This window comes from Macaca mulatta, chromosome 10 (genome assembly GCF_049350105.2).
Source record: "Macaca mulatta isolate MMU2019108-1 chromosome 10, T2T-MMU8v2.0, whole genome shotgun sequence".
NCBI classification, from domain to species: Eukaryota; Metazoa; Chordata; class Mammalia; order Primates; family Cercopithecidae; genus Macaca; species Macaca mulatta.
The window spans coordinates 82,324,995-82,443,534 of record NC_133415.1 but is presented as its reverse complement, the minus strand read 5'-3'; the positions used below and the strand labels follow the sequence as shown (position 1 = coordinate 82,443,534).

At 41.3% G+C, this 118,540-nt stretch overlaps 1 pseudogene; it reads right to left on the bottom strand.

Annotated features, from left to right (window-relative positions):
- Positions 1-6,657: 6,657 nt before the first annotated feature.
- LOC106992436 (signal-regulatory protein beta-1-like) lies at positions 6,658-66,012 on the bottom strand (annotated as a pseudogene).
- Positions 66,013-118,540: the final 52,528 nt, after the last annotated feature.

The window sequence follows — 118,540 nt, the reverse complement described above, 5'->3', positions numbered from 1 at the left end:
GGGTTCACAGGACCTGCTCAACACTGGAGAGGAACCAGATCTTCTCCTGCAATGATTTTCTATTCCAACCTTTTATTCCTATAATTGGCAAAACTTAGCCCAAATTCAGTCTCTTGAGGACCTTAGCACTTCCATTTGCCTGCACCCAGCAGAAGGAATTATTTCTTGACTCCTTCCAGGAGAGAAACTGGGTTTGGAGTAATAATCAACTGATTTGTGGAGGGAGGTGGGGATTGTGGGTTCTGGAAAGGGGATAGGGTTATGATGAGGGAAGATTATGGTGGGCAGGTTCCTGGGGCTGTCACATCAATTTCAATACCCTTTCTTCTACTTACAGAGCACCTATTTCATTTGCCACTGAGTTCAGATAGGAAATGAGGAAAGAGGAAAAATCCATGCTCCCACCAAGAGTGTGTGCCAAGGAATTGGGGAAGTCGCTGGGCCCTTCTATGCTCAGTTTCAATCTCCTAAACTGGGAATAGTAAGTCTTTTTTTGCAGTGTTTTAGTGACGATTAAAGAGATAATGACTATATCATGCCTGAAACCCAGTAGGTCATTATTGATACTCACGGTGCCAGGTGAAGAGCAGGCACTCAAATGTTGTTTTTGAATGGATCCCTACTGCATGCTGAGTGCCCACCAGTGGCCTTCTCCCAGCAACTCAGGCCTCCTGAGACCCAGCTTATATGGTATATTTGGACTACCCCTGCCACCTTGAAATCAATTTCTCCCTCTGGATTCTCTAAATCCTGCTCCTTGTTCATCCATAGATTAATTGCTCCTCTTACAATTTCCAGCTGTATGATTTTCAAAAAGACACTACTTCTCTGAGCCTTAGTTTGATTATACGTAAATAAAGGTTATAATATGCACCTTGTAGAGCTATGGTAGGAATAATACAAGCCATACTGAATGCTTGAATTATAATTAATTATAAGCAAAAAAAGGCTATAATTATTTTCTGTGTACAGTAAGAGTCCACTGGTTCTCTGCCACGGTTGTGCTTTAGAAAAGCCACCTTGTTAAAATAAATGATTTCTCTTCCAGCATCTATGACTAAGAAAGACCTGTCCAGAATCCTTATTTCACATGTGGGTTTTAGGTCCTTAATCTGTCATGAATAATTGTCAAATCAAATTGTAAATGTTATCATGTTTTAATTGAAAGTTCTGTTTTAATGTGGCAGATGTATACAGGGTGAAATCTTCCCCTCTTTCTCCACATCCACAGTAATGAAAACACAAAATGAAAAGAATATATGAATAAATGTCTAATTACACTTGAATACAAGCAATTGGCCTCTATGTGACATGAAGGAATTACAACAGCTATCATTTATTGAGAGTGTCCTGTGCTCCAGATATGGTGCCAAGCATTTTTCCATTGGTAATGTCATTAAATCATTGCTCTGACCCCATGAGGTAAGCTCAACCATTAACCTCCTTTCACAGGTGAGAAAACCCGAGGCACATGGAGAGTAATGAATTTGCTCAAGATCACCCAGCTTTTAGAACTGGAACATAGGCTGCCACATTCCACAGCCTTCACTTCTAATGGTTGTACTATGATACCTCTCATAGGAAGGGAGAGGCATCCCTCAGGAAGAAAGCAGAGAAGAAGCCATAGTCTCAATTAGGAGCAGCCCTTGCAGTGAGGCTGGGGCAGGTGCAATGCTCCACGAGGCCCTGACAATCCATGATCACGTGAGAAATTATTCCTGGGAAGACGGCAGTGCAAGCAAGAATCCTCAAAGATTTGAGGAACAGCACTGCAGCTAACAAATTCAAGAAAAACAATAACTCAAAAACAAACAGCAATCAAAAGAACTTCACACCTGAGCAAATATGAAAAAATAAAATGTGTAAAGTTCTTTAAAATTAGTATACTTAATGATCTTACAAGGAAAAGAAGAGGGAAGTAAATTCATAAACCAACATCAGGCATGTGTTAATATGAAACAGAAATAGGCGGGCATGAAGTAACAACAATCCTCTTGAAAAAATACCAAAACACAGACTTCGGAAATGAAAACATAATCAGTGCTGACATTTAAAAAAAAAACTTAATAGGTTGACTAGCTGACTATACATAAATAAGTGTAATAGTAAGTTAGTAAACTCGGTGATTATGTAGGGGAAATCTCCTGTGATACAGCACAGAGACAACCAAACAAAGTAACGTGGATAGGTAAAAATATACCACAATACTGTGGTATATCTTTTCCTATTGCTCTACTTTTACCTAGCCACATTACTACATTACCTTCAGAGGTGTGAGTCATAAAGTATTATGCCTCCAAAAATAAGAATTGGGAATATATGACTCAAAAATACATAGAATAGTGTCAGGAAGATGGCAGAATCTATGCTTAGAGCAGCAAATGCCTTCTTGTGAACTTCAATCCTTCAGTAAAGATCAACTAAGTAAATAGATGCTTACAGTTTTTGTGGAAATCATGTGGAGAATTGAGTTTTCAATTTAGGTTGACTTGGGGAAGCATGGATAAAATCTGAATGTTTGAGAGGACCAGGAGCCTGGGAGTCCATGAGCTAAAATTCTTCTTTGTCTGCCATGTTTCACCCCGACTCGTCACAGCAGGTGCAGATAACCAGGGACGACTTTGGGACACATGAGAAACTGGGAGCTGGATGCTCCAGAAGACTAAAGATGGAAGACTGTGGGCTTAGGAATCAAAACTTCCTAGTCTGAAATCCAGCTCTAACAGGTCCCAGCTGTGTGATCTTGGGGTCACTATTAACCTCCCTGTTTCCTGAGTTTCCCCAAGTGTACAATGGAGAGAATAATCATACCATCTTCATAAGTTTGTGATGGGAATTAAATGAACCAATATATGCAAATTACTTAATACTATCTGACCGTGTCCCCTAAAAGTTATATATTCAGTATTACCTTTATCATTATAGATAGTGGTTAGATATTATTGTTATTAGGTAGTGTTTTGGTTATAGCAACAATTTTAAAAAACAGATCCTCTGCCCTCAAGCACTTATGATGCAGTGTGACAACCTTGGCCAGTGGCTGGCGGAGGTGGAGTACCACGACAACGATCTGAGGTCATGTGCCCAGCCCTAGAATCATGGAGTCATTACTAGCACCAGGGGCATGGTACAGGCATGATGTCTGGGGGAATCAATATGACCCCAATAAGGGTTTACACAAATGCTCATGGAAAAGCTGTTCCAAATCTTGTCTCTTGCTGGGATGGGAGAGAAGACTCCCAAATGGAAATCAACAGGAGCAGGTGAGATGGGCTGAGAGGGTGAGGAGGCATCATGTAGAAATACACCCGTGTAGAGCAGGCTGCACTCACCTGTGAGTCCTGGCAGCAGAGGAAGTGGCAGGGGTTGTCCAGATGGGCTGGGAGACAGGGATGGGCATGGCCTGCCCTGTCAGACTGTGTCTCATGGAGAGAACCCAGACTCTGCTCTGCAGGAAAGGAGGGCATCTGCTCACCTGCTATGTTGTCTGAGGAGTGAGGTAGCTGTAGGGAGAAAGGACCATGAGACTGGGACCATCCTCCATTGTGAAAGAGGAAGCGGACACAGTTGCCACCTCTGGGAAGTTGTCAATGTCTGTGCTTGGGGTTCCCAGGCCTGGGGAGCATTAGCTAGTACTGGAGAGAGGTCAACTGCTTCAGAACCTGCTGTTTCAGAGGCACTCATCTCATGCCAGGGGTCCCATGACCCTTCCTCATTGACAGCCCAGACTGAGAGGGCTCTGCAGCTAAGGACTGAGCTTGCAGCTTCAGAGACCATAATTCCAGGTGTGGCACATTTGAGGGCTTGTGGTTGTAGCAAACTTCTGGGATGAAACCAAATCCCCTGGACAACCCCTGCAAAAGTAACTTAAGACAACACCAAGGAACAAGCTGAGTAAATAAAAAACGACAATTCTTCTTTGATCTGTCAGAAAAAATGAGGTCACAGGGCAAACCACTGTTCCCAGAACTGGGGAGCTGGGCAGGGTGATATAGAGAATCACAACTTCCTAAAGCCAAAACCTCTGTGGGAACCAGTACCGGGGAGGAAAAGCTGCACTGTAATTGAAGAATTTCTTGAGGCTCAGTGTGGGCCAGTCTTAGAAACAGGCTCCAGGAGGACCCAATAACGGAGGTCTCCCACACTTTTGTGAGTTTTACCTCTGGGAACTTGATTAGCTCCTCAGAGTGAATATGGGAGAAATACTCACTTGTGCTTCCAGGACACAGAGAGGAAAAGTAATCATTTAAAAATATACCAGAGTGCCCTGTTGTTCTTTCGCTTGTTCCGTATAGTAAATATACAAGACAAAGGCAACACTGTTCCAATTACTGTTGATACATTTTTACAAAGAAATAAAACAATTTGACACTCAATGTTTCTAATGCTTTGAATTACAGTGTACTAAATATTTGTTTGAACTTCCTGCTACATTTCTAACTGACAATATGACAGTTTCTAACATTTTGACAAAAATTATGAGGATCACAGAACAACCACTATTTTTCCCATTGAATGCAGAGTTGTTTTCCAGGACTTCATGGTTTCCAGTTATCTTTACAATCCTGCACTGCCATGCAAAGTAAGAAAATGCAAAATAAGCACACGTGGTAATATAATACAGTGCTAAGTAGAAAAACTGATCAGGATAAGAGGAACTGAAATTCTAGGATAAGAGAGGAAAATGACTATTTTTCCTAACCGTGGTTTACAAAATGTGTCTTTAATAAAGTGAAATTTGAACAGAAACTTACTTGAAGGAAAGAAGAGAGTGAGCCATGCAGCTGTTTTGGGGAAGAAGCAGAGGAATGATACAATTTGACTTTTCCAAAAAAAATCATTGTGACTGAAAATTGCAATCCAGTAGAGATGATAGCAACAGTTTGGAAGAGATGATACTGATTGGGACCAGGAAGGAGTGATGGAGGGGAGAAGCACACAGGTTATACACACAACTCAGGCTTGGGCTGGTTCAAGAGAGCCAATTGTCAAACTTTCAGGAATTTTGCAATCCGGCTGCTAAACCGTTGGAAGCTTGAATTGGCCATATTGGGAGTATTTACACTACCAAAATTGGCAAGTGCTATAAATCAGCCTTCTTTATCCTTTCGAAGAGTCAACTGTTATACATTTGTCATCTCACCAGTGGACATAAGCATTTTGAAGCAGAATTGAATATTGCATGTAAATGAAAATGAAATCGAGGAGGACTCCAAAGCTTTTGGACTGTCACAGCATTCGTGCCATAAGCAACAGGGTTAGGAAAGTTGCAGATTGTCAGAAACAACTAGTGTTTCCATCCCAGAGAGAGGAGGGAGAACTGCTTTCTTTGTAGGTGGGAGGAGTAGGACACTGTCTTAGTCCATGTGTGTTGCTGTAAAGAAATACCTGAGGCTGGGTGATTTACAAAGAAAAGATATATTTGGCTTGTGGTTCTGCAGACTGTACAAGAGCATGGTGTCAGCATCTGCTTTTGATGAGGCCCTTGGACTGCTTCTACTCATGGTGGGAGACAAAGAGGAACTGGCATCACATGGTGAGAGAGGAAGGAAGAGAGAGAGAGAAGAGGGAGGTGCTAGGCTCTTTGTAACAATCAAATCTTGTGAATACTAATCGAGCAAGAACTCAATTATTACTGCAGACAGCACCAAATCATTCATGATGTATCTGCCCCCATGGCCCAAACACCTCCCATCAGGCCCTACCTCTAACATAGGGGATCAAATTTCAACATGGGATTTAGAGGAAACAAATATTCAAACTATCTTGGATGCTTAAACAAAGAGGAAAGAGAATTGTCTTTTTCCTTAAAACTGGGATGGGGGTTCATTTGTATTCAGGGGACATAGAGAACCTCAACAAGGCTGGGGAGATGGAGTAGGCGGGAATCCAGAAGACAGAGTAACTACTGAAAGGCTGGAGAGAGTCTGGTTTATGGCCTGTCTCAAAAGTAATGGATGCGAGGAATCCTGGTGTGTTCAGATTTGGTGTGTTTCTCACATTCTAGGGGGATGCTGTGAGTCAATGCCCAGAGCCCCATTCTTTGGCCCCTTCTCAGTACCATGTGTGAAGACTCCACTCTAGGGCATCAAAGTGGCAGAAACTGAGGGTTCCACATGGCAGGGGAGGAAGGAAGGAGCTGTGGAAAACACGTCCATGTTTAATCATCTGCTCATCCTTCAAGAAATGTTTCTGGAGAGCCTGTTATGTTCCTGGTGCTGGTCTCCTCCTGAGATGTCTGTGGTGGTTGGACAGGCAGCTCTGAGATAGGATTGTGCCAGCTCAGCCCTCCTCCTAAGTCCTGGCGCCCCTTTCCGCATCTTTTCCGCTCAGGCACTCAGAGGATCAGAGCGGGAACAGCTTTCAGAGTTGCCTATCTGGGGCTTCTCAGCATTACAGTGGGGATTCCTTAGAATGGAGTCCAGCATCAAATAATCTAGAGATGGCCTGTAAGGGACCACCCACAGAGTTGCCCCTCACTTAGCACCCTCTTCTCACCTCCCGCATAGGCCCCAAAGCACGGAGGACACCTTTGAACAGCCTTGCTGTAACCCACTTCCTGCAGCACCCACACACTTCCTGGGGCTGGGAGCCTCTTAGAGGGTTTCCTGAGACTCCTGAGGGTGTGCAGGGAGCTCGGTTACCTTCTCTAAACTCCGCTGAACCTGACGTTGCACGGCATGTGAGCTGGGCTCTCCAGCTGGCCTTGCCCTTATGGGGCAACCCTTGGCCAGCCGTTCTATCCTCACACTTATAGTCAGTCCTCTGCTTCAGTGGATGTTACATGGCAGAGACATCAACCACCAGCAGCGCCCTGGGGTCCAGGAGGAGAGCTACAAGGAGTGGGGTAGTAGGAGCTGGCATGAGTCCTAGAAATCATGAGACAGGAGGAGCCATGAGAGGGGCCACCTGGGACGGACCTCCACTTACCCCATTCAAGGCTACCTGGACCCAACAAGGCTCCAAAACTTTTGAATCTGAGTCCTGTCCTGGATGCCCTGGATCCAACCCAAGGCAGAAGCTGGGGAAAGAGTCTCCTTCTTCCCAGTCACCCCATCTCCCGGTGCCAGGCTCTCCTACTGGAAGGAGAGGGCGGAGAGAGCTAGTACTCAGGGATTCATACAATGCAAGGAAGCCATGGATGTGTTTCTGAAAGGAGTGATGCCTCCTCAAGAAGAGCCTCAGGCACATCCTTCAGGAGGGATTCCAGAAGAAGGCATTGTGCTCCTAGGAGATGACAGTTCTAGGCAGGTTATGGCCCCTGAAGGCCTTCCAGTGGGACAAGACACGAAGGTAGAAGACAGCACTATTGATGATCCTGACCCTGTGTTGGCCCAGGCTAATGTATGTGGGATATCTTGGTTTTTAATAAAGAAAGTTTAAAAAAGAAAAACAAAAGACAAAGTTCTAAAGTAGCAAAAGCCTCATAGAATAAGGAGGTAAAGAAAAAAATATTTTTGTACAACTATAAAATGTGTTTGTTTTAAGCTGAGTGTTGTTACTAACAAGTAAAAAAGTTAAAAATTAAAAACTCTAGGGCCGGGCGCGGTGGCTCAAGCCTGTAATCCCAGCACTTAGGGAGGCCGAGACGGGCGGATCACGAAGTCAGGAGATCGAGACCATCCTGGCTAACACGGTGAAACCCTGTCTCTACTAAAAATACAAAAAACTAGCCGGGCGAGGTGGCGGGCGCCTGTAGTCCCAGCTACTCGGGAGGCTGAGGCAGAGAATGGCGTAAACCCGGGAGGCGGAGCTTGCAGTGAGCTGAGATCTGGCCACTGCACTCCAGCTCGGGCGACAGAGCCAGACTCCGTCTCAAAAAAAAAAAAACAAAAAAACAAAAAAACAAAAAAACTCTATAACATAAAAATGTTACAGCAAGCTAAGGTTAATATATTATTGAACAAGGCAAAATATTTAAAAAATCAATTTAGCATAGCCTAGACCAGGCATTGTGTCACGTGTGTGTAGTCCCAGCTACTTAGGAGGCTGAGACAGGAGGATTACTTGAGCCCAGAAGTTCTGGACTGAGTGTGTACACTAAGTTCAGAATCCATGTGCTGACCTCCTACAAGAGAAGGGAGCACCAGGTTGCCTACAGAGGAGTGAACCAGCCCAGGTCAAAAATGGAGCAGGTGAAAACTGTTGTACTGATCAGCGGTGGAGCCACACCTGTGAGTGGTCACTGCACTCCAACCTGGGCAGCACAGTGAGACCCCAGTTCTTCAAGAAAATTAAAAATAAAAAATGTATATACTTTCAGTGTGGCCAAGGTGTATGGTGTTTATAAAGTCTACACAGGGTAATTTCCTAGGACGTCACATTCATCCACCACTAACTCATTGACTTACCCAGAGCAACCAGTTCTGCAAGCTCCATTTATGAGAAGTGCCCAATACATGTGCACCATTTTAAAAAATCTTTTAAAAAATTATTTAAAAAGTCTTTTATACCGTACATTTATTGCACTTTTTAATGTTTAGAAGTATTTATTTACTTACTTTTTTTTTTGACACAGAGACTTGCTCTGTTGCCCAGACTGGAGTGCAGTGGTGTGATCGTGGCTCACCACACCCTTTAACTCCTGAGCTCAAGTGATCCTCCCACTTCAGCCTCCCAAGTAACTGAAATTACAGGTGTGCATCACCACACCTAGTTAATTTTAATCTTTTTTTGTAGAGACAGGGTATCATCATGTTGCCCAGGCTGATCTCGAACTCTTGGGTTCAAGCGATCCATCTGCCTCGGCCTCTCAAAGTGCTGGGATTACAGGTGTGAGCCAAAATATCTGGCTAGAAATGTTTAGATACACAAATACTACTGTGTTCTAATTGCCTACAGTATTCAGTACAGTAAAATGCTGTACTGGTTTGTGGCCTAGGAGCAAGAAGCCATACCATATGGCTGAGGTGTATAGTAGGCTATCCCTTCTAGGTTGGTGTAAGTACACTCTGTGATGGTCACACCAAAAGCAAATTAGCTTGTTGAAAGCTGTTGTGAGACCTTGGTTCTTGTCTTCTGAGTTTAAAAGAATTTAAGCAAGAGACACACAGCAAAGGAGATGCAGCATAGAGTAATTTATTGCAAAAGGAAAATAATATTTTGAAAGTTAGGTACAGAATAGACAGTACTTCCTGAGAGAGACAGAGGATTCAAGACGGGCTGTTCATAAGGATAAGACAGCAAAGACTGGCACTAGCGAGGCTCCTTTTATGGGAGTCTTCAAAGATTATTCATAAGGAGGTGGAAAGAAGTGTTGCAAGTAAGCATGTTCTGGGCGGTCCTCTGGGTGCACCTGAGCAGTAGCTGTACATGCTTGTTCATACATTGCATGGCTCATTAGCATCTTAAATCTCCACCCAGGGATGTGTTTTTTACTATTATAATGAGAAAAGGGTCAGTTTGAGGACAGGTAAAATCAAAATGCACAGAGGGGAAGTCCCTACTATAGATAGCTTTGTTTCAATCAGCTCAGTTAGAATGCCAGTGCTGAGTCTTACTGTATTGACAGTTCTACCACCACTGTTGCTGCATCATGAGAACATGGTCACTTCTTTGACTACCTATCCTCCCTCAAGGTAATGACACATTTCTCAGGATGTATCCCCCTCGTTATGAAATGCATGAACATGTTAAGGAAATTGAAATGATAATTTTAACACTTCTGAAAATATTTCTTGAAGACCAGATATTTTCACAGGAATATTTCTTTCTTTCTTTCTTTCTTTCTTTCTTTCTTTCTTTCTTTCTTTCTTTCTTTCTTTCTTTCTTTTTTTTTTTTTTGAGACAGAGTCTTGCTCTGTCGCCCAGGCTGGAGTGTAGTGGCATGATCTCAGCTCACTGCAATCTCTGCCTCCTGGGTTCAAGCGATTCTCCTGCCTCAGCCTCCCGAGTAGCTGAGACTACAGGCACGCGCCCACCATGCCCAGCTAATTTTTGTATTCTTAGTTTCACCATGTTGTCAGGCTGGTCTCAATCTCTTGACCTCATGACCCACCCGCCTCGGCCTCCCAAAGTGCTGGGATTACAGGCGTGAGTCACCGCACCCGGCCTTTCACAGGAATATTTTGCCAAAAAATTAAAGAGGAATTAAAACCAATTGTAGCACACACACACACACACACACACAACACACACACCAGGAATGAATATTTGAGAAAATTGTAAAATATACCCAATTTAGATGATATCAGGAAATTTTTGTTAATTTTATTAGCTGTGATAACAATATTGATCTTGTAGAAAAACGTCCTCAATCATCAGATCACCCAGGATGGACTCCATTTGCAACTGCAGGTGCATGCATGACTGAATGAGCAGTGGACGTGACTATGCACCTTCCATGCATCTCTGATTATAGGGGGAAATTGTTTGTCCTCCAATTCCTGTCTTCACTCTTCCAGCAGGCAGGGACATGGACAAATCAGTGACCCAGCATGGACCCAGCAGATGAGGCTAATGCCTTAGGGCACGCAGGAGGAATCTGAGCTTTTGAAAAGTCTTCTGGAGCAGAGACCCCTCCTGGTATTGTATGAGAGGGAAACAGGACATATTTTGGTCAGAGAGGGGAATATCGGCCAACTTCAGGTCTTTGGGAGAATGTCTAGCAGAAGGGAATATTTCTCTAATTAGCACAGATTTGCTGTATAGGCTGATACTGGCCCTGTCTTCAGCAACTCAGATTTACCTTGATTCGTTTAGAATAATCTCCTGGTCTAATGAGGAGACATCTTCAACAACGTCTCAACATCCTCCATTGCTCCTCAAGTTCTGGGTTTCCCTTCGGTAAAACTCCAAACTACTGGATGTTTGAAGCAGGAAAGGAGAGTATAGATGAACAGAAATTTGCAAGTAGTAAATGTGCAGAGGGATGTCGTGATTATTATTGGTTAAATATCAGCATCAGGACACAGAAGAGGCTCATGCTGTGACCAGTCATGGTCCACATGGGGCCTGGTCCAGTCTTAAATGCCTTTTCTGATTTTCACACAGCAGATGCCAGAGTCTGCTGGGATGAGGTCGCAGATATGATGGAAAAGTTTAGGACAGAACAAAAATGAGGCAGAGAAAGAACAGCAGGAAGGCTGATCTGACAAGGAATGGAGAACATAAGTAACCGTCTGAAACAGAAGGCAAAACACAGGACTCCGTGAACAGATGATCTCCCTGTATCCCTCTTCCTCCTTTAATATATGTTTGTGTCAAAAGATCTACCAAGTTGTGCATCAAACTCTTAGTAATGGCGACTCTTGGAGTGTGAGATTTGGGGTAGACAACTGACTTTAAAAAGCTACTCTATATTTATACATTTTCTAGGTTATTTTATAATAAGCATGACTATTACTGTTAACATTAAGGAAAGAGACAAAATTTTAAAACCAGGAGTAACCTCACCAAGAGTGGCCTCTGAGCTCTGCTCCTTCTGTTGTGCTGAGACCTCTAGGGCAAGGCTTTTTCTGCCCACCAGCTGCCCACCATGCTCCACCTGGTAGGTGAGCACATCATCCCTGTGGGCAGATACGTTCACCAGGAGCCAGCTTGTTCAGTTGTAGGTGCCATCCTTATTCTCAGTGAGGGTGGAGGCTGTTTCTATCTGGGACACGTTTCTGTTCTCCAACCAAGTCAACTGTAGGTTCTAGGGGTAGAAATTCTTCACCTGGAAGGTGAGGTTCACCTGGTTCCCTGCCTTTATGGGCTGTTGAGTAACATCCAAGAAGGGTGGAACTGAAACAGCACAGGGCAGAAGCTCTGACCCTGTGGCACAGATAGATCACAGGGAAGGCTCATAACTTAGCTCTCACCACCACAGTGCGGGCGTCACCAGGACAGTGCTAGGCAGGCAGCACGTGCTCAGACATCGAGGGTGCTCTTTGCATATGAGTGAAATTATTAAGCACAACACCCAGCACATAGTAGGTGCTCAAGGACTTGTAGCTCCTACTAGGCTAAGAATGAGTGAAACCTACAAGCACAACCCCTGGCATACAGTTGAAATGTCATAACTGCAGCAAAATCAATGAAATCACCAAGCACGTAGAGGCTTGGCTCATAGTAGGTGCTCATTAATTGTAGTTGCTCTTGGCGAAATAAATGAAACTATCTAGCACAGAGCTTGGCACCTGGTGGGTAGACATCTAGCTGCTGCCATGAAAATGATAGTAAGTGACCAGTACATCTAGGTGCATGGAAGGTGAGCAGCACAGTTAGGAATTCGATTCCAGGAAATCTAAGCCCTGGAATAAAAGCCAGAGAGGAGGAGCAAACTTGTCAGCCAGATATGGGGTGAGGCTAGGAGTGAGGATGCTCTACCTCTAATGGCCTGAGACAAGTTTTCAGTCCCACAAAGAGGGCCCCCCGTAAAGTGACATGGGCCACCTCACAGATGACCTGAAAGCAAAGGTCTCCAGAGGCCAGCACCACCCTGGCTGTGCTGCAGATGCTATAGGACATACTTTCTCCTGCAGGGTCCATGTTGATCTGGAAGCTGGAGAGCTCATTCCTATTTTTGAACCATTTCAGGGTGATGTTTCAGGGGGAGAAGCTGTGGGACTCACAGGTGAAGCTCACTGTGTGCTCAGCTGTGGTCCTCACTGTAGTGCATGATACCACGGGGGCAAAGGGTTTGGCTACAAAAGGAACATCGAAAAACAGGAGACATGACTGAGATGACCATCACTAATGATGAGCGTGTGACACGTTAACCTTCATGGACATTAGTTTTTAATCCTTCTAATAATACACAGAGGGCGGTGTCCTCATTTTACAAACCAGGCTGGAAAGGCTCTGAGAGGTGAGGAAGTCCAGACTTGAGTTCAAAGTTCTCCTTTCTAAACAGGGTGACTTCCACTAATCTGGGCGCAGGAACAAAGTTACTGATTGGTCTCCCTCTGTGTATTGACTGGTCCTAGCCTGCCTCCCCTGGAGAGTTCGCCAATCTCAGGCAGTGCCGAGACCAGCTGGGTTGGGGAGACCCTAACCCAGGGCACTAGAGGAATTAAAGACACACAGAAAATATAGAGGCGTGGAGTGGGAAATTGGGGTCTCACAGCCTTCAGAGCTGAGAGCCTTGAACAGAGATTTACCCACGTATTTCTTGACAGCAAGCCAGTGATAAGCATTGTTTCTATAGATTATGGATTAACTAAAAAGTATTCCATATGGGAAATAAAGGGGTGGGCCGAAGTAAAGGGATGGGTCTGGCTAGTTATCTGCAGCAGGAGCATGTCCTTAAGGCATAGATCACTCATACTATTGTTTGTGGTTTAAGAATGACTTTAAGCTGTTTTCCACTCTGGGTGGGCCAGGTGTTCCTTGCCCTCATTCCGGTAAACCCACAACCTTCCATTGTGGTCATCATGGTCATCACAAACATGTCACAGTGCTGCAGAGATTTTGTTTATGACCAGTTTGGGGGCCAGTTTACGGCCAGATTTTGGGGGGCCTGTTCCCAACAAGAGAGGGCATTTACAGAAGCCAATACAGGGAACAATGGTGAACTGGTGCCACTGTGAGAGCTGGAACCAGGCTGCTCAGCCCAGGAGACGGGTGGCCTGACACACCCAGCTCCTCATCTGTAAAATAGGACAGCATTTCTGCTTCCCAGGATGCAGTGAGGATTAAATGGGGCACTGTTTGCTTTGGATCAAACACAGAGGATGCTTCATATAAGTGAACAAAGTTCTATCTTTAACCCAAATTTCATGAATACACAGAGATCTCTCTTAGGTATTTATTAATTTGTTCCATATAGTTCATTCTTTTCACAAATATTCCAGCAGGATCTGTGAAAGAAAATGAAGTAATTAAGGCTAAAGTTTTAATGTAGAGCCAAGAGTTTGTAAGAGCATTGCACCTACACCTGCTAAAGGTCAAGCCACTAGGATGTAGATCTGAATAACAACTGAAGTCAAGGTACGTGGGGTTTTGATCTCTCTCATCCTGGAGTACTTTAAGTAACCAATGAAAACAGGTTTGCAGTTTCGAATTTTTGCCCAGCCAATGAACTCTCTCTAAAACCAACTTTTTGAAAATCCCCTATACAAAACCTTTCCTGCACTGCCGTTTGAGACTATATTCAGCGCTTCTCTGACTCTGTGTACACAAAGTACAATTCTTCATTTCTCAAATAAATGCTATTTCTTTGGGCCTTTCTGCCAATATTTTTGTTGTTGTTAGCAGGCCTAATCTGTGCCAAGTACTGCCTTTCAAAAGACGGAGCGTTTTTGGAATCTGGGTCTTCAGTTGGGTCAGGTTTGGGTTGACAAACAAGATCACTGAGTACTGAGAAAGCCAAAGGTGGTGACTTTTTTCATCATTAGTTAATTACAAGAAACACAGACCCAGGCCATCTAAGCAGGCAGGAGCCCATCCTGCATCCTGAAAGCACACAGATTAGAGAATCAGAAAAATGAGGGCAGTTTCTTTCCATAGACAGGTCCTAAAGGGCATCTCCAAATTGCTAATTACTACCCTACCTCTTCTACAACAATCACCAGGAAGCATATATCACACATACTTGCCTTTGCACATATTAACCTGCTCCCTAACATGTGTCAAACATTTTGAGGGCCCAGGAAGGAGAGTGTCACTTGAACAAGAGAAGTTATCGAGACACCACCAGCATGGGGACCCTAGTGGGATGACAGGCTGTAATCAATTTCCAGTTATGGGAGACCAATGCCGCTTGCTGCCTCTATACCTCTCTTTATTCTTTTTAATCCCCCTCCATCCGTGTGAGGGACTCCTCATGTGAGCCCCTTTATAGAATGAGGCTCAGAGAGGAGGCCTGGCTGGCCAAGGGCCAAAAGTGGATACAAACCCCACCCTGGTAAGATAAGAGAAGACAAATGAAAAGCACAGAGCATGGCATGTAGTAGGTGCTTAACAAATGACCCCTGTGACTGTTATCAGGAGGTCTGGTCATTACTGCTTCTGAATCTACACATTTATCCTTTAGGCAGCAGAACAAAGAAACCCTGCTCCCTGTAGCTCATGACAAACCCAAATGACAAAAGGAGCAGAAACCAAGTGAAGATTCTCTCCCCTTTACTGAACAGTCCCCTCAGGAAACAAGTTTGGCAAATTGGCTTTCAAAACACAAACAGCATCACAGATGCCTCTCTCCAGAGGAACTATTTACAGAAGCTGGAAGCATTTTGGAAGGCATAGGGAACAGACTCCTCCATGACATCTTGGTGTGTGGGGGGCAGGGAGGATCCTGGGGCTGAGGAGTGAGTATTTGCTGGGATTCCAGTGCTTGTTTAAACACAAACATGTTGAAATTGTTCCCAACACTGAGGCTGGGACCTGAGCAGGGCTTAAACTAGGCTTCTCCTCCTCAGCCCCTAAGGCCTGCTCCATGGGAGAGCCAGGCCACTGGGGCCTTCTGAGATGTCTCTGGCCCATGTTGTTCTGAAGCATCCACATCCAGAAAAACTGCTCTCAATGCTCAGCAAAATGGGGGACCGCTTTTGCTAGGGGGCTGTGTATTAGAATCTTCTGGAGTCATTAAGAACTTTGGATGCCCAGGCTAACGTCAGACTGATTAAACTGGCATTTTTTAAGGAGGGAGCCTTGGGCTGGATTAAATTTTTGTTTTTCAAATTTCCCGGATGATTCTAATGAGCAGCCAAGATCGAAAGCCGCCAGACCCCACCCCAAACCCCATGTATCCTTGAGGCCTGGAGGAGCACTGACCCATCTGAGGTCTCATAGCTTCAGCATCACATAGTTCACATTTATGGAACATTTACTGCACTCCAGGTGCTGCTATGAGCATTGAACAGGATTTCACTCCTCCAGTCTCTGTCCCCAGTCTGTGAGGTCAGTGTCATCATCAACAGGTGCAGACACTGAGACTCACTGTGGTAGAGCACCTTGTCCCAGGTCACAGAGCCAGGAAGTACCAGAGCCCGGAAGAGGCCCAGGCAGTTGGGCTCCTGTCTGCCCCGCACTAACCACTGTTCTGCGGAAACTCAGTAATAACCTGAACACCACCACCATTCAGGACGCTGTGCACATCCTCTCCGATCTTCACAGAACCCAGAGGGGGTTTGGTGCATGATTATCAGCATTGCACAGATGGGGAAACTGAGGACTCAAGGGAAGGCAAGAGTGGTCCAGGATAACAAGAAATAACAGCTTGATTTAGGGGTGCCTACAATGTGCTAGGTGATTTACAGAGAGAACCTCAAATCCTATCCCCTCTCCTAAAGGAGTCGTGATGATCACCATTTTACAGATGAGGAAACTGAGGCTGAGAGAAATGAAGGCGCTGCCTCCTTGTCCTCCATGTGTCCCAGTGGGCACCTCCTGTGTCCCACTAAGCACTCATGTCCATTAACAGAGCAAGTAAGTGCCCGAATTCTTGAGTCCCAACACTGACCGCACACCCAATTGTCCCTTTGAGATTCTTGACTTCATGCAATTCTAGAGAGAAGCCTGCCTCCTGGATACCCAGGCCCAGATACCCTGTAGCCATAAAACACTGTGGGCTCCTGACAGCCCAAGGGGAGAATGGAAACTCTTGCTCACAGTGGCCCCACTCACCCACTACGGAATACCTCATCTCCTCATCTTTAGTCCTCAGCACCAAGAAGGGGTGGGCACATGCTCTGCCGGGCTGCAGGAGGCCTGACTTTGCTCCACAGATGCTGCTCAGTGAAGGAGAAACAGCACAACATGGGGGAAGAGTCCTAAATGCTTCATGTGTGCTGAGACCTGTCCTTTAGGAACAGGCTTGACATAGAATGAGCCATCTGCAGAACCTTTCTAAAGAGAGTGTAAAGCTAGCCCCTCCTACCCCTACAGGACTTTTGTTTTGTTTTGTTTTGTGTTGAATGCTTTTTGCTGTAGAACAGAGCAATGCAAGAGTTTAGAATGAGGTTGGAGCATTTCTTCACACTTTAAAAAGCATAGCTGAGGGTTGCAGAGACAGAGGCTGTGAGTCAGACTGGTGGGGATCAGACCTTGGCTCCCTGACTTGCTCACCTCTCAGGTGTCCTCTCTGAGCTTTAGTGCCTCATCTTTAACCCATACCCTGTTTGCCCCAAGAATACTCTTGTCTCTAATCCTAATGTAATAGAAATGCATATAATGTTACATTAGAATTAGAGACAAGTTCTGTTCAGAAATAACTCCAAGAACAGTTTTTATATTTTATTTTCACATTGAATATCGGTCAGATTTACTTCAACCTCAAAGAGCATGTTTATGTAAAATTAAATGAGCTCTGGCAGGGAGCTGCACTTTGTTTTTCTTTCTAAATGGGTTAAAAGAAGCAACAAATGGCTCCTCTTTCCTAGCACTGGTTATAAGGAGACTCTGGCACAGCTGCTGCTCCCTGCTTCCCTCCCATCTCCCTCCTTTCTCATCCAGGGCATCAATTAGGCTGATAATATGACAAAGAGGAGTGAGCACTTTACTAGGAGGTAGCAGATTGGGGTCACACCTGAGCCACTTACTCGATGTGATTGCCTAGGGTGGGAACACATCAGCTGGGAACTTGTGTCTTTATCTGTAATAAGTGCAAAATTAGGATAAAGCTACCTTCTCCATCTGTGTTTAAGGGTTGTGTGGGAGCCTTGATTACTAATCATCTAGAAAGGAAATTAGGCAGTATTCTTATACATGAAAACACACACACCCTCTGACCTAGCAATGCCACTTCCAGTGGGCATTTGTCACCTGAGTAGGATAACACATGTACAAGGTCACCCACTGCAGGATTGTTTTAATAGCTCAATATTGGGAGCAACTTACATATTTATCAACAGAATACTGTAAAGCAAATTTGATATTTTCATAAATTGGAGTATTCTGCAGCTGTTAAAGAGTGGAACAACTCTCTATGTCCTGACATGGAATATCAATAAGGAATGATAGGGCTTATGTTTGGAAGAGTTTTTCCAACCACCAATGGGCTTTAGTATCTGAATATGAGGTGCATTCTGAGCCTTTGGGAAACTGATGTAAAGGAGAAATGCCGGCTCTCTGGTCAGTGGTTCTGTTTGAGGAGCTTTTATTTAGCTCCTTGAACATAGTCCGTGTTGTTTCTCTTTGTCTAGTCTGAAATAGTTGTTGCCTGGGGGAAGCAGCCTCCTCTTGGACTGTAGATTAATTCCTGGCCTGGTCCAGCTCCTCTGAACCACTGGACAGGCCCCATAGGGAGCAGGGAGGTCGCAGTGCAGTGCAGAATGGACGTCTCTCCAGCTGCGACTGACATGAACTTCTCAGGCTGAATCACCTGCAACTCCTCCTTAGCTTTCACTTTCACAACAAAGCAGTCATTTATTCATCTTTACATGATCCTGTGTGTTTCCTCATGTGTATCAAAGACTTTCATTGATTGGGTGCACATCAGGAGCAGGGCTTGAGCTCAGCCCACTGCATATATTATCTCGTTTAACCTTCACAACAAGCCTGTAACATGAGACTGTATTAGAAGTGAGGACAATGAGGCACAGAGAGGTTCGATTTTATGATACAGCTTTGGGTTGAAGACCTGTATGGAGCTCCCGAGCCCTCCTTCAAAGTGTCGTGCTTTGCTAAATATTTTTGCCTTCACTTTCTGGCCATATGGAGTGTTGCACTTTCTGAACCATTTCATTGACTGAGGCCATGTAACTGCTTTAGACCATTGAGTTGTAAGTAGAAATGATGGGATAATATGTGGACTGGGCATTCAAATGCAAGAACCTCTATGGATCACCTTCTCCCTTCCACAGAGACCCACAAGGCTCTAATGGGGTCTGCTCCATCAGCCTGGATTCCTGAGCGACAGTGACATGCAAAATCCCCAACACACAATGAAAATGCAGCTTAAAAAGAAATAACATTGTTTTAAGCCCCTGGGAATTTTTCACCCATAGCGTAAGTTTCCTAATGCTGATGTGACTAACTACCAAAACTTGGTGTCTTACAACAAAAGAAATATATCATATTGTAGTTCTGGAGTTCAGAAGCCCAAAGTTGTGTGACTGCATTACAATCAAGAAGAAAAGAAGAAAAGTCAAGTATGTAAAGGTGAAGAATAAAATGATAGTGACCAGGGTGAAGTGCAGGGAGGTAATGGTGAGATACAGGTCAAAAGATACGTAATTGAAGATAGATCAGATGAGGAAGTCCAGAGATTGAACATGCCATATATCAACGACTAGAGTTAATAATATTGTATTGAATTTAGTATTTTTGCTAAAAAGTATATTTCACGGGCTCTTGACACACACCCACATGCAGGGTAACTATGTGAGATGATGGATATGTTCATTTGCTTGACTATAATAATCATTACACTATGTATATGTATATGAAAGCATCATGTGGCATACCTTACATGTATACGATTTTTTTTTTTTTTTTTTTTTGAGACGGAGTCTCGCTCTGTCGCCCAGGCTGGAGAGTGCAGTGGCTGGATCTCAGCTCACTGCAAGCTCTGCCTCCTGGGTTTACGCCATTCTCCTGCCTCAGATATACACAATTTTTAAAAAGGTATCAGTACAGCTATATGTTTTCTGGAGTCTCTGTTCTTTGCCTTTACTAATTCTGGAGGCTGGTAACATTTCTTTTCTCATAGTTACATCTTCCCATCACTCCAGCCTTTGGCTTGCATCCTCACATGTGCTTCTCTAACTCCTAATCTCCTGCCTCTTCCTTCTTGTAAGGACTCATGTGATACATTGGGCCCACCCTGATACTAGACCAAGATGTTAAAACCACTGTCTTTAACATGTTCAAAGAGCTAAAGGAAACAATAGACAAACAACTAAAATAATTCAGGATTATGATACAGTAACAAAATAAGAACTCTAATAAAGAGAAATTATAAAAAGAAATCAAACGAGAACTTAATAGTTGAAAGTGTTACAAGTAAAAGTTTGTTAAAGGGGTTCTCCAACAAGTGAGCAGTTGGGAAAAAATCAGGAAACTGGAAGATGAAATCATTGAAATTATTGAGAGTGAGGTATAGATACAACAAAAATGAAAGACAATAGAATCTAAGGGAATGGTGGTACATTATCAAATTGATAAAAATACACATTACTAGAGTTCTAGCGGGGAAAAGAGGAAGAGAGAAAGGGGCAGAAGATTATTGGAAGAAATCGTGAACAAAATCTTCCCAAACTTGATAAAATACATGAATCTACAAGCTTAAGATGCCAAGGAAACCCAAATTTAACTCAACAATAAAGTCTTAGAAACCCACGTTAGGCCGGGCGCGGTGGCTCACGCCTGTAATCCCAGCACTTTGGGAGGCCGAGACGGGCGGATCACGAGGTCAGGAGATCTAGACCATCCTGGCTAACACGGTGAAACCCCATCTCTACTAAAAAATACAAAAAACTAGCCAGGCGAGGTGGCGGGTGCCTGTAGTCCCAGCTACTCGGGAGGCTGAGGTAGGAGAATGGAGTAAACTGGGAGGTGGAGCTTGCAGTGAACCGAGATCTGGCCACTGCACTCCAGCTTGGGCAACAGAGTGAGACTTCGTCTCAAAAAAAAAAAAAAAAAAAAAAAGAAACCCACGTTAAGACACATTATAATTCAACTGTCGACAATTAAAGTCAAAGAAAGAATTCTGAAAGCAGCAAAAGGGAAGTGATTCCTTTCACATGAGAGATCCTTATAAGATTATCAGCTGAGTTCTTATCAGAAGCATTGGAGGTCATAAGACAGAGGAATGATATGTTTAAAATGCTGAAAGAGGAAAACCCTATCAACCAAGAATTCTACACCTGGCAAACTGTCCTTCAAACACAAGAGAGAAACTAAGATATTCTCAGATAAATCCTCAGCCATGGATCCTTAAGTGAATAGCATGATGTCTCCAGGCCCAAACTTCCCTGATCTGTAGAAGGGGTGGCATCAGGTCATGAAAATGAGCACCCACCACCACACCCAATTGGTGTGGTGAGAGTTTATGACCGCTAAACCTTACTTACAAGAAATGCTAAAAGGAGTGCTTTGGGTGGAAATGAAAGGATGCTACAGGGCATTCAAAGTGGTATGAAGAAACAAAGATGTCTAGTTAGGTGTACATTTAAAAAATTCATATTTTCCTGATGCCTCAACATCCCTGAAACAAGCTGTGAGCATCCTACCAAATGACCAGGTACAGCAGTGTGATAAAGCTGGTCCTTGCCACAATTCCCCTTTTTGTCCTCCTCTACTGTGACCTAGTAAAGTAGTGACATTAAAACATACCAGTAAATCCCATCATGGTTTTTGTTTGTGTCCTCCACCCTAACTCCCAGTAAGACACTTGCCTGGGGTTCCAATCTCTCTTGCTTCCCCATCTGCTTGGTTGAGTCTGCTTCCTGGAAGCTCCTTGCATATGGCTTCCTACCTGGCATGCCGTACCCCACTCTCTGGGAACTGTGAGTAGAATAAATTGTTCATCTTCATATGCCTCTCCAAATGAAATTCTCACAGCCGTGTTAGAGTGTTCTTTATAGACCCAATCAGCAGGACTTACTCTACCATTTCCAACACTAACGACAATGAGAATGGGATCATTCTAAACTAGGGTGGAAAGTTCCTAAGAGATAAACTTTGAATGCTCATGGATTGCTAATTTGCTACTCTGATGGGCTCTACCACTTGGAAGAGCTATTACCCTGATGGCTTTCTTGTACTCTGCTTTCTCCAGCTTTGTGTTGCCTTTTGGGAATGCTACCAAGACTCTCCATCCTAAAGTGGGGATCATGTCTCAATATCAATAATGGAATCCACCTTTCTTCAGGAGCGCAGAGATGACATTACATTGATAACAACATTTTTAAAGCAGATTCATTTGACACACTTATTAATGTCATATAATCCAACACCTTTAAGCTTCTGTTAAATGCTAGTGGCAACATATTATTTTACACATAGTCAAAAACAATACTCTTGTTAGTGCCTTCAAACGAATAGACAAACAAACAAAAATACCTACTCTATATAAATTTCATCAACTTCTTTCATGTCTGTTGGAGTCTCTTCACCACTCATGATAGCCATCAATTTCTCCAGGGCTTTTGATACAAAAATAATGCCCCTCTTGGCCTCATGCTATACTCTATTAAAACAATGAACGTCTGGTTACCTACTGGGATCTCCTGGTCTGGAGTACAGATTTATGAGGCATACTTTCCTGTTGCAATCATTAACCATAAATTGTCCCACATCCAGGCTTTGCTCATCTGATATGAAACCCATTGGAACCTAAACTTCCACTAGAACACAAAATTAAATCACTGCCAGGTGCAGCTGCACACCATTCTGTTGTCAGTTGGCATTATTGCTACTAGGTTTGTTAATGCAACAATACTCAACCAAATACTAGCAAAGTGAATTGAATAGCATAGTAGAAGGATGACACACCATGATCAGATAGTAGTTATTCCTGAAATCCAAGGATATTTCGGTAAACAAATGACAACAATGTATTATGCCATATTTATGGAATAAAGGGAAAAACACATGATTATCTCATTTGATGCAGAAAAGCATTTGACAGATGTGGCTATCTTCCTATGACAAAAATAATCAATAAAAGGAATGTATGAAAACATTCAAAATTATAAAAATTATATATTCATACTTTCTTGTTTTTTGCACCATCTAATTTACTATTCACTGTCTGATTTACTATTTTATTTACCTATTTATCATGGGTATTGGTTACTGTCATTCTCCAGTGGATATAAGGAACAAAAGGGAAACTACTATTTCTATTTTATTCACCAGTGCACCCCACATTTCTATGTCAGGTCCTGGAACACAGTAGATATCCAATAAATATGTGTATAATGTGTGAATTGTTCAGTGGGATACTGTCTTAGGAGACTGAAATCTTTTATTTTAAATGGATTGTTTCCGTTGAATTTGGAGAAAATAAATTTCCCATGTAGATGAGTTGGTGAAGAAAAAATCAGTTTGCAATCACACAGAAAACAGAAGAGCCCAGGAGAAGAAAACTACACATCCTCTTCCTCATACCACACCCCTGCACACACTCACACTAGCAGCAGCTACAGAAATTTCATGGAATAGAATTAGGGCTAGAAGTATTTGGGAAGAGTAATGGTGAAACCTGTGATCTCTAGATGAAGAGTACCTGAGCTCAAATCATAGCTCTGCCAGTTACCAATGAGTGACCTTGGAATGCTTTGTGCTTCTCTTTCCTTATCTATGTGTATGTGTGGTGGGGGGCAGGGGGTGACAAGAATCTCTACCTTTGATATAATGATCATCGAAGGTAAGAGCTGTAAGACGTTTCCAACAGTGTCTGCCACATGGAGGGTGTTCAAAAATTATAAAGTTGGCCAGGCATGGTGGCTCAAGCCTGTAATCCCAGTACTTTGGAAGTCTGAGGCGGGCAGATACCTGAGGTCAGGAGTTTCAGACCAGCTTGGCCAACAGGGCAAAACCTCATCTCTACTAAAAATAAAAATTAAAAAAATAGTTGAGGGTGGTGCCATATCTCTGTGGTCCCAGCTATTCAGGATGTGGAAACGTGGGAATTACTTGAACTCAGGAGGCAGAGGTTGCATTGAGCTGAGATCGCAACACTGCACTCCAGCCTGGGAGACAGAGTGAGACCTTGACTCAGAAAGAAAAAAAAAGGAAAGTAAAGTTTTTACTCAGTAGATTTCCTGAAGCTTGGAAGCTTCAGGAAAGTATAGATATAGTTACTATATAGACATAGATGCTATAGGCAGAAGTTTCTGTAACTTTATCCACTTCTTTCTTCCTCACCCCTACCCTTCATGAAAGTGGGAACACTAATGCAGCAATGCACAGAAGTTCTATTTTGAGGGACTATGCATTTTACCAAGACAGAAGTTTGCTTGTCTGTTGCTTACGTTAACAGATTGGGGGACTTTGAGGGGTAAGATCAGAGAAGTAAAAAAGAAGAGAGAGTGTGGGCAACAGGGAAAACCAAACATCTTTTTAATGTGCATTTCATATAGACTAAAAAATGGTTAGAGGGAATAATAAGAAAAGTATTTAAAAAATCCCATGTGTGTTTCACATAGTCAAGTGAGATTTATCCCAGGAATGCAAGGATGGTTCGACATTCAGCAATCTCTCAATGTGATACACTACATCAACAGAATGAGGGACAAAAACCATATGACCATCTCAGCACAGGGTCCAAAAATGCATATGACAAAATTCAACATTTTTAAATGATAAAAACTGTCAATGAATTACATATAGGATGATTGCTCCTCAACATAATAAATGCCATATGGGACAAATCCACAAAAATGAACTCACACATTTACAGTTAATTGACCTTTGATAAAAGTTTCAAGGATACACAATAGGGAAAAGTCAATCTCTTCAAAAATGTTATTGAGTAAACTGGATATCCATGTATAGAGAAATAAAATTGGACCTTCATCTCATATCACATATAAAAATTAACTCAGAATGGATTAAAGACTTAAACGTAAGATCTGAAACTGTAAAGTACTACAAGAAAAGTTCTATAACACTGGTCTAGGCAATCAATTTCTAGATATGAGCCCCAAAGCACACACAACAAAAGCAAAAATAGACAAATTGAATTACAACAAACTAAAAAGCTTCTACATGTGCATTTCTCATGGATATAGAAATGAATGTGTGATTACATACATAGCCAAGAAAACAATCAACAGAGTGAAGAGACAACATACAGAATGGGAAAAATATATTTGCAAATTATACATTTGATAGGAGTCAATATACAAAATATACAAAGAACTCAAACTCAATTATAAGACAGCAACTCAATTAATATATGGGCTAAAGATCTGAATAGACATTTCTCAAAAGAAGACATTAAAATGGCCAGTAGGCATATAAAAAAATCCAGTCTTACTTTTCATCAGAGAAATGCAAATTAAATCCACAGTGAGGTATCATCTCACACCTGTTACAATGGTTATTACCAAAATGAGAAAATTTAACTAGCATTGGAGAGGATGTGGAGAAAAGAGTACCCATGCCCACTGTTGATGAGAATGTAAATTAGTACAGCCATTATTGAAAACAGTATGGAGTTTCCTCCAAAAATTAAAAATAGAACTATCATTAGATTCAGCAATCTCCCTTCTGGGTGTATATCCAAAGGAAATAACATCAGCATGTCACAGCAATATCTGCACCCATGTCCATTGCAGCATTATTTACAGTAACAAAGATGGAATCAACCTAAGTGTCTGTCAACAGATGAATGGAGAAAGAAAATGTGGTATATATACACAATGAAATTCTGATCAGCATTGTAAAAGAAGGAAATTCTGTCATTTCCAACCTGAAGAATATTATGCTAAGTGAAATAAGCCAGGCAGAGAAAGACAAATACCACATGATCTCACTCATACACAGAATCTAAAAAAGTTGAACTCATACAAGTAGAGAGTAGAGCCTATAATCACAACACTTTGAGAGGTTGAGGCAGGTGGATCACCTGAGGTCAGGAGTTTGAGACCAGCCTGGCCAACATGGTGAAACTCCGTCACTACTAAAAATACAAAAAATTAGTTGGCATGGTGGGGGACACCTGTAATCCCAGCTACTCGGGAGGCCAAAGCAGGAGAATCGCTTGAACCCGGGAGGTGGAGGTTGCAGGGAGCTGAGATCTCACCATTACACTCCAGCCTGGGCAACAAGAGTGAAACTCTGTCTTAAAAAAAAAAAAAAAAAAGAAGTAGAGAGTAGAGTGGTGGTTACCAGGGGCAGGGGAGTGGGTGTAGTTGGGAGATACTGGTCAAAGGATACAACATTTTAGCTTAGATAAGAGAAATAAGTTTAAGAGATGTATTGTACAATATGGTTTCTAGAGTGAATAACATGAATTGCATTGTTGAAAATTGCTAAGAGAGCAGAGTTCATAAGTTCTTACTATAAAAAGTGATATATATGTATGGCAATGTATATGTTAATTAGCTCAAATTAGTCATTTGTCAATGTACACATATTTTATTATATGCTGTACATGATAAGTACATATGCTTTTTTCAAATAAAAATAAACTTCTTTTCTGAAAAATTTCAAAAATTTCATTGCAAATAAAAAGACAATGATAAAAGTGAAATCTTATGTACATGTATGTACACTTATAGTCACTTATACACACATGTATGTATATATATATACACATATATATACACACGCATTCACAAATATATATAAAAGTTTGTTCTGTCATTATAGTATATAAAGATGTTTTGTACATTAAATAAAATTATGAAAACTGTTAAAATCTCAGTAAAATATTTGGCACATAGAAGTCATCTAACACATTTGTAACATATGTTGGGAGTATATACACCAGAGTTTTAACTCTGAGTATCTCTGACTGGTGTGATGGGTGATGACTAATCCTATGTTTACTTCCCTGCATGTGCTAATATGTCTACAAGTAGCATAACATGGCTAAAAGAATGAATTCTGGAGCTGGTTGACCTGGACTTGAATCCCAGCTGTTCCACTGACTGTGGTGGGGGACAATGGACAAGTTCCTCCCTCTGCCTGACTCCCTGTTTGCAAATAGGAGTTAATAGGTGTAGCTTTCAAATAGGGATGTTGTGAGGATTAGTAGAGTTGAAATACACAAAATGCTAAGAACTGTGTCTAGCTAGTAGGAAGAGCTCAATTGCTGAACTCTTACCACTGTCATTTGGGTAAAGTGTATACGTAAGAAAAATAATTTGAAAATTGAGAATCCTGTCCTCTAGGACCTGTGAGGTGACTCACATCAGGGAGGCTGCTGTGCCCAGCCCTATGATTCTGGGGTCAGCTCCATGGCCTGAGTGGGGCATGAGGACAGGCAGCCTGTCTGTGAGCTGTGAGCCAGGTTCTCTCAGGCTGTACCAGGAAAGGTCCTCCAATCCTGTCTGTCCTGGGGAAGGGAAAATAAATTCCCCATGGTAAAGTAGAGAGAACCAAGATAGATTGTGTTACCTGTTATGGGCTGAATGTGTCCCCCAAAATGCATGTGTTGAAGCCCTAGTCCCCAGAACCTCAGAATTTGTCTGCATTTGTAGACAGGGTCTTTAAGAAGCAATTTAGTTAAATGAGGTCATTTGGGTGGGTCTTAATCCAATATGACTGGTGATCTCAGAAGAAGAGGAGATGAGGACACAGACACACACTGAGGGAAGACCAAGTAATAAGACACAGAGCAGAGATGGCCATCTACGAGCCAGTAAGAGAGACCTCAGTACAGACTAACCCTGCCAACACCTTGATATTGTATTTAGCCTCCAAAAGTGCAAGAAGTAAATGTCTGTAACTTTAGCTGCCCGGTCTGTAGTACTTTGTTATGCAAGCCCTAGGAAAGGATTACAGGGCCCAGTAAGCAACAAATTCCTTCTTAAAGAGGAAGAGGGCACAAAAAAAGTGGGTGGTAACACTGAGATTACAGAGGAGTGGGAAGCAGGGGGAACAGAGGGCAAAGTATGCAGCATCCTGAAGAAGGACAGTGGCTGAACATCCCCGGGAAACACTGCTCCCCAGCAACTCAGGCACTGTTTCAGACTTCACATCCTCAGGGTGCTGAACAGAGGGCTGGGCCTGGAGCCACACACCCTGTCAGGCTGTCTCTCAGCTCACTCTGTGGCCTTGGGCAGATGGCTTTGCGTCCTGGAGCCTCAAGACTGGTAAGCATTTAAATAACAATTCCTCTGTGTTCGTCAAATGAAATATTATAAAAAATGTAACTAATTATGGTGCTGGTTGAAGGATCACCTGATTCCATCCCTTGGTAGCCAGCTGCAGATCCACAGAGGAAGTGCTCAAGCTCCCTGATCTTCTGCTCTCAGACAATGCCCAGTCCTTGGCCTACCTTGGCAGCACTTGTGTTTGTCTGGAATCCCTGAAAGCCCAGGGGCAGGCCATGGCCCTGCAGGCAGACAGAAAGGGTTCTAGCTCAAGGCAGTGCTCACCTGTGCGTCCCAGCAGCAGAATCAGCAGCAGGAAAGGACGAGGAGGGTGGAGCCAGGAGACTGGGATGGGTATCCTGGAGACCTCAGGAGCCTGCTCTGTCCAAACATCTGTGCTGGGGAGATCTCAAACTGCTCTGAGGAGAGAAAACAAGCACTACCTCCCTTGATTCAAGAGGAAGTGGCAGTAATAGAGTACAACAGTGAAATAGAAATCAGGCACAGTAGGCAGTTACAATGCAAACAGTTACTCATGCTCCATTCTCAGGAGAATCAGACAGGCTTAGCAGAAATAGTGCTTCCTGCACACCTTGACCATATGTTCTCTCCACATGGCCCCTAACATCATCTTCAGGTCTTCTTGGTGATTCACCATTTGGGGCTATTAGTCCAAGAAGGACCTGTGATTAGGAACTGTTTTCTAAACTTTCCATCTCAAGACCCTAGGATGTTGCTGGCTTGTTGTCTTCTTCTGCACCAGCCTCAACCAAGTGCTACTCAGTTTGGGGCAGGAGAAGGGTTCACAAAACCTACTGCTCAATATTTGAGAGGAGCCAGGTCTGCTTCTGAAATTGTTCTCTATTCCAAACTTTTATCAATATAACTGGCAAAACTTACCCCGAATTCAGTCTAATCTGGGAGCTTAGCACTTTCATGTGCCTGCATCCAGCAGAAGGAATCATCTCCTGACTTCCTCCAGAAGAGGAAGTGGGTTTAGGTTAATAAGGATATGCTTTGTGGGCTGAGGTGGGAATTATGGGTTATGGGTTATAGGTTATGGTTTATGGAGAGGGGATAGGGTTATGATGGGGGGAGAATATGGTAGGCAATTTCCTGGGGCAGTCATATCAATAGTCTTTGTTTGGCACACAGAGCACCTATTCCATCCACCACCGCGTTCAGATTGGAGGTGAGGAGAGAGAATAAATACTCCAACCAAGAGGGTGTGTTAAGGATTTGATGAAGTCACTGGGCTCTCCTAGGCTCAGTTTTGCTCTCCAAATTGCAAATGATAAGTCTTTCACTGCTGTGTTTTTGTGGATGTTAAAGGAGATAATGACTATACCACACATGAAACCCAGTAGGTCATTATTGATACCGTGGAGCCAGGTGAAGAGAAGGAACTCAATTTTTTTAAAAAATGGATCCCTACTGCATGCTGAGTTTCCCACCAGTGGCTTTCTCCAAGATTTCCAGGCCGCTGAGACCCAGCTTATATGGTGTACTTGAAATATCCCTGCCACTCTGAGATCAGTTGCTCCCTCTGGATTCTCTGCACTCTGCTTCTTGTCAATGCATAAATGAATTCCTCTCTCACAATGTCGAGCGGTGTGACTTTAAACAGGACACCTAAGTTCTCTGAGCCATAGTTTGATTATATGTAAATAGAGGTTATAACATGTACCTCGTAAATATATGGTAGGAATAATATAAACCATACCGAATGCTCACCTCATAATTAATTATAACTAAAAAATTGTGGTTATATTAATATTTTGTGTACAGAAAGCATTCACTGCTTCCCTGCCACACTTGTGTTTTAGAAAAGTTACCCTGTTAGGAGAAATGGTTTCTCCTTCATCATCTATGACTAAGAAAGGCCCACTTGGAACCCTCCCTGTCACACGCTGGATTTGAAGTCCTTCATCTCTCAGAAGTAACTGTCAAAAGAAATTATCCAAATTATCATATTTCCATCCAAATTTCTTTTTCTATGTGGCAGATGTACAGAGAGTGAAATCTTCACCTCCTGTTCCATACCCACAGAAATGAATATAAAAAATGATAAAATTATCTTAATCAATGTCTAATTACACTTCAAAATAAGAAAGTAGTCTCTATATGCCATGAAGGAATGGTAGCAGCTATTATTTTTTGCAGATGTCCTGGACACCAGACATGGTATCCAGCGTTTTATGTCAGTCACCTCATTAGTTCAACACTCTGACCCTGAGGTAAGTGCTACCATTAACCTTCATTTAGAGGTGAGAAAATCCGAAGCATACAGAGAATAGCAAGTTTGCCCAAGATCACTCAGCTTTTAGACTGAGACATAGGCTGTTACACTCCACAGCCTTCACTTTTAATGTTTGCACTATGACCAACTCTCATAAGAAAGGAGGGACATCCCTGTAGAAGTAAGCAGTGAAGAAGCCATAGACTCAGGAGCAGTCCCTACAGTGAGATTGGGGCAGGCGCCATGCTTCACAAAGCACTGATAACCCATGAACACGTGGGGCATTATTCCTGCAAAGACAACAGTGCAAGCAGAAATCACTAAAGATTTGGGGAACAGCAGCACCATGAGGGATAGTTAACCAATCCAAGAACAACAATAACTCAAAAACAATAAAAAAGTAATAAAAAGAACTTCACACCTGAGAACACGGGAAAAAATAAAATGAGAAGATTTTCAAGATTAGAATATTTAATAACCTATAAACATGACCAAAAAAAGCAAATCCGTAGAACAAAACAAACCATGTATAAAACAAGAATAGGCAGACATGAAGTACAACAGGTATCTTGGAAACGTAACAAAGCAGAGGATTTAAAACATATATATAGGTTTTTAAAAATAACTAGGTTGATGTATTAGTTTGTTCCTGCATTGCTATACAGAAATATCTGAGACTGGGTGATTGATAAAGAACAGGGGTTTCGTTGGCTCACTGTTCCACAGGCTCTGCCGGAAGCATGAGGCTTGTATCTCCTCGGCTTCGGAGGAGGTCTCAGGAAACTTACAATCATGGCAGAAGGCGAAGGGGAAGTAGGCTCATCTTACATGGTCACAGCAGGAGGGATAGGGAGAGTAGGGAGGTACTATACACTTTTAAACAACCAGATCTCATGAGAGCAGCACCAAGAGGGAAATCCACACTCAAGATCCAGTCACCTCCCACCAGGCCCACCTCCAACACTGGAGATTACAATTCTACATGAGATTTGGTGGGGATATAGAACCAGACCATATCAGTTGAGCAGCTGACTATACATAAATGAGTAGTAAGTAGTGAGCTGGGTCATGATGCAGGGGCCATCTCCTAGGACCCAGCACAAAGAGACACACCCAAACAAAGTAATGTAAACAGGTATAAATATAGCAATAGCAAAAGAAATACCATAACATACTTTGCAAATGTTGTGCTAGAAATACTAATATCTTAAGAAGTATAATTTAAGGTAAAAAGTACAAATGGTTGAAAGAGGAATATTTCCTTTTATGAAAGCAACAACTAGCCTGGAAGATATGAGTCACAAAATATTATACCTCCAAAACTATAATTTAGAATATATGACTCAAATATTGATAGAATAGTTTCAATAATTTGGCAGAATCTGTACTTGGAGCAGCAAAGTGACTTCCTGTGAACTTCAGTCTTTCAATAAAGATCTATTAGATGCATAGATGCTTATATGAGTGAAACAATTTTGTGGAAATCATATGGATAATTGAGTTTCAAATTTAAGTTGACTTTGTGCAGTACAGATACAGCCTGAATGTTTAAGAGAAACAGAAGCCTGGGAAACCATGAGCTAAAATTCTCCTTCCACCAAATTTAGCCCTGCACTCATGACACAAGGTGCAGATAATGAGATAAGGCTGCGGGACAAGTGAGGAGTCGGTGAATGTTTGAGAAGAGCACAGTTTAAGCTTATGGGCTTAGGAATCAGAACTTCTAGGTTTGAATTTAGTTCTATCAGTCCTAGCAGTGTGACCTACGGGAACTTGTTTAACATCTCTGTTTCTTCAGTTCCCTAAAATGGAAATAATAATCATATCAACTTCATAGGTTTGTTACGGTCATAAAATGGATTAATATATGCAAGTTACTTAATAACAGCTGACTGTGTTCTAAAAGTTAGATATGATTCTTATTAGGTAGTGTTTTGGTAATAGTAATAGTTTTAAAAAACAGACTCTCTACCTTCAAGGATTTATGATGCAGTGCAACAACCCTGGTCAATGGCTAGGGGGTGTGCAGGTACCACCACATAATGAGTGTGGGTCATGTGTCCAGCCTTATAATCACAAAGTCATTATTAGCACCAGGGTCATGGTGTAGGCCTGGCCTCAGGGGAATCACTATAACTAGAGCGAGTCTCATCCCAGTAAGTGTCTACACAGACATTTATGGAAAAGGAGCTCTGAATCTTGTCTCATGCAAGGATGGGAGAGAAGAAAGTCCTTCCAAATGGAAATCTATAGGAACAGGTGAGATGGGCTGAGAGGGTGAGAAGACATCATGTAGAAATACACCTGTGTAGAGCAGGCTGCACTCACCTGTGAGTCCCAGTAGCATAGAATGAGGCAGGGGTTGTCCAGGTGGGCTGGGAGACAAGGATGGACATTGCTTGCTGTCTTCAAATGTCTGCATGGAGACGCCCTGTCCTCTGTGATCTGGACCTTGCCTGTCATGATGTCCGAGGAGGGAAGTTGCTGTGGGAGCTAACGGCCGTGAGACTGGTGCAGTCCATTGTGAAAGAGGAAGCAGACATGGTTGCCACTGCAGGGAAGTTGCTGATGTTTGTGTCTGCAGTTCCCAGGCCTGCAGAGCTCAAGCCAATACTGGAGAAAGGTTGACTAACCTAAAGCCTGTTCTCTGTCCCAGAGGCAGTCTTCTCATGCCAGGTGTCCCGTGGCCCCTCCTCATTTGACAGCCCTGATCCAGAAAGCTCTGCACCTAAGAACTGAGTTTGGATCTTCCGAGATTGATTCTAGGTGCGGGAAGATTGAGGCTCTGTTGCTGTAGCTGCTTTTTGGAATGGAACCCAAACTCCTGGATGACCCCTGCACAAGGTCCCTCAAGCCAACAAGTAACAAGCTGAGCAAATCACAAACAACAATTCTTTTAAAATCTAGCAGTGAAATGAGGTCACAGGGCAAACCACTGTCCCCCAGGTTGGAAATTAGACAGGAGGATATAAAAAATCACAACCTCCTAAATCCAAAACCTCCATAGAAACCAGTGCTGGGGTAGGAAAGCCTACTGTGATTGAAGAATTGCTAGAGCTTGGTGTGGATCAGTCTGAGTTACAAACTCCAGGAGGACCCAATCACAGGCAGTCCCACACTTCTGTGAGTTTTACCTCCTGGAGCTTGATTAGGGCCTCTGAGTGAATATGAGAGAAACACTCACCTGTGTTTCCAGGGAGGAACAAGGAAGCATTTTGAAATACACCAGAGTGTTCTTCATTCTTACCATGCCCAGCTCCCAGGAGAAACTATTTTACCAGAGCCTAACCTGCTGGGGTTTCGTCAAAGCCTAACATGGGGAAGGGAAGGACCCAACTCCAGTCTCCTGGAGCCATCCTGGGGGCACAGGTTAACAAGACTGTGACCTCTTCTGCCAGTGATGAGTCCACATAACATTTTAGGGAAACAAATAATTGAAAGAGAGATTTGACAACAAAGATGAAAATGCAGTGAAGAAATGAGAAGTGAAAATGCTAGGAGTGAAGGTCAAATTGAATGTGAGTGGAGTTATAGAAGTATAAATAGCTGACAATGGCATTGTAGACCCTGTTACTGTTCAAGAGACTTCAGATGGGCACCAGGGGGACTTAGAAAAGGCAAACTTACCATAAATGAAACAGGAGTGGTGACAAACAAAGTGTTGGTGTCCCAGAGAATGAGACGCCAGCAACAATCTTCACATAGAAGGAACTTTTGCAGAGATTTCACCACATTAAAAGTACAAAGGGAAAGAGCTGGCAAGATGGTTGAATAGGAACAGCACCAGTCTGCAGCTCCCAGTGAGACTAACACAGAAGGTGGGTGATTTCTGCATTTCCAACTGAGGTACCCAGCTCATCTCATTGGGACGGATTAGGCAGTGGGTGCAGCCGACAGTGGGTGCAGCCTACGGAGGGTGAGCAGAATCAGGGTGGTGTGTCACCTCACCTGCAAAGCACAAGGGGTTGGGGAACTCCCTCCCCTAGCCAAGGGAAGCTGCCAGAGACTATGCCATGAGGGTGCTATCTGGCCCAGATACTATGCTTTTCCCATGGTTTTCACAACCTGCAGACCAGGAGATTCCCTCGGGTGCCTAGACCACCAGGGCCCTGGATTTCAAGCACAAAACTGGGCAGCTGCTTGGGCAGACACCTAGCTAGCTCCAGGTTTTTTTTGTACCCCAGTGGCACCTGGAATGCCAGTGAGACAGAACTATTCACTCCCCTGGAAAGGGGGCTGAAGCCAGGGAGCCAAGTGGTTTAGCTCAGTGGATCCCCCCTCATGGAGCCCAGCAAGCAAAGATCCACTAGCTTGAAATTCTTGTTGCCAGCACAGCAGTCTAAGGTTGACCTGGAACACTCGAGCTTGGTTGGGGGAGGGGTGTCTGCCATTACTGAGGCTTGAGTAGGTGGCCACTGGGATGTTCGAACTGGGCAGAACCCACCACAGCGCAGCAAAGCCACAGTAGCCAGACTGCCTCTCTAGATTCCTCCTCTCTGGGCAGGGGATCTCTGAAAGAAAGGCAGCAGCCTGTTAGGGGTTTATAGATAAAACTCCTATTTCCCTGAGAGAGAGCACTTGAAGGAAGGGGTGGCTGTGGTCACAGCTTCAGGAGACTTAAACTTTCCTGCCCACCAGCTCTGAAGAGACCAGCGAATCTCCCAGCACAGCACTGCTCTGCTAAGGGACTGATTGCCTCCTGAAGTGGGTCTTTGACCCCCATGCCTCCTGATTGGGAGATACCTCCCAGCAGCAGTCGACAGATACCTCATACAGAGAGCCCCAGTTGACATTGGCAGGTGCCCCTCTGGAATGTAGCTTCCAGAGGAAGAAGCAGGCAGCAATCTTTGCTGTTCTGCAGCCTCTGCTGATGATACCCAGGCAAAGAGTCTGGAGTGGACCTCCAGGAAATTCCAGCAGACCTGCAGAAGAGGGCCCTGACTGTTAGAAGGGAAAATAACAAACAGAAAGCAATAATATAAACATCAACAAAAAGAATGGCCAAGCAGAAACCCCATCCAAAGGTCACCAACATCAAAGATCAAAAGTAGATGAATCCATGAAGATGAGGAAAAACCAGCACAAAAATGCTGAAAATTCCAAAAACCAGAATGCCCTTTCTCCTCCAAAATATCACAGCTCCTGCCAACAAGAAAACAAAACTGGACAGAGAATGAGTTTGATGAATTGACAGAAGTAGGCTTCAGAAGGTGAACAATAATAAACTTCTTTGAGCTAAAGGAGAATGTTCTCTAACCCAATGCAAATAATAACCTTAATAAAAGGTTACAGAAACTGCTAACTAGAATAATCAGTTTAGAGAAGAATATAAATGACCTGATGGAGCTGGAAAACACAGCACAAGAACTTCATGAAGCATACACGAGTACCAATAGCTGAATTGATCAAGTGGAAGAAAGGATATCAGAGATTGAAGATCAACTTAATGAAATAAAGCATAAAGACAATATTAGAGAAAAAAGAATGAAAAGGAACGAACAAAGCCTCCAAGAAATATGGGACTATGTGAAAAGACCAAACCTACACCATTTGATTGGTTAACTGAAAGTGACGGGGAGAATGGAACCAAGTTAGAAAACACACTTCAGGATATTATCCAGGAGAACTTCCCCACCCTAGCAAGACAGGCCAAAATTCAAACTCAGGAAATACAGAGAACACCACAAAGATACTCCTTGAGAAGAGCAAGACACATAATCGTCAGATTCACGAAGGTTGAAATGAAGGAAAAAATGTTAAGGGCAGCCAGAGAGAAAGGTCAGGTTACTCACAAAGGGAAGCCCATCAGACTAACAGCAGATCTCTCTGCAGGAACCCTACAAGCTAGAAGAGAGTGGGGGCCAATATTCAACATTCTTAAAGAAAAAAATTTTCAACCCAGAATTTCATATCCAGCCAAACTAAGCTTCACAAGCAAAGGAGAAATAAAATCATTTACAGACAAGCAAATGCTGAGGGATTTTTGTCACTATCAGGCCTGCCTTACGAGAGCCCCTAAAGGAAGCACTAAATATGGAAAGGAAAAACCAGTACCAGCCACTGCAAAAAATGTAAAGACCATAGACATTATGAAGAAACTGCATCAACTAATGTGCAAAATAACCAGCTAGCATCATAATGACAGGATCAAATCACACATAACAATATTAACCTTAAATGTAAATGGGCTAAATTCTCTAATTAAAAGACACAGACTGGCAAACTGGATAAAGAGTCAAGACCCATTGGTGTGCTGTATTCAGGAAACCCATCTCACATGGAAAGACACACATAGGCTCAAAATAAAGGGATGGAGTAAGATTTACCAAGCAAATGGAAAGAAAAAAAAGCAGGGGTTGCAACCCTAGTCTCTGATAAAACAGACTTTAAACCAACAAAGATCAAAAAAGACAAAGGAGGACATTACAAAATGGTAAAGGGATCAATGCAAAAAAGAGCTAACTATCCTAAATATATATGCACCCAATACAGGAGCACCCAGATTCATAAAACAAATTCTTACAGACCTACAAAGAAACTTAGAAACTTACACTCCCACACAATAATAGTGGGAGACTTTAACACCCCACTGTCAATATTATATCAATGAGACAGAAAATTAACAAGGATATTCAAGACTTGAACTCAGCTCTGGACCAAGCAGACCTAATAGGCATCTACAGAACTCTCCACCCTAAATCAACAGAATATGCATTCTTCTTAGCACCACATAGCAGTTATTCTAAAACTGACCACATAATTGGAAGTAAAACACTCCTCAGCAAATGCAAAAGAATGGAAATCATACCAAAGAGTCTCTCAGATCACAGTGCAATCAAATTGGAACTCAGGATTAAGAAACTCACTCAAAACTGCACGACTCCATGGAAACTGAACAACCTGCTCCTGAATGACTACTGAATAAATAGCAAAATTAAGGCAGAAATAAATAAGTTCTTTGAAACTAATGAGAACAAAGACACAACGTACCAGAATCTCTGGGACACAGCTAAAGCAGTGTTTAGAGGGAAATTTATACCACTACATGCCCACATGAGAAAGCAGGAAAGATCTAAAATTGACAACCTAACATCACATTTAAAAGAATTAGGGAAGCAAGAGCAAACACATGCAAAAGCTAGCAGAAGACAAGAAATGACTGAGGTCAGAGCAGAACTGAAGGACACAGAGACATGAAAAACCCTTTAAAAAATCAATGAATCAGGAGCAGGTTTTTTGAAAAGATTAACAAAATAGACCACTAGCCAGACTAATAAATAAGAAAAGAGAATAATCAAAGAGACACAATAAAAAATGATAAGAGGATATTACTATTGATCCCACAGGAATACAAACTACCATCAGATAATACTATAAACAACTCTACACAAATAAACTAGAAAATCTAGAAGAAATGGATAATTTCCTGGACACACACACCCTCTGAAGACTAAATCAAGAAGTTGAATCCCTGAATATACCAATAACGAATTTTGGAATTGAGGTAGTAATTGATAGACTACCAATCAAAAAAAGCCCAGGACCGAACGGATTCACAGCCAAATTCTATCAGAGGTACAAAGAGGAGCTGGTACCATTCCTTCTGAAACTATTCCAAATACTACAAAAAGAGGGACACCTCCCTGACTCATTTTATGAGGCCAGCATCATCCTGATACCAAAGCCTGGCAGAGATGCAACAAAGAAAGAAAATTTCAGGCTAATATCCTTGATGAATATTGATACAAAAATCCTCAGTAAAATACTGGCGTACTGAATCCAGCCTCACATCAAAAAGCTTATCCACTACAATCAAGTCAGCTTCATCCCTGGGATGCAAGCCTGGTTCAACATTCACAAATCATAAAAGTAATCTATCACATAAACAGATCCAATGACAGAAACCACATGATTATCTCAATAGATGCAGAAAAGGCCTTTGATAAAATTCAACACCACTTCATGCTAAAAACACTCAATAAACTAGGTATTGATGGAACATATCTCGAAATAATAAGAGCTATTTATGACAAACCCACAGCCAATATCATACTGAATGGACAAAAGCTGAAAGCATTCCCTTTGAAAACCAGCACAAGACAAGGATGCCCTCTCTCACTACTCTTGTTCAACATAGTATTGGAAGTTCTGGCCAGAGCAATCAGGCAAGAGAAAGAAATAAAGGGTATTCAAACAGGAAGAGAGGAAGTCAAATTGTCTCTGTTTGCAGATGACATGATTGTATATTTAGAAAACCCCATAGTCTCAGCCCAAAACTTCCTTAAGCTGATAAACAACTTCAGCAAAGTCTCCAGATACAAAATCAAAGTGCAAAAATCACAAGCATTCCTATACACCAATAATAGACAAACAGAGAGTCAAATCATGAGTGAAATCCCATTCACGATTGCTACAAAGAGAATAAAATACCTAGGAATACAATTTACAAGGGATGTAAAGGACCTCTTTAAGGAGAATTACAAACCACTGCTCAAGGAATTAAGAGAGGGCACAAACAAATGGAAAAACATTCCATGCTCATGGATAAAAAGAATCAATATCATGAAAATGGCCATACTGCCCAAAGTAATTTATAGATTCAATGCTATTCCCAGTAAGCTACCATTGACTTTCTTCACAGAATTAGAAAAAACTAGTTTAAATTTCACATGGAACCAAAAAAGAGCCTGTATAGCCAAGACAATCCTAAGCAAAAAGGACAAAACTGGAGGCATCACTCTACCTGACTTCAAACCATACCACAAGGCTACAGTAACCAAAAGAGCATTGTACTGGTACCAAAATAGATATAGACCAATGGAACACAATAGAGGCCTCAGAAATAACACCATGCATCTACAACCATCTGGTCTTTGACAAACCTAACAAAAACAAGCAATAGGGAAAGGATTCCCTATTTAATAAATGATGGTGTGAAAACTGGCTAGCTATATATAGAAAGCTGAAATTGTTCCCCTTTCTTACACCTTATACAAAAATTAACTCAGGATGGATTAAAGCTTTAAACATAAGACCTATAACGATAAAAACCCTAGAAGAAAACCTAGGCAATACCATTCAGGACATAGGCATGGGCAAAGACTTCAAACTAAAACACCAAAAGCAATTGCAACAAAAGTCAAAATTGATAAATGGAATCTAATTAAACTAAAGCGCTTATGCACAGCAAAAGGAACTATCATCAGAGTGAACAGGGAACCTACAGAATAGGAGAAAATTTTTGCAATCTACCACCTGACAAAGGGCTAATATCCAGAATCTACAAGGAACTTAAACAAATGTAAAAGAAAAAAACAACCCCATCAAAAAGTGGGTGAAAAATATGAACAGACACTTCTCAGAAGAAGACATTTATGCAGCCAACAAACATATGAAGAAAAGCTCATCATCACTGGTCATTAGAGAAATGCAAATGAAACCACAATAAGATACCATCTCACACCAGTTAGAATGGCGATCATTAAAAAGCCAAGAAACAACAGATGCTGGAGAGGATATGGAGAAATAGAAAAGCCTTTACACTGTTGTTGGGAATGTAAATTAGTTCAACCATTGTGGAAGATAGTGTGGCAATTCCTCAAGGATCTAGAACCAGAAATACCATTTGACCCAGCAATCCCATTACTGGGTATATACCCAAAAGATTATAAATCGTTCTACTACAAAGACACATGCACATGTATGTTTATTGCAGCACTATTCACAATAGTAAAGACTTGGAACCAACCCAAATACCCATCAATGATAGACTGGATAAAGATAATGTGGCACATATACACAATGGAATACTATGCAGCCATAAGAAAGAATGAGTTCATGTCCTTTGCAGGGACATGGATGAAGCTGGAAACCATCATTCTCAGAAAACTAACTGTTCAAAAACCAAACATCACATGTTTTCATTCATAAGTGAGAGTTGAACAATGAGAACAAATGGACACAGGGAGGGGAACATCACATACCGGGGCCTGTCGGGGGCTGGGGGGCTAGGGGAGGGATAACATTAAGAGAAATACCTAATGTAGATGATGGGTTGATGGGTGCAGTAAACCACCATGGCATATGTATACCTATGTAACAAACCTGCATGTTCTGCACAAGTATACTAGAACTTAAAGTATAATTTAAAACGAAAACAAAAACAAAAAACAAAGAAAGTGCAAAGGATAAGGTGTTGGAAACAAATTCAAAATTAGGAAGATGATGAAACACCAAAGTAGAAACAATTCTTGCTCCGTATCAGAAATGTACAAGAAGGCGGCAAGTACTGATCCAACTACTCTTGATACATTTTTACAAATCAAAAAGCACTTGAACTCTCAATGTTTCTAATGCTTTGAATTACAGTGCAGTAATAAATATTTATTTCATTATATTTTCATTGCCTCCTACATTTGTAACTTTGTTTCTAATATTTTGACAAAAAATTGTAAAAGTCACAGAATGATCCTTGTTTTTCCAATTGGATATGGAGATTGCTTTCCCAGGTTTCAGGGTGCACAGTCATTTTTAGAATCCTGCATTGCCATGAAAAATGAGAACTGCCTGTATTCAGAATAATACAGATGGTAATAGGTGCTAAGGAAAAATTCATCATGTTAAGATAAATTAGAACGTCAGGGTAGGGAAGGAAATTGATATTTTATACAGAATGTTTTACATTACTTGACATTAGGCAGAAAGAGTTGAAGGAGGGATGAAGGGAGCCATGTAGCTGTGTTGGAGAAGAGGCAGAGCAGTTTATGCCTAGGCTTTTCCAAAGAATCACTGTGGCTGAAAACTGAAAGCCAGTAGAGGGAGTAGGAGTGCTACCAGAAGAGATAATGCTGGCTGGGACAGGGAGGGGTGGTGGAGGTGAGAAATGTGCAAATTAGGCATGTAACTCGGTGTTGTGCTGGGGCAGCCGAGAGAACCAATTGTTAATTTTCAGGAATTTTGCAATCTGGTTGTTCAACTGTTGATAGCTTGAAACTGTCTATGTGGGAAGTTATTACGCTGCAGAGATTGGCAAGCACTACAAATCAGCTTTTTGTTTTTCCCTTTCAGAAAGTCCATTGTTAAACGTTTACTGTCTCACGTAAGTGGACATAAGCATTTCAAAGGCAGAATTGAATACAGGGCTTTAAAAAAGAGAGAATGAGAAATCAAGAAGGACTCCAGGATGTTGGACTGTGGCGGTGTATCTACGTGTTTCTACCCTGAGCAGCAGGGCTGGGAAGGCTGCAGGATGCTAGGAGAACAAGTGTCCCATCACAGAGAAAGCAGGGAGAGCTTCTTTCTTTCTTGGTGTGAGACAAAGAGGAAGGAGAATCATTTTTTCTTAAAATTGGGATGGGGGTTCGTTTGTATTCAGGAAGCAATAGTGAACCTGAACAAGGCTGGGAAGTTGGGGTAGGCAGGAATCCAGAAGGCAGAATAACTCTTGAGAGGCTAGAGAGAGTCTGTGGTTTATGGTCAGTCCCAAGGCGATGGATGCGAGGAGTCCTAATGTGATTAGATATGGTGTGTTTCTCATATTCCAGGGAGGTGTCATGAGTCACTCTCAGAGCCCCATCCTACGGTCCCTGCTCAGCACCATGAATGGAAGACCCTGCTCCGGAGCATCAAGGACTCTGCAAAGGAACAACAGGAGCCTGCCGGCAGGCAGATATCCTGGGAGGACAGGCATTTGGAGCTGAGTCTGGGGAAGCTTCTCGCCAGCTACTTCTCTCAGGCTGACCCCTTCAAGGAAGGAAGGAGGCAGTACGGACTGAGGGTCCCTCATGGCAGAGGAGGAGGGAAAGAGCTGTGGGAAACACGTCTACATTTAGTCATCTGCTCATCATTCAGGAAATGATTCCTGAGAGCCTGCTATGTCCTTAGTGCTGGTCTTCCTCCTGTGTTGCCTATCGTGGGTGGACAGGCAGCCCTGAGATAGAATTTCACCTGCTCAGCCCTCCTCGCAAGCCCTGACACCCTTTCCCTCATCCCTCCCACTCAGGCACTGAGAGCCTGAGAGCACTAAGAGCAGCCCACTTGAGGCATCTCAACATTACTCTACAGTGGGGATTCCTTAGACCTCATGGAGTACAGCATCAAATAATCAAGAGATGGCCTGCAAGGGACCACCCACAGAGTTGGCCCTCATTCAGCCCCTTCTCCCTACCTCCTCCATGGGCCCCTAGGGTGCTATGGACATCTTTGAACACCATTGCTGTAGCCCACCTCCTGCAGCACCCACACACTTCCTGGGGTTGGGATTCTTCTAGAGGATTCCCTGAGACTTCTGAGGGTGCTGAGGAAGCCCCATCACCTTCTCCAAACTCCACTGAACCTGAGGCTGTGTGGTATGTGGGCTGGGTCCTCCTGCTGGCCTGACCTTCTGGAGCAGCCCTTGGCCCACCCTCCCTCCTCTACACTTACAATCAGGCCTTCTGCTTCCAGTGGACGTAGGCGGCAGAGACACCAATCAGCAGCAGCACCTTGGAGCCCAGGAGGAGACCTAGGAGGAGTGGGGCAGTAGGAGCTGGCACCAGGCCTGGAAATCAGGAGACAGGAGGAGCCATGACACCATCCCAGGGGCCTCAGCTGAGGCTATCTGGGCTGGTCAGTTCTCCAAATCAAGAGTTCAGAATGAGAAGGTTGGAGCAATTCTCTACACTTTAACAAGTGCAGTTTGGTGTTGCAGAGACAGGGGCTATCAATCAGGCTTGTGGAATTCAAACCCTGGCTCCCAGACCTGTTCACCACCCAGGTCCCCTCTCTGAGCCTCAATATCTTTATCTCTAAAAGGGACAGCAAATGGGTCCTACTTCATAGCACTGGTTAAAAGGAGAAAATGCCAGGATGACAGTACAGTATCTGACACAACTGCTGCTCCTTGGCCCCCTCCCACCTCCCTCCTCTTTCATCCAAGTGGTCATTTAGGCCAATAGCATGGCAAAGAGGAGTGAGACCTCTACTATGAGTTAGCAGATCTGAGTTAAATCTGAGTCACTTGCTAGCTGTCATTGTTCTAGGTATGAGATGCACCACCTGGGAATTTCAATGTCTTTGTCTGTAATATTTGCAAATTAGGATAAAGCCACGTTCCCACCCATGTTCAAGGGTTCTGGGGAGCCTTGATTGCTATATCACGTAGGAGGGAAATTAGACAACATCCATATAAATTAAAACACATACACCCTCTGACTTAGCAATGCCACTTCCAGTGGGCATCTTCCCCCAGAGAAGGATAACATATGTGCAGGGTCATCCACAGCAGAATTATTTCAAAAGCTCAAAGTTGGGAACCACTTACATATCCATCAACAGAAGACTACAAAATAGCACTTAATATTTCCATAAATTGACATATTCTGCAGCTGGTAAACAATGGAGCAGGTCTCTATGTCCTTATATGGAATCTCAATAAGAAATTATATGGCTTGCATTTGGGAGAGGTTTTCCAATCACCAACAGAGCACAGAGAATGAATGAGAGAGGCATTCTAAACCTTTGAATAACTATGAAAAGGAGAAATACTGGCTTCCTATTCAGTTCTGTTCAAAGAGCTTTCATGTAGCACCTACTATGCACCAGACTCTTCTATGGAGAGAGTGTCTAATGCCAGGACGGAACGAAGCCTGCCTGGAATAGGATCTGGGCTCTTGCCCCAACCCTAGCTGGCCCTGTGACCTTGGGCAAGGCCCCTGTCATTTCTTGGCTTCAGTCTCCCATCTGTAAAAGGGCATTGGGCTAAATGGTCTAAGGTCCTTCTTGCACTGACATTCCAAGATCCAGGAGCTAAACTGAGGATCCAGGGCCTCTGAAAGAAAACCCAAAATAAGCATTGTTGCTGCCTTAACTGAGGGACCCCTAAGTCATCCTTTTAGGGGACCTCTTCCCTTAGGTGAGCGACATTCTGAGATGGCCCAGCTCTGCTTGAAGCCTTTAGTGACTGTGTGAAGCAGTCCCTGAGTCACACAAGAGTTTCCTGAACAACCCACAACCATCCTGGATAGACCCATAAAGCTCTTGGCATCTCCTTTCACCAGGGCCATCAGATTAAACAGTGAATCTCTGTCCTTCAGGAATCTGCCCAGTGTGATGTTTCCGAAGATTAAATAAAGAAAAACCCAATTTACTCCCTCAGTGCTCTGGATGGATTTATCCTCATTAGAAGGGAACAGAATGTAAGCTTGGTGAGAACAGAGCTTGTGCCTTTTTTTTTTTTTTACAGCTATTTGCTCCACCACGGTGGAGGCTCACATACAGTAGGTTCTTGGTGAATGCTTGTTGCGTAAAGAAGAGTCTCGGCCACGCTGAGGGGGAAAGTGCTCTGTGGACGCAGCAGGCAAGGTCTAGTCTTGTGCCTGGGAAAGTCACTCAAATCGTCAGTTCCCTTATCTATGGAAACATGGCTGGGCCAGATTAGAAGAGGCAAAGGCTGTGGTGCCAGGCAGACTAAGGTTTCAGACTTCCCCATCATTTACCAGCTGTCAAGCCTTGAGTGAATAGCATGATATCTCCAGGCCTCGATATACCTGATGTGTAGAAGAGGGTGGCATCAGATCATGAAAGTGAGCACCCACTGCCACCCTTGATTGTTGCTGACAGAGAGGACAGTGCTATTATTGACTTCTTGTCACAACTTAGGGGACGAAGGAGGCCCACACTGTACTCTCCACGCACAGACATCTGAGTCCCTGGTCCAGACTTAATCTCCACGTTGGCAGGAATTGCTCTTAGGAGCTTCACACAGTAGTAGGTGCCAGTGTCTTCGAGGGTGATGTTACTGATGTGGATGGAATAGTCTGTGCTGTTTCTCTTTCTCTGGTCTGAAATAGTTGTTACCCAGGGAGAGTGGCATCCTTTTGGACTGTAGATTAATTTCTGGCCTGGACCAGCTCCTCTGAACCACTGGACCGGTCCCACAGGGAGCAAGGAGGTCACGGTGCAGTTCAGAGTGGCCGTTTCTCCAGCTGCAACTGACACGAATGCCTCAGGCTAAATCACCTGCAGCTCCTCACCTGCCACTTCTAGAAAGTAACAGAGCCATCATTTATTCATCCTTACGTGACCTTGAATGTTTCCTCAAGTGTTTATCAATGAACTTCAATGACTGGGTGCATACCAGGAGAAGGCCCTAAGCTCAGCACACTGCGTGTATTATCTCATTTAACCCTCACAACAAGTCTGTAACATGAGACTGTATTACAAGTGAGGACGCTGAGACACAGAGAGGTTTAGTTTCATGGAAGAGCATGGGGTTGCTAACCTGAGTGGAGTGGAGCTCCTGAGCCCCCTTTGGAAGTGTCATGCTTTGCCGAATATTTGTGCCTCCACTTTCTGGCCATAAAGAGTATTGCACTTTCTTTTTCCTTTTTTTTTTTTTTTTTTTTTTTTTTTGAGATGGAGCTTAGCTCTTGTTGCCCAGGCTGGAGTACAATGGCATGATCTCGGCTCACCCCAACCTCTGCCTCCCAGGTTCAGGGGATTCTCCTGCCTCAGCCTCCTGAGTAGCTGGGATTACAGGCATGTGGCACCATGCCCAGCTACTTTTGTATCTTTAGTAGAGATGGGGTTTCTCCATGTTGGTCAGGCTAGTCTCAAACTCCTGACCTCAGGTGATCTGCCCACCTCGGCCTCCCAAAGTGCTGGGATTACAGGCGTGAGCCACCGTGCCTGGCTGCACTTTCTGAATCATTGCATTGGGTGGGGCCATGTGACTGCTTTAGGCCACTGAGTTGTGAGCAGAAGTGATGGGTATAATCTGTGGCTGTGCATTTAACTGCAAGAGCCTCTATGGATTAACTTTTCCCTTCCACAGAGACCTACAAGGCTCTGATGAGGTCAGCTCCATCAGCCTGGATGCCTGAATGACCATGAATTCTCCACATACACTGAACATGTTGCTTAACTAACAAACTCAACATTGTTTTAAGCCTCTGAGAATTTCTCACCCATAGTGTAATTACATTACCTTAGTTTCCTAATGTTGATGTGACAAATTATCAGAACTTAGCATCTTAAAACAAAAGAAATGTATCATCTTATAGTTCTGGAGGTCAGAAGTCTAAAATCATGTTATGGATAGAATCAAGGAGAAAAATATTCAAATATACAAAGATAGAGGATGACATGTTGGTGAATATTGCAGATAGGCAGGATGAAGAAGTCCAGAGATCTACTGTGCAATATGAGGACTAGAGTTAATAGGATTGTATTGAATTCAGTATTTTTGCTCAAACAGTCTATCTTAGATGCCCTACACACACACACACACACACACACACGATAACTATGTGAGAGGATGGATGTGTTCATTTGCTTGACTGTAATAACCATTATCCTATGTCTATGTATATGAAAGTACCATGTTTTTTACCCCTTAAATAAGAGGTGTCAGCAGAGCTGTGTGTATTCTGGAGGCTCTGTTCCTTGCCTTTTCAAATTCTAGAGGCTGCCACATTCCTTTTCTCATGGTTACATCTTCCCGTCACTCCAACCTCTTGCTTCCATTGTCATATGTCCTACAAAGACCCTTTTCATACACTGGGCCCATCCTGACACTAGACCAAGATGTTAAATCACTATCTTAAACATGCTCAAACAGCTAAAGAAAACAACAGACAAACAACTAAAGAAACATTGGAATATGATGCATTAATAAAATAAGAACAACAGCAAAGAAAAATTATAAAAATTAAACAAACAGAAACTTAAGAGTTAAACAGTCCAATAATTGAAAAATCCACCAGAGGTGTTCTCCAACTGGTGTGAGCAGTTAGAAGAGAGACTCAGAAAACTGGAATATGGAATAGTTGAAATTATTGTGACTGGGGAATAGAAAGAAAAAGGAATAAAGAAAAACAAGCAGAACCTGAGGACATTGTGGGACATTATCAAATGGATCAACATAAACACTGTTAGAGTTCTAGAAGAAGAAAAGAGCAAGCGAGAAAGGAACAGATTATTCAAAGACATAATACCCCAAAACCTTCTGAAACTTGATAAATACATGAATCCTCAAATTTCAGATGCGGAAGAAACTCAAGTTTAACTCAAGGAAAAACTCAGAGACCCACACTAAGACACATTATAATCCAACTGTTGAAAACTAAAGTCAGGGAAAGAACCCTGAAAGCAGCAACAGAAAATGGATTCCTCACATACAAGAGTTCCTCAATGAGATGATCAGCCGATTTCTTATCAGAAGCATTGGAAACCAGAAGACAGAGGAGTGATACACTGAAAATACTGCAAGAGGAAAAATCTATCAACCAAGAATCTTATACCTGGGAAAACTATCCTCTAAACAGGGAGAAATTAAGATATTCTCAGATGAACAAAAACTAAGAGAGTTCACTACCATTAAACCTTACCTACAAGAAATGCTACAGGGAGTGGTTTCAGGTAGAAATAAAAGGATGCTACATGGCAACTCCAAGTTGTGTAAATAAAAATGTCCAGGCTGGGCACAGTGGCTCATGCCTATAATCCCAGCACTTTGGGAGGCCAGGGCAGGCAGATTACGAGGTCAGGAGATCAAGACCACCCTGGCCAACATGGTGAAACCCTGTTTCTACTAAAACTACAAAAGTTAACTGGGTGTGGTGGCATGTGCCTATAATCCCAGCTACTCGGGAGACTGAGGCAGGAGAATAGCTTGAACCGGGGAATCGGAGGTTGCAGTGAGCTGAGATCGCACCACTGCACTCCAGTCTGGTGACAGATTGAGACTCTGTTTCAAAAAAAAATTAATTAATTAATAAATTTAAAAAGTCCTGCTACATGTAAATTTATTTTATTTTATTTTTTTATTTTTCCAGGATCATAGACAGAGGCTAACAAATCCTCCTTCAGGTTTATTTGTATAAATAGCACAGAAGGACCCCATCCCCATGAAGATGGCAGCCTGGAGGCGGGGGTGGGGGGTCGCACCAGTCCTTCTGTCCTCACGTTGGCAGACAGAGATATCTACTCTGTAGCCTTTGTAGTGGCCTGGGCACCTTTGGGAGCCTGAGCTGGAATTGAAGCTGGAGCTGCAGCCTGGGCCTTGGTTTGATCCTGGGCTTTGGCCTTTGGCTGGCACAGCTGAACCCCCTTGGCAGTGTGAGCACGAGCACGCTTCCCAAGCTTGGGGTGGGTAATGTAGGCAAGTCGATCAAGCTTGCCGCTGACACCTTTTGGGATCTTGGGCTTAATCTCCTTGGGCTTTACGAGGGCCTTGACAGCCTCGGCACGTGCACTCATGGCCTTGGCATTGTTGGCCTGCATCTTCTTTAGGCCCTTCTTGTTGTGCTTCTTGGCAAAGCGCATGTTCCTCAGGAACTTGGGGTCCACCCCCTTAAGAGATTCATATCTTTGTGACTAGGGTTTCTTGATACTATTTCTGTGCCATTTTCGGGACTGGTTGTGTGTGGTGTGGTTCTTGGACTTGGCTATGTCTGCACCTTAAGCCGCAGCTCCCAAAGCGCCTAGAACCGGAAGAGAGTAAATTTATTTTAATTCATATTTTTCTGATGCTTCAACATCCCACAATCATGCTGTGAGTACTCTGCCCAGGTGACCATGTGCACCAGTGTGATAAGGCTGGTCCCTGGAACGAGTTCCCTTTCTTGCCCTCCCATATTGTGACCTAGTCCCATAAAAAGATACCAGTAAATCCCATCATGCTCTTTGCTTGTACCCTGTACTCTGACTTCCAGTAAAGGCCCTTGCTGAGGAATTCTTTCTCTCTTGCTTCCCTATCTGCTTGATTGAGCCTGCTTCCTTGGAGCTCTTCTCATATGTCTTTCTACCTGGCATGCCCTACTTCCCTCTCTAGGACCAGTGAGTAAAATAAATCATACTCCATATGCCTTTCCAAGTGAAATCTTCATGGCCATCTTAGAGTGATTCGTAAAGACCCAAAAGCCTGACTTTACCATTTTCAATACTAACGGCAATGAAAATGGGATCATTCTAAACTGGGGTGGAAAGTTCCTAGGAGATGCTCTTTAACTATTCATGGCTTACTAATTTGCTACTCTGATTGGTTCCACAACTTGAGAAGGCTTTTTACATTGATGGCTTTCTTGTGCTGTGCTATGTGCAGCTTTGTGTTACCTTTTGGAGTTCTGCCAAGACTCTCCATCCTGAAGTGAGGATCCTGCTTAAATATCAATAATGACATCTACATTTCTTCAAGAGCACGGGATGACATAACACTGATAACAGCCCCTTCAAAGGAGATTCATGTGATATGCATATTAACATCACATTATTCAGCATCTCTAAGTTGTTTTGCAGTGCCAGTGACAACATATTCTTCTTTTACAAAGTTTATTTACAAATTAAAATCAATAGGCACCCCTGTTAGTGCCTATAAGCAAAGAAACAAAAATACCTCTTCTCTGTGGAGACTTCAGCAATTTCTTTCTTGCTTTTTGGAGCTTCTAGACCATTCATTATGGCCATACATCCAGGGCCTTTCATGTGAAAACAATGCCCCTCTCACCCTTGTGCTATACTCCATTAAAACAACAAATGTCTGGCTACCTACTGGGATCTCCTATCCTGGAGTCCAGATCTAGGAACAATACTCTCCTGTTGCAATCATGAACCATAGATTGCCCCACATGCAAGGCTCTGCTCATCTGAAATGGGGCCCACTGGAAACTAAACTTTCACTGAAACGCAAAATTACAATTTCCATCAGGTGCAGTTGCATACCATTTTGTTGACTGTTGGTCTTATAATTTGTTGATGCAACAATTCTTAACCAAATATTAGCAAACTGAATTTAACAGCACATTAGAAGGATTCTACACCATGACTAAGTGGAATTTATTCCTAGAATACAAAGATGTTTCAATATGCAAATGATAATGTAATATACCATATTTACACAATGAAGAGAAAAATACACGATTATCTCATTTGATGTAGAAAAGCATTTTACAAATTTGAACATCTTTTTATGAGAAAAATAATAAAAGGAATATATGGACATTTCTACAACATGATAAAATCATATACTCATATTACACTATTTATCTACTTATCATGTGTATTGTTTATTGTCATTTCTCCAGTAGAATATAAGCTCCAAAAGGTCAACTACTTTTGCTCTTTTATTCACCAAGGCACACCATGTTCTATGTCAGGTCCTGGCATATAGTAGCTATCCAATATATATGTGTATAAGGTGTGAATTACTCATTAAGACACTTCCCTGGGATACTAAAACCTATTTTCAGTGGACTGCATCTGTGATATTTGCTAGAAACTGAGTTTCCCATGTAGATGACTTAGTTTAAAAAACATTCATTTGCATACACAAAGAAAGCAGAAGAACCCAGGAGGAGAAAACCACAAACCCTCATCCCCACACCACACCCCCCTCACTCCCATGAGCAGCAGCTGCAGAAATGTCATGGCATAGAATCAAGGCCACAGGCATTTGACAAGAGCAACAGTGAAACCTGTGATCTCTAGAGTCAGAGTGCCTGAGTTCAAATCATAGCTCTACCAGTTACCAATGAGCATCCTCACAGCTCTTTGTGCTTCTGTTTTCTTATCTGTGAGTGGTGGGAGGATCAGGTTAAGGGGAATATCTATTTTGGGCATAATGACCATCTGAAGTAACAGCTGTAAGGCATTTCCAACAGTGTCTGGCACATGGTGAGTATTCAAAAATTGCGAATTGTTACTTTTTAGATTTTCTAAGTCGTGGAGTCTTCAATCAACATTACATGATAAGCATATGGATATAGCTATTGATATGACTATAGATGTAGATAACATAGACAGAGCTCTCTGTTTTATCCCTTTCTTTCTCCCTCATTCCTACCCTTCAAGAAAGAGGGAACTCTAAGACAGTAATGCACAGAAGTTCTGCTTTGAGATAAAACTCATTTTACCAAGAGAGAAGTTTGCTTAAAGGAATTGCTTATCTTAACACATTGGGAGAGTTTCAGTGGTAATATCAGAGAGTAGAAAAGGGAAGAGAGTGACTGGGCAACAGGGAAAACTGAATATCTCTTCAACGTGCATTTCATGTAGACTAAAAAATGAGTGGAAGAGATGTAAGGAAAGTCTTTTTAAAATCCTGTGTGTTTCAGCATGATCAAGTGAGATTTTTCTCAGGAATACAAGGATGCTTCAAGACACATAAACCTATAAATGCAATACACTACGTCAGCAGAATGAAGGACAAAAACCATAGGACCATATTGACAGCGACAAAAAAAAAGCATATGACAAAATTTAACATTTTTTAATTATAAAAATGCTCAAAAAAGTAGATGTAAAATGAATGTTCCTCAATACAATGAAATCCATATATGACAAATCCACAGCTAACATGATATCCAGTGAAAAAAGTCCAGGCAGGGGGAGATGGCTTTAACCCCAACCAGCGCAGGAACCGACTTGGGGAGGCCTGTGGAATATAAAAGTAGGAGCAAAGGCGGGAAGACCCGTGCATGCACTTCCAAATCCCCATGTGGACCGATGGAAGCCATTCCCTACTGTTCCACACAGGGGACTCTGCGAAGGACAGCCGAAAAGTTCAAGCAGTTGGTTTCAGGTTGAAGGAAGCCCCCAAGGGAGTTTCACAATAGAACCTCGGTTGGGGATGAACTCCCTTAGCCAAGACCAGGGCAGGGGAGAGTGAAAAGTTGGCTGCAACCCCGAGTGCAGGAGCCAGGCACCCAGCTTTGCAGTGGATGGGGAGGGGCGTGATCTGAAAGCGGCAGCTGTTATCTTCACTGGGGCAATTGGAATTTGAGTGCAGGCTGACTGGTACTTAGCTCACTGCTGCCAGTGTAACACTGTGGGAGTGGATCTGCCTCGCCAAGTGCGTGGGAACTGTGCATGGGCTTACTGCTGCTTGCTCCTCACCATTCCATGTGCAAACCCTTCTGTGCAGCACAGGCAGCAATACTCCCTTCTGGAAGGTGAACCCAGTGACCTGAGACCTGCTCCCATCCCCCAACACCCACAGGGGCTGCTGTGTGCCCTGCCAGCAAAGACTCAGAGTGCAAACCCCCTGACCCAGCTCCCACCTGGCTTTGCTCTGCCACTTGCCCTGGTAGCTTCACACAAAGGACAGAAACTCTTAAGAACTATATGCCTCTCTCCATTGCCTGAGAAACCAGAGTACCCCCACTAGGCAACATAAGGCAAGCGAAAATCCTACTGCAACTACTGCAGCTGGTGCTATTTTGCAAGCGTCACCTCCTGGCTGGAAGCCAACCAACACAGTCCATGATAGCATCTCCTGGTGGAATCACACTGCACCCAAGGAAAAGACAACTGTATAATCTCAGCTATCACTACTGCCTGCACCACTCTGGCTAACCAGGAGGTCCTGAGTCTGTCCACATGATCAGATCATTCCACTCTAACTGGTATTCAAGAAAGTGAACACACTAAGGCTATCAATAAACAAGGAATCTCACAGAGTCTACATCACTCACCTGCTACCCCCATTTGAGCTAGTGCTGCTACCCATGGCTGGGAGACTTGAGGACAGGTCACATCACCAGATCCCTTGCAGACACTCTCCAACATGAGCTTGGAGTTTGGCAACTTCACTGGATGGCTAGACCCAGAGGAACAATAACACTCACAGTAGCCTGGTTCCCAGGGATCCCCACTCCTAGGAGAAGGGGGAGTGCACCACATCAAGGGAACATCCTGTGAGACAAAAGAATCCAGACAACAGGCCTTGAGGATCAGATATTTCCATTGGTGGGAAGTTTAGCAGAGGCACAATTGCAGTGCTGGACTCAACAGGGTAAGTCTTCAGCTGTAGCCCAACAGTCAGACAGCCTTGGTGCACATGAAGGGCCTTGAATAAGGAAATGTATTTTCTCCCTTTTTCACCATCACAGGCTCTGTTGGGGCTTCTCTCATGGGAGCTAAGTGTGGGTGCAACTATAGACACCCTTTCTGGAACACGTCAGGATGATGGCATCCTCACAGGAGAAGCATCCTCCAGGTGCCAGCTTGCACAAGAGACAGAGTCACAATTCCTCTCTACTTGAACATCAACATTCCTACCCATGAAAAGAGGTGCCTGTCTGATCTGAATGCTGGAGTACTGGGACAAGAGTGTGTCTGAGAGGTGAATAAATTTCCTGCTGACCTGGCAGGGGAGCTAAGGTGGCTTCAATCCTTCCCTCTGATAAGATCTCAGTGCAACTCACTGAGAGCTCCTCCAAGAACCTCTGTCAAAGCTGGGACCTCTGCCCACCATTGGGTATTGCATTTATCCACCTGCTGTAGTCACAACTAGTTCCTACCCAAGGACACCTCCCCTACTGACCCCTACTACAACTAGCATGTGTGAAAGCCATTATACAAAGACTTTATAACCAAGGAACTCTTACAGTCTTCATCCCTGGAAGCACCAAGAACCAAATTAGGCTGTAACTAACTATAAGTATTAAAGTCTCATCCTTAAGGGGAAAAAGAAATTAAAACAAACAACAAATACAGTCAAATCAAAGATAAATTCAAGAATAGTTAGAAGAAATAGCCTACTCAAATGAGAAGGAACCAGAATATAAACTCCGGTAATATGACAAAATATGGTTCCATAACAGCCCCAAAGGATCACACTAGCTCTACAGCAATGGATGCAAACTGAGATGAAATATTTGAAAATGCTAGATAAGGAATTATTAAGCTTCTCAAGGAGATATCAGAGAAAGGTGAAAACCATCATAATTTTTTTTTGAAGTTTAGGATATGAATGAAAAATTTTCTAGACAGATAGATATCATCAAGAAAAACCAATTTGAATTTCTGGAAATGAAAGACACACTTAGAGAATTACAAAATGCACTAGAAAATTTTAACGAAACACTAAAACAAGTAAAAGAAAGAATTTCAGAGCTTGGAGACAAGGCTTTTGAATTAATTATATTAGGCAATTTTTTTTTTTAAAAAGGATCAAAAGAAATGAACAAAGTCTCCAAGAAATACAGGATTATGTAAAATGACCAAGCATAAAAATAATTGATGTTCCTGAGGGAGAAAAGAAAATAACAAGTCTGGAAAATATATTTGAGGGAATAATTGAGGAAAATATCCCTGGCCTGGCTAGAGATCTAGATAGCCAAATCCAAGAAGCTCAAAGAACTCCTGGGAAATGCATTGCAAAAACATCTTCACCAAGGCATATAGTTATCAGGCTATCCAAAGTCAACATGAAGGAAAGAATTCTAAGAGCAGTAAGACAAAAGTATCAGGAAACTTACAAAGGAAAACCTATCAAACTAACAGTAGACTTCTCAGCAGACACCTTACAAGCTAGAAGGGATTGGGGACTTCTCTTCAACCCCCTAAACAGAACAATTTTCAGCCAAGAATTTTGTACCCTGCAAAACTAAGTTTAATAAATAAAGAAGAAATGAAGTAATTTTTAGACGAACAAATGTTGAGGGAATTTGTTACTACCATACCAGCACTATAATAAATGCTAAAAGGTGTTCTAAACCTAGAAACAAAAATCCAATACGCACCAAAACAGAATCTCTTGGAAGCTTAAAACTCACAGGGCCTACAAAACAATAACACAATGAAAAGAAAAAACTATCTAGGTAACATTTAACATGATGAAGAGAACAGTACCTCACTTCTCAATATTAATGTTGAATGTAAATGGCCTAAATGCTCCACTTAAAAGATACAGAATGGCAGAATGGATAAAAAAGTCACAATCCAAATATCTTCTGTCTTTAAGAGACTCACCTAACAGAAAGATTCATATAAACTCAAGGTAACATGGTGGAAAAAGATATTCCACACAAATGGAAGCCAAAAGCCAGCAGGAGTAGCTATTCTTATTTCAGACAAAACAGGCTTCAAAGCAACAACAGTATAAAAGGACAAAAATGGTCACTATGTAATTATAAAAGGATCAATCCAACAAGAAGATATTACAATCCTAAATTTCTAAGCACCTAACACTGGAGCTCCCAGATCCATAAAACCATTACTAATAGACCTAAGAAATGAGACAGACAGCAACACAATAATAGTAGAAGACTTTAATATACCACTGACGGCACTGGGCAGACCATCAAGACAGAAAGTCAACAGAGAAATAATGGACTTAAATTACACCCTAGAACGAATGGACTTAACATATATTTACAGAACATTCTACCCCCAAATTGCAGAATATATATTCATCTCATCAGCACAAAATAGACCATATGTTAGGTCACAAAAAGTTTCAATAAATTTTTAAAAATCAAAATCGTATCAAGTATCCTCTCAGACTACAGTGGAATAAAACTGGAAATTAAGTCGAAAAGAAACACTCCAAACTACACAAATACATAGAAATTAAATAATCCGCTCCTGAATGATAACTGGGTTAAAAATGAAATCAAGATGGAAATCAAAAAGTCATTTGAATTGAATGATAATAATGACACAAGTTATCAAAACCTCTGGGAAACAGCAAAAGCAGTGTTAAAAGGAAAGTTTACAGCACTAAATGCCTACAACGCAAAGTCTGTCAGAGCACAAATTGACAACCTAATATCATGCCTCAAGGTACTAAAGAAACAAGACCAAACTAAACCCAAAGCTAGAAGAAGGAAAGAAATAGCAAAGCTCAGAGCAGAACTAAATGAAATTCAGACACCAATAACAACAACAAAATACAAAAGATCATTGAAACAAATAGCTGGTTCTTTGAAAAAATAAACAGAGAGACCATTAACTGGATTAACCAAGAAGAGAGAGGATGCAAATAAGCTCAATTAGAAATGAAACTGGAGACATTACTACCGACACCACAGAAATACAAAAGATCATTTCAGACTACTATAAACACCTTTATGCACATAAACTAGAAAACCTACAGGAAATGGATGAATTCCTGGAAAGATACAATCCTCCTATATTAAATCAGGAAGAAATAGAAATTCTGAACAGACCAATAACAAGTAGTGAGATTGAATAGGTAACCAAAAAAATGGCAAACAAAAAAAAGGTCCAGGACCAGATGGATTCACAGCTGAATTCTATCAGACATTCAAAGAAGAATTGGTATCAATTCTACTGAAAGTATTTCAAAAGATAGAGAAAGAGGGACTCCTCCCTAAATCATTCTATGAAGCCAGTATCACCCTATTATCAAAACCAGAAAAGGACATAACAAAAAAAGAAAACACAGACCAATTTCTCTGATGAACATAGATGCAAAAATCCTTAACAAAATACTAGCTAACCAAATTCAACAGCACAACAAAAAGGTATTTCATCATGATCAAGTGGATTTCAACCCAGGGATGCAGGGATAGTTTAACATACATGAGTCAATAAATGCAATACATCACATAAACAGAATTAAAAGCAAAAACCATATGATCATCTCAACAGATGCAGAAAAAGCATTTGACAAAATCCAGCATTCCTTTATGATAAAAGCTCCCAACAAATTAAGCATAGAAGGGTCTTACCTCAAAATAATAAAAGCCATATATGACAAACCTATGCCAATATCCTACTGAATGGGAAAAAGTTGAAAGCATTCCCCCAAGAACAGAACAAGACAGGGATGCCCACTTTCACTACTTCTATTCAACATAGTTCTAGATATCCTAGCCACAGCAATTAGGCAAGAGAAAGATAAAAGGTAAAGGGCATTCAAATGGGAAAAGAGGAAGTCAAACTATTGCTGTTTGCAGATGATATGATTGTATACCTAGAAAATCATAAAGACTTCTCAGAAAGACTCCTAGATTTGATAAACGAATTCAATAAAGTCTCAGGTTACAAAATCAATGTACACAACTCAGGAGCACTGCTGTACACCAACAACCACCAAACTGAGAATCAAATGAAGAACTCAGTCCCAAACAACTGCAAAATAAAATACCTAGGAAAACAAACAACAGCTGCAAAATAAATAAAATACATAGGAATGTACTTAATCAAGAAGGTGAAAAATCTCTACAAGAAGAACTACAAAACACTGCTGAAAGATATCATAGGTGACACAAACAAATGGAAACACATCCCATGCTCATGGATTGGAAGAATCAATATTAAGAAAATGACCATACTGCCCAAAGCAATCTGCAGATTCATTGCAATTCCCATAAAAATGCTAGCAACATTTTTCACGGAATTAGAAAAAACAATCCTAAAATTCACATGGAACAACAACAACAAAAAGCACCTGCATAGCCAAAGCAATATTAAGCAAAAAGAACAAATCTGAAGGCATCACATTACCAGACCTCAAATTATACAAGGCTATAGTTACCAAAATAACATGGGACTAGTATAAAAGTAGGCACATAGACCAATGGAACAGAATAAAGAACCAAGTAATAGAGCCCAATACATGCAGCCAATTGATCTTCAACAAAACATGCAAACATATAAGCTGGGGAATGAACACCCTATTTAATAATTGGTGCAGGGAAAACTGGCAAGCTACATGTAGAAGAATGAAACTGGATTCCTATCTCTCACTTCATACAAAAATCAATTCAAGATGAATCAACAAGTTAAATATAAACCTGGAACTATAAAAATTCTGGAAGACAAGGTTGGAAAACCTCTTCTAGGCATCAGCCTCATTAAAAAATTCATGATTAAGACCCCAAAAGCAAATTCAACAAAAACAAAAATGAATAAATGGGACCTAATTAAAAAGCTTCTGAAGAGCAAAATAAGTAATCAGCAGAGTAAACAAACAGCACGTAGAGTTGGAGAAAATATTCCCAAGTCGAGTTACAATTGACTGGTAAGGATACCAAGGCCCATGACGGCAGAGTGCCTTGTCCCAGATCACAGAGCTGGGAAATGGCAGAGCTAAGATGTGGCACAAGTGGTGGGGCTCCAACCCATGCTCTCCTAATCACTGTGCTACTGACACTCAGTAATAACCCTAACACCACCACCATCCAGAACTCTGTGCACATCCTCTCCAATCCCCACAGAGTCCATAATGGTGGCCATGATCATCACCATTTTACAAATGGGAAAACTGAGGACTCGAGGGTAGCCAAGACTTTACCAAGATCACACAACCTTGGGAAAACAACCCCATCATTTACTGAAGTCTATTCTCTCCCCAGGCTTGCTGTATCCTCTTAACATCTTGGAATGGTTGGTATAATTACACCCTACATATGAAGAAACAGGCTCAGCAAAGGGAACTGGGTTGCTTGAGATCACACAGCCTTGAAATAACACAAGATTTGGCCTACAATATGCTAGGTGATTTACAGAGAGAACCTTAAGTCCTTTCTACTCTCCTAAAGGAGTCCAAGATTGTCATGATTTTACAGATGAGAAAACTGAGGCTAAGAGAAACGAAGGCATTGTCTCCTCATCCCCCATGCGTGACTTGGGCATTTCCTGTGTTTTGCCAAGCTTTCCTGTTCATCAAAGAGTAAGCACTAGAACTTCAACATCCCCAACACTGACTACCACCTCCCTTGTCCCTTTGAGATTCTTGGCTTCATGCAATTCAAGGGAGAAGCCTCCCTCCTGGCTGCCCAGGGCTGGTTACTGTGTAGTTCTCCCCCTGGGCTCCCTATGGTTACTCTGTAGCCATAAACAGAAGACCTTGGGTTCCTAACAGCCCAAGAAGAGAATGTAAACTCTAGTTCACACGGAACACAAGAACTCTAAGAAATGTCTCGTTCCCACATCCTTAGTCTTCAGTGCCATGAGTGGGTGGGCACGTTGTAACTGCCCAAGGGGTTCACCTTGCCCACTGCCTAGACAGAATCGATTTATTAAGACCAGGGAACTGCTTGAAAGAGTAATTCACGCAATGCTGGCTGTGCAGGAGACCAGAGCTTTAGTATTATCCAAATCAGTCTCTCCGAGCATTCGGGGAGCAGAGTTTTTAAGGATAAGTTGGTGGGTAAGGAGAAACCAGTGAGCCGGGAGTTCTGATTGGTCAGAGATGAAATCATAGGGAGTCAAAACTGTCTTCTTGAGCTGAGTCAGTTCCTGGGTGGGGGGCCATAAGATCAGATGAGCCAGTTCTTTTTTTTTTTAATCTGGGTGGTGCTACTGATCCATCAAGTTCAGGGTCTGCCAAATATCTCAAGCACTGATCTTAGGAGCAGTTTAGGGAGGGTCAGAATCTTGTAGCCTCCAGTTGCATGACTCCTAAACCGTAATTTCTCATCTTGTTGCTAATGTTGGTCCTACAAAGGCATTCTGGTCTCCAGGTAAGAAGGTCTGCTTGGGAAAGGGCTGTTACCGCCTTTGTTTAAACTAAGTTTCTCCCAAAGTTAGTTCAGCCTATGTCCAGGAATGAACAAGGACAGCTTGGAGGTTAGAAGCAAGATGGAGTCAGTTGAGTTAGATCTCTTTCACTGTCTCTCATAATTTTGCAAAGGTGGTTTCAATGTGGTCTGCTGAAAAGCAGGAGGCTAGACTCAGCTCCATGGATGCTGCTCAATGAAGGAGAAACAGCACATGTAAGAAGAGTCCTAAATGCTAAGACATATCTTTTAGGACAGGTTCAACATAAGATATAATGCCTGCAGGATCTTTCTGATGGGGGTTGTCAAGCCAGCCTCTCCTACCCATACAAGAAGAAGGCTTTTCTTTTTAATGTTTATTGATACAGAACAGAACAACACAACAGTTTAGAACGAGAAGGTTGAAGCATTTCCCTATACTTCAGCAAGCACAACTGGGTGTTGCAGAGAGAAGGGCTGTGTGTCAGGCTCCTGGGGGTCAAACCTTGGCTCCTCTACCTGCTCACAAGTCAGATCCCCTCTCTAAACCTGTGTCCTCATCTATAAATGAGGCAGCAAATGGTCCCTCTCTCATAGCACTGGTTATAAGGAGAAAATGCCAGATGAAGACACAGCATCTGGGACAGCTGCCACTCTTTGATCCCCTCCTCACTTTTCTCCAATCTCATCCAGGGCATCATTTAGGTTAATGGCTTGGAAAAGAGGAATGAGCACTCTACTAGGAGTCAGCACATCTGAGTTACTCCTGAGCCTTGATAAGGGTGCTTACCTAGGCACAATATGAACCATCAGGGAACTTCAGTGTCTTTGTAATATCTGCAAAATCAGGGTAAAACCACCTTCCCTACCTATGTTCAAGGGATGCGGGGTGGGGGGGTGCTGATTATTACAACATCAAGAAGAACACATTAGCAATAGCTACACACCTTAAAACACACATACCCTCTGACCTAGCAATGCCACTTCCAGTGGGTGTCTTCCACTTGAGCAGGATGATGCATGTACAAGGCCACCCACTGCAGCGTTGTTTTAGTAGCCCGAGGTTGGGAACAACTTACATATCCACTAACAGAAGACTGTAAAATGAAGTTTGATAGCTCCATAAGTTGGAGTACTCTACAGGTATTAAACAGTAGAGCAGCTGTCTATGTCCTGATATAGAATCTTTATATAAAATGAAATGGGTCAGGTGCATTGCCTCATACCTGTAATCGCAGCACTTTGGGAGGCCCAGGTGGGTGGATCACCTGAGGTCAGGAGTTCGTGACCAGCCTGGCCAACATGGTGAAACCTTGTCTCTACTAAAAATACAAATAATAGCCAGATGCAGTGGCAGGCACCTGTAGTCCCAGCAACTCAGGAGGCTGAGGCAGGAGAATCACTTGAATCCAGGAGGTAGAGGTTGCAGTGAGCCGAAATGGTGCCACTGCACTGCAGCCTCGGTGACAGAAGGAGATCCATCTCAAAATAAAAATAAAATAAAATAAAATAAAATAAAATAAAATGCTTACTGTTTTCCAGTCAGGCTCAGGGTCTGGATGCCAGGGGTATTCTGAACCTTGGGAAGGTGATGAAAAGGGGAAGTGCTGGCTCCCTCTCAGTGGTTCTGTTCAAGGAACATTTATTTAGCACCTAGGATGCACCAGGCTCTTCTATGGAGATGATGTCTAACACCAGAGCAAGAAGAATCTGCCTGGAATCAGATCAGAGCTCTAATTTGGATCCCATCACTAACTGGCCCTGTGACTGTGGGCAAGACCCATGTCACCTCCTGGCCTCAGGCTCTCATCTGTCAACAGGGGGTTAGGCTGACTGGTCTGAAGATTCCTCCTGTGCTAACATCCCAGGATCAGGAGTTAGACTGTGAATCTGTATCTTTGGCAGGAAACTCAAAGTGAGCATCTTTGCTAACTCCACTGGGGAACCTCTAAGTCACTCACATGGGGGGCCTCTTTCCCAGAGTGAGGGATATTCTGAGATGATCCAGCTCTGACTGGAGCCTACAGTACCTGTGTAACTCAATCCCTGAATCACACAAGAGTTTCTCTAACAGACCCACAAACACCAAAGCTCGTGGCATCTATGCCCACCAGGGCCATCAGATTAAACAATGAATCTGTGCCTCTCAGGAATCTTCCCAATGTGATGTTTTTTGAAGATTAAACTAAGAAAAACACAATTCCCCTCCCACCCTTAACAAATTCCTTCTTATTGGAAGGAAAGAGAGGGTAACGTTTGTGAGAGAAGAGTTTTTCCCTGTTTTGTTCATTGCAGCTTGCACAGCAACCAGGGCAGAGCCTGGCACATAGTAAGTTTTCAGTGAGTACCAGTTACATAAAAAGGAGACTTGGCCACCCAGAGGGGGGAAACGCTCTTTGGAGGCAGAAGGCAAGGTCTGGCCTTGTGCCTTGGCAAGTCACTCAATCTTTCGGTTCCCTCATCTGTGGAAGCCAAAGACTGGGTCAGACGAGAAGAGACAAGTTGTGGAGAAGGCACACAAGTGTTGCAGACTTTACCCACCATTTTCAGGCCATGGGTGCCTGGGTGAATAGTATGATGCTTCAGGCCTTAACTTAACTGATCTGTAGAAGGGTGTGACATCAGATCATGAAAATGAGCACCCACCACCACACCCGATTGTTGCTCAATGGATGGAAGGTGTTACTATTGACTTATTGTCACACACTGGTGGATGAAGGAGGCCCACACTGTACTCACCATGCATAGACAGCTCAGTGCCTGATGCAGACTTCAACTCTATGTCAGGACTCCCTTTCCAGAACATCACACAGTAGTAGGTGCCAGCGTTGGCTTTTGCGATGCTAGTGATGCACATGGAAAAGTCTGTATTGTTTCCCTTCGTGATGTCTGAAATGCAAGCTATCCAGGGTAAGTGGCCTCCTTTTGAACTGTAGATTAGTTCCTGCCCTGTTTCAGTTCCTTTGAACAATCTGTGGGCAACTGGGAGGTGACAGAGTGGTCGAACCTCCAGCTGTGACCGACACTGACTTCTCAGGCTGAATCACCTGCAGCTCCTCCTCACCTGCCACTCCTGGAGGGAAACACAAAACAGTCATTTATTCATCCTTATGTGGTGGTTATGTTTTCTAAAGTGTTTATCAATGACTTTCATTGACTGAGTACACCCCAGGAGTGGGCCTTGAGCCCAGCACACTGCATGTATTATCTCATTTAACCCTCACAACAAGCCTGTAACATGAGACTGTATTACAAGTGAGGACACTGTGGCACAATGAGGTCCAGTTTAATGGTGGAGTATGAGGTTGAGGACCTGAGTAGAACTCCTGAACCGTCCTTGGAAATTTCATGCTTTGCCAAATATTTATGTCTCTACTTTCTGGCCAAATGGAGTGTTGCTTTTTCTGAATCATTCCGTTGGGTGGGGTGATGTGACTTCTTTAGACCACTGAGTTCTGAGCAGAACTGATGGGTATAATTTGTGGTCTGTGCATTTAACGGCAAGAGCCTCTGTGTATCAACTGCTCCCTTCCACAAAGACCCACAGGGCTCTGATGGAAGCTACTTCCTCGATTTGGATTCCTGAGTGACTATGAAAGACAGAACTCTCAACACACAATGAATATATGGCTTAAATAAGAAATAAAACATTTTTTAAGGCCTGAAATTTTTTATCCATAGCATAATCACATTACATTAGTTTCCTAATGATGCTGTGACAAATTACTACTAAATTTATGTACTACAACAATAGAAATGTATTATTGTATACTTCTGGGGGTCACAAGTACAAAATTGGAATTGTTGAGCTATAACCAAGAAAAAAGAGAAGAACTCAAATACGCAAAGGTGGAGAATAAAACTTTGGTTTCCTGGAGTAGGGTTGGGGAAGGTTATGGAGAGATGTATGTCGAAAGATAAAAAATTGCAGATAGGATGAAAAACTCTACAGATGTCATGTACAACATGAAGACCCTAGTTAATAATATTGAATTGTTCTCACAATTTTTACTAAAAGATAAGATTTTAGATGCACTTAGCATACACACAAAACAAGGCAACTATTTGAGATGATGGTTATGTTCACTTGCTTGACTATAACAGTACCTCTCTCTATATATATCTCAAAGCACTTTTAAATATATACAATCTAAACAGGTGTCAGCAGAGATAATAGTTTTGGGTCTCTGTCTCTTACCTGTCCAGTTCTAGAGGTTGTTCACATTCCTTTTCTCACAGTTTCATCTTTCCATCACTCTAACCTCTTGCTTTCATTATCACATGTCTTTCTTTAATTCTTGCTCTCCTGCCTCCTACTCATAAGGACTCTTGTAATATATTGGTCCCATCCTGATACTAGACCAAGACTTTAAAACAACTGTCTTAAAATGCTCAAAGGGAGCTGGGTGCAGTGGCTCGTGCCTGTAATCCCAGCATTTTGGGAGGCTGAGGTGGGTGGATTGCCTGAGGTCAGGAGTTCAAGACCAGCCTGGCCAATGTAGTGAAACCCCATCTCTACTAAAAACACAAAAAATTAGCTGGGCATTGTGGCAGGTGCCTGTAATGCCAGCTACTAAGGAGGCTGAGGCAGGAGAATCACTTGAACCTGGGAGGCAGAGGTTGCAGTGAGCCAAGATCATACCACTGCATTCCAGCCTGGGCAACAAGAGCAAGATTCCATCTCAAAAATGCTCAAATAGCTAAAGGAAAACATGGACAAAATCTAAAGGAAATTAGGATAAGATATATTAACAAAATGAGAACATCAGCCAAGAGATAAAAAATATTTAAAAAGAACCAAACAGAAGTATAAGAACTGAAAGTCATGATAATGAAACATTCACTAGAGGAGTTTCATAATAGATTTTAGCAGGAGGAAGAAAGAATCAGAAAACTTGAAATGAAATTATTGAGTCTCCAGGATAGAAAGACAAAAAAGAATAAAGAAAAAGGAACAGAACCTGAGGGACTCATGGGATACCACTAAGTGGATGAACATACACATTATGAGAATAACAGAAGAGGAAGAGACACAGAGAGGAAGAAGATGGTTATTTGAAGAAATAATATCCCAAGTCCTCCCAAAGTTGATTAAATATGTGAATCTACAAATATAAGATGCTGAACAAACGCCAAGTAAGATAAACTCAGAGATCCACACTAAGATATATTATAATCCAACTATTGAAAGCTAAAATGAAACAAAGAGTCTTGAAAGCAGCAAGAGAGAAGCCATTCTTCACATACAAGAGATCCTCAGTAAGACTGTTGGCTGAGTTCTTATCAGAAGCATTGGAGGCCAGAGGCAGTGGGATGTTATGTTTAAAGTTCTGAAAGAAAAAAAAAAAGCCATCAACTAAGATTTCTATACCTGATAAGACCATCATTCAAAAATACGGGATAAATTAAGATATTCGTGGATACACAAAAGCTGACAGAGTTCATCTCCTCTAGACCTGCCCTACAAGAAATCTTAAAGGGAGTCCTTTAGGTTGAAATGAAAGGATACAATATAATGTCTCAAAGTTGTCTAAAGAAATAAATATTTTCGGTTGTGGTGTACAATTTTAGAACTCCATATTTTTCTCATGCCTTGATGTCCCCACAAATAGGGTGTGAGTACCCTGCCCAGGCAATGAAGTGCCAATGTGATAAGGCTGGTCCCTGCCACTAGTTCTTGCCCTCCCCTACTGTAACCTAGTGATATTCAAACACACCAGTGAAATTCCCTCATGCCATTTGCTTATGTACTTTACTGTGACTCCTAATAAAGGCATTTTCCCAGGGGTCCACCCAGTCTCAACTCCCCACCTGCTAAGTTGAGCCCTTTCTCTAGGAGCTCCTTCTAAATGGTTCCCTGTGTGGCATGTCATGCTTCACCTTCTAGGAACTATGAGTAAAATAAATCATTTAATTTTATATGCCTCTCGGAGTATGATTTCTGCAACTGTGTTGGAATGATCCCCAAAGATCCCACCAGTGAGTGATACTTACTCCACCATTTACAACACAACTGGTGATGAGAATGAATCATTTAAAATGGGTAGAAAGTTCCCAGGAGATGTTTTTCTTAACTGCTGCTGGCTCACTAATTTGCTATCCCAATTGGCTCCACCAATAGAGAGGGCTTTATATCCTGCTGGCAAGATGTGCACTACTTTGTGCTTATGCCAAACTCTCCATCCTATAGTGTGGATCCTGTCCCAATATCAGTAACACACCCCAGGATACCACTTCCTATCCATGATTCCAGCAAAAGGAGGATAATTAAACTATCATTGCCAGGGATCTGAAGTTACTGGGCCATGTGGATTGGCTACTTCTCAGTGTACTTCGGAGTGATTTTGATTTGAAGAAGAACTCCTGCTGATAGAATGGAGATCTCGTTTGGTGCTGAGTGCATATCACTCTGTTCCAGCCTCAGTAATAAAGACAAGTTGAGGGGTCCGGTGGGCTACAGCTTGGGTGGGTGGCGCTGTCCCCACTGTTCAATGTGTTGTTGAATTACAGCAACACAGATGCTTCTCAGCTTGTGATGGGGTTATGTCCCAGTAAACCCATCCTAAATTGAAAATATTGTGAGTCAAAAATGCATTTAACATACCTAACCTACTGAACATCATAGCTTAGCCTAGCCTACCTTAAATATGCTCAAAACTTAAATTAGCCTAGAGTTGGGCAAAATCATTGACACAAAGACTGCTTGATAAAAAAATTATTGGATATCTCCTGTAATTTATTGAATACTGTACTGAAAGTGAAAGAATGGTTGTATGCGTACCTGAAGTATGGTTTCTGCTGAATGTATCACTTGCACACCATTGGAAAGTAAAGACTTAGAAATCGAACCATTGTAAGTCAGGGACCACTCATAATTTCCTCTCTTCTCTCTTGGTGTCAGGCAGCCCTCCTTTCTCAGAGAGTCCTCCATAGCACCTTATAAAGCTCTGTGCTTCCAGGGCTGGTGAGAACTTCTCTGTTTCATCCCCTGCTGCTGTTGCTTTCATCTCCCAACTCCATTGGATATCTCAGATCTCATCCACAGAGATAGGTGGCTCAATGTTTTTAAAAAGTAGAGAAAAGACAGAAGGGGCACTTTGATCTCACTCCCCCAAGACACTTGGTTTCTTGGATCATTTGGGATTATAAATCTGGATAGGAAGCCACTCAGGACTACCAGGGGCTTCTCAGGTAAACATCCAAAGAGAGAGGGGAAATCTGTATCCACTCATAGATGCAAGCCATTCCAAAGGATTTTGCATCCTGGGCAATATGGCAAAACTCTGTCTCTCCAAAAAAATATATATATATATATCAACCAGGTGTGGTAGAGCATGCCTGTAGTCCCAGCTACTTAGGAGGCTGAGGTGGGAGGATTGCTAAAACCTGGGAGGAGGAGGCTGCAAGGAGCCATGATGGTACCACTGCATTCCAGCCTGGGTGACAGAGCGAGATCCTATCTCAAAAAAAAAAAAAAATATATATATATATATATATACACACACACACACACACACACACACATACATATCTATATATAAAATAAATAAATAAAGGATTTTGCTGAAGAGAACAGAAGAGGGAGGGGGATGGACTGATTATACTGGAGTCATCAGGGCCATCTCAGGGAGAGGCTACTGCCTAGGGGGGCCATCCTCTTCCTGCTTTTCCTCTTATCAACCAGAGACGGAAATAAAGACATAGCTTCCAGAGGCAATAATCCCAAAATAGGAAAAAAAAAAAAAAAAAGAAGGAAAGGAATACATTAACACTTATGTGCTGAGCAAGCGTTAGGTTTAGAAAACATAATGCTACCCTTAGATTACATAATGATTTAAAAACAATACACAGCAGGAAAAAGTAAAAGATAAATAAATTCTGGGTACATCTATATTGTAATATAAATTGCGCAAAAACCTTTTAATCCGAGGAATGCGATGCCCCTTTCAATGAGAAAGCAGTCAGGTCTCACTTCCCTCCTTCAGCTAAGTAATCATCTCTTGAGGTTGCTTGCCATGTGGACTCTAGACTAACTGATGCCCCAAGTAGCTACAAAATAATGTAACAATGCCATATGTGGACACCACAAGTCATACTCTATAGTTAAATAATGTATAAAGGTTACTAATCGATGTTATTTTTGTAAAGCAATGAGAATTCCTGAGAAAAACTTTTGTAATCATCCCCTCCCCTGGTTTGTCCTTTTTCCTTAAAAGCTCGAGTCTGTTCTTTATTCTCCAAAGTGACTTGGAGGTGTTTCCTGGGTTACAGTCTTCAAATTTGGCCCAAATAGACCTTCTACTTATATTAATTTTACCTAAGTTTCTTCTTTTAGTTAGACATATCTGTTATAGTCAGCAGGATTCAGAGTGACCTCCCAACCCTGAACACACTGCCTTCCCTTTTGGGCTCAGTGCTTGGTAGCAGCATTAACGCAGTATGTTCCTCACACTCCATAGGCTTCACAGGGTGCAAAAGGGTGTGTCCTCCTGAATTCAGATCTCCCTTTCTTTTTTAGTGAGGTTTTGCCATTATTTGGGCTGTTCTCTCCAACTGTCTCTTTTTAGAATGGAGGTTTTGATCTCTGTCTATGGGCAGGAGATTCTGGTTTCAGGAATAAAACAAAAGATAACTGTCTCTTCTGCTGCTATTTCACAGCAGGTGTTCCAGGTCACAGCATTGGCAGTCTTGCATAAGTAGTTTCATTTCTTTTGGCCTAAAATTACACAGCATGCTGTTAAAATTGTAGCTGTTTTCTATTGCATGAAATTCAGACTTGTATTTTCATTTGTGACCAATTCCTGTTTGTTCACAACTAAAAGAAACATGAGGATGAGTTCAATTCTCCCGAAGAGAATTGCATGAACAGTTGTTACATGCAAGAGAGGGATTCATGACTCACTGGTGACACTTTGTGGAGTGATGCTCACAAAGCAACACACTTTGACCTGATACATTGTCCTAACCTTAGCCACTTTTGAAAAGGAAATTCTAAAATTAAGGGAAACTGCTGGACAAAACTGAGCTTTCCTTTAAGGGGCAACCATCCTTAGGAAGACCAGCTGCATTTGTGTATAATATATATTGTGTTAGTCTGTTCTCACACTGCCATAAAGAAATACCTGAGACTGGATAATTTATAACGAACAGAGGTTTTGTTAGCTGGGTGTGGTGGCTCATGCCTGTAGTCCCAGCACTTTGGGAGGCAGAGGCAGGGGGACCACCTGAGATCAGGAGTTCGAGACCAGCCTGACCAACATGGTGAAACCTCATCTCTACTAAAAATACAAAATTAGCTGGGCATGGTGTGGTGCTGTGCCTGTAATCTCAGCTACATGGGAGGCTGAGGCAGGAGAATTGCTTGAACCTGGGAGACATATTGCAGTGAGCTGAGATCACACCTTTGCACTCCAGCCTGGGCAAACAAGAGCAAAACTCCGTCTACAAAAAAAAAAAAAAAAAAAAAAAAAAAGAAGAGAGCATGACAGTATTTGTTTCCAGGGAGACCTTAGGAAGCTTTTATTCTTGGCAGAAGGCAAAGCAGAGGCAGGCATCTTACATGGCAAGAGAAGGATCAAGAGCGGTGGGGTAGGTACTACAAGCTTTTAAACAACCAGCTCTCACGAGAACTCACTACCACCAAGATATCAAAAGGGATGGCACTAAGCCATTCATGAGAATTCCACCTCCATGATCCAATCACCTCACACCAGGCTCTACCTCCAACCATGGGGATTACAATTCAACATGGATTTAAGGACATGGATCCAAACCATATCACATATAGTTTTCTATTTTGCAAATGGCTAGGTAAATGGACTCATGTGACTTGAGGTGACCCCAAAACACATTGGCCAAAATGGAGGTCCTTTTAAATTTTTAAATTCATGTATCTGTGTACACAATTGGAAAAAGCAGTTTTCGTAACTAAATGGAATGGGAGACCTACTTTCTGTTCGTCTTAATTGAAATCTGATAATAAGATATTTGAAAGTAAGTTTAAATGCTAGTTCTCCTCGAACTCCTCCAGAAAATTCTTTACATGCTCAAACTGACTCTTCAACTTTGCTACAAGATTTACAAAAGTCACTCTAGCCTTCCTCAGGCCTTTCTCAGTCTATTGGAGATGTAAATTTAACCATGTCTTTGAAATGTTAACATCCAAGGAATTAGATAAGCAGCATTCCAACTAACATTGGATTTGAAAAAGAGTTAAAGTTTAGACCCACCACCAAATTCCTTTTCTCAGTGGATAAATTTAGGTCAGGAAAGAAACATTTGAAAGAATTAATTTGAATTCTTTGTTTTGGATTATTTGTATGACTCTTCACATTTAGGGGTATCCATTTCTAATCCTTTCTACCCACATGAGCATCTTCTGATTTCCTGTTTTACCACTGTCTGTTTGTGTTTTTTGTTTTTTGTTTTTTTTTTCAGACAGATTTTCATTCTTGTTGCCCAGGCTGGAGAGCAGTGGCGTGATCTCGGCTCACCTCCGCCTCCCACGTTCGAGCGATTGTCCTGCCTCAGCCTCCAGAGTAGCGGGGATTACAGGCACATACCACCACGCCCAGCTAATTTTTTGTATTTTTAGTAGAGATGGGATTTCACCATGTTGGCCAGGCTGGTCTTGAACTCCTGACCTTAGGTGATCCACCCGCCTTGGCCTCCCAAAGTGCTGGGATTACAGGTGTGAGCCACCGTGCCCAGCCACCACTGTCTCTCTTAATCTTCTGTTTGGCCTTTGTGTATGGTGGTCAGCTAAGAAATTGAGACCCTAGAGAATATGGTCAGATAGATTTGTGTTGCACTACCTTGAGGCTAGTGAAACTCTCCTTTCTTTGAGCTGTTCTTGGAAGAGATCTGGATCTTGAATGGCTGCAAATATTTTTGTTCCACTTTGGAGATCTTGGATAAATCAATAAAAGGCATTTGGGGTTTGGTCTGTGCATTGGTTTTGAGTCATCCGTTCAGGTATAACTTTGATTTAAAACTTGGGTTTATATTTAGAATATGATAAGAACTTTTGGTTTATTTGTTTAGGCTTCTCTCCAGCTAATAAAAACATATGCTCAAAAAGAAAGTAAACAATCAAGCAAATTTCAAAGACAAACAGCTTTAAATAGTGATTACTCTAGAACTCTAATAAACAATCATGTCCCACTCCCAAAACTCCTTCTTAATGTAAATTTCAGAAAGAAGAAGAAAAGAAACAGGAATGTTTACTGTTTGCCCAGCTAAAGTCAGATAAAACAATTTTTAACAGCTCTAAAGTGAGAAGTTGAATTATTAATAATTAAAAGCTGATATTTAGGATATATATATTGAGACCTCTGTTCACCCTGTAAAAGCTTCTCAGTAGACTGTATTTCTCTCTTCTTAAGCCCCTGCTAACTATATGTGCTCTCTCTACCTACTTCTCTTCTTATTGACATGATTTTTGCTATGGATGAAGTAAAATTTCATTGGCCTTTTGGAAAAGAGGGTCTCCTAAATTGGCTCCTCTAAAACTTGTTCTATTTCTTCTCGCTTCTGCTCCTTCTTTCTTTCACTATCTCTAATACCACCTGAAGAAATACAGAGGAGACTTCTAGCAGCCCTGAGACCCCTTGAGGAACCTAGAAGGAGGTGCCACAACCCCCTTTTTGAACGTTTTTTGTCTTCCTTGTGATGTTCCCCAAGAGTCATGAGTAGGCTTGTCTCAGATCTAAAGCTCTGCTGTCTTTTGACTTTGAGTTCCTTGAGCTCTGTGGCTAGTGTGAGAGAGAATTTGACCCTGGTGTGTGTGACGGCTGGCAAGTCACTGGTGAGAGCTGCAGCTCTGGAAGTAGCTGACAGCATGTGCAAGGTATGGTTATTCCTGCAGGAAGCTATTTGTTTCTTTGTGTGTTTAGAAGAGACAGGCAGGAGGCTAAGGAAATGCTTATCAACGAGGGCTAAGAGTCCTCTGAGGGATGAGCTGACTGTCTTAATTTAATTTAATAATTGTCTTAATTTAATAATTTAGGAGAGCTAAATAATTAAATATTATGCCAAAGTACATAAGAAAGCGGCAGTTTTTTATTGCAAATATGCACACACTCTCAGGTGAGGTTCTGGGTCCACAAGTAGGAGGGGCGGAAGAAGTCACGCGGGCTCCTGCCGGCAGCAGACTTTTATGCATTGGTACTGGAAGCCGGAGGGCAGTGGGCGGGATAAGGGCGTGATAGGGGCGTCTCCATAGGCGTGGCCGGGTAAGTTTCGATCTCTTCGGATTGACGTCACCTGGCGCATGCTCGGTTGATCTGCATCTTCCCAGGCGCGGGCTGCATTTTCCCGCGGGAAAGTTGGTGAGGAAGAACCCGGAAGCAACATAGATTGTGCCTTCTTGTTCACCTTCCTCCATCTTGTCCTTTCTCCCTCACCCAAACACTGACCACAGAGGAGGCTAATTGGTGTTGGGTCTCCCACCAGCTTCAGGGAACCTCCTTGCAATAAGGTATGTTGTGGAAGTGTTCAGCAGGCCAGTGCTACGATATTTTCCTCTTTGTGGGGACCCGGGATTCAGTGTAAAAGTGAGATCCATGCTTTTTAAAGATCTAGATGCTCTGCCCTCCAGCCGTGCCTGCTTTTCACGATTCAAATATTAGGTGCTGAAAACTGCAAATGCTTTCTTGGCCCCATTTGTTAATGGGCTTGTCCCTAAGCTCAGTGATCTAGGTTTTAAAAAAAGGGAAACTGGCGTTTCATCCCTAATATAATACTTTCTGGCATTTGACTGGCTGTTTTGAAAAGGTTTCTGATTGTTTCCTCATAAAATCCTGTAGTGAGTTCCCATGGTTTTGTGTTTCCTTGGCATGCATTCATTCTTAAGCTCCCTCTAAATAACACACCCAAATTCCTCTTTGAAAATGTTTAAATTCTCTCTCTGCTTTCAGATGTAAATTGGATACCACAGACTTGGTAAGGGTTTTGGCCATGTGGGAAAGACAAACTTTAACTAGTTTAATTTATAGAGGCACAATTTAATCCAACTGTCCTTTTAAATTAGTGGGTTTTAGCTAAAACTGTAAACTCAAGGCTAAATATCTTTATTTGTATCTGTCTGTATTTTTATGTGTACATGTGTACATATATGTGTTTGTGTATTGTCTACATGACACCCACTTCACTTAAAGATAAATGAATGATCATAAATTAAGTAAGCTCAAATATTTTTAAAGTTCATATGACTTTAGTAATTTCTGGTAAATAAAATTAATTTTAATATTGTTGGTGAGGTAAAATTTAAATGCCTTCAGAATTATCAGTGTTAAATATAATTCAGAATTTTTTTGCATGGGCCATTGGTGAGACAGATTTTCATAGTTAGATCTGATTGAAAACTGAATTTATACCGTCTCTCCTAGATGTTTTAATGTCATAAAATTGTTGCCTCTGTGACACCTTTATACTTATTTAACTTCTCTGTGGCCTTATGTCTTTGGTATTGAGCCCATAGATTCCAGGGTCAAGAAAAGTGGTCATGGTGAGATCTAGGGACATAGGTGTGTTTCCATCGCCGGGGCCCCATCCTTCCTGCCCCAGCTGTGCCTCTTGGCAATTCTGGGAGGGGTCCAATCCTTCAGGCATTGCCTTCACAACTCTGTCCTCTCTCCTGGGCTCTGCATCTTGTATATAACAATTAAATAAAGAAATATTTTGATCAAAAGAGAGAAATGAGAAAGTAAAGAAACTTTTAAAATTTTTTTTATTTTTAGTTCTGGGGTGCATGTGCAGGTTTGTTACATTAACGTGTGCCATGATGGTTTGCTGCACCTATCAACCCATCACCTAGGTATTAAGCCCAGCATGCATTTGCTGTTTTTACTAATGTTCTCTCTCCCCAGGCCCCACCCCCGTCAGGCCCCAGTGTGTGTTGTTCTCCTCCCTGTGTCCATGTGTTCCCATTGTTCAGCTCCCACTTATAAGTGGGAACATGCAGTGTTTGGTTTTCTGTTCCTGCGTTAGTTTCCTGAGGATAATAGCTTCCAGCTTCATTCATGTCCCTGCAAAGGACATGATCTCATTACTTTTTATGGCTGCATAGTATTCCATAGTGTATATGTACCACATTTTCTTTATCAAGTCTATCATTGATGGGCATTTGGGTTGATTCCATGTCTTTGCTATTGTGAATAGTGCTGCAATGAACATACATGTGCATGTATCTTTGTAATAGAATGATTTATATTCCTTTGGGTATATACTCTGTAATGGGATTGCTGGGTCAAATGGTATTTCTGGCTCTAGATCTTTGAGGAATCACCACACCATCTTCAACAATGGTTGAACTAATTTACATTCCCACCAACGGTGTAAAAGCGTTCTTATTTCTCTGCAACCTTGCCAGCATCTGTTTTTTTCTTGACTTTTTAATAGTGGCTATTCTGACTGGCATGAGATGGTATCTCATTATGGTTTTAATTTGCATTTCTCTAATGATCAATGATGTTAAGCTTTTTAAATGTTTGTTGGCTGCATGAATGTCTTCTTTTGAGAAGTGTCTGTTCATGTCACAAATAAACCATTTATCTGAGTAATGTGAGTCCCCTTTAAAGCATCATGCTCAGAGAGGCATTAGAATGAGACAGCAATCATATCCCACTTCCCTGCCTGAGCTAAGTGGTCCTCTCTTGAAGCTGTTTCTCAGGTGGATTCTAGACTAACTGACACCCCACATAGCTATAAATTAATCTAACATGTCTCACACAAACACCATAACTCCTATCCTACAGTTCAACCATGTATAGCCAATAGCCAATAACTAATTAATGTTATTCTGTAAGCAATGAGAGTATCTGAAAAATGTAATCACCCCTTCTCCTAATTCATTCTTTTTTCTTTAAAAGCTCAAGTCTGTCCTTTGTAGACCAGAGCACTTCCCAAGGTAACATGGAAGTGTACCATGGCTTGCATTCCTCAAATTAGGCCCCAATAAACTTATTTTGGTACAGTGAGGCTCTCTCTGCTCCATGTGCAGACAGATTTCCAGGCATTTGCCTGGTTCAGCAGCCTGAACTACCCAATTCTCCCTAGACATAGATGGTGGTGCAGTGAAGCTGTTTGTGCTCCACAGGCAGACAGATCTCTAGGCATTTGGAGCACTCACTTGCATGGTTCAGCTGTCTCAATTGCTCCACCCATCTTGTGCAGAGACCCTGTTTGCTACACTCCCAGGCAGATATCCAGGAAATCAGAGCATTGACTTGCCTGCTGTAACAGCCTGAGTTACCCCACACCTCTTATTCAGAACTCTTAGTGCAGGGGAGCCCTCTCTGCTCTATACCCAGGAAGATCTCTAGACATTTGGAGAATCCACTTTCCTGGATTAAAATGGACCCTTGAATCATCAGGGAGGGCTGCTTAGAGAGGTGGCAGGGGTAGAAGTTCAGCTGGTGCCACTACCCATCCCTGTGCAGAGATCTTGGGACTAAGGAGGTTTCCCAGCTCCACATGTAGGCACACCTCTGGGCACTTGGGAGCTGCACACTGGATTCTCTCTTGGTACTGGTGCTGGGGCCTGCTACTGGGAGACAAGAAGGCAACCTGCCCAGTCAGGCCCCATGCTTCATGGCCCCTAACCGCCTGGGGTTGAGCAGGGAGCTCAGAACATTGTGCACTCCACAAATCAGCCCATTGCCTAAGGCAACATGAGGGTTTCTGCCAGTAAACAAAGATCAAGAGTATACCCACCACTTTGGGTAACAAAGATCAAGAGTATACCTGGCCACAAGCCCAGAGATGATGCTTATAGGTTAAATAGCCCAGCCCAATATAAAATCTGCCAGAAGAAATGCATAGGGCTCTAGAAGCAAAACCAAAAGATCCTATCCAGCATTCTCTATAGTTACAACCCCTGGGGTGGGGAAGGGGCAAGGAAAAAAGGAAAGGAAAAGTCGAAATATATATTATAGGGAAAGAAAGAAAAACGAAAATCTTACCCACCTTAAAATATTTACAAAAGTCAGAAACGCCAGAGTCTCCAGATAAGAATGAACCAGCACAAGAATTCTGGCACCATGAAAAATCTGAATATAGTAACATGTCGGCACCGCTGCCAGTGCAGATGTGCACATGGATGCCAGTGGGGCTCCCCACCAGCAAGATAAAAGGGGAAAAAAAACCCATCCAAAGGACAGCAACTTCAAAACCCATCCAGAGGACAGCAGTTTCAAAGACTGAAGGAGCGTCAGCTCACAAAGATGAGAAAGAACCAGCACAAGAATTCTGGCAATGCAAAGAGCCAGAGTACCTTCTTACCTTCAAACAATTGTACTAGGTTCCCAGGAATGATTCTTAACCAGGCTGAAATAGTTGAAATAACAGAAATAGAATTCAGAATATGGATGGCAACAAAAATCACTGACATTCAGGAGAAAGTTGAAATTCAATCCAAAGATTCTAAGACATACAATAAAATGAAACATGAGATGAAAGACAAAAAGTCCATCATAAGAAAGAACGAATCTGATCTCATAGAGCCAAAAAACTCACTTCAAGAATTTCAGACTATAATTGCAAGTATTAATAGCAGAATCAAGCAACCTGAGGAAAGAATCTCAGAGCTTGAAAACTGCCTCTGTGGAATAACTCAGTCAGACAAATATAAAGAATAAATAATAAGGAAGACAGAATAAAACTTCTGAGAAATATGGGATTACATGAATACACCAACTCTATGACTCATTGGCATCCCTGAATGAGAAGGAGAGAAACCAAGCAACTGGGAAAAAATATTTCAAGATATCATCTATGAAAATTTGCTCAACCTTGCTTGAGAGGCCAACATTTAAATTTAGGAAATGCAGAAAACCCCTGTGAGATACTACATAGAAAAGAGCATCCCCAAGACACATAGTCATCAGATTCTCCAAGGTCAAAATGAAAGATAAAATGTTAGAGGCAGCTAGAAAGAAGGAGAAAGTTGCCTACAAAGAGAAGCTCATTTGTCCATTAGCAGAAGCCCTATAAACCAGAAGAGATTGGGGCTATATTTAACATTCTTAAAAAAAAAGAATTTTCAACAAGAATTTCATATCCAGCCAAACTTAGCTTCATAAGAGGAGAAATAAGATTCTTTTCAGGAAAACCAATGCTAAGGGAATTTGTTACCACCAGACCTGCCTTACAAGAGGTCCTGAAGAGGGTGCTAAACATAAAAAGGAAATACTATTAGCAGCCACTGCAAAGTACATAGTACAATGACATTATAAAGTAACCACACAAACAAGTCTGCATAATAACCAGCTAAAAGCATGATGACAGGATCAAATCCACACATATCAATACTAACCTTGATTACTAAATGCGCTAAATCCCCCAATTAAAAGGCACAGAGTGGAAAGCTGGATAAAGAAGCAAAACTCAATGATATGCTGTCTTAAGAGACTCATTCCACATGCAGTGACACATATAGGCTCAAAGTAAAGGGATGGAGAAAGATCTACCATGCAAACAGAAAACAAAAGAGCAAAGATTGGTATTTTCATAGCAGATAAAACAAGCTTTAAACCAATGACAGTAAAAAAAAAAAAAAAAAAATCCAAAGAAGGTCAATAAAGGTTTCCATTCAACAAGAACACTTAGCTAAATATATATACAACCAACATTGGAGCACCCAGATTCATAAAACAAGTACTTCTAGACTGACAAAAAGACTCAGATAGCCACACAACAGTAGTGGTAGCTCAAATTCTGGATTTGAACTCAGCATTTGACTAACTGGACCTAATAGACATCTACAGAATACTCCACCCATCAACTACAGAATACACATCCTTCTCGTCTACGCATGGAATATAATCCAAGATTGGCCATATTCTAGGCCATGCAGTAAGTCTAAATAAATTCAAAAAATCAAAATCATACCAACCATACTCTCTGACCACAGTGGAATAAAAACAGAAATTGATACCAAGAAGATGTCTCAAAACCACACAATTACATGGAAATTAAACAACTTACTCCTGAATGACTTTTGGGTAAACAACAAAATCAAGGTAGAAATAAAAAAATTCTTAAATGGAATCAGAGAAACAATCTACCAAAATCTTTGGGATGCAGCAAAAGCAGTGTTAAGAGGAAGGTTTATGACACTAAATGCCTATATCGAAAAGTTAGAAAGATCTCAAAATAATGATCGAATGTCCCACTTACAGAAACTAGAAAAACAAGAAGAAACTAAACCCAAAGCTAGCAGAAGAAAAGAAATAACTAAAATCAAGGCAGAACTGAACAAAATTGAGACTCAAAAACCCATACAAAGAATCAACAAACCCAAAAGTTGGTTCTTTTAGAGGATAGCTAAGACTAATGGAATACTAGCTAGACTAACAAAGAAAAACAGACAAGATCCAAATAAGCACAATCAGAAATGACAAAAGTGGCAACAGCCAATACCACAGAAATAAAAAAGATACTCACAGACTATTATGAACACTTCTATGCACACAAACTATATAGAGAAAGTAGATGTTCCTGGAAATACAGAATCTCTCAAGATTATATCAAAAAGAAATGGAAACACCAAACATCAATATCAATTTCCAAAATTGAATCAATAATTAAAAAAAAAAATCTACCAACCAACAAAAGCCCTGGACAAGATGAATTCTACCAGACATACAAAGAAGAACTTGTAACAATTCTACTGAAACTATTCCAAAAAATCGAATAAGAGGGATTCCTCCCAAATTCATTCTATGAAGCCAGCATCTCCCTCATACCAAAACCTGGCAAAGACACACACACACACACACACACACACACACACACACACGCACGCACCAAACAAACAAAACAAAACAAAACAAAAAAAACAAACAAAAAACCACAGGCTAATATCCCTGATGAACATAGGCTCAAAAATCCGCAACAAAACACTTGTAAATTGAATTCAACAGCACATCAAATGGTTAATTCACTGTGATCAAGTAGGCTTTATTCCTGGGATGCAAGGTTGGGTCAATATCAGAAAATCAATAAATGTGATCCACCACATACACAGAATTAAAAACAATTTTTTTTAAATTCTGAAAAAGCTTTTGTTTTGAAAAAGCTTTTGATAAAATCTGACATCCCTTCATGATAATAATCCCAAAGAAACTAGGCATCAAAAGAATACACCTCAAAATAATGAGAGCCATCTATGACAAACCCACAGCCAGTATCATAGTAAATGGGCAAAAACTGGCAGTGTTTCCTTTGAGAACTGGAGCAAGAAAAGGATGAGGATGCCCACTTTCACCACTCCTATTCAACATAGTACTGGAATTCCTGGTCAGACCAAGCAAGCAAGAGTAGGAAGTAAAAGAAATCAAAATAAGAAAAAAAGAAATCAAACTATCTCTCTTTGCAAATAATATGATTCTATACATGGAAAACCCTCAAGACTCTGCCAAAAAGTTCCTGGAGCTGATAAACAACTTCAGCAAAATTTCGGAATATAAAATCAATGTACAAAAAGCAGTAGCATTTCTATACACCAACAATATCCAACACAATCCCATTCACAATAACCACACACAGAAAATACCTAGGAATACATCTAACCAAGGAGGTGAAAGATCTCTAAAAGGAGAACTGTGAAATAATGCTGAAAGAAATCACAGATGATGAAAACAAATAAAAAACACTCCATGCTCATGTATTGGAAGAATCAATATTATTAAAATGGCTATACTACCCAAAGCAATCTACAGATTCAAATTACTGATGTCATTTTTCACAGAATTAGAACTACCAGTGTTCCCTAGCATCTTGATAAGATACCTGTGATATTGTGAAATTTGTATTTAGTTTTGGTCTCAATTTCTTTTCCCTATAGCTTCCGTGAGAAGTCCAAATAAAAACAGGAGCGGAAAACAGCAAATTAGAATTATCTTTCTCTTTTCTGAATAATCCCCTCAGGAAACAAGTTTGGTGAATTGGCTTTCAAAATACAAACAAGAGCACAGGCATCCTCCCCCAACCCAGAGAGTCTATTTACAAAAGCATTTTTGAAAGGAGGAGGAAAAATTCCTCAAGGACATCTTGGTGTGTGGTGTGTCAAGGCAGGAAGGGTTGTGCAGCTAAAAAGTGATTTCCTGGGATTATGGTGCCTGTTTAGACACAAATATGTTTTAAGACTGGAAGGTTGGAGCCAGACGCAATGGTTCACACCTGTAATTCCAGCACTTTGGGAGGCCAAGGTGGGTGGATCACCTGAGGTCAGGTGTTTGAGACCAGCTCGGCCAATATGGTGAAACCCTGTCTCTACTAAAAATACAAAAATTAGCCGGGCATGGTGGTGCATGCCTGTAATCCCAGCTACTCAGGAGGCTGAGGCAGAAGAATCACCTGAACCCAGGAGGTGGAGGTTGCAGTGAGCCAAGATTGTGCCACTGCACTCCAGCCTGGGCAACATAGCAAGACCCCATCTCAAAAAAAAAAAAAAAGGAAAAAAAGAAAAGACTGGAGGGTTTCAACACTGAGGCTGGTATGTGGGCAGGACTTTGCCAGAGCTGCTGCTTTTCAGCACCCGATGCCTGCACCCTGGGAGTGGCCCTGGCCATGCCACTGGTGCCTCAAAAGAGTTGTACCCAGTGCACACAATTCTAAAGCACTTACACCCAGAAATGCTGTTCTCAAGCCCAGCATCATGGGGGATCACCTGTACAAGGGGGGAAAAAAAACTTTTCCTCTGTGACCTCAAGACATACAAATCAGGGGTTCTCAGTGCTGGCTGTATATTAGAATCTGCAGTCGTTAAAATTGTCAGATGCCTATGTCAGACCAATTAAAGCAGCATTTCTACAAGGTAGACTGGGTCTGGGAATGTTTTTTTTTTTTTCAGTTTCTCAGGTGATTCTAACGAGAAGCCAGATGGAAAACTACTTAATCCCACACTAAACTCATTTATACTTCAGGCCTGTGGGAGAGCTGATTCACCTGAGGTCACATGGTTTCAGCATGACATAGCTCATGTTTCTTGAACATTTACTGCATGTCAGAGCTGTTCTAGCACATTATATAATTTAAATAATTCAGTCATTACCCCAGTCTGTGAGGTAGGTGTTATCAACAGATGAGGACATCAAGGCCCATGTGGGGAAATGCCTTGTCCCAGGTCACAGAGCCAGGAAGTGGCAGAGCTAGGATGTGGCCCAGGCAGTCAGGCTCCTGCCCATGCTCTTCTAACCACTGTTCTATAGCTGCTCAGTAATAACCCTACACCAACACCATTTGCGACTTTGTGCCTATCCTTTCCAGTCCTCACAGAACCCAGAATAGTGGCCATGATCATCCCATTTCACACATGGGGAAACTGAGGACTCAAGGGCACCAAGGTTTTCCCAAGATCACACGACCTTGGGAAAACAACCTCATCATTTACTGAGGTCTGTCCTCTCCCCAGGCTCACTGTGTTCTCATAAAATCCTGGAATGGTTAGTATAATTATCTACATTCTACATATGGGAAAACTGAGGCTCAGCAAAGGGAACTGGGCTGCCCAAGACCACACAGCCTTGAAATAACACCTTGATGTGGAGGCACCTACAATGTGCTACGTGATTTACACACAGGAACCCCAATTCTTTTCACTCTCCTAAAAGGAGTCCGTGATTATCACCACTTTACAGATGAGAACTGAGGCTGAGACAAATGAAGGCCCTGTCTCCTCTTCCCCTACTGCATCCTATTGGGCATTTCCTGTGCCCTCAAAACTTTTTTATTTCCATCTACAGAGCAACTGCCTTGACATCTCAAGCCCCAACACTGATTGACACCTCCCTTTTCCCTCTGATGCTCAGCACAGCTGTTTTTCCCCAACACCCTTCTGCCTTCCTCTCTTCTCATTCAAGTGATCATTTAGACTGATGGCATGAAAGAGGACTGAGCACTCTACTAGGAGTTAGCAGATCTGAGTTACTCCTGAGCCCCTTACTAGCTGTCATTGTTTAGGCATAGGATGAACAATCTGGAAACTTCCATGCCTTTGTCTGTAATCTGTATGTATTAGTCCGTTTTCATGCTGCTGATAAAGACATACCCGAGACTGGGCAATTTACAAAAAGAAAGGTCTAATGGACCTAAAGAAAGAGTTCTATGTGGCTGGGGAGGCCTCACAATCATGGTGGAAGTCAGGGAGGAGCAAGTCACGTCTTACATGGATGGCAGCAGGCAGAGAGAGAGAGTTGTGCAGGGAAACTCCCATTTTTAAAACCATCAGATCTTGTGAGACTTATTCACTATCACAAGAACAGCATGGGAAAACTTGCCCCCATGATTTAATTACCTCCCACTGGGTTCCTCCCATGAAACATGGGAATTGTGGGAGTTACAATTCAAGATGAGGTTTGGGTGGGGACACAGCCAAGCCATATAATTCCACCCCTGGCCTCTACCTCATGTCCTCACATTTCAAAACCAATCATGTCTTCCCAACAGTCCCCCAAAATCTTAACTAATTTCAGCATTAACTCAAAAGTCCACAGTTTAAAGTCTCACCTGAGACAAGGCAAGTTCCTTCAGCCTATGAGCCTGTAAAATCAAAAGCAAGTTACTTACTTCCTAGATACAATAGGGTACAGGTCTTGGGTAAGTACAGTCATTACAAATGGGAGAAATTGGCCAAAACAAAAGTGCTTACAGGCCCCATGCAAGTCTGAAATCCAACAGGGCAGTCAGATCTTTAAAGCTCCAAAATTATCTCCTTTGACTCCATGTCTCTTATCTGGATCACGCCAATGCAAGAGGTGGGTTCTCACGGTTTTGGGCAGCTCTGCCCCTGTGGTTTTGCGGGGTACAACCTCCTTCCTGGATGCTTTCATGGGCTGGTGTTGAGCATCTGTGGCTTTTCAGGATGCATCGTGCAAGCTGTCAGTGGATCTACCATTCTGGGATCTGGAGAACAATGGCTGTCTTCTCACGACTCCACTAGGCAGCACCCCAGTGGGAACTCTGTGTGGAGGCTCCCACCCCACATTTCCCATCCACAATGCCCTAGAAGAGGTTCTCCGTGAGGGCCCTGTCCCGGCAGCAAACTTCTGCCTGGGCATCCAGGCATTCCCATGCATCCTCTGAAACCTAGGTGTAAGTTCCCAAACCTCAATTCTTGGCTTCTGTGCACCTGCAGGCTCTACACCATGTGGAAGCTCCCAAGGCTTGGGCTTGCACCCTCTGAAGCCATAGCCTGAGCTGTACCTTGTCCCCTTTCAGACATGGCTGGAGTGGCTGGGATGCAGGGCACCAAGTCCCTACACTGCACATAGAGAGGCTGCTGTGCCCACCCCTATGACTCTGGGATCAGCTCCATGACCTGAGAAGGGGTCAGGACTGGCAGCCTGTCTGGGAGCTGGGAAGGAAAGTTATGGTACCTGTTATGAGCTGAATGTGTCCCCCCAAAATGAATTTGTTGAATCCCGAAACCCCAGCACCACAGAATGTGACTGTATTTGGACACAGGGCCTTTAAGAAGGAATTAAGTTAAATAATATTGCTGGGGTGGGCATTAATCCGATATGAGTGGTGTTCCCATAAGAAGAGAAGATTAGGACACAGACACACACAGAGGGAAAACTGCGTGTTAAGACACAAGGAGGAGATGGCCTTCTACAAGCCAAAGAGTGAGAACTCAGTAGAAACTAACCCAACCCTGGTGATACCTTCATCTTGGACTTTAGACACCAGAACTGTGAGGAAGCAAATGTCTGTCGTATTAGCCACCCTGTCTGTGGTACTTTGTTAAGGAAGCCCTTACAAACAAATATAGGATTCAATAAAAAGAAAATGTGGAACTTCTACTTTTTTTTTTTTTTTTTTTTTAAGACAGAGTCTTGCTCTGTTGCCAGGCTGTAGTGGCACGATCTCAGCTCACTGCAACCTCCACCTCCCAGGTTCAAGCAATTCTTCTGCTTCAGCCTCCCAAGTAGCTGGGACTACAGGTGTGTGCCACCATGCCTGGCTAATTTTTTTTTTTTTTTTGTAATTTTAGTAGAGATGGGGTTTCACCATGTTGACCAGACTGATCTCAAACTCCTAACCTCAGATGATCTGCCCACCTTGGCCTCCCAAAGTGCTGGGATTACAGGAGCGAACCACCACACCCGGTGGAAAATGTGAACTTCTTAAAGAGAAAGTGGCCACAGAGAAATGGCTGGTAAGATTAGATCACAGAGGAGGGAGGAGCAGTGGGAAACACGGACCAAAGCGAGAAGCACCCTTAGGGAGGATGGTGACTGAACACCCCAGTTGCTCTCCTGCCCAACTGAAGCAGGCACCATTTCCGACTTCACATCTTCAGGGTGGTAAAGAGAGAGGGCTGGCCCTGGAGCCACACAACCCTGTTAGGCTATCTCTGAGCTCATTCTGTGGCCTTGGACAAGTCACTTTGCCTCCTGGAGCCTTCAAGAGCCTTAGGTATTCAAATAATAATTTTTCTAAAAGTGTTTTATTAACTGAAATATTATAAAAAGGTAAGTAAATGTGGTGTTGTTGATTGGAGCATCCTGTGATTTGATGCCTCTGGTAGCCAGCTGCAGATCCACAGAGAAAGTGCTCAGCTCCCTGATGTTCTGCTCTCAAACAATACCCAGTCCTTGGCCTTCCTTAGCATCACTTGTGTTTGTCTGGAATCCCTGGAAGCCCAGAGGCAGGGCATGGTCCTTCAGGTAGGAAGAAAAAATTCTAGCCCAAGGCAGTGCTCACCTGTGAGTCTCAGCAGTAAATCCAGCAGCAGGAATGGAGCAGGGTTTGGGGGCCAGAAGGTGGGGAAAGGGGTCAGGAGACCTCAGCAGCCTGCTCTGTCCAAATGCCTGTGCTGGGGAGATCCCAGACTCTGCTCTGTGGAGTGAAGACAAGTCCTGCTTCCCTCAATTCAAGAAGTGACTCTGATGGAGTGAGACAGTAACCTGCTTCGGGACTGTGAAATAGAGACCAGGCACAGCAGGCAGCTACAATGCAAGGAGCTACTCATGCTCCATTTTCAGGAGAATAAGACAGGCTTAGCAGAAAAAATGCTTCCTTGCTGCCTGGAGCCTGTGTTCCCTCCAAATAGCCCCTATCTCCATCTTCAGATCACATTGAGGTCTTAGGCCAAGAAGGACGTGTGGTTATAAAATGTTTCATAAACTCCCAACCTCAAGACCAGAGGATCTGGTTGGCTTGTGGTCTCATTTTACACCAGCCTCAACCATGTCCTACTCAGCTGGAGGCAGGAGGAGGGTTCAGAGGACTTGCTCAGTGTTGAAGAGGAACCAGGTCTGCTCCTGAAATGGTTCCCTATTCCAAACTTGATATAACTGGCAAAACTTAACTCAAATTCAGTCTAATGTGGACCTTAGCTCTTTCATGTGCCTGCACCCAACAAAATGAATTATTTTCTGACTCTGTCACAAGAAGAAGTGGATTTAAATTAATAAGGATCTGCTTTGTGGAGTAAGGTGGGAATTATGGATTATGGAGAGGGAATGGGATTATAAGCGGGGGTCAGGGGGGAAATAATATGGTGGGCAAGTTCCTGGGGCAGTCACATCAATTTTAATACTCTTCATTCTGTACACGGTGTACCTATTCCATTCACCACTGTGTTCAGATGGGAACTGGGGAGACAGGAAGAATAAATGCCCTCACCAAGAGAGTGTGCTAAGGAGTTGGGCAAGTCACTAGGCCAACCAAGGGTCAGTTGTGGTCTCTAAACTGGGGATAATAAGCCTTTCCCTGCTGTGTTTTAGTGGAGATTAAAGGAGATAATGATGATACCATGCCTGAAACCCAGTAGGTCATTACTGATACTCACTGAGCCAAGTGAGGAGAGGGAACTCAAATATTGATTTTGGCTGGATTCCTACTTCATGGTGCCAGTTGCTCACCAGTGGCTTTCTTTCAGCTTCCTGGGCCTCCTGAGACGCAGCTTATATGGTATCCTTGGACTACCCCTGCCACTCTGGGACCAATTGCTCCCCTTGGAATTGTCTGTACCCTGCTCCTTGTTAATCTATAGATGAATTCCTTCTTTTAAAGTTTCCAGCTCTATGACTTTCAGTAAGACACTTGACTTCTCTGAGCCTTATTTTAATTACATGTAAACAGAGGTTGTAACATGTATCTTATAGAGTTGGAATAATATAAACTATACAGACTGAGTGACTCATAATTAATTATATCGAAAAAACTGTGGTTATAATTATTTTGTGTGTGCAGGAAAAGGTCACTGTTTTCCCATTACTGTTTTGCTTTCAAAATACCACCTTGTTAGGAAAAATGTTTCTCCTGCAGGGTCTATGACTAACAAAAGGTCTGTCTAGAAACTTCTCTGTCATGTGCTGGGTTTTGGGTCCTTAATCAGTTGTGAGTAATTTTCAAATGAAATTGTGAAAGTTGTATTTTCATCCAAATTTCTGTTTCAGTGTGGCAGATGTCAGTATGGTGGAATCTTCACCTCTTGCCCTACAACCACAGAAATACAAATGAAAATGATCAAATTATAGGAATAAATGTCTAAGTACACTTAAAAACAAGAAACCAGTCTCTATATGACACGAAGGAATAGTAGCAGCTATCATTTATTGAAGATGTCCTGTGCTTTCCATACTGAATCAAGCACTGTAGATGTCAGTTACCTCATTAAATCATGGCTCTGACCCATGAAGGAAAATCTACCATTAACCTCCTTTTACAGGTCAGGAAACCCAAGGCACACAGAGAGTAATGGATTGCTCAACATCACCCAGCTTTTAGAATTAGAACACAGGCAGCCACACTCCAGAGCCTTCACTTTTTATGTGTGTGTGTGTGTGTGTGTGTGTGTGTGTGTGTGTGTGTGTGTGTGTGTATGAGATGGAGTCTCTCTCTGTCACCCAGGCTGGGGTGCAGTGGCACAATCTTGGCTCACTGCAACCTCCGCCTCTCGGGTTCAAGCAATTCTCCTGCTTCAGCCTCCCAAGTAGCTGGGATTCCAGGTGCCTGCTGCCACGCCCGGCTAATTTTTGTATTTTTAGTAGAGATGTGTTTTCGCCATGTTGGCCAGGCTGGTCTCAAACTCCTGATCTCAGGTGATCAGCCCACCTCAACCTCCCAAGGTGCTGGGATTACAGGCCTGAACCTCCGTGCCCAGCCCACAACCTTCACTTTTAATGGTTGCATTAACACTTCTCATAGGATGGAAGAGACATCTATTAAGAAGAAAGCAGCAAAGAAGCCATAGTCTCATTTAGGAGCAGCCTCCACAGTGAGGGTGAGGCAGGTGCCATGCTCCACAAGGCCCTGTTAGCCCACAATCATGTGGGACCTTATTCCTGGAAAGTCAGCAGCACAAGCAGGAATCACCAAAGTTTCAGGGAACAGCAGCACCATGAGAGATACGTAACAAATTCAAGAACAACAATAACTAAAATCAAATAGCAATCAAAGGAGCTTCACATCTGAGGCAATATTTTAAAATAGAATATAAAATGATCTTTAAAATTCATATATTCAATAACTTTATAAAGAAAACAAAACAGAAGTAAATTCATAAAACAATAACAGGCATTTATGACAAAAGAATAGCCCAGGCATGAATAAGAACAGTTATACATGTAGGAAAAATAACAAATCAGAGACTTTGAAAATGAAAATATAATTAATGCTAAAGTAAAAAAAAAAAAAAAACTAATAGATCGACTAGCTGACTTTATAGAATTAACTAGTAAATTAGTGAGTTGGGTGATTGTGTGAGGGAAATCTCCCAGAACACAGCACACAGAAACACACCAAAATGAAGTGATGGTAATGGGTGTAAATATGGTTATGGTGATGGCAAAAGATATGCCACAAAGTACTTCAGAAAAGTTGGTTTAGCAATACTAATACCTGAAAAAATAAAATTTAAGATAGATAGCACAAATGGATGAAACATTCCTATTCATAAAATAAATATTAACCTGGATGATGTGAGTCACTAATTTTATGCCTCCAAGAAGCATAATTTGAAATACATGACTCAAAAATTGATAGATAGTGTCAGGAAGATGGCAGAATCTGGGCTTTGAGCAGCAAGGTACCTCCCTGTGAACTCCAATCCTTCGATAAAGATCTACTAAGTGCACGGATGCTTATTTCAGTGGAAAATTTTTGTAAAAATCGTGCAAGAAATTTAATTTCAAATTCAGGTTGACTTGGTGCAGTACAGATACAGCCTGAATGTTTGAGAGAACCAGGAGCCTGGGGGCCTCTGAGCCAAAAATTCTCCTTTCCTCACCCATTTCCCCAACTACTGTGACAGAAAGTACTTTGGGACAAGTGAGGAACTGGGGGTCAGTGGATGTTTGAGAAAAGTAAGCCTGTGGGCTTAGGAGTCAGAACGTTTAGGTCTGAATTCCAGCTCTGTGAGTCCTAGCTATGTGTCCCTGGGGACACCATTTAACTTCTCTGTTTCCTGAGTTCCCTCAACTGTGAAATGGAGATACGAAGCGTGCCAACTTCATACTTTTGCTATGGTCATAAAATCTATTAATATATGCAAATTGCTTAATAATAGCTGACTATGCTCCAAAAGTTAGATATTATTGTTAATAGGTAGAGTTTTAGTAACAGCAATAATTTTAAAAAATAGATCCTTTGTTCCTCAAGGACTTATGATACAGTGTGACAACCTTGGCACCATGATGATGAACCTGGGTCATGTGCCCAGTCCTATAATCACAGAGCCATTACCAGCACAAGGATCATAGTACAGGCAGGGCCTCTGGAGGAATCACTGTGACTAGGGCAAGGCACATCCTAATAAGTATCTACACAGATGCTCATGGAAAAGGTGCTCCAAATCTTGTCTAATGCTGGGATGAGAGAGAAGAAAATACTTCCAAGTGGAAATCATTAAGAACAGAAGACATTGGATGTGAGGGTGGGTCCCTTGGATAATACTGGAAAGAGGCTGACTGCCACAAGGCCTGCTCTCTCTCCCGCGGGCACTCATTTGATGCCAGGGTTCCTATGACCCTTTCTCAGCTTACAGTCCCCAGCCAAGAGGAATCTGTGCTGTGTTTGGATCTTCAGGGGCTATAATTCTGGAGTGTGGCAAATCTGAAGTCTCATGGCTGTTGCGGAGCTTTGGGGATGGAACCAAATCCAACCACCGAATGACTCCTGCAAAAAGTCCTTCTGTCTATCAACGAGTAAAAAGCTGGCAAAAGCAAAAAACAAGTACTCTTAGATCTTTCTGAGAAATGAAGTCACAGGGAAAACCAGTGTCCCTAAAATTGAAGAGATAGACAGGGGGATATAGAGAATCACAACTTACTAGAGAAGAAATTGATGAGCAGAAACCTCTAGGGGAACCAGTGCTGGGGTTAGGAAAACCTAAACTGGAATTGATAAATTGCATGAGGCTCAGTGCAGACAAGTCTGAGAGTTAAAAACTCCAGGAGGACCTAATCACAGAAGGCTCCCACACTTTTCGGAGTTTTATCTCCAGGAGCCTGACTGGGTCTTCACAGTATTGGAGAAAAATCTCTTTATGCTTCCAGCAGGGGGAGGAGAAAAGGAACCATTTTGAAATACATAGAGCATTCAGAAAATATTTATAAATCATACATCTGGTTAAGGATTAATGTCCAAAACATATAAAAACTCAAACAATCCAATTTAAAAATGGGCAAAGGACCTGAACAGATAATTCTCAAAAGAAGACATAAAAATGGCAAGTAGGTACATGAAAGAAATGCTCAGCATCACTAATCATTAGGGAAATGCAACTTAAAAACACAATGAGATATCATCTCACACCTGTTAGAATGGTTTTGTTAAAAAGATAAAAGACCACAGGTGTTGGAGAGGATGCAGTTAAAAGAGAACTCTTATGCATTGTGAGAAATAATGTAAATTCATACCATCATGATGGAAAATGGCATGGAGATTCCTCATTTTGTTCCTCTTAACAAGGCCTGCCTTGAGGAGAAACTGTTTTACCAGAGTCTAACCTGTAAGCATGTTTCAGAGCACAGAAAGCTCCTACAGTTTTCTAAGTTTCATCTTCAAGTGCTTGACTGGGTCTTCACAGTAACGTGCTTGGGGGAAGAAAAATATCCAACTCTAGCGCCTGTTAGCTTTCCACATGGGGGAAGGGAAATACCCCACTCCAGCTCCCTCTAGCCTTCCCCATAGGGGAGGAAAAATACACAACTCTAGATCCCTCCAGCCATTTTGACCCACCCAAGTGGGGAAAACTGAGAAGTCCTAGTGAAGTTCACAGGGGCACCAAAAGACTAGTACCCAATTACAGTAGTATAGAATGTTTCTCCTCCCGTACACCTTACCACAACATCATTAAAGTACCATTTACAGTAGTTCCCTCTACTAAGTACATCATGTACAGCTACGGAAAAAAATTACAAAGCATATTAAAAGGCAAAAAAATAAAGTTCGAAGAACACAAAACAACGATCAGAACTAAAGTCAGATATGGCAGGAATGTTAGAATTATCGAGCGAGGAATGTTTTTAAACTATTCTTAACATGCTAACGACTTCAATGAAAAGAAGTAAATGTGCAAGAAGAGATGGATAATGTAAGGAGAAAGATGCAAATTCTAAGAGAGAATAAAAATATATTCTAGAGATAAAGCACTAAAAGAAATGAAAGATGTCTTTGGTGTTCTCATTAATAGACTGGACATAGTTCAGAGGAAAGAATTTCTGAGCTTGAGATTATGACAATAGAAACCTCAACACTGAAAAGCAAAGAGAAAACTGAAAAAAAACCACAAAAACAGAATACACTATCCAAGAACTGTTGCACAACTATAAAAGGTATAACATACACATAATGGGAATGCCTAAGGAAAAGAAATAAGAAAGGAACAGAAATATTTGAAATAATAATGGATAAGAATTTTCCCCAAGTTCTTGTCAGACATCGAATCACAGATCCAGGAAGCTCAGAAAACGCAAAGTAGGATAAATACAGAAAAAAATAATAATAATAAGCACATTGTATCCAAACTTCAGAAAATTTAAGCCAAAGGAAAAAAGATCTTCAAAGAAGCCAGAGGGGGAAAAAAACCACTAATCTAAAGAGGAGAAAAAAATAAGAATTTCATATGATTTCTTCTCAGAAACCATGCAAACAAAAAGAGAATGATGTGAAATATTTTGTGTGAAAGAAAACAGCCATCAGCCTCAAATTCTGTATCTCAAGAAAATATCCTTAAAAAGTGAAGGAGAAATAAAGACTTTCTCAGAAAATTGAGGAAATTACCAGTAAACCTGCCTTGCAAGAAATGTTAAAAGAAGTTCTTTAGGCTGGGCATGGTGGGGGGTGGCTCATGCTTGTAATCCCAGTGCTTTGGAAGGCCAAGGCAGTAGAATTGCTTGAGGTTGGAGGCCAGGAATTTGATATCAACCTGGGCAATATAGTAAGACTCTGTTCTCTACAAAAAAATAAAATAAAATAAAAAATAAAATAGCTGTGTGTGGTGGCACATGCCTCTAGTCCTGGCTACTTAATAGGCTGAGGAAGGAGGATAGCTTGAGCCTAGGAGTTTGAGGTTACAGTGAGCTATGAGCTGCACTCCAGCCTGAGTGACAGAATGAGACTTTGTCTCTAAGAAATAAAAGTTAAAAAAAAAAAAAAAGAAGAAGAAGGCTGGGCGAGGTGGCTCACGTCTGTAATCCCAGCACTTTGGGAGGCCGAGGCAGGCGGATCACAAGGTCAAGAGATCGAGACCATCCTGATCAACATGGTGAAATCCCGTCTCTACTAAAAATACAAAAATTAGCTGGACCTACTGGCACGTGCCTGTACTTGGGAGGCTGAGGCAGGAGAATCGCTTGAACCCAGGAGGCAGAGGTTGCAGTGAGCCAAGATCAAGCCACTGCACTCCAGCCTGGTGACAGAGCAAGACTCTGTCAAAAAAAAAAAAAAAAAAAAAGAAGTACTTCATGGAGAAGGAAAATAATATAGATCAGAAACTCAAATCTACATGAAGAAAAACATTGGAGAATAAGTGAAGCTAAAATAAGCTTTTGTTTTTAATTGATCTAACAGAAAACAGTCTGTCTAAAATAATAATAGCTAAAATGGATTCAATTATATATATACACACACACGTAATTTTTGTATATATATATGCTTATATATAAGTGAAATGAATGAAAGCAATAATATAAAAGATGGGGAGAGGATTAGGAATATTTTATTATAAGGTGCTTGTACTACCCATAAAATGGTATAGTGTTATTTGAAAGTGGACTTGAGTTAGTTGTAAATGAATTTTGCAAACTCCAGGGCAACTACTAAAAAAGCTTTTTTAAAAAGTATAACTCATAGACTAAGAAAGGAGAAAAATGAAATTTACAAAAGACTCAACTGAAGGCCGGGCGCGGTGGCTCAAGCCTGTAATCCCAGCACTTTGGGAGGCCGAGGCGGGCGGATCACAAGGTCAGGAGATCGAGACCACAGTGAAACCCCGTCTCTACTAAAAATACAAAAAATTAGCCGGGCGCGGTGGCGGGCGCCTGTAGTCCCAGCTACTCAGGAGGCTGAGGCAGGAGAATGGCGGGAACCCGGGAGGCGGAGCTTGCAGTGAGCCGAGATCGCGCCACTGCACTCCAGCCTGGGCAACAGCGTGAGACTCCGTCTCAAAAAAAAAAAAAAAAAAAAAAAGACTCAACTGAAACCATAAATGACAGAAATAGGGTAGAAGGCAAAGGTAGAAATAAATAGTAAGGGCAAAAAATAGAAAACAGTAACAAATGTGGTAGATATTAATTGAACTAAGTCAATAATCACCTTAAAACCTCAATTCCCTAAATATTTCAATTAAAAGACAGATTGGAATAGTGGATCATAAAACAAGACCTAACTCTATTTTGTTTATAAGAAACCCACTTTAACTACAGAGGCACATATAGATTAAAAGTAAAGGGATAGAGTAAGGCATACTATGTTAAAACTAATCAAAAAGAAAGCAGGAGGAATAATATTAATTTCAGATGGAGCAGACTTCAGAGCAAGGAGAGAGAGACATTACATCATGATAAAAGAGTCAATTCTCCAAGAAGACATAATAATCCTTAATGTGCATGCACCTGACAACAGAACACCAAAATACATGAGGCAAAAATATATAGAACTGCAGAAGAAATAGATTAATCCAATATTATGGTTGGAAACTTTAGCACCCCTCCATCAGAATCAGATGGCTTCACCATGCAGGAAGTCTGTAAGAACATAGTTGAACTCAGCAGCACTATTAATCAACTGGATACAACTGACACCTATGGAGTGCTTCATTCAACAACAGCAGAATACACATTCTTCTTGAGTTTGCATGAAATGCTCACCAAGATAGACCATATTTGTATAAAATAAATTTATATAAATATTTATTTATATATAAATATACAAATTTATATTTATTTTTATAAATATGTAAATTTATATTTATATATAAACTTATATTTTATATAAAAGCAGAAATCTTTTCAACTGAAAAATGTAAATTCAGAGAAAATGAACAAAACCAAAGTTGGTTCTTTGAAAAAAAACAATAAAATTGATAAGCCTGTAGCCAGGCTAAAAGAAAAAGAAAACATGAATTACTAATATTAGAAATGAAAGGGGGATATCACTATAGATTTCAAGAACAATAAAAGTATAAGAAAGGAACTTTATGAATACCCTATGCTCACAAAGTTGATAATCCATATGAAATAGACAAATTCTTTGAAAGACACAATCTACCAAAACAATCTGAATAAGCCTCTTTCTAATGACCTCTCACAACAGAAAGCATCACCAGTGAATTCTACCAAATATTTAACGAAGAAATTATGCCAATTATTTACACTCACTTTGAGCATATAGAAGCAGAGTAAATGCTTCCTAACCCATTTCATGAGGCCAGTATTAACCTAATATAAAAACCAGACAGACCCGTATCTCTCAGGAGCATAGATGCAAAACTTGTCAAAAAATATTAGCAAATTGAATCCAAAAATATGTATAAAGAATTATATGTGATAATCAAATGAGATTTATCCCAGGTATTCAAGGCTGGTTCAACATTTGAAAATCAAAAAGCTAAAGAAAAATTATATAGCCATATCAAAAGATGCAGAAAAATATCTAACAAAATACAACACAAATTTCTGATACAAACTCTCAGCAAACTAGGAATAGAGATCAACTTCCTCAACTTGATAAAGAACACTTACAGAAAAACCTATAGCTAACATCATATTTAATGGTGAGAATCCTGAATCATTTCTTCTAAGATCAGAAACATGGCAAAGATGGCTTCTTTCATCATTCCTTTTCAAAATTGTGCTGGAAGTCCAAGCTAATTCAATAAGGCAAAAAAAGGAAATTAAAGGAATACAGATTGGGAAGGAGGAAAAAATAAAACTGCCTTTGTTCACAGATGACATAATTGCCTATGTGAAAAATCCGAAACGATTGACAACAATAACAAAAACTCCTAGAAATATTAAGTAATTGTAGTAAGGGTGCAGGATACAAAGTTAATATACAAAGTCAGCCCCTTTCCTATAAATCTGCAATAACTGAACAAGTGGAATTTGAAATTAAAAACACTTTACTATTGACATTAGCATACCCCAAAATGGAATACTTAAGTATAAATCTAACAAAATATGTGCATGACCTATATGAAGAAAACCATAAAATTTTGATGAAACATATTTAAAAAAATAATAAATGGAGATGTATTTCATAATCAGAGATAAGAAAATTCAATATTGTCAAGATGTCAGTTCTCCCAACTTGATGTATAGAGTCAACACAATCCCAATAAAAATTCAAGCAGTTTATTTTGTGGATATCACCATATGCTTTTAAAGTTTAGACTGAAAGGCAAAAGGCACAGAATGGTCAACTCAATATTGAAGGAGAAGAAAAAGGATTGACACTACCCAACTTCAAGACTTACTATAAAGCAACAGTAAGTAAGACAGTGTGGTATTAGTGAAGAAATAGACAAGTTGATCAAAAGAACAGAATGGATAGCCCAGAAATAGACCCACATAAATATAGTCAGCTGATCTTTGACAAAGGAACAAAGGCAATACAAAGGAGAAAAGGTAGACTTTTCAACAAATGGTGCTGGGGTAACTGGACATTCACATGCCAAAAAAAAAAACAAAAAAGAATTTAGATACAGACCCTTCACTAAAATGAACTAAAAAATGGATCACATTCCTAACTATAACACAAAACTATAAAATTCCTAGAAGATAGCATATGAGAAAGCCTAGATGACCCTAAGTGTGGCAGTGACTTTAGATGCAATACCAAAGGCACAATCCATGAAAGTAAAACTTAATAAGGTGAATTTATTACAATTAAAGACTGCTCTGCAAAAGATAATGTCAACATAATGAAAAGATAAGCCACAGACTGGGAGGAAATATTTGCAAAAGACATAAATGATTTTAAAAAACTGTTTTCCAAAATATACAAAAAACTCTAAAAACATATGAAAACAAACAATGTGATTGAAAAATGGGCAAAAGACCTAAGAGACACCTTACCAGAGAAGACAGTATGCAGCTTGGCAAGTAAGCATATAAAAAGATGTTCAACATCATAAGTCATTAGGGAACTGCAAATTAAAACAACAGTGAGATACCACTACACGTCTATTAGAATGGCCAAAGTTCAAAACATTGACAACAGCAAATGCTGGTGAGGATGTGGAGCAACAGGAATTCTCATTCATTGCTCATGGGAATGCAAAATGGAATATCCACTTTGAAAGGTAGTTTGGCAGTTTCTTACAAAACCAAACACACTCTAACCATACAGTCCAGCAGTTGTGTTCCTTGGTATTTATCCAAATGAGTTGAAAGCTTATTTCCACACAAAAACCTGCACATGGATGTTTATAGCAGTTTTATTCATAATTTCCAAAACTTGGAAGCAATCAAGATGTCTTTCAGTAGGTGAGTGGATAAACTGTGCTTCATCCAGACAATGGAATGTTATACAGCACTGAAAAATGAGCTATCCAGCCATGGAAAGACATAGAGGAAGCTTAAATGCATATTACTGAATGAAAGAAGCAGATTTGAAAAGGCTAAATATTGTATGATGCCAACTATGAGACATTCTGGGAAAGGCAAAACTATGGAGACAGGAAAAAGATGAATTGTTGTCAGGGGTTGGAAGAAAAGAGGCTAGGGCCAGGCACGGTAGTTCACGCTTGTATTCCCAGCACTTTGGGAGGCCGAGGCAGGTGGATCACGAGGTCAGGAGTTCGAGACCAGCCTGACCAACATGGTGAAACCCCGCCTCTACTAAAAATACAAAAATTAACACAGCATGGTGGCACGCAACTGTAATCCCAGCTACTCAGGAGGCCGAGGCAGGAGAAACACTTAAACCCGGGAGGCAGAGGTTGCAGTGAGCGGAGATCATGCCACTGCATTCCAGACTGGGTGACAGAGTGAAAGAAAGAAAGAGAGAAAGAGAGAGGGGGAGAGGGGGAGAGGGGGAGAGGGAGGGAGGGTGGGAAGGAAGGAAGGAAGGAAAAGAAAGAAAGAAAGAAAAAGGAAAAGGAAGAAAGAAAAGAAAGAAAGAAGGAAAGACAGCTCGCGCCACCTGGACTAGGTGGAGCATGTGGATTTTTAGGACAGTGAAACTATTCTGTACAATATTGCAATGGTGGATGCATGTTATTATACATTCATAGAGTGTGCAACACCAAGGGGGTATATAGGAACTCCCTGTACTTTCTGTTCAATTTTACTGTGAACCTAAAACTTCTCTAAAAAGTAGTTCAGTAGGGGTGTGTGTGTGTGTGTGTGTGTGTGTGTGTGTGTGTGTGTGTGTAAGTCCCTCTGGTAACCAGGCATGAAGGCATGCACCCGTAGTCCCGGCTACCAGGGAGGCTGAGGTGGGAGGACTACTTGAGCTCAGGAGTTCAAGGACAGCGTGGACAATACAGAGAGACCCTGTCTCTTGAAGAAACAAAGTCTCGGCACTTCCAGAGTCTGGTGCGGCCCACCGCGGGAGATGAGTGCCGAGTGGGGAGACTTTGTTCAGCGTCCCGGTCCTGCGACGTCGCCAACCGGGGAGGAGGCCGCTTCTCGGTTTCTCAAGGCCCCTGGGAGTCCGAGCCTGGGCAGGAGGCTGGCAGCAGCATGGGGACCTGGAGGGCAGGGGCGGTCTGCGGGGCAGCCATGGGACTCCCTCCCTGCCCCGCTGAGGCCACTCTGGGATTTGGGGGCCGTGGATTTGGGCCGCCGCTGGAGCTGTGTCCCTGTGTGGCCCATCAGAAGCCAGTCCCCCACCGTTCACCTAGGCCGGTACCCTGATGAGCACCTATTACGTGCAGTGTTATTCTGGGTTCCTGGGATGCCACTGCGTGAGACAGACACACAAACTCTCAGCCCAGAGGGGAGAAGTCCCTATTAATCTGGTATGATCCTCCTTCTGCCCGGCGCCTAATAACCCCATTGTTTCCAGACAACAGACCAACAACGTTCTTCACGTGCAGGCAGCCTGGCATGGCCTGGCATCTTCCAGGACACTCCCCTTGTCTCTGCTACAACCTCTTTGGCCTTTTACTTCTTGAATGTGTGGTTCCTTGGGTAACGGTGCCCTCTTTGGTCTGGTTAATTTCCCTCCTTAGGATTTCTTGTATTAGGGCAATCCTTGCTAGTTTCTGTGGTACAATTTACCTCTTCATGAGTTTTTCGGACTACCACACACTGGTTCCTAGCACTTAGCACAGCTGTAACCTTATAGTTATTTGAGTGCAAGTTACACAAGAACAAGAATTTTCCCCCCTAATTTCTAGTACCAACTACATTGCTTGGCACAGAGTAAGGTTCAATAAATATTTGTTGGCTGAGAGGCAAATGTATTTGTAATTATCATGTGAGATACCTGGTGTAAGAAAAGGGAATACCTGCCTGGCAGATGTGACTTAATTTGCCTCCTCCAGGATATGGCTTTTTTTTTTTTTTTTTTTTTTTTTTTTTTTTGCAGAGTCTTGCTCTGTCACCCAGGCTGGAGTGCAGTGGCGCAATCTACACTCACTGCAACGTCTGCCTCCTGGGTTCAAGCAATTCTCCTGTCTCAGCTTCCCCAGTAGCTGGGACTACAGGCGTGTGCCACCATGCCCGGCTAATTTTTCATATTTTTAGTAGAGATGGGGTTTCACCGTGTTGGCCAGGATGGTCTCGATCTCCTGACCTCGTGATCTGCCTGCCTCAGCCTCCCAAAGTGCTGGGATTACAGGCGTGAGCCACCGTGCCTGGCCAGGATATGGCTTTTAAGTTGAGATCTTCAGGGTGAGCAGGGCAGAAGGCTCCCTTGAAGCCAGGAGCTCAAGCACGACCTGGGCAAAATAGTGAGACTCTGTTTCTTCAAAAACATACAGTTTAGCAGGGCATGCTGGCATGCACCTGTAGTCCCAGCTACTTGGGAGGCTGAGGTGGGAGGATCCTTGAGCCTAGGAGTTTGAGGCTATAGTGAACGATGATCATGCCACTACATTCCAGGCTGGAAGACGGAGTGAGACCTGACCATATATGTGTACATATATTATTTTTACACAATTGGAGATTGAAATATAATCTATAATTGGGTTTTCATTTACTGTATTTGAATTTTTGCCTATGTTGCAAAATATTCCACAATATGGTTTTTAATATTTAGTTTATTTTTTTCCAACTTATACCAAATTGTTGGATATGAAATTTGCATCTTTTTGATACTAGAAATAACTCTGCAGTGAATGTTTATGAGCTGAAATCTCAGATAAACTCAAGTTGAGATTTTTAAAATTAAAAATTGTTTTTAAAATTTGGATACTTAAACAATATATATGTACATAGTAAGAAAAAGAGTCACCTAAGATTGTGTGGTTAAAAAAGCTCCCTTGTCTAGGCGCGGTGGTTCATGTCTGTAAACCTAACACTTTCGGAGGCCAAGGCAGGCAGATCACCTGAGGTCAGGAGTTTGAGACCAGCCTGGCCAACATGGTGAAACCCCATATCTACCAAAAATATAAAAATTAGCTAGGCGTGGTGGCACATACCTGAAATCCCAGCTACTCAGGAGGCTGAGGCAGGAGAATCACTTGAACCTGGGAGGTGGAGGTTGCAGTGAGCCAAAATCACACCACTGCACTCCAGCCTGGGCAACAGTGAGATTCCGTCTCAAAAACAGAACAAAACAAAACCTCCGTCTCTACTTAGACCCTCAGTCCCACTCTCCAGAAGTGACCACTGGTAAGTTTTCTAAATGAGAGCAAATCATATGCACTGTTCTGAACCTGTCATCTGATTCTTAATAGTACAGATAGAAACATTTTTAGGTATTTCTGTGAAGGAAAAGTTGCAACAGTTTACACTCCTGCCAGCAGATAATGGGAGTCTGGTTACTTGTACTTTCTCCAGTTTGAGGAATTCTCACTTTTTAAGTTCTCAATTTGTTGGATAGAAAATTACATTTTATTGTTTTAATTTGCCATCTTTATTTACTAGGGAGTAAGAAACTTTTTAAATGCTTATTGGTTATTGATAGGTGTATCGATTACTTGCTATGGTTTAGATGTTTGTCCACTACAAACCTCATGTTGAAATTTGATCCCTGATACGGTTTGGCTGCATCCCCACCCAAAGCTCACCTTAAATTGTAATAACCCCCACATGTCAAGGGTGGGGTCAGGTGGAGAGAATTGAATCATGGGGTCAGTTTCCCCATACTGTTCTTGTGGTAGTGAATAAGTCTCGTGAGATCTGATGGTTTTATAAATGAGAGTTCCCCTGCACAAACTCTCTTGCCTGCCGCCATGTAAGACATGATTTTGTGTCTCCTTTGCCTTTTGCCATGATTGTGAGTCCTCCCCACTCATGTGGAACTGTAAGTCCATTAAACCTCCTTTCCTTTATAAATTACCCAGTCTTGGGTATGTCTTTATTAGCAGTGTGAGAACAGACTAATACAATCCCCAGTATTGGAGGTAGGGCCTAATGGAAGGTGTTTGGATCATGAGGGCTGATCCCTCATGAATAGATTAATACCCTCCCTGCGGAGGGCAGGGGGTGGGCCTAGTAAGTGATTCCTTATTATTTTGGTTCTTACAAGAGCTGGTGGTTCAAAAGAGGCTGGCATCTCCCCTGTTCTCTCTGTTGCTTCCTTTCTTGCCATGTGATCTCTGCACACACCAGCTCCCCTTCACCTTCTGCCATGAGTGGAAGCAGCCTGAGGCCCTCACCAGATGCAGATGCCTAGCCTTGAACTTTCCAGCCATCAGTCATGAGCAAAATAAACCTCTTTCTTTTTAAATTAAAAAAGTAAAAACAAAGTCTCTCTAGTAATATAAAATGATAAAACCTAAAATTGAATCAGATGCAAAGTGTGCTGTGGACCCCTGATGTTTTTGCAATACAATCAAAACCCATTTCCTCTCTCTTGCCAGTAGGGGAAATTAGTTTAGTTAAACAAGGATGTGTTTTTGGAGGGGTCATTTGGAAAGGGAGGAGAATTGACAGGAGGAGAAAACGATGATCAGACCTCTGTGGGAGAGACAGTCACACAGATTTTAATACCTTTAACATGGGAGGTCACCATTCCCATCTACTCCTCATGTAGGCAGAGACATGGGGAGAGGCAGAGGAGAAATGCCCAGAACAGGAGGGAGTGGCCAGGAATTGGGCAAGTCAGTTGGCCCCTCCTGGACTCAGTTTTATCCCCTATAAACCAGAAGTAGCAATACTTACCTTGCACTCTTTTGTGGAGATTAAATAAGATAAAGTGTTTGTTATGTAATGATGCTGAATAAATAGTACTGATTGTCATACCTGATGCTTGGCAAACAACAGGAAATTGCTAAGCGTTGAATGAATCTTACTGCACGTTGTCTGTCATTGATCTCTGGCTTTCCCAGGTGCTGTGGACCTACTGACACTTTTTCTTATCCGGTATTGTAGAATTTCTCTTGCCTCTCCAAGGCCAACCCCTCCCTCTGGGATTCCTTTGGTCCCTCCCACTTGTTAATCCACAGAGCTGGCATCCTTATCATCAGCTATGGATCAGCCTGTGCCTTGGTTTCACAGGAACAGTCTCGGGTTATACCTGTTGTCCTCATGTTTTGTTTGTTTGGGTATTTGTCCTTTTTGTTGTTGTTTTAACAGAGTATTATTGTCAATATTGCATTAAATGAAGCTGGGGTGGATTTAGTAAACCTCCACTTTGTACTTGCAGCTTCTGCCATGCTCTCACCTTACAGGCTGTGAGATATATGTGTAGTGAGCAAAATGCTTTTTTTTTTAGCACTTGGTCACAGTGTAGCTAACCCTCCTTTTTGAGAACAGCATGAGGGGCACTCAGTGATAAAGCAAAGTGCAGTCGCATACCAGCAGCCTAGGAAAAGCTTGATTAGATGGAAATCAGAAGACACAGATTGCCAATCATAAGAACCATCAGCATCTACTTCAAAAGTTAATAGCTACATTAAGAAGATGGTGCTAAAAGATAATGATTAAAATGAGGGCTACAAAAGGTGAGCCTACATATTACTCTATGAAGCATGACTTCATTTAGATCAAAAGACAGTTCTTCTAAGTTAATTATACTCATTACTTTCTCCAAGTTTTTTTATGCACACATGAAAAGTGAAGCAACGGTTGTTAATGTGTTGGCTCCATTAAGAGAAGTCAACAGTTAAATGATGCCATCAGGGGATTCAAATAGAAAATCATGATTTAACTTTTTTCATTTAATTCATGAAATCAAAAGTCTTTTGGAAATTCACTCTGGTAGTTTAAGCATTTGACATTATTGTGATTAATATTGAATTCAGTTGACAAGTGCAACACTGAAGGTAAAATTACTTATATTGGTAAAAATAATGTTCTTACTAAATTAAGAAACCTGTGATGAGAAATGCATTTGGACTTGGTTGTTGCATGTGCCTGATTTATAACTGCAGCCAAATAAGCTGCACCATTCCACCACTTGAAATAGAAGGTACAGTTGTCATAATTTACAAAGATTTTATACAGTTAGATTAACTGAGCTAAAAAAAATATGACAGAGCTGAACACGAAAGGATATTTCCTAATGGCAGTACATGTTTTTGTCCCCTTTTCCAATTACAAAACAACTTCACATTTTATGTTATAAATATAGTCATTTGCTGAGAACACTAAGCCTAAGAGAATGGGTATTTTGATACAAACTCTGAACAAAACACCACCCTTGCTACTTCCCTGCACAATGATTATGTTTAATGAATAGCTCATCATCCTGTACACAAGCTATTTCATTCATGAGAACTGACGCTCCTTAAAAACATCGGTAACTTCCAAATTCCCCAGAAGAGGCCTTATATATAGGCAATGTATAGGATATTTATTAAATTGGTGTCATATATACTTAAAATTACATATCCAAGAAAAGAAATTTGAGAAATTAAAATGCACTTGTGCATTTTTTTCCTGCAACCAGTGTTAAATTCAGCTCTCTTTACCTGTGGAATGCAAAACAAGACACCCAAGAACCTCACTGTTGTTAAGTTACAAATTGCTGTATGTAAGAAACAGTTTCTTCGAAGGAAAATGCACTTATTTTTAAGTTAGTATCACACCATGTATAACCTAAAGTTAGAAAAGTCACTTATTTGAAGGCACAATTCTATTCCAGCTCACATACAAATCAAAATCTTACAGACTTCACCTGGCAAGAAAAAGGAGTTCACTGGTCTATCCTGTGGTTCCAGAGCCTGTGTCACAGTCACACCCAGGCCTCCTTGAGCAGTGTCTAGTTCTATCAGACAGAGAGTTCTATTTTTTTATTTTCTCTTTCTTTCTCTTTCTTTGTCTTTCTCTTTCCTTTCCTTCTCTCTTTCCTTCTTCCTTTTCCCTTTCTCTTTCCCTTCCTTCCTTCATTTTCTTTCTTTCTTTCCCTCCCTCCCTCTCTCTTTTCTGTCTCTTTCTTTCTTCTTTCTTTCTTTCCTTCCCTTTCTCTTTCTTTCCCTTCCTTCCTTCCTTTCTTTTTTCTCTGTCCTTCCTTCCTTTCTTCCTTCCTTCCTTCCCACCTTTCTTTTTCTTCTCCCTCCCTCACTTCCTTTCTTCCTATTATATTCACCATGTGAAAAGATTCTGCAGTCTCCTCAGGGCTGTCTTTATTTTATCTGAAAAGGCAAATAACTTCACTTTCTAAAGTAGCATCAGCAACCATTCTTTTGTGGCAGGAGGAACAGGAATTGAAGACCCAGCAGAAAGCAGAAGTCAGCTGCTATAGACAGCCTTGACATAGCTTAAGCTAAAGACTTTGAACAAGAATAAAACAAAATACATAAGCCCTCCAACATGTCAGAAGAAGATAGATTTCTAGAAAAAATAAGGGCAACTTTCCTTTCATCTGCTTAAGGAAAAAAAATAAGAGTGGGTTGGGGCCGTGACTGGCTTCATCAAGCCAGTAAAAGACAATGAAGGTACATAAAATACTCTATGATGTTACTTTACTTCAAAATAGTAGATTTCCTCAGGCCACTGAAAAATGGTAGTAACCTATAAGTGTATACATTTGAAAAAAAACAAAGTTTAAGTCCAAGGTAATGACTAATCTCTGAGTCTGTGCCTATAAAGAGAAGCAATTATTATACAAAAGAAGATATTAGAGAAGGAAAATGGAAAAACTTAAGTGGAAATGTGTACACAAGTGCTCCCCATTCTGGTCTCATGCTTCTAAGAAGCCTTTTCCCTGAAAGCCTTCCAAACTAGTTCTGCTTGGGCAAGATGTATGCCTAAATTCTTTTTCTTCTATCAGTTGTCTTTTATCAGTTTCTTTTCTTTTTTCAGTTGACAAGAACATAATGTTGAGTTCAAATGATAACCAAACCTTGGATCTGATTAGCTTTTACTCCATTCTCACTTGCAAAAATCATGAACTAAGCTGTATTTTGCCCTTCACTGGGATATTTGTTACGACATGGATCAGACTCCTTGAAGTGACTGGGATGTGGCCAGACATCACAGAAAACTGTGCTGGCTGATGGAGACTCTCAGTATTTATAGGAGAGTCATGTGTAATGACATGGAACTTCTACAAATGAATTCTGAACTTCCCACCACTGGAGGAAGTGCAGCTGCCCCCAGTGCAGCCCTGCCTCTTTCTTTGTTTTTCTTCCTTAGGCCATTGGAGCGACAGCTTCTAGTACAAACCCTTCTGCTCTCCCAAACCCTTGGCATAAGTGTCAAAATCTCTGAAGTGTTGTCTGAACATTCTCTTGCTTGGTTTCAGGTGCTTCCCCCTTACTCCTAACCCTGAGGATGTTAGGAAAATTGCTACAGCCCTTAACAACTCCTTCCAAAGATCTTTCCTTTCCCTGCTTCTCTGTACTTTTCAACTACTTATGTAGGTTGGAGGTGGGTGGTTGCTAATGCAGGCACAACTTGTTTTTGCAGCCTCTTCCCATGTTCTGCTTAAGTGGTCTAAGGTCCTGGAGGTATTTGCCATGGGCTCAACTGTCCTTGACCTTCTCAACTTGTGAAGACAATAGAAATACTTGCTTCTAACAAAATTTCATTATTTGCATAGCAACTTATCTTCTTGAGGAAATATTCAAGAAACCAGACTCCTGTCCTTAGAAACATGTGCCACCTTCATGAATGCATGTCTGAAGGTCCTCATTATTCTTCCTTCTTGAGATGGGGGAGACCCTTATTATTCATTCGCAATCCTGTTGGAAGTGCAGGGAGCCTTTCCTTTAGAAAATATGCTATTTATCTAAAGGTGGAGCTTTGAAGAACAGAGAAGGTTTTTAAGCATCACACTCAGAAACAGAAGTATTATGAGAGACAATAGGGTTTCCAATTACAGCCCTAAAACTCAACATATTCAAAATTAAACTCCTGATCTCCCCATTCAAAGGTGCTCCATGTGCTGCTTTTTCTAACACACTTGACGGCAATGTATTATTCCAGTCTCTTAGGCTCAAAATCTTGGGAACATCCCTGACTTCTCTGTCTCTCTCACTCTATAGATTAGCAAATCCTATGAGCTCTATATTAAAAATACATCCAGGGAAATTCAGCTTCTGCTTAGGATGATAAAATTCAGAAAGAGTGTCATCTCCACTCTTACAACAAAAATTTAAAGTTGTATAATCTACAAAATAAAATCTTTTCTTGAACTGATCACAGAGCTGAAGTTGCAGGACAAATGGCTAATCTGAAATCTAAAGGAAAACAGATGCCTCCAAGAAGACGTGAGCCTTGAGCAAATGCCTCCCTGGGGCAGAGGCTGGACACCAAATAAACTGGTAAGAAAAATTCAAAGTTTTTTTGCCAAATTGCTAAAGTGACTATGTGTGGGCTAACATGAGAATATAGAACCCCAGAGAGCCATGGACATAAAAGAAATTTACATGTACATGCAGGCTCTTCTCCACAGACTTTACTGGATTCTCAGAAAGGTTGGATCAGGATGAGAGTTCAGAGAAAGGTTCCTTCATGGTACAGACCTAGGGGACGTGGGCAACAGCTACTGTTGGAAAAAGCCCAAAGCCCCACCCAGACCCTTCACATCTGTCTCCCATATGGAACAAAACATTAAGCAGCTGGAAAGAACAGCAAATCTGCTTTTCCTCAGATAAAGGAGCAGAAAGAAAATCCTTTTGTACCACTGGGGAAAGGATAAAAAAAATGTCCTGGGCCTAAACCATTAGAGATCTCCTACTGAGATGCCCAAGGGAAGGACCACTGAGAGGTCTCCACTTCCGCAACCCTGGACCATAGTGACTAAGACTGTGACTGAATCATAACAACAGAGCTCCCTGTGCACACACGCCCTGCCCCAACCAGGTTAACAGGTCCTGAGTAATAAGAAACAGCAGTCTACTACTGATAAAGGGGAGATACAAAGAAGGACAAAGGGGAGATGCAAAGGAAAGACCTAAAGCAGAGGGTAAAGCACCCATTGAGAAAAATCTCCTGCAAACAAGTCCATCCAGAACACAAGGTAACAGAGGAATTAGAAGCCTGGGTGCATTGAAAGTAAACGCAGCATTAACAGTACCCAAACTTAGGGTACTGTTCATCTAATAACTAATAACTAGATTGACTCAAACTCATACAAAAACTGCCTAGTAAGGGATAATTGGCAGGCCATATGCAGAAGATTGAAACTGGACCTCTTCCTTACATTACATATAAAAATCAACTTAAGATGTATTAAAGACGTAAATGTAAAATCTAAAACTATAAACTATAAAAACCCTGGAAGATAACCTAGAAAATACCATTCTGGATATAGGGCCTGGTAAATATTTCATCATGAAGACTCCAGAAGAAACTACAACAAAAATAAAAATTGACAAATGGAACCTAATTAAACTAAAGAGCTTTTGCAAAGCAAAAGAGACTATCAAGAGAGTAAACAGACAACTTACAGAATGGGAGAAAATATTAGCACACTATGCATCTGACAAAGGCCTAATATCAAGGATCTACAAAAACTTTAACAAATTAACAAGCAAAAAACAAACAACCCCATGAAAATGTAGGCAAAGGACATGGACAATTTTCAGAAGAAGGTATACACATAGTCAACAAGCATATGAAAAAATACTCATCGTCACTAAACATTAGAGAAATGCAAATCAAAACCACAATGAGATACCATCTCACATCAATCAGAATGGCTGCTATTAAAAAGGTTAAAAAAAATAGATGCTAGGAAGGTTGTGGAGAAAAGGGAATACTTATATGCTGCTAGTGGGAATTAGTTCAGCCATTATGGAAAGTAGTCTGGCAATTTCTCAAAGAACTTAAAATTGAATTAGCATTTGACCCAGCAATCTCATTATTGGGTATATCCAAAGAAATACTTAACTATGAAGCAATAGTAACCAGGAAAATTCAGCACTGATAAAAATAGACGTACCCATCAATGGAATATAATTGAGAGTCAAGAAACAAATCCACACATCTGTGGTCAACTGAGTTTCAACAAGCATGCTAGGACCATTCGATGATGAAAGAATAGTCTCTTCAACATGATTCTGGGACAACTGGATAGCCACATACATATACAATATAAATAATTTAACTCAAAGTGGATCAAAGATTTAAATGCAAGAGCTAAAACTATAAATCTTTTAAAAGAAAATGTAGGGATAAATCTTCATGACCTTGGATAATAAAGTAAAAAAAATACCTCACAGAATGGGAGAAAATATTCCAAATTATAATATCTGAGAAGGAACTGGTATGGATGATAGATAGATAGACAGACAGACAGACAGATAGATAGATAATGATTTACAACTCAGTAATAAAAATACAAATAACTCAATTTTCAAAAAGAGAAAGTATCTAAGTAGATATTTCTACAAAAACATATGAAAAGATCCTCCATGTCATGAATAATCAGGAAAATGCAAATAAAACCACAATGAGATACCCTTATATGGTAGTGGAAACTTAAAATGGTATTTTTGCTTTGGAAAATAATCTGGCAGTTCCTCAGGTGTTTAAACATAGAATTACCATATGATCCAGCAATTACACTCCTAGAGAATACCCAAGAGAAATAAAAATAAATGTGTCTGCACAAAAGCCTTTTGGTTATTTAGCAGTGTATTATTTATTCTCAAATTTCTTGTGATCTAGATACACACACACACACACACACACAAATGAATATGTGAGATACAGCTAAAGAAATGCTGAGAGGGAAATTTCAATCTCTAAATTCTTACATTAAGAAAAAAGATTTCAAATCAATAATCGAAGCTCACACCTTTAAAAGCTAGAAAGAGGCTGGGCACAGTGGCTCACACTTGTAATCTTAGCACTTTTGGAGGTGGGCAGATCATTTGAGATCAGGAGTTTGAGACCAGCCTGGCCAACATGGTGAAGCCTCATCTCTACTAAAAATACAAAAATTAGCTGCGCGTGGTGGTGGGTGCCTGTAGTCCCAGCTACTTGGGAGGCTGAGACAGGAGAATCACTTGAATCCAGGAAGCAGAGGTTGCAGTGAGCTGAGATCATGCCACTGCACTGCAGCCTAGGTGACAGAGCAAGACTCTGTGTCAAAAAAATAAAATAAAATAAAAACCTAGGAAAAAATAGCAAAATAAACCCCAAACGAGCAGAATGAGGATGCATGGCTGATTCTATGTTTGAAAATCTGTCAGTATAGTTCATTGCAATAACAGGCTAAACAAGAAAAATCAGATGACTCTATTAAGTTATTAGAAAAAACATTTGACAAAATTCTATACCCTTTCATGATTAAAAACTCAGAAAGCTAGATATTATAGAGGAACTTTCTCAACGTGATAAATAACATCTACCAAGGAGACATCATGGCTGACTAGAGATGCCCAACACTCACCTCTTTCACAAAGAAAGATCAAAACAGAGAATGGACAACCACATATTGAATAGAGTGTCTAAGAGAAAATATTGGAATTCATCAGAGAAGTGACAGGAACCCTCTGAGGCACTGAAGGAAAGGGAAGAGAGCAATTGGCCTGGTTGGGATCAGCTCAGTTCCAGGAAGAACTCCCCATTGTGGGAAAATGGTAAGCAAGAGATTCACGGTGATGCACATTCTTACTGTGGACACCTATAATGTTAGCCACAGGAGAACCTCTTGGCCCTTACAGGCCATAAGCCTAGTATGGGAGCTGCCTGGAGTTCATGTGACTACATTGTTTCAGGGAGAAAATTCACACTGGATCTCACTCACCTCTCAAGACCCAAGCTGCTTAAGGGAATTCTCCATTTGGAAGTTAAAGGAAGATGTCTACCATCATGAAAACACACAAAAGTATAAACATCACTGGTAGAGCAGATAAATGAAAAAACAAAAGAAAGAAATAAAATGTTGTCACTACAGAAAACCACCAAATCACAAAAGTAACCAATAAGAAAGGAAGAAAAAACAAAGGATGTACAAGTCAATCAAAAACTAATAAGAAAATGACAGGAGTACATCCTCACCTATCAATAACAACCTTGAATGTAAACAGTTTACATATCCAGTTAAAAGACACAGACTAGCTGAATGGATAAAAAAGATAAGACACAACTACAGGCTGCTTACAAGAAATTCACTTCACCTGTAAAGACACATAGATTGAAACTGATGGGATAAAAAAGTATATTTTACACAAATAGAAACCAAAAGCAGGTAGGAGTAGCTCTATTTATATTAGGCAAAATAGACTTTAAGTCAAAAAACATAAAAGAGGTAAAATGGTCATGGTACTGGTATAAAAATAAACACATAGACCAATGTAACAGAATAGAGACCCCAGAAATAAAGCCAAATACTTACAGCCAACTGATCTTTGACATAGCAAACAAAAACACATAAGTAGAGAAAGGATACCCTATTCAACATATGGTGCTGGGATAATTGGCAAGCCATATGTAGGGGAGTGAGACTGGATCCTCAAATGAAAAAGGAGACATTACAACTGATACCACAGAAATACAAAGGATCATCATAGACTATTATGAACAATTATATGCTAACAAATTGGAAACCTAGAGGAAATAGATAAATGCCTGGACATATACAACACACCAAGATTGAACCAGAAAGGAACAGAAAATCTGAACATACCAGTAACAAGTAACAAGATTGAACCAGTAATAAAAAACTCTCCCAACAAAGAAAAGCCCAGGACCAAACAGCTTTACTGCTAAATCCTACCAAACTTATAACAAACTAACATTAATTCTTCATAAACTGCTCAAAAAAATTGAAAGGGGAATTTTTCCTAACTCGTTCTATGAGACCAGCATTACCCTGATACCAAAACCAGACAAGGAAACAACAAAAAAGAAAACTACAGGCAATATCCCTGATTAACATAGATGCAAAAATCCTCAGCAAAATACTAGTAAGCCAATCCAATAACACATCAAAAAGATAATACATCTTGATCAAATAAAATTTATCCTAGGGATGCAAGGATGGTTCAACACACACAAATTAATAAATGTGATACATCATAGCAGCAGAATGAAAGACAAAAAACATGTGATCATCTCAATAGATGCAGAAAAAAGGATTTAATAAAATTCAGTATCCCTTCAAAATAAAAGCTGACTCTCAACAAATTAGGCACAGAAAGAACATATCTGAACATAATAAAGACCATATATAACAAACCCACAGCTACTGAATGGAGAAAACCAAGAGCCTTTCTTTCTCTATGCACTGGAACAAGGCAAAGATGCCTACTTTGACCACTCCTATTCAGTATAGTAGTGGAAGTCCTAATCAGAATGATCAAGAAGAAGAAAGAAATAAACGATCCAAACTGGAAAAGAAAAAGTCAAATTGTCCCTCTTTGCAGATGACATGATCTTATATATAGAAAAAAACTAGAGACTCCACCAAAAAATCTCTTAGAACTAATAAATTCAGTAAAGTCGCAGGATGCAAAATCAACATTAAAATTAGTAGTATTTTATACATCAACAATAAATAGCTGAAGAACACATTTAAAAAGCAATCACATTTTCAATAGCTATAAAAATAAAATAAAATATCTAGGAATACATTTAACCAAGGAGGTGAAAGCCCTCCACAATAAAAACTACAAAATACTGATGAAAGAAATTTAAGAGAACACAAAATAGTGGAAGAACATCCCATGCTCATGGATTGTAAGAGCTGATATTGTTAAAATGATCATACTACCCAAAACAATCCACAGATTCAATGCAATGCCTATCAAAATACCAATGACATTCTTCACAGACATAGAAAAAAAAAATCCTAAAATTTGTATGGAACCACAAAAGATCCCACATAGCCAAAGCAATGCTGAGCAAAAAATCAAAGCTAGAGATATCACACTACCTTACTTCAAAACATACTATAAAGCTGCAGTTACCAAGACAGCATGGTACTGGCATATAGACACATAAGCTAATGAAACAGAATAGAAAACCCAGAGACAAATCTGTGCATTCATCTGACATTCAACAAAGGCACCTAAAACATATATCAGAGAAAGGATATCTTCTCAATAAATGGTGCCAGAATAATTGGATATCCATATGCTGAAGAATGAAACTAGACCTTTGTCTCTTACCATACACAACAATCAACTGAAAATGGATTAAAGACTTAAATGTAAGACCTGAAGCTGCAAAACTACTAGAAGAAAATATAGAGGAACTGCTTCAGGGCATTGTTATAGCCATAGATTTTATGGCTAAGACTTCAAAAGCACAGGCAACAAGGCAACAAAACAGACAAATAGGACTATATCAAACTAAAAAACTACTGCACAGCAAGGAAAACAATCAGCAGAGTGAGGAGACAACTTGCAGAATGGGAGAAAAGTTTGCAAACTATTCACCCAACAAGGGACTGATATTCAGAATACACAAAGAACTCAAACAACTTAACCAAAAAACAAATAACCGAATTTAAAAGTGGGCAAATTATCTAACTAGACATTTCTCAAAAGAAGGCATACAAATAAATGGGCAACAAATATAGGAAAAGATGTTCAACATCACTGATCATGAGGAAATGCAAGTCAAAACCACAATGAGATTATCTCCCCCCAGCTAAGATTAGTTATTATCAAAAAGACAAAAAATAACAAATGCTAGCAAGGATGTGAAGAAAAGGAAATTCTTATACACTGTTGGTGGGAATGTAAACTAGTAGAACCATTATTGAAAGTAGTATAAAGACTTCTGTAAAAACTAAAAATAGAACTACCATACAATCCAGGAATCCTACTACTGGGTATTTATCCAAAGGAAAGGAAATCAGTTTCTCAAAGGGATGCTCATGTTTATTGCAGCACTATTCACCATTGTAAAGGTGTGGAATCAACCTAAATGTTCATCAACAGATGAATGAATTAAAAAATATGGTATTATATGCACAATAGAATACTACTTAGCCATTAAAAAAAAAGAAAGAAAGAAATCCTGTCATTTGTAGCAACACAGATGAGCCTGGAGGACATTGTTAAGTAAAATAAGTCAGGCACAGAAAGACAAATACCACGTGTCCTTACTTATATGTGGGAGCTTAAAAAAAAAAAAAGGAGCCCATAGAAGTAGAGAGTTACAGTTATCAGAGGCTGGAAGGGCAGAGGGGTAGGGAGGATACAGAGAAGTTTGTGAATGGTTACAAATTTCAGCTAGATATGAAAAATGAGTTCTGATGTTCCGCAGCACTGTAGGGTGCATATGGTAAACTATAAGTTACTGCATTTTTTAAAAAGCTAGTAGAAGGAATTTTGAATGTTCCCAACACAAAGAAATGATAAATGTTTGAAATGCTGGATATCCTAATTACCCTAATTTGATCATTATACTTCGTATGCATATTTCAAAATATCACTCTGTGCACCATAAATATATATAATTATTATGTGTCAACTAAAATTTTTTTAAAGAAAGAACATCTACAAAAACAAAATGCTACAGCTAACGTACTTAATGATGAAAGATTAAAGTCTTTCTCCCTAGGTAGGATAGAGACAAGAATGTTTTCTCTCATCACTCTTTTTTTAAAAGCAAGAATAAACAAAATGCTAATGATTGTTTAAAGGATAATACTTAAATATTCACAAAGTTAAAATTTAAAATATCTTGACCAGGGTTTTCTATATATTATATTACTATGATGACTCTGATTTTACCTTTCGTAGAGCAGTTGCTCAGATAAAAGAACTTATAACAGTCTCCAGGACTTGCATTGCCTTCTCAGGCCACTGTCCCCTGGCAGATCAAAGCACTGAAATGAAGAAGCAGTGTCCTCACCCCTTTCTCCTCCTCATCTCTCTCTCTTGCCCCTTTTGTTTTTACTTTGAGCATTTCTGAATACTAAATGCAAAATTAGGTTTGAATATAAACCAAAAGAGCCAGATGACCACCCCAATTCAAGATTGCATTTCATTCCAGGAGACCTGGCACAGAAAGGATTACGCTTCATCTACAGGGATACTGTGACAGAAATCAAAGATCATACATAAATGTCATTTGCAGGCTCTGAGCAAAGACAAACCTAGTACAAATTAATCTGCAAGTGAGGAAATTTGAACCAGGTGGTCTGTTATGTCCCATCTAGCCTGGCAAGCCAGCATGAAAACTCAGTTCTTCCACCCTGAAAGGACTTACCCTCCCTGCTAAGGTGGATGCAGAAAGGAAAGACCATCATACTGTGGCACCAACCTTCTAATATAAAAAAGAACTATGTTGGGGTTAAAGTACATCAACAAAGTACAAATTTTTACTGTACTTATGGGATAAATTCATTCTCAATAGTTTGAAATTTATGTACGCTCTAAAACTGTGGCAAACTACGGGTCTTAAACACATATACCAAAGACTTTCCTGTGGGTATAGAAAACCTGAGTAAGCCAAGTGAATTACTTGAAATCCTGAGAGGCCATACATAACCTTCTGCATCCATTATGCCTCCCTATTATACATTCTTTTCCAGGTCACTTGAACAAGGGCATTTCTTAGCTCAGAGGGTCTAAAACACCTTTAAAAAAAAAAAAAAAGCCTCCAGAAATTATGATTCAAGGATTTGAAACTCTAATGTTACAGGCAAATCTCACTTTTATAAAATATAAAATGCTGTGTTTCTTTCACTCCTAATAGCTCGTCAAGGGAAGTCACTACTAAACTCCATTCCTGCAGCCTTTCCAGCTAGTTGGATACTGCTTGTTTCATCTCCACCGAACACCATACAGGAGTGATAAGTTCCATGTCTTGCAATTCTGCCACTTCACTGATTCCAGGGTTAGAGCGATCTACAATTTGATACCAGGATGATTATCCTGTTATGCCTTCATTATTGGGAGTGTTGCTGTAACCTGTTGCTTTGTTTTTTGTTTGTTTGTGTTTTGGAAAGGAACAAGACTTTCCAGATTCCATCTTCTTGGCCAACTCTTCTGTTGATGTCATATCAGTCTTAGCAACTAAAAAGAGGTAATTCCTTCCACGGTTTTGTTTGGATCTTGAAAAATATTAAGAACAACTTCCTGTAACACTTGTGTTGGTATTGCCCCCTTTTTAATGGCCTTTTCATATAGCCCAATAGCATCGTAGGTGCCTTTACTGGCTAACAACTTTGCTTTGTAGAACCAGAATTTAGCAGTTCTTTGACCTCAGGAATACTGGACAATATGGCAAATATTTCATTAAAAACCACACCCCTTTCAATGAGCACATATTCTGTCAGAGTGTTATTAGTTTTATTGAGTAGTTGAAGCTGTTCTTTCTTTTCTTCCTCTTCTTTTTCAGTGCTCTTCCAGCATATTTATTTTCTCTATTATTTTTCTTTCTGTTTTATGTGTTATAGGAGACCACTAACAGATTTTCCCCTTTGATTTCTGTTATTCTTCCAGTTGTTTCCTTTGATCCTCTGCTATTGTCTTCTTTTCAGTATTTGGATTCATTTGGGTCCCTTTTGAGACTCCTTTTCGCTTCATGATTGTGTCACCAGCTTGAGTTTGGGGAGCTCTCTTGTTTAGAAAATGGAAGAGCCTTTTTCAACTGGAAGTCCAACGCCTGTGCTTTGTGTTGTAAGCTATTGTGGCATTTGTTCCCATTAGTTCCATTTGCTCTTATGCCATGAATGCTGAGAATGACTGAATTTAAGCTGCCAACTGTCAAACTAGGCCTCTGGCTTGTGGCTTTTGATTTTTGCAGTGCACATGACCAAGGCCCAAAACAAGGTTGAATGGACTGCTGATTTTGCTTAATGTTTAAATGTCTGTTACTATATCCTCCCTGAAACAAACTGGAGTATGTCTTGGTTTTGATATGTTTTACTTCCTGTTCACTAACTTATCCATGGTTTTTAATAATTAACCCTATTAACCTTTGTACCCTCGACCATTAATTTTTTTACTTTTTTATTTTTTTTTTTTAATGCTTGAGTCCTACTAAGGGTCTGAACAAAGACAAAGGGAACTGTTTTGGGGTCTTTTCTCCCAGTCTTGCAAGATCTCCTTGAGAGAGTTGCTATGGCTTTACTGATAGAAACTTGACTTGTGTTTCTCTAACAAATTGTTTATTAACTCTGTCTTTCATGGCAGCACTAGTCACTCAATATCTGCCCACGGCTTGTTTAGGAACCAAATTGCTCTTGGTTCAATTATGAAAGTTATTCTTTAACTTCTTTATGGTACATAATTGAGAATCTGGCTTCCTCTCAGGGTCTGACAAGGTATGAGGCAAATTCTCTTCATTAATCTCTTTCAGAAAGCTAACCAAAGATTAGTTTTCAGTGCAGGTATTTCGTATGGAGTCTGTACACTTAGCATTCCTTGATATGTTAACTGCTGCTTTGTAGTCTTCAAATCTTGTGCATTAAGTGACCCCATGAGTTTTCTTGACAGTTCTTCATGGTGAATGATCCAGCTTTGTGCCGCTGTCAACTACCGCGGGAGGCTTATGGTTTGTATTAGAAGAAACACATCCTGAAATCAGCCTTCTGCCCAGTTTTAGTGGCTCCAACTTAGGCTTCTGGGACCTTGTATTGTCTGGTCTGGCCTGGAGCTTAATGCTGATGGGCCTTATGCTTCAACAGGCAAAATAGCATGATTGATAACATTCTTTTGGGTAGATTTGGGCAATTATTTTTGGCTTTTAGATAAGGCTCAGTGTTTGGCGCTTGAAGTTCCTTTTGACTTTCTCTGATGTTCGGTGGCAGCAGTGGTAGTGACAGGCCCTGGCCTCACCATGACTTCTCAGTCACAGTGTTTCTTCCTCTCTCACCACTTTTATTGAGTATAGCACTGGAAGTCCTAGCCAGGGCAATAAGGCTAGAGAAGGAAATAAAGGGCATACATATCAGAAAGAAAGAAATAAAACTGTCTCTATTTGTAGATGGCATAACAGCCTTCATGGGAAATTCTACAGAATCCACAGAAGAGACTCTTAGAACTAATAAATGAGTTCAGAATGGTGACAGACTACATGATCAACATGCAAAAAGTTAACTTTAATTCTTTTTTTTCAGATGGAGTTTTGCTCTGTCACCCAGGTTGGAGTGCAGTGGTACGATCTTGGCTCACCACAACCTCCGACTCCCGGGTTCAAGCGATTCTCCAGCCTCAGTCTCCCGAGTAACTGGGACTACGGGTGCATGCCACCATGCCCAACTGATTTTTGTATTTTTAGCAGAGACGGGGTTTCACCATGTTGGCCAGGCTGGTCTCAATCTCCTGACCTCAGGTAATCCAGCCGCCTTGGCCTCCCAAAGTTCTTGGATTACCACGCCCAGCCAAGTTAACTTTAATTCTATATACTAGCAATAAACCCATGAAAACCAAAATTTAAAATATAATACCATTTAAATTGCTCAAAAATGAAATAGGTACAAATTTAACAAAACACGTATAAGACTTGCATGCTGAAAATTGCAAACACTGATGAAAGAAATCAAAGAAGATTCAAATAAAGAGGAATGTATTAGTCAGCGTTCTCCAGAGAAACAGAACCAATAGGATATATATATATCAATAGATGGATGAGATGTGATTTATATATATCTATTGATATGTATATCAATAGATGGATGAGGCAGGATTTACTATGGGAATTGACTTGTGTGAGATCATGGAGGCCAAGAGGTTCCACGATATGCTGTCAGCAAGTTGGAGAACCTGAGAAGCTGATGGAGTGGCTCAGCCCGCATTTGAGAACCAGAAGAGCTGCTGGCATATCTGTCAGTCAGAGGCTGAAGGCCTCAGACTCTATAGAGGTAGAGATTGGGACCGGGGAATCTCATAGCACTTGTATAAGTCTTGGAGTCCAGTGGCCAGATAACCTGGAGTTCTGATATCCAAGGGCAGAAGATTGGTGTCCCAGCTCCAGAAGTAAGAGCGAATTCACCTTTCCTCTGCCTTTTTGTTGTATCCAGGCTCTTAACTGATTGAATGTCGCCCATCCTCACTAGAAGAGGGCAGATCTTCCTTACTCAGTCCACTGATTCGAACACCAGTCTCTTCCAGAAACATCCTCAGAGACACACCCAGAAATAAAGTTTTGCCAGCTATCTGGCTATCCCTTAACTCATCAAGTTGACACCTAAAATTAACCATCACAGGGAGACATGCTGTATCCATGGACTGGGAGCCTCAGCATAATAAAAATGTCAATTATATCCAAACTGATATATAGGTTTAACACAATTTCTATCAGATTTCTAGACATATTTTTGTAAATATACATAAGACTTTTTAAATTTATATGAACAAAGGGTAAAAAAGAGAACTAAAAAAGTCAAAACAGAATAAAATGGAAGGAATCAATGTACCTGATTTTAAGACATGACAAAGATGTAGTAATCAAAACTTTGTGATATTGGTGGAGGAACAGACACATAGATCAATAGTACAGAATAGAAAACCTAGAAACAGCCCCATACAAGTACAGACAGTTGATTTTTCAAAGTGGCAAAAACAGTTCAATGGAGGAAAGATTGATTCTGCAAGTGAAAAAGTCTTTTCAACAAAAGGTCCTAGATATCCATAAACAAAAAATGAACCTCAACCTAAACCTCATACCATACCTTACACAAAAATCATCTCAAAATAGATCATAGGTTCAAAGATAAAACATAAAACTACAAAACATTTAGGAGAAAATCTTCAGGATCCAGGGCTTGATGACAGATTCTTTTTTTTTTTTTTTTTTTGGATGGAGTCTCGCTCTTTTGCCCAGGCTGGAGTACAGTGGCACGATCTCGGCTCACTGCAACCTCTGCCTCCCGGGTTCAAGCAATTCTCCTGCCTCAGTCTCCTGAGTAGCTGGGATTACAGGCGCCCACCGCCACGCCAAGCTAATTTTTGTATTTTTAGTAGAGATGGGGTTTCACCATGTTGGTCAAGCTGGTCTCGAACCCCTGACCCCGTGATCCACCCACCTCGGCCTCCCAAAGTGCTGGGATTACAGGCGTGAGCCACCGTGCCCGGCCCGATGACAGATTTTTAGACCTTACATCAAAAGCATGATCAATTTTAAAAATTGGTAAATTGGATTTCATCAAAATTTAAAACTTTCACTCTCCAAAATACCATGTTAAGGATGAAAACAAAGCTACTGACCAGGCGAAAATATTGCAAACCACACATCTGACAAAGGGTTCAAATCTAGGATATCGCTCTCAAAACTCAACAGTTAAAAACAACAAAACAAGACAAAAACTTCCATTACAAGTGGCTAAAGGTGGGAAAACTCAAACTGTTTTTCCTCTGCACTCATACAGCAACAATCAACGCAGAAGACTTCTGTGACCAAATGTGGGAGATTTCTTCCCCCCACCGAACCAGCAAGCAATCAATTCTGCAGCAGACACCAGCTGGGTGTCCTCAATCCAATTCTAATCTGATGCTATCTATCTGGAGGTAACATCAGATACCACGGGGATGAGCACTCAGTCCCATGGAACTTCTCCCCACTTTCAATGCCAATTGCAAGGAATGTGCTTCTGACTCATTGGCTATAAATCAGAGATCTCATGACCTCTTCCTTGGGTTTAATTAATTTGCTAGAGTGGCCCACAGAACTCAAGGAAACACTGAGTGTACCGGTTTATTATAAAGGATATAGATGAAGAGATGCATAGGGACAGGAACGGGGAAGGGACACGGAGCTTCCATGACCTCCGCAGGTGCAGCACTTTTCAGGAACTTGCATGTGTTCAGCTGTCCAGAAGCTCTCTGAATCCAGTCCTTTTGGGTTTTTACAGAAGCTTCATTATGTAGGCAAGATTGATTAAGTCATTTGATCAGCTTACTCTTCAGGTCCCCTGTCTGTCTGTAAAAATTGGTCTTTCGGGTGACCAGTCCCCATCCTGAAGCTACGTAGGTGCTCCCAGCCATCAGTCAATTCATTAGGACACAAAAAGACATCTCTTTGGAGAGTCTAAGGATTTTAGGAGTTGTTTGGCAGGAAACAGGGTTGGAGACCAAATATATATTTCACAATATCACAATGGGTGAAAGACATAAAGAGATATTTTACCAAAAAGGATATACAGATAGAAAATAAATACATGAAAAGATGCTTACATCACTAACCATCAGGAAAATGCAAATTAAGATCATAGTGAGATATTATTACTATGTACCTAATAGAACAGTTATAGTAAAACATAGTGACAATACCAAATGCTGGCTAGGATGCGGAGAAACTGAATATCTAATGCATTGCAAGTGGGAATGTAAAACAATACACCCACTCTATAAAACTGGTTGTCAACTTCTTAAAAAGAACTAAGCATACACTCGCTATACAAATGAACCAGCAATTGCACTCCCTTGCATTTGTCCCAGAAAAAATGAAAACTTATGTACACACAAAAAACTGTGCACAAATGTTTGTAGCAGATTTATTTGTAACAGCAAAACCCTAGAAACAACCAGTGTAAGACAAATTTGTCTTACAAGTGAATGGCTAACAAACAGTATGCATTCATACATAAAA